A 144,179-nucleotide genomic window follows, 5' to 3' on the forward strand; every position below is an offset into this window, starting at 1 on the left:
CTGTCCCAGGTTGCTCCAAGCCCCGTCCAACCTGGCCTTGGGCACTTCCAGGGATGGGAATGTTTCTCTGTAGAATCCACAGCTGGAAAATTTTCCTTGAAGTCCTGAGTCTTCTTCAAACCCCAGCCTTTCCCAAAGGCATGTGCAGCTGCCCTTATCCTTGTGCCCTGGGCAAACATGTAGAGGACTAATCCAGGTAGGACACAACATTCAGGTACATTCAGACAGCATTAGGAATGCCAGTGGAAATGTTTCAGGTTTAAAATATTTCCTAGATACAAAATTTATGGAGGGTTTATGCCAGTTGAGCACTGGTGAGAAACCCCAAAGAAGGGCAGAGTCCTGCTTTTGCTGAGGTCTGTGGCAGTTTGGTGAAGATGCTGGTTTTTGTGGTTCATAGTCTGCGAAGACACTTGATCCAAAGTTTGGGAATAATTGTAACCAATGATGACCTAATGGTTTAAGAGCTGTGTACTTTGGAAATCTGTAGGAACTCTTACCTCTGAAATTGTTTGTTTTAATGCCCAGACATGCAGAAAAATGCCTATTACAAGCAAATGTGATATGAATCATAGAATCACAGCCTGGTTTGGGTTGGAAGGGACCTTGAAGATCATCCAGCGCCATCCCTGGCCACGGGCAGGGACACATTCCACTATCCCAGGGTGCTCCAAGCCCCATCCAACCTGGCCTGGACAACATCAAGGAATGTTTTAACTTAAAAATGCAAAGATTGAGGCATCTCTAGAGAATCTCTAAAATGATAATTCATGTCCTTTCCCTGAGGGACAGTTAGGAACTTGCCTTTTGAGCCCTCCATGAGAACAGACCGGCGAGGCTACGCCACTGTTTGCATGTCCTTCATTATTCCAGGTGCAAGTGGTGAAAGCTTCTAGTAACAAAAGGACACGTGGCAAACAAAGGCCAAACGCTGACTTTTGTGGGGAGAGCAAATCTAACATTTTTGTCCTGGTTATGCACAATGTGGCAGCCTCTTTGCTCTTTGCAAAGAGCCTGGGGCTGGAGAACCAGGGGGAACCACATTCTCTCTCTCCAGATGATGTTAGAAAGCAGAGAGCAGTAGAAATGAGAAATTTTTTTGCTGGGAAAATGGCTGCACCTCTTAAGTTTTGCTGTCTTGACTGATCCCTGCTGCTGTGCAGCACCAGGGATGTTTCGTGTCCTGCGCGTGGGTAAGGAAGACGTGCAGAGGTGGCACGTGGGGACACGGTTTAGTGCTGGAATTGGCGGTGCTGTGCTCATGTTTGGGCTCCATGACCTCGGAGGACTTTTCCAAACCCGATGACTCCGTGATTCTGTGGATCACAGATCCACCCACAGTGAAAGAGGAGCTGCTCACTCCAGCCAGATGAAGGTGGCCCTGCCATCCGCTCGGTGCCGCAGACGCTGATTAGAGATAAACAGCCTGGTGTTTGTTCTCCTACGTGATTGAATCTTGACAATCAGCCATAACATTTGTGCAGGTTGGCAGCAGCTTTTCCTGGTTTGATTCATTCCCTACCACTTCCATAATCATAATCAACCAGCTTATTTTCTTTTTTTTTAGTGGAAAACTCCTCTTTCCTCTCCATTTTCATGCTTGCCTAGAAAAACATACTCTTTTTCAACCAGATGTGGTAGAAAAGAGAAATATCCTCCTGTTTCTAGCCTCTTCACTTTTATTACCATTATGAAACAGATCTACTTAACTTCTGCTGAATTCACTGGTGCTAGATTTAATTAATCCTAGTCACCCAAGCCTTTAGAAATGTAAACGGCCCGAGGAAGGAAAGACTTTCATTTACTGTTTGTGTCACTTGTAATGATGCCATTTGATTTCCCTGGTGGCCCCACAGCTTTCCTTGACTCTCTCTTCCAGGCTGCTTGTGGAAAGGAGCCACCAAGCAGGAGCCAAAAGAACAAGAAACAATGGTCAAGAAAAACTAATTCCTGAGAAAACAGAACCAGTATTCTTTCTTCAGTGATACAGCCAGAGAACCAAAGATATTGAATATCTTCCTTGTACATTTCAATAGCTGACTGTTTCTTTTCTCAGAAGGGGAGGAAAATTCTGGGCAGATCAGCTGTCAGGTGTGACAATTTCAGGTGAGGTGCTACTTCTGTTAGACTTAGCAGAAATAGTGTCATGTGAGCTTATCCTGCAGGAACAAACTGGTGATAATCCAGCGTCTGAGGAAAAAGGAATTGTACGTGAAAAAGAAATTGTGAGGGAAGACAGGCTTCCAAGCATAAAGACAATGGAGAGTTATTATCACAAAATGGAGCATTGTTGTCACAAAATGGCAGAAACGGGGCTAAATGGGTTCTGGAGGCATCTTTGCCTCACATGAATGATGTTGGGCAATTTTGGAGCAGTTGAAAAGACTCAATATATGAGTTAAAACTATTTTGGTCCTATTTGGGTCTTGATACTACCAACATTTTTTAGATTAGTTCTCAGTGCCAGTGAGTCTAATCTATATACTCACTAATGGATACACAGAAACACAGAGGAAAACCCAGAGCGTTTTATTTCTGTTCGTGTGTTTTACATTGACAGGCTCCTTCTCCCCTTCAACAAACACATTCTCTCCCTCCAGTGCAGGATATTTCTCCCTGTCCCTAGTGCACATGCTCTTGCTTGCCAGAAAATGTTGCTAAACTGCTTCCATTAGTGCTGTTGTAAATCACAAGGACAGCTAAGATTAGTTAGCACTTTTGGTAGAGGGGTAATACCCAGTTGGACACACTCCTATTGTCATTCTCTATGAGTATCTTCTGGTAGCATCGTACACATTAGTGAATTGTAAATTTTGTAGACATTTTGATGCATTATTCTTTACATTTACATTGAAATCTTTCTTTTCCCTCCAAAACAAGAACATTTTATGTTGAAATGGGGGCTAATAATGTCTTTTCTGAGATTAAAAGTTTTGATAAGGGTCTTCTTTCTAAGAATAAAACTTTCAAGAGAATAAAACTTTCAAGAGAATAAAACAGCAGTCTGTTGGAACAGAGGTTTTTGGAAGTAAAGCTTTTTTAGTCATCCCAAGTGAGTTTGTTCCAGGTGGGCATGCAATAGACAAATAAGAGTTTGGAAGGTGGAAATGGCCAAAATCTGTAGCAGCAGCACAGCAGAAGAGCACAGGACTGAGAATTTCAATTATAATTTGTGATAAAAGGATAAAACATGTTGGATTACAGATGTTGGAGTTACAGTTGTTTAAATGACTAAGATCTGGATTGCAGTTTAAATCACTTGGCTGATTTAAAGTCGGCATAGGTCCCATTCTTTCTGCCTCTAAATACAATTTAGGGAACATCCTTCACCTTATTTAGTGATAATTAATAGTTCATCAATAGTCTTGGCTCTCTCAGAATCAGAACCAGGTAAGGCGTTCCTTTCCTGTCCTGAGCTCTTTTTCACGTGCTGAGTGCTGCTCCCCATAAAGCTGGTGGGTGTTCTGACGTGGTGGAATGTCCTCATCTAGGAAACGTCCACAGCTCCATTAGTGGGCAGCTGAACTGCCCAAAAACGTGCAGGCACCAGGGCACAGGTGAGGGGGAGGCTCTGGCTGGAAGCACAGCAGGTTCCGTGCAACCAGAGATGGCCTTGGGTTCAGCTGCGTGAATTCAGTGCTGCAAAACAACTCAGGCAACCCCCAAGCCTCCTAAGTAAGATCACAGAAAACTTGGTGCAGTTTTTTTCTCTGACTCCAAAAAGCTTGAAGTAGAGATGCCTCAGGATTCCTAAAGGGGCTGTGGAACTGCTTAACAGCAAACCCATCTGTTGAAGACTCCACTTGCTTTGATGAGGTCTCTAATTGTCTCTTGGCCAGTTTCCCCATCAACACTACGGCATGCTCTAACCAGGAGTGTTTTTAGACTGAGTTATTCTATCTCCAGAATGCTCAAGATTGAATGTTTCATAACAAAGTAAAAATCTGCAGTTTGTTGAAATACAGGAGGAACTGCAATAGAAACTGCTCGGACACTTCCAAGGATCAGATGCTGTAATGCAGCTTCTAGAGATGGGTTTAGAGGGATAAAAGGAAAGTCCAAGTAGGACTACTGCTAAGCTCTGGAGCTCACTACTGTGTGTCTGTGCTGGTTCAGCACTGTCTGAGCGGATTTCACTCACCCTGGCCCAGACCCATGGCCTGGGCAGCCTCTGCAGCCCTGGCAGGTGGAGCTCTGTGCTGCTGCCTGGCACAGGCACAGTGCTGACACAGGGATTTCCTCACATGTCCTGCGCCTGGTCCAGTGTGAGGGGTGAAACTGTTCCAGGGGAGAATTTGGGTGGAATAGGGACGGCACCCTGCTGCTTTCACGGACGAGGTTGGGGGGTGTACAGTCAATATGTTCCTTCAGCGCCTGAAGGAGCCACAGGAAACCTGGACAGAGACAATTGCCAAGGGCTGGAGGGACAGGACACAGGGAATGGCTTCCCAGCGCCAGAGGGCAGGGCTGGATGGGAGATTGGGCAGGAATTGTTCCCTGGCAGGGTGGGCAGGGGCTGGCACAGGGTGCCCAGAGCAGCTGGGGCTGCCCCTGCATCCCTGGCAGTGTCCAAGGCCAGGCTGGACACTGGGGCTGGGAACAGCCTGGGACAGTGGGAGGTGTCCCTGCCCATGGCAGGGGTGGCACTGGATGGGCTTTGAGGTCCCTTCCAACCCAAACCATTCTGGGATTCCATGATTCTAACATGGATGGCTTGATGCTCACCTGATCTGTAGGAAAACTATGGGATTTAATTTTCTCTTTCTATCTTTGGTGGTGTTGTTACCTAATCTCATTTTTCCTTCCATGCTCATTAAAGCTACTTTCCAGCATCGATTTCTTCTCTTAGAAGTGACTTCAGGCATAGTTCTAAACCATGGGATTAGTGCTTTTAACATATGAAATGTTACATGGGGTTGAAGAGTTCTGGAACACCGTCTCCCAGGTCACACAAACTAGGTGTTCAAAATTACTGAATGTTACCGATATAAAAACCCTCTGTGGCCACTCGAGAGGTTACTGTCCTGGCTGTGGCGGGGCTTAGGTGAAAGGCACAAGTCTAAACGTAAGAAAACAATTGGGAAGGCCTGAGACTTGGGGTATGGGGCACAACATCTCCAACATCATCATCATCCCCCACACTGCCAGCCCACAGCAGCTCTTGTGTGGTTTGGGAAATGAGGCAGTGAGCTCTGGGGGATACAGGGTTCCTCAACTTCATCAGCCTTGGGTGCTCTCCTCCTCTCTGGGGACTGCTCCTGCCCTTCAGCCATGACTGAAGCCACACAAAAATCCAGTCCATGACACTGTTTTTTACTGGCTTGCTCTCACCCCTTCTCCTTGTGTTGTTCTTCACTGGGTATTTTGTGAGAGTCTGTGCTCGATTAGGGACTGACAAACCCATTTTGAAACCACCACAAGCGGTTCAAGATGCTTGACGAGGAAAATGTTACAGTTAGAGAGGCCTGGAACATGACCAGACCAGGTCAGTGTTCGCAGGACACGGACCACAGTGGACACGAGCACTGTATGGTCACGCATTGCTTACAATGGTGGTAAAACTGGGCTCTAAAGGCTCTTTTGTTTCCTTACTCCTCCATCTGGAGTCTGAACCCTAAGCCTGACAAAGGGCAGGTGGTGGTTTGGGGCCTGTTAGGATGCAGTCTGCTGTCTCAGCAAGGAGCTGATAAATAACTCCCCAGGAGAAGTGGATTATTCTGTAATGGAGGCAGAGGGGACAGAGCTCCCACTGCTGCACACAGGTCGTGGCACTGGAGCTCCCCTCTGTGTGTTATATTGTGCTTTATTGTGACAAGGAGCAGCCAGGTCTGTGAGAGCGTGCACAGCTCAGAGCTCCTCACACTAAATAAACATAATAAACTTGTCACGGGGAGCACTTCTGTGGTTTGTGTCGTTTTTCCTTTAAAACATGTTTTCCAAATGCGGGATGAGCTGTCTGAAGGGGTTTAGGGAAATAGCCAATACTGCCACGGTTCTTGTGAGCACCTACTGAATCATTCCTGCAAGTCTGCAAGCCAGCAAGATCATCACCTCAAATGTACAGAAGGGAAAAACAGGGAGAAGCACGGAGTGCCTCTGTGGTTGCAGCGTGTGGTGCTAGAGGGGCTGCACAAAGACAGGAGTGGAAAACAGACTAAATAGGAAGAAACAAAGAACAAAGCTTCAGCAGCTGGGTCTTCCTTTTTAATGAGATTCTGTATTTCTGCTTGAGGAGAGGAGGCATTCTTCCTGGGCAGAGTAGGACTGATGTGGCCGGGTAAATATCTAAGTGCTCAGGTTCCCCCAAGGTTTTGGGGCTTACCTGCTGATTTATCCTTTTTTTTTTTTTTTTTTTTTTTTAATGGAGGGGAACAAGGGAGGAAAGTTTGACACAAGACTGGAGTGTCCAGTGCCAGGGGGCACAGAAGAACAACGGTGCCTTAAATTTTGTACAGATTCTTGCACTGTGCTCAACACCACCTGGCACATCCCAGTTAACAAGCTTCAATGTGTGCAAATACTATGGATGGATCTAAAATGAAGGGCAGGATGATGATGCTTTATTAGACCCATGTTTTAGACATCGTACCTGCAAAAAAATACCCAGCAAATGAGAGAAGAGCATTGCTTAGAGGAAGTTTTCTTCTAAAGGTGGTGCTACTGGGTTTGGTTCTGGACCAAAATTAAAGAGGATGACCCTTCAGTGGAGGGAAGGAAAAAAAATTAAGTGGTTTTAAGTGCAAACACGAAAATCTGAATAGGGATTGGCTGGAGAAGCTGTGGCAGCCCCATCCCATTCCTGGAAGTGTCCAAGGCCAACCTGGCTGGGACTTGGAGCAGCCTGGGGCAGTGGAAGGTGTCCCTACCCATGGCAGGGGTGGCACTGGATGAGATTTAAGGTCCCTTCCAACCCAAACCAGTCTGTCATTATATGAATGTGAAGGTGTTCAAACCAACCAACCAAGCTATGACCAGAAAGCAGCTGGATTTCAAAGGATTTGCTCTTCCTTGTGAGAAGAAGAGGAGGAAACAATTTTTATTACTTCCAGAAGCCACGGTGAATTCAGAGATGAAAATCTTTTCCATGCCTCCGGTCTGTGCAGGAGGGGTATCATTAAGTGACCAGATTGATGTCAGAACGTGTCCCTGGGCAGGCAGAAGCACGTTCTGTGCAGGGCAGAGGTGGGGGGAGAACTCACTGACTCTTTGCGTGTGCTCAGAAACCCCTCTGGAGCAGGCAGCCCCGGCCCCAGGCATGTCTCCAGTGATGATGATAATTTCAAGTGCCATCTTTGGTATCAGGGTTTTATGTCCTTAGTAAATGACAAACAATTCAAATGTCAAGAATGCCTTATCACTGGGAAGGGATTTTTTTTTTCCCCCTGTCTCCTGGAGTTTTACCAGTCTGTATGAATCAATTGTAAGAATTTGGAGGTGATTTGTTCCAAAAAGACAGGGATCACTGCGTTCCCTTGGCTCCCTTTATTAGCTGGAAAGGGTGGGGGAAAGAAAATGAGCATGTAGCTTAATAGGAAACCAAAACTGGTCTGTGAATGTGTCTGGACTGACTTATTCATGACTGTGATACACATGTAAAATATGCTGGTGGTGCTACACAGTCAAAAACGCAGCTTGCCAATGCTGTCAAATTACTATTTATTTCCTCTTAATTCCACTGGGTGTGACATTTATACATCCAAGTGTCCAAATACATCTATCATTTGGTTGGAGTTTTCGTTAGCCCTACTACAACTCTGAAAGGTTATTTAAGTTTTTGCATATGGGAATGACCAGCTGTGAAGATTTTAGAATTGAAAAGGGTACTTTATTATATTTTGACCTGACTTGACTTCACTTTAAAACAATTCCCCCCCCTCCCCCCCCCCCAGAATAAACGAAGCCATATACAATTTTACCCTTTTAAAACCTCCTTGTCTTCCTTTGGGGGAAAATAGACTATTTTAACCACTGAGTTTGTCAGTAAGTGCTGCTATGTGGTGTGAGTGTTGCGATAAGCTCCTCTGTTTATGTAAACAGGTGATGCAGAGGGTGTCAGGGAGCCCAGTGCAGTGTGTTTAGATTAGGTGTGCTTGTATTATTTTGAAAAAGAGATGATAGAGGTTGATTGGGCCTGCAAACTGGAGACTTGATCTTCAGCTGAACCAGTCTGCACAAACATGGCATTTACTGAAATGTGGTGGCAGCTGGGGATGGGCACTGCCTGCTTCCCACTCACTGAGAGCTGTGCTGGAGGGAAAACCTCTTTTCCCGTGGCACAGCTTCCAAAGAGCCCTTTCAAACAACGGAACTGATGATGAGATGCTCTCGTAGAACATTCTGAATGTGACAGACCAGCAACGAACTTCCTCGCTCCTTAATTAAGTAATTATCTTCTCTACTGACATCCCAGGAGCTGGCAGCAGCAGTTGTGTCCCTGGAAATGTTTACACCCAGGTCCTTGAGGAAATGCTGGCATCTCCCTCCCACAGCAGTGGGGATTACATGAGTTAGTGACAGACTCTTCTCAAGGTCTTTTCCATGCAGATTAAGGACGTGTTGGACAACCTTCCTGCAGCTACCGGTGAAGCAGAAAGAAATGAGGCAGCTGCAGTGCCAAAGGCGATTTTATTCCCGAGGGCTCTGAAGCCTGAGCGTGGCTGATGTTTCATCAGAGGAGCCTGGGCTCCATCTGTCACACAGCCAAAGGGGAGGGTACCCTGTGAAGAGACAGGTAGGTCATGCTTGAGTACCTGTGCTCCACGAGACCGGGAACAGCTCATGGAATTTAGGCAAAATCTCTGGAGATGGGACCACATTCTGTCAGGCACCAAATGCCTGAAAAACACAGATGTGCCTTTGGGCACATAAGCCCTTCAGGTGTGAAATAGAGTAAAAAAATTTAGCACTGAGTACAGGTTAGGTGTGTGACACTGGTCATGCTGGACCTGGGGAGGATTTTCTGCAACTATCAGATCCTGCAGAATGACTCTTCCTCCACACCTTCTGCCTTATGGCCTCGGGGTATCACGAAAAGAGGTGCTATTTATAAAACACAAGAACAGACAGGTAAACAATTCAGGCCTCATGCTTAAAACCTGTTTTTCAGTGTACAGATGTGTCTCCTATGCCCGGCATGCTGACTACACTGCAGTATGGGAACTCAGGGAAAACTGCTTGTCCAGGCAGCCAGATGCCATCAAATACACGTGGAACCTATGTGGGCCTCGTAATGGATGCTGGGAGCACTCCCCAAATGTGTCTGGAATGGGTAATAATGCTCAGGTAAAGCAAGAGAAAAGGGAGGGAAAAGAAACCCAGCTGGAAAACCTTCCTTAGCTGGGAATGTTTGGACTAGATAATGTAAAGTTGCTGTCCGAGTATGAGAAGCAGGTTTAGATCACACTTTCCTGGCTTCTGGTGGGCTTTACCAAGTTCAGCATTTTAAATCATTAGGAAGATGTTGGCTGTGTTTTCTTCTTCTTAGGAAAGGGAGAAGGGGGGAACGAATCCCTTGGTCATGGTGAGCCTTCCTAGGCATTATAGAGTGGGCTCTGCCCCTGATGCCAGTGGGACAGAACTGGACAGAACTGAAAGAATAAAAGCCTCAGAGCACTAGCAGAGCATTTATTCCCTCCACCACAGCGCAGCTTCACCTCTCAGTGACAGTGTATTTCCACTGTTCACTGCTGTGGTTACAGAGGTAGAAAGGGCATTCACAGAACAGGGACATTGTTCCAAGAACAGGAAATCTTCCTGTCATCCTTGGACTCCACTTTGTCTTTCCTCCTCCACCAGCCACGTCTGCCCAGCTGCTTATCAGTCCCTCCAGATCATCAGACCTTCACAGTGATCCCATCTCTTACTCATGCTTTACTCATTTCCCAACATGGCAATTACTGCTGTTCAATTCGGCCTTCCTAAATCCCTGCTTTGAATTAGAGGTCATTTCTAGTGCAGACATGGATGGAAGTTAATATGATATTAATCCATAGCAAGTACATGCAAGAGCATAAAATACTCTGTGTGTTTGAAGAACACCATGTTGTGTTTTAGATCTTTGGGCACTAACAACATCCATGATGCTGTTTAGGAAAAAAAAAGGATGAAGTCCCAGTGTGGAAATGTTTCTCCACAGCAGCAGGCACAACTACAGCCTTGGTCACATTTAATCACTGTCCCTTTTGCACAGGAAAAGGTGTACAGACCTGCTGCGGGTGTAAACTCTTTTGCATGAGAAAAAGAAAGCCAAGAAAGCAAAATTGCATCAAGATTCGAACCTGGGAAAGAGTATTTTCTCTGCATCTTACTAAAAGAGATGAGGTATCAATCTCTTCAAAGCCAAAATCTTGAAAACCAAAGAACTAATCCTGAGGAAAACACCTGCCTGAAGCAGCAATTTCAAAACAACTGCAGTTTGTCAGTTTAAAGATCTTGTTTCCAGATAGATCTGTTGAACAGCCATGCAGCTAGCACATAATGAATAGTCTGAAAATGTCATTCAAGGAGGAAAATTAAAAAAAAAAAAATTCCTACTAGGAAGTATTCACAATCTGCATTTAGGCCAAAAGGATGGACTGCCATGTAAGAAATAATGGTGAAGTTTGAACAACAAATAACAAATAAAAAGAGGCCTGTCTCAACTTCTTACACGATAAAACCTTAACAGGGAAGGTTTTTGCAACAGTCCCTTCATGTTTGTAGGTTTCAGATACTCAGACCAAAACATTCCATTGGGTTCTTTCACTGGTATTCCTACTTGCACCTAAACCCTAGAGATTATTAAGAATTCATCTGGTAATTAGCTGACCTGGAAATGTGTATCATAAAAATGCCACTGTTTATTACAAGAAGTAGTAACTAGAATATAACTGCTCAACATAAAGAGTTACCAGATGATTCTCTGCATATTTTGGACATGTATGCACCTGACAGTCAAACCCCAAGACTCTTTAGGAATTTCCCTTCCTCCTGTTTGGGAACGGTTACCTTTGAAATCCAAACCTGAGCTGCTTTGATGCCCTGTTTGAGCACCATCCACATTTAAAGTTACAAGAGCAGATTTTGCTCCCCCCACACCTCTTGCCCAGTCCCAGGCTTCTGTGTGTGTGCATAGCATGGTCACAGTCCTACAGCTCTGCACACCTCTGGGTCACAGCCAGGGGTATTTATTTAGCCCAAACTGGAGAAATCTTTTTTTCCTGGGCCCAGATTAGAAAAGTTTTGGATGGGTACTTCTGATGGTGACTTAGATTCACAGGTGCACGAGAAAACATAAAGGTCGTAACTCAAAAGCACTTTTTTTCCTAGTTGCAGGATAATTTGGATCGATGAAAATAAGGTTTTCAAACAAGAATTACAACAGTTAACATACCTTTCAGTGTGTTTTACTGTCAGTTTTGTTCCTTCTGATCACAAGCCTTTCCAGAACAAGAAGTACTGCTAACAGGCAACTCTCCCAAATGCAGTCAGTACGAAGTCACACAGTTGTCTGGTATAACACACACCTGTCAGGTGTTATTAGAGAAGTCACTAGATTACTGAAAGTGTGCAAAATTAAGAAATAAATGCTAATGGCGTGTATCATTAAAAGTAAGCTAATCTTTACTACTGGTGAGTGTAATTTAGTTGCTACAACCTTTCTGACATGCAACTTCCTTAGCTGCAGCCAACTGTTCATTTTGCTAATTTAAAACCTTTCCATCCATGCAACTGCAGCAGCAGAGCCTCTGAAATCCTTTTCTCAGCATTTTGGAAGAAGCTGGGAAACGACATACCTGAGAGACCTAAACCTCTAACAGTGAGTACATGTGGTATTTTACAGAGAGTCCAAGTGCCTCAAAATCTGTGCCTTCCCCCCAGCTAATCAGACATCACTACAGTTATGGTCCCTGCCTTTATTTCACATCTTATTTCAACAACAGAAATATTGATACATTATTTGAGAAATTACAAGTTTAGAAACAAATAGCTGAGTGTAACTTAGGTCAGAGGTCATATTTTTACGATGAGAGTGGAGCCCTCACTCACAAATCGAGAGGAATTGTTCAGGCAGCAAGAACTAAAAATACTTCAATAAACATCCCCTAGAGTCACAATGCTCTTTTATTCTTCAAAGGGTGGTCTTATTGCTGTGGCTGATTTACCATTTTAAGCTTTCATTATACAGGTCTACTGCACAAGAAATTCTAAAGAATTAAAAACAGCAAGCCTTTTCAAGTGCATGGTGTAAAAGAAAAAAAGAGCTCCCCTGAAACTCAAGACACGCATCAGACACCCTTCCACCAGTTACATGTCATCTGGGCTATGGTCACTAACGCTGGTCCATCTGCAGGGGTGTCCTCCAGAAGACAGGTGATCCATGGAGTGAGAGGAGACTCGGTGACGCTTTCCCATCCTTCCTGACACAAGCTGTTCCACGCTCTGCTGTTGGGTACTCGGGACGCTCGCCAGCTGCTACTGCACGAACAGGATGCTGAAGGCCATCACCACACAGCACACGGCCACGTAGGGGCTCTTCCGCTCACCTGGCAGGAGAGGAGAGAGAGCGCAGAACAAACAAAAATTCAGGCATGGCTAAACAGACCCACCTGCTCCTTGTCTGGCGCCGTAGCTGTGCCACAGCACGTGCGAACTGATATTCAACATTTGTAGCTGGAAAATGCTGACAGAAGTACAGCTGTGTACTCACGAAGAACATGCACGGGAGTGGAAAGCTCAGATGTTGAACAGGTTATTTTGCTACATAAAAACAGAGCTGGGGCTCTTTGCTTTAAGAGAAGGACTTTAAACAAGGGCATGGAGTGACAGGGAAAGGGGAAATGGCTTCAGGCTAAAGGAGGGCAGGGCTGGATGGGATATTGGGAAGGAATTGTTCCCTGGCAGGGTGGGCAGGCCCTGGCACAGGGTGCCCAGAGCAGCTGGGGCTGCCCCTGGATCCCTGGAGTGTCCAAGGCCAGGCTGGACATTGGGGCTGGGAGCAGCCTGGGACAGTGGGAGGTGTCCCTGCCCATGGCAGGGGTGGCACTGGGTGATTCTGGGTCTCTGTGAAAGGCCCACGAAAGGGCTTCCATTTTACTACAAACCACCTTTTCTGAGGTGCACTTTTATGTTGCTGCCTCCTCCTAGTGCCAGAGTCATGGGGCAGGCAGTGGAAAGTTGTCTAGGACACCCCGTTTTTGCTGGCTCTGGTCCTCTATGGCTGCTCAGGAGCTGTTCTGTGTCAGCTGAGGTGCAGCTGCTCTCTAGCCATGGTACCTGTCACCTGCAGCATGAATATTCTGTGCAGGGTGTCATGCAGCAGCCAGAGCTGTGAGCTCACAGCTGCCCAGACAGGGCCAGATGCCTTTTTTTTTGGTTTGCTAAGGAGACATAACATTGTTAGCAAGTGGAGAGAGTCTGCTCCACAGATTTCTGTGACAAAAATGGTCAGCAGATCACAGAAGCTGCACAGACACCTCTATTTTCTGACTCTTTCAAACGGGAGTCACAGTTTCCCAGAGCAGACTGTGGATGAAAGTTAAGTTTATCCCATTAATATAATTTTATCTGGTGGCAAAAGCAATTGTGAGAGATCTATTCCCACCCACTTGGTCCAGGACAGAGCGTTACAGAGGTCTCTTTTACACCAGGGAGAAAAAAGAGACTCTTAGGTGGGGAACTGTAACACAACCAGGAGAAAATCAGTGATGTTAATCAGACTGCTACCTACTTACATGAGCACTTTCTCCATTAATTACCAAGATGCTTTTACACTTAAAACTTCATCCTTCATGGTTCCACTGAATTCTCCTTGGAGACACCAACAGTGGATGGTACTTGCAGCCTACAGAACTGCCAGGGAGTGTTAACACTGGAATGTGCCTTTCAAGTGGGAAGATTCCTGTTCTTACACATCCAGGAGCATAAAGACAGAGCTGGGGCTGTTTGCTTTAAAGTTCAATTTCCCTCTGCTGCGAGGTCTTTTGTCTTTACAAACCATCTTATCTGAGACACAGTTTTCAGAGAAACATTAAAGAAAAAGATCCACCAAGGCTCCCAAGTCTAGCATGGTGCACTTTTTATAAAAGAAAAAAGTATTTTTTTACCAGCAGGACCTTCAAACACAGAGGGAACAAACTTTCCACAGTAAAAGAAAAATAAAATACTTGAAGTGACACCTCCCAAATGCAGGACTGACTGCCCAGTGACATTACAAGATGCTGTCATGATCTGGCATATATTTAATTAAACTTCAAATAACTGAACGAATTAACGTCTGCAGTTTCACATCTGTTTAAAATAAATTTTGAGGAAGTCCAACTCCTACAGTTCAGGGTATTACAATTTTCATATGGGTTATGCTTTTCTGCTCTTAATTTTCTTAAAAGAGAAATCACCATGTGGCAGGATTAAACATTATTTTGCACAACTTTGTAAATATGTAACCACTTGCCCATGATTAAGATCTTATGTACATGTGAAAAGGTTGTTTAAACATACCAGGGATGTGAAATGTAAAGGAAACCAGTAGACATTTTCATTTTTAAAACCTACACTTTCTACATGCCTTTGTGATTAACACACATAAAATGATGGGAGTCAGCTCCAAAGCCCATTTTCACCTCTTAGTCTAAAAGAAAGCTGAAGTGGTCCATTGTAGATGCAAGTTGCAAAAGAAACATATCTAATAGAAAAAAATAGCCTTGCACTTAGTTAACTACAGAGAATATGGCAAGGGCAAGGTAAGGTGAGGTGCTCTCTTCAGCCTTGAACAAACCCTAACAGCTGAATTTTTACATTTGTTTTCCCTGGTATAGCTCAAAATTCATTTCTGACAGCTGCCACCTCCCCAGTATCTTTCAATTACAGCACCAAAATTGGTTCTGCTATGTCTATTATCTAAATAGGACAATATCTGCAATCATTTTAACAACCGGTCTTCACAAAAACCCTATTTTTTGTGTCAATGCCTTTCTGACATCCTGTAAAATGTTCTGCCTGAGAATGCAGAAACGGAATCATACAGGCTTTCTTTAGGTTTAGTGACAAGTAAGAAGATCTAGAATTACAAGTTCAAAGTTTCTGCTCAGCATTAACAATGCAATTTGAACACTGATGACGGGTTTGTAATTTTTTTTTTTAATCTTGGATATACCTTAACGTTAAGACTAAACTTCTGTTGTATATTCCAATTTCCTTCTCAAAATAAATTCAGGATAAGGATTAAAATAAATACAAAACCAATGTTATGGGAAAATGTCAAAAATCAGATAGAGCTGATCAGCCTGTGTGCAGATGTCACTTGACACGAACAGCTTTGTGTAATTCAAAAGTGCACAGAAGCTGAGTAAACAAAGGAGAGCAAAAAAACCACATTTGTGCTTACACAGAACCTTAAAGCATTATGAATTCCATGTTGTTTTATTACTATAAGGTAAATATCTGGCTTCTTTTCAATAGTCCATTGCAATTTCAAACACACTGCAGTTTATACTTCACTGACTTCTTTGCATGTTAGAAATACATGGTTACTTCACGTGGCAAGAAATGCAAAAGACTTTTGAAAATACACCACCACATACATGAATAGACATGAGAAGATGCAGGCTTTCCACGATGCTAATCTAAGAAAGCAATATCCTGCCCTCTTATTTCATGGAGGTTAAAACCTGCATCTTTGAAGACCAAGGATGTGTATGGTTTTCATTGCTACATGGCAACATTATCCTAATAAATTATACTAGAAAGAGGACTGATCTTAAAGATTTTTAAAGAAAAAAAAGAATTACCAATCCTGGCGCATTTCCAGAATATCCCCAACAGTCTGTAAAGATAAAATAAATTCATTAGGCTCTTGGTTTAATACACTAAAGTCAACTGATTTTCTTTCTTCTATGTTAAAACAATTTGAATTGACAGTAATTTCTCAACTTGAGTCTCTTCTGGACACCAGAAAGGAGCAGACACCTGCACAGAAGGGTACAGGCTATGAACTACACCAGTGGCAAAATTCTAAGTCTAGTAGGGATCTTTCTGCATGCAAAGATGGATTTAACTCATTCTGTGTTCCAGATCTAAAGATTTCATCAGAATCCTGTATTTATCTACAATACAGTACCCCAGAGAGAAAATTGTATGAAGAAAAAAAATCTTCCCAAGTTTTCTGGTTCTTTCTTATTCCTTTACCAAGGTTTACCTTACTCATGTTTCTCCTCTGCTGCTTGCACAGGATGTTTCACTTTCAACAAGTGAAATAGGAAAGGAGAAAAGCAAGATCCGACTCAGGGAACACCCAAAAGGATGCCACAAACCTACAATTTCTCCGAGTAACTAAAATAATCTCATACTGACTGCTCCAGAGGAGCAGGGACCGCTTTATGATCTGAGGAAGAAAAGGGGAACAATACTGAAGAGCCCAGTGTAAGACAGATTTCAGCCTTTCAAAGCCTGTCTGTGGGAAGGTTTTCTCCACAGTATGGCACAGAACAGCGTGGGGAAGCACAGAACACTTGGAGAACTGCCATCAAGCAGGTAGTAGATAAAACCCCACAAATAATGATCTAAACTCACACCCACAAGGTTTGATCCTCTGTCTTTTCCCTTTCTTGGGCTCTGAGAGTTGCTTGCTTCTGACATTTTTAAATGCAGACAGGTAGGTTTGGGCCACTTGCTCCTACATACTTGAGTAGTCGACATATCCTGCACTTTTATTTCTCTGCTACTTCCATTTTATGTCCTCCTTTATGGTCTTGGTTTACTTCAGCATCTCTCTTTCCATTTAGCAGCCTCCTCTGTTTCTAGACAAAGATTCAGTGTTGGGCAGGTGAGGACCAAGTGAGGCAGCAAGTGACTGAGGTGTTCAAACTCAAAGTGACTTATGTTCTCCTTGCTGACCAATTCATCATGAACAGCATTGCAACATTTCCATTTTTAGAGAACAGGTATTTTCATCTGTGCTTTAGATTTTAGTTTTACCTCAAGCAAAATATATATATATACATACACACATACATATTTGGGTGTGACTATATTTCTGTAAAGACAAAGCTCTTTTCTTTCTGCTTTTATGCACCTCCACAAGCAGCAGTGATAATCCTTGCACATAGACCACCACACTTTTCCATGCTAAGAGGTCATACAATAAAGTAATCTGAAGACATCTATGCACTTTTTGAAGATGCATGCAGGTAGGAAGACATTCATTTGTAAATCTCATAGAGCAAAATACACAGCCCTGAAGTGCTGTGTTGATAGCACCTCAGGTTCTCAAAACTGTTGTTCACCCTCTGTAAAATTAGAATTCACAGACTGCATGTTGCAAAACCAACAGGAAAACTTCCACAGCCCTGCTTCTCATGTTGCCACCTCTCAAAAGCTTGCCCAGGAGCTCAAAGAAGTAAAACATTACCACCCTGTAATAACATACTTTTAAAGACTTGCACAGGGAAAAGAGTACTAACCCTTCCAAGCAGCCTGAAAGTCTGTTGAATTTGCCTCATAATCTCAGCAAGGGTATTTTTTTGTCTTCTCAGGGATTTCTTGACCAATGTGAAGCCATTACTGCTAACGCATTACTGCATTAGCTGCCCCTACAAAGCTCCCTTGGCAAAAACAGAAATTTTCCTACCTGATGTGACAGGTACAAAACAGAGCATGGGTCTCACCAATTGCCCTTAGCAACTGCAATTAACAATTTATGAATCTGAAGCCACTGACGTAAGGGCTGACCAGCCTTCCCATGATGACACCAGAACATTTTAAGAGGCTTTTGTGCTACTGGAACAGCTCAGTACCTCTGTTTGTCCACAGAAGCTGCTGCTGAGCAGAAGCAGATTGAATTCTGTACCTTCTAAGAAGCTGAAATATGCCCTCTGGAAGAACTGGGGAGCTCCCACTGGAGGTGAAGCCTGTGCAGACCTCCTGCTCCCCTGTTTTTTCCTGTTCATCCCAGGACCACAACACGTACCTCTTCAAGTCAAAACCTGCTTGCTTATTACAGAAGTAACGCTGCCTTGAATAACTCTGCTCCAAAATAATCCCTCCTGCAGCAACTGCTCACAGTAATTGCACTATTCCTTCTCTGCCCTTCGTGTTCCTCTCCACCCTTGTTTGGATGCAGGTGAAGGTGTGGGTCTGGCTGGGATCCCTGCTGCTTTCCGGCAGCCACAGCCCAAATGTACATGACCTGCTGCATACTCCTGGCTCTCCGTGTTAAATGATAAAAGCACTGATTGTGGAAAGGGGTGGTGGTTACCTGGAGAACAAAAAACCCAAATAAATGAAACCTCTTAGGCTGAGGAGGAGCTGGTGGGGCCTTAGACTATGACTGCTAAGGCTGGGTGTGCTGCAAAATGCCATGTGTTCACCAGGAAAAGCCCAGTGCCACTGCAGGAGGGAGTGTGAGACATCCTCACTGCACTGCTGATGGAAAATCAAAGGGGATCTCTGCTGCACATAAGCTAACACATCTTTCTGGTTAGCAGGGAGGAGAGAATTATGTTGTGGTGCACATTCTCCTCTAGTTAGCATGAAACAGTAAATCTCCACTTGCTTTCCCAGCCTTTAACACTGTTGCTCAGGACCAAGCACATGGAAACACTCAGGGAAAATGAAGGTTTAAAGTTCTGTTTGGCTTGGTAGGAAAAGACACGCTCTGGCAGAAATGAAAGGGAGGAAATACAAGGTTATGAGGATGGGTGACATCACTTTGCAACGCTGTCTCTCAACCAACAGAAATATGTTTCTTCAATTATTATCAGCAGACCTAAATCCTCACTAAAGTTACCACTCACTTAGAAATACAGCGAGTAACTATCAACATTCCTCCTCTCTGTCGCTTTAGTATTCTATTGCTACTTTTTTATACCTTTAATTTGGAGCAGGAATGATGAAGTAAGAGCATCTCTGTGGTAAGCTGAAGTATCACTAGAATTTGTTTTATCCCCTATGTCCAGACATTTCCATCAGAGCACGGAGTATTTTAGAAGAGAGGGACAGGGGTTTAGCACCATATGAGCTCCATGTAAACATCTACCATACAGGAAACAAATTTCATTGCTTCCAGGCCAAGGTTTTATTGTCCAGTACAAAGTAGTCTACAAACATATATATAAAACAAAATGGTATGTCCTACATCTACATAAATACAAACCTACACATCAAACGCCCAACTCCTCCACAGTGTCAGCACCCTTTGAAAACATTTTATGAAGAGAGTTCTATTGTACTCCAGACAGATTTGCCTCAAGAATAAACAGAGTAGCTCCAGATTAAAGGAAATACTCCTTGCCAAGAACAGCACTAAAATTTTAATCAGTAAAATAAACATTCTTACTTCTTACTGTGTATACCTCATTGACTATTGTGTTATCTTCCACCAGCAGACACTCAAACTCCCCTCGTCCCCCCACTCCCTGTCCTTCATGAAGTCATCCTTTCTTTCCATCTTCCATCAAAAGAAACCTCTCATGTCAGTGGCAATTTCATGGCCTCATATAAAAGGACACAAGTGTTTTCATGTCAGAACTCCAAATTAAAAAAAACAAAAAACTGGCAGACTTTGGGTATCTTACACAGCTAAAATTAAAAAAACCTGGATAATAAAACAGCAACCCCAGAGGTTAATTACAAGGAAGGTTTTCAGAAGACAAACACTCAGGGTTCTTGGTCACAAGAGTCTACTTAAAATTGGACACTTCTGAATTTAGATGCAGAAGTGATGGAAGACACTTAGGGAAGAATAATATTTAACAGGAAATGACCTAATGGAAAAAGTGGACAAGCCAAACACCCAGCATCCAAAAGCCTGTCTGTTTGTCCACCTAGAATTACCTCCTGCTTCTACAGATATCATCTCCTTTGCACGGACAGCCCAGAGGCTGCTGTGTCAAAAGTGCCCAATGGTCACTCTAAACCCACTACACTTCAATCACAGTTCTGCTGATCACAGCTAGCATCCATATGATTAAAAAAAAAAAAGCTTAGGTTTGAGGTTTGTAGAAGCTTTCAAAAACTCTTCTATAAATTCCTTCACCTTAGAGAATACAAAACCTTGATTTAAACAGACCACACAAGAGGATTGTATTGCTTATTTTAAAAATTATTCTTAGTTTTCTTTTAGTTACAGATTATTGCTAAAGCTGTGTTTCAAACTTGTATCTCCAAAACACCTATTTTGAAAACAAACAAAAAAGCCAGTTTCTGCTGGTTTCTTACCCACCCTAGGAATCAAAAATAAATCATTGCAACAATAGCCACATGTAGGAGAATGTTTTACTTCTGTCTCTCATTTCTGTATGTCTAATAAGCATGTAACAACAAAGCTACAAATCTAGAAGATTAATAATGCAGTATTAGCAAGGTTAGTTACCTAATAAATTCTTCCAATACAATTGCAACTAAGTGCTTGCCAATCCCTTATTGCAGTCTATTGCGAGGTACAAAATTAAGATTTTTATCTTTAAAGAGAGAAAATTTTCAAAGCGGGATCTGCACTATCACACACTTCATCAGGAGATGCTGAAAGGTCACAGTTGAAACCACACAGCTTGTGCTGTGCTTGAAATGATCAGACCACATACCCGGTTTTATTTTTGTCCAGTAAGCTGGGAGCCAAGGATCTGATGTAAGCACAGGTACAGATGAGCAGCAGGATCACAGTCAGCAGACTCTGGAAGTTGAAGATGGCAGACTGTGGAAGAAAATCAGGAAAACAAAAAAATTACATCTCTAAAATGGGTGACCCCTTAGACAACACCCATCGACACCAAAAATGAAACCTGTAATGGCCTTGTGCCAGCAAACCTTTCCATCAAATGGAATTTGGTAGTGGCAGTGAAGGTGGAGATGATTGCCAAGTACCAGTAGTAGCCAAGGCAGAAAATAACATGAAATGTGTAGGAGGTTTGTTAATAGACCACTTTTTAAAGGCTACAAGCCAAATTAAACAGACTTGTAGAAATATATACAGTTAAGCCCATCTGAACCTTGATAACTGATTAGTTTTATTTTCAAATCACGTTCTGATTTTAAATTGAAAACATCTTTATTGTAAACACACTTTCAGAAGTGCTAATTACACGGTAAATTCTGAAGAAATGGACGAACTGCCTTAGGATTGAGAAGTTAAGTTCTGTTGTTTGATAGCAAACACTAATCAGCCTAGTAGCAGTAAGAGACAATTCTTGAGAAACTGCTGCAACATTTGGCTACTTACTAAGGTCTGGAGTATTAGTAATAGGCAATAACTGCATGCCAGAGACTTTTTTTTTTACGGTTTTGGGGTTTCTCTTAAGTGTCTCAACTGACATTTCGGTCAGCTTAACAGCATGAGGTGGTTTAAGAACTAGCTTACCTCAGAAAGCTTTATTTTACCTTCACTCTGCTACCTGCATTTGCAAATCTGATTTAGTGCAAGCTCCAAAAAAAAAAAAAAAAAAAAAAGGTCAAAGCAAATGCAGTAAATTCCCTCTTCGTTCTGGAATTCTGATGAACTTTCATCTCCTGTGTTCCTACTGCTCAACCCAGCTGGTTGAGTAGTGGTATTTAATTAAAGGTAAATATTTAGCACTTAGGAAGGGATATTACATTGCCGTCTCCTTCTTCAATCATATTTTAGGGCACATCAGAGCCCTCATTTCCACACAGTCTGAGGCACATCTCCGTCGATGCCCGCGTGCTTCCTTCCTATGTCACAAAATTATAATGTTTTCAAGTTCCGATCATCAGATTTCTCTACACAGCTAAGGAGAATTACAGAAGAAAGTCACAATATTCCAGTTCAGTATGGCACTAACAGGAAATCAGGAGAGAAAAACAAGAAGCTCTAGCAGAAAGCCATTGGAACACACACACAAGTGTTCTGATACTGTGACCAAAAACCTGCCCAAAATCAACAGCAGCAAAACAAACCAAAAAACTTTAGCTTATTTAGAAGTCTCCATGAATCACATGAACTCTGGAACATGCACAGAGCTGCCAGTGTGAATACATGCTTTAGGCAGGGTTAGCTATCTGAAGTAATTTCAGTATCTAACTTAACAGGCCACTCTGTTAAGAAGCGTCATCGCAGAGATGCTCTGACTCTGCACCCTGTATATAGGAGATTCCAGCATCCCTGAAACCCACCCATTCTCTGATGAGGGAGCAGTGATCTCACCCAAAGCCAGCCCCCACATCCCAAACGTGAAGCTGCTTGGTTTTCTCCAGTGCCACAGCCTTTGCTAAATCATATTTAATTTAGCATTTTAGCTCAGCTAGCCACCCCTTCTGTCCCATCATGTCATAAATAATGGACAAACTCTTCACAAATGACAACGCGCTGCCATCCCTAGCAGCAGCCTCTGCAGCCTTTGTGCTTGGCAGAAGTTTCTGCCAGCTCCAGAAACCAGGGAAGTCTCAATTCCCCCTGGCTCCTGTGGGTCTAGGAACGTGGTCGGGCCGGATCCAGGAGTGGCTGCCTCTCAGCGCAGCCAGATCCTGCCTATCAACTGATTAATTTGATCAGTCCTGCGGGACAGACAGCTGCTCTGACAGCTCACAGCCCTGTGCCTGCCAGAGACCCGTTCCCATGAGTTCTTGCAGCTGCTTCCCGAGGTGGCAGCGGGCATTCCAACACTGGAAAGCGGCAGAAGGGCACACTTGCTTCCTCTTAAGCAGGGGTTGTAAACGTATACTTGTGAAATGTGCTATCAGTCAATCAACTGGGGCAGTATATAATCGTATATAATTGCTCTTTGTTGGGGTCTCCACGTGTTTCCCCAGCTATGCATCGCTGTAATCGCATCTGCCCTTCCACCGAAACGTGCTCTGAATGACGCGTTTATCTGCACAGCCACTTTGAAAGGACAGATGTGAGCATTCCAAAATTTGCTTACGATTTCAAACTGGAAGTGAGAATTTATTCCTGAATTAGATGGCTTCACTCTTCACATCTGAAGTAATTCTCATGGCCCAGCTGAATTCACAGAAAGCAGCAACTAACATCTGGCTGCTCCAACTGATGTAATTAAAAGCTGCTGCAAGTTATACATGGCTTAGAATCCTTTTTAAAAACACTGCATTCACATACCAAGCTACTTGGACAACGCAGATGAGTTGCTGTTCATTTGTTTAGACTCGGTTCCTCTGATCCAAACGTATTAATTGCAATTTTTGACTTGTGTTGACTGGCTTAAGGTAGGTCCTGTGAGCCTCATTCCCACTACAAAGAGATCTCAGCACATGGAGAAACTGGTGCTGTCTCTTCAACTGTGTCCCCACAAGGGTGAAATGACAACTAACTTCCCAAGACTCACACTACAACACCAGAAAAAACCAGCACTTGCATTTTACTCTGGTATTAGACAGTGCAAGCTTTAATTTCACAGGCTGAAATTTTCTACATCTGCATTTGGTACATTTCAAACATAGTGGGAACACCCCAGCAGTCCCATTCTGTGTCACTCTCCTCATGTCCCCTCCTGTGTGGAGCACCACCCCATCACCTGCAGCACTAAAAAGGTACTCCATTCACCTGAACTTGCAGAGCCAAGTTTTTTCCAACGTCTTTGGAAATTTAAGACCATGGACCCCAGTTCTGAGAGCTACATGCCCAAAGGCTGTTTTAAATCCTTCCCAAAATGAGGCCTTTAAAAAAAGCCGCAATATTGTTTCCTGATCATAACGTATCTCAGTAAAAACTCCATATAATAAACCATAAAGAGTTAATTCTCCTGAAAGTTTTACTGTGTTGGGATTAGCAGCAGTAGCTTGTATTAGAATAAATTACTCATTGGAATATACAGTAGTTGGAAATCAAGTGGTACAGCTAGGGATGTCTGAATGTACTCCCATCCAAGTACAAAATGAAGTTTATTGTACTGTTTTATAAAGTGTTGATTTGAAGTTAAAAGTTACCTATGTGGCTGTGACAGGGAATCATCACAACTGCACAGCTCCTGTTAACCTCATTATAGACAATGTTGTCCCTCAGCATTAAATTTACTACACTCAGGCAGAAGGGAAGAAAAATAAAAAAGCAGCAGCTCAGAGTTCTGGTTATCAACAGCTCTTGCACTTCACAAGGGTATTTAATTCAATGTGTAGAAATAGCCATAATGGATGCACTAATTCTAAACACTTTCCTGCACTGACAACAACAGCCACAGACAAGACACTGTAATTTACCAAGCTCTGCAGTTTTCATCCACTCCATTACGCTGACATTCTCTGCTTCTGACATGGTTCTGCTCCCTGTCCTTGCAGACAGCACCACAGCCACAAACCACTTGCTGATGCAACCCTTGGGTAGCACTGTAATAAATCACACCCTAGGTTTTGGTGCAAGTCTGTGTGTCATAAAGGACCTGCTGATTTTCCCCTTGCCTCATATACTTTTGTTTAAAATAAACCACCCGGTATCATGGTTCCAGGGGAAATAAAGCATGCAGGAGGAGAACACAAACCCTGTGCTGTTGTCCTCTTGGGTTGGTCTGGCCTAAAACAAAAGCTCTCTGAGTTTATCTCAGAAGACTTAGCACTGAAACCAAAGCTTAACTTTCCATAGACCTTAACTATTTACAAAATGATTATTTTATCTCTGATTGCAGCGTGACCATGATGATTTCATCCATCTGTACTATAAAAGGAGAGGCCATCGTAGTGCCAGCAAGTTGCAAGTCTGCCCTGTGGTTACTGTTATAATAACCAATTTATGTGGGCAAACACAGAAAAATAACTGAAATACTTTAAAGAAAGTGTAACTTCATTTGTGTAATACACTGCAGAATATTCAGTCTTTCTAGAATGGTTTTGGTTTCTTTTTTTCCTCCCTAATATAATAAAATTGATGGATGGTTAGGTTTTCTGGAGCCAAAGAAACAAATATGGATAGGCAGCTGAACGTCTGGGTTCCTCATACTGAAATATGAGCAAGAGCTTACACACTGCAGTTGAACTTCAGTTAAGCAAGAGCTGATCAAAATTTCATCACAGAAAAGTGAAATTAAGCTATGAAATTTTAATGAAGAGGTCCTTACAAAGCTGAAAGAGAAAATGATTATTATCTAGGGTGTCCATTATGCCCTGCAATTCTTATTTCGTCAGTAAAAATCAAATTTTTAGGAGTACAATATAATATAAAAAAAAATAGGATATAAATCATGTAGTACTACTCCCATCCCGAAAGTTAAAGCAACTCCTAAAACTAATTAAAAAATGCATCTAATTGTAATATTTTCCAATCTATAAAAAAAAATAATTATTTTTCCCACTGCTGCCAAATGCAATCTGATCAAAATGAATGGAAAACAAGCATTTGTAAAAGAGGCATGCCAATTTAGCACTATTAAAAAATTACAGAAAGTGCAAATTAGTTAAGTTTGAAGCAATTGCTGGCAAAAGTACACAACAAAACTAAGCAAGGGGTGCTAATAAGTATCCAAATACCAGCCAGATGCACTTGTTCCAGCATAAATAGGGCTTTTTACCCTGGGTTTACAGCATGCTCTCCTCAGTATTTAGTTTCCAAGGAATTTAAGCACAATATTTAACATTCATTCAGATTTCTGTCTAAAATATGTATTTTTGCACTCATAAAATGTAGGCTAAAGCTTGAACAGAGAAATAGGAAATCTTCTCCCTAGTCATTTCCTGGAGAAGCACATTGTGAAGCTTAAACGGCAAGTACAACTAACATGCTATGCTTTTGCAGTCAACTGAAGACTAATGTACCTATTTAAAACATAGCCAATCTCCTCAAACAATTAATTAATTAAACATACAGACACAGTTGCCCTCTCCTATAAAAAAAGCTCACTTGACTTTAACACATTTATGATTTTTACTGCAATTCAAATCCACAGGCCAGCAGTGAAAAGACACCTCAAGGTGATGAAGCTGAAGTTTCACACCTGCTTGACCTCCTTCCTCTTTGCTCCAATACCTAGTTTGGAAACTGAACTTTGCTGTAAGCAGCTAGCAGATGCAGCATTTCACCAAAGTGTCTTAAAATAAAAACCAAAGTGACTATTAAAGTCTTTTGCCAAGGTCACTGTAACACAAAGGCGTGCATGTCCACATGTTTACTAAACAAACACAGAATTATGGTGGATATGTCAGTAAAAGATTATAATACCTTTTCCTCCAGGTCTTGTCTGTAGATTAGACAGGTTTGAATTTTAAAGGCATTTTTCCTCTGCTGTCTTCCCTCATAAGGTAGAAGTATTATTTTAAAAAAACCCTTTTTTCCAAGTAAATCTCCCTTCTGAAGTTGCACACCACACTGCTTAGTTCACCACAAATTTTACTACTGAAACTTAAAAACGAGTAAAACCTCTGTGTATGAATGGAAGAGATAAGAGTCATACTAAAGCACACTTTGAATCAGGTGATATCCTTACAGTGAAAAAAACAGCATGCAAAAATCAGGAGTTTGTAACAGGAAGTGCTACCAAAATGTGAACATGGACCTGGGAAAAAGTCTAAGTTCTCAAAACCGAAGACATATTTTAATTTACCTAAGAATTACAAAGCAGACTGTAACTATTTTATGTATACTATTTACCAATTTTTTATTTTTTCCGTTCATTAATAGTCTAACCATCTCTTTCAAACATGAAAAACAAATAATTCCGTTGTCAGGAAAAAATATATTTAGTCAAGAAACAATGACAGGTTCTGCTAAGTCTGTCATGTCCCATGGCCCTGGGCATGTCCACAGCACCTCTGCAAGTCCCTTGCTTAGCAGAGTTCAGGTGCATGGTTCGCATATTTAGCATCTGGAAGACAGGTAATGTTTTTCACAGCTGTTCCCACCTTATTTTCCACAGTCACAAGGATGAAAATCAAAAAATTTCGTCGAGTTTGAATGCCCAGCTCTGTGCATTAGCAAAAAAACATATCCACTGCTGCAGCTGTTACAATGAATGTGTGTGGTGTCTCGTGCTGCAGGCAACCAAAAATTTGTGACATTCACTTTTTTACAGCACTCAGCAAAGAAATGGTTTCTCACCACCAGTGTCATTCTGGGTAAATCTGTTAGAGTAGACTCATTGCATCCTACCCTTTGAAAAAGAGACCATCTTACACTGACAGAATAATTTCCTCAGTTCAATAATCACAGAAATAAAACATTGACAGTATATTTTCACATCGTCCTCTAAGATGATAGAAGTATCCACACTGAACCCTTCAAGTCAAGTAAATTCACAATACAAAGACACTTCAGACTGCAAGATGAACTAGGAGATGTTTTTAAACCTATGTACCTTTAGATCATGACAAAAACAAAGCCGTTAGCAAATCTGAATCAAGATTGATTCCTTCTTCTCATTTTGAATAAAAAACACATAAAACTTTGCACTTCAAGACTCCTGAAAGCTCTTTTTTCAGAGCAGTGTCTTGGGTTCTGGTATGTTTATATCTGACAGCTTGGTTTGAAATAATATTTACTAATGAATGTTTTTACAATTGGCTCTATGAGCAATTCCCCTTCCTTCTATAAACACCACACTAAGAGAGCAACAAAGACTGTGACAGAAATGTTTGTCCTTGTGGAAAGTTCCCAAATCAATTCTTGGGTAGTAATATGGGGCCAGGATCAACCCCAACAAGAGGGTGAGGGCGAAGAAGCCGTTTTCGTCAAGTTTTCTGCAACTCTTTTAAACTTTCTCCATCACCAAATTTCGCCTGACTTTAACTTCACATCTCTTCTAGGAAAGAAAGTGAAGACCACCCTTCAGGAGGTGAGAGGCTCCTCACTGACTTTATTGTTACCTTTGGCTTCTTCCCTCTTTCCATCCATTGCACATGGCAAACTTTTCAAGCCCACTAGGAGAACTTTTGTCGAGCTTTCAGATGTAAAACCCTGAAAGCTGGCAGGACAAACTGATTTGTGGAAGTCAGCAAACAGTACACATTCTGCTCCCAAATAAATGAGGGAGCTGTGTCACTGGTGCCTCCCTTCCATTCCCAGGAAGTTTGGAATCCACTGAGAATTTCTACTGGCTGCCATAGCTGCTTTGATTTATAATACTGAGGGTTTTGCTTTAAGTCAATATACTGAGGTTTTTTTCCTATCTGCTGGCAGTGAAGAGGAAAAAAAAAAACCAAAACACAATTTCTGCTTTCACATAAAGGAAAAGACAGGTAAGTCAGCTTATTATTTTTTTTTTCTCTGTTTGGCAGCAGCTGGCCATTCACCTGGCACAAGTTTTCACCTGCTTAGCAAGGACATGATAAGGAAGCCCAGGGAACAATGGGATGAAAAGTTTCCAAGGCGTAAAGTCCTTTGGAAATCACGCTTCAGAAAACTGTGTTTTCCCAAGTGCTGCTGCTTTGCCAGAACTGCAGCTCCTGTTCTTTGGACAAGGAGAATAAATTGGAGGCGTAGGTCTAATCTTTTCCATTTCACAACACACTGACAGCAGCTGCTTCCTGTCTCACAGTCAAAGGTGAGCTCAAAATTATCTTTATTTTCCCTAAAATGCCACGACACCACAAGTAGCATCATGGAGGACCCAAGTACTGGATATGCCACAAGGGTTGCTGCTCTCTTGAGGAAATTCAAATATCACAATAATGCTGAAGAATCTTATTTTCCCCTCCTCCAGCATAAAATCATGAGCAAACCATCCTTAGAACAGTCTCTTGCTTCAGGGTCCTTGAAGCACAGAGAGTAACCCCTACCAAGGAACACGGACAAGATAATCCTAAGAGAATGTCATACACTTGCCGTAATCTTTTCAGACATAAACAGTAGCTTTGTTTTTAAGTTATTCTCATACATTTCTTATACATAACTTATAAATAATATCATTAACCAATTGTATTAAATCGTTACATTAAGCAACACCAATGTCTCACCACGGTCTCTTCCCGTTTCCTACCACCTCAAACCCTTTTATGTACAATGAAGAACAGTGAGGTGCTGCTGTAATCCTCAATATCCACCTTTTTTCCATGGCACTGATTAGAGGTCTCTTGCTTTCTGCACGTCTGTTTTAGATCTCCTGAGATAAATTTATGCCTTTTATCATAAAAAACCTCCTCTGTTTTCTGCTTGGAGCCACGGGCTCGGTTCGTCTAGAAGACCTGCCAAGGAATGCTCAGGTGAGCAACTCCCAGCAATTTCCTGCTGGTGACAACATCTGGAGCCCGGGAACCCTTTTCTGAACTGAGCTGTAAGAAAGTTCAATAGATACTGAGCTTTTCTGCACATACACAGGAAATACAGCAATTTTTCATGGAAGCTGCACAGTATCCATATGATGACGGACAACCTGTCAATGTTCATGGGAGGGGGGATCCAGGTGATCCTTAATGGTCCCCTCCAACCCAAATCAAGCTGTGGTTGTTAGGAATAAGTTGAAAATTCCCATGGTAAAACAAACTCTGTGATGAAGTTCTGGAAAAACTCGAATTTTGTACAGGAAAACCTTACGTTAACTCAGTTATTCCTTTGGTTTTCCTTCTCATTTCCAATTCACATATCTGCCCTGCTCATATAAACATCGTATATTTAACGTATAAACCCGGCCTAAGAAAAAGTATTTCACTGCTCAGCTTTAATTCTGACACAAATGCACACCCTCCTTTTATATTACCTGCAGAGACTGGAAAACGGGGTAGAATACATAAAAAGAAATAAAAATGTGCCTTTAGACCAACTCTACATAAAGAGTATATATATTTATACACATATACCTTACATCTTATATACATATACATGTGTGTATATACATACACACACTCTTTATGTGTATGATTTATAGAAAAATGTATATTGTTAACATATAATACATAGTTTTTAAAATATTCAATTATACATTTGCATACCCCTGTAAATATCTATATAAATGTCTTTATATCCATATATACTTATTATACATACAGCAAACTCACATGTAAGCATAGATATTATATTCCAGATGTTCTTGCCTGTTTTTTACGTGTTTCCACGTTTCAGGTTATTTCTAAAACTACGAACACACTTATAAACATGTATTTATATGTTAAATTATATTAACTATATTTCTATCTTCTTAAATTATATTAAACATACTTCTTCTTAAAAATTATATGTGCTTTAGATGCATAAAGTTTTTATAAGTACCAAGTCCGTATATATATAAAATAATTATATATATACTTTATATATATATACATATATACATATATGTGATATATATACATCTATCCATCGTTTTATAGATAATTTTCATGAGTAAATGGACCTGGGCCTCTGATGACACCCCTGAAAATCGAGAGAAGTAGCCAATGGCATGGCTCAGCACACTGCTCAAGGCGCATGACGTCACACAACGCCACCATGGCGTCACGCGGCACAACCATGACGACAGGAGGCGGCGAGAGACAAGCACACCACCTGACCGGCCTCGCACGGGCTGCCGCCCCGCGGGGCATCGGCATAGCCCCGCACACACACAAAATGGGCCTTTCTCTTGCCACCAAACCCGTGACGCAAACCCGCTCCGCGCTTCGCCCAGCAAAGCCTTCGAGCGGCTCCGCTCCCGCGGGCCGCGACTAATGGCGTGAGCGGCCTCCGAGGGCGCTGCCCGGGCCGGCAGGCGCCGCTGGGGACCGTGCAGGGCCGGCAGGGAGGGAGGGAGGGAGCGGGAAGGGCCCGGTACCGGAGCGGACAGGGCCGGGGCAGGCCCGCGCTTACCATCGCGCCGCGCTCCCCGCCACATCACCTTCCGGCCGCCGCGCCGGGCGGAAGCGCGCCCCGCGCGCCCTCAGCGCGCCGGGCGGGGCCACGGCCGCCATTGGCTGCCGGTGCCGCGGCGCGCTGCGATTGGGCGGCGCGGCCGGCGGGGGGCGGGACGGACGGGCGGACGCGGCGCTCACTGGCTGGCGCGGCGCAGGCGGAAGTGGCGGCGCGGCAGGTAGGTGGGCCGGGCGGGCCTGAGGGGAACGGGGTGTGGGGGGGGGGGGGGGGGGGGAAAGCCGCTCGTGTCCCGGCGCTGGGATAACCGGGATCAGCCCTTCACTGACCCCGTCTTGACCACGTGTCTTTAGTGAGACGCGAAACCAAAAGTGGTTCTTCTGGTGTGTTTTTTGGTTGTTTTTTCGGTTGGTTGTTGTTATTCGGCGCCCAGCGGGTGGCTGAGAGGTGTGGGGGTGTTGTCTCGCCCTCCCGTCCCTGCGGGCGTGAGCCACTGGCTACGGAGGTCTTAATAACATAAAGAACGCCTTAATGAGGCTGTTTCTTAATTAGGTCCGCCTTACTGTTACTTCTGTTGTTTCAGAGGGACGACTGTTCTCCTCTGGTCTGTTGTATTTTGGCTCCTGTGCTGTGTTTTCTCCTTTTAGGACTTGGCATCATCCTTTCTGTAGCTTCACCTGCCCAAGAATTTCCAACTTTTTTTTCCACCCGTAAGGCTGTTGTTTTTTTTTTTTTTTTGTTTGTTTTTTTTTTTTTTTTTTTTTTTTTTTTTTTTTTTTTAAGGAATTACCTTAATCACTCAGTGAAGTGAGCTCAGACGAAGAGCTTCACAGTGATGACTCTGCGTTTAGGTGCCCACGTGTTGCTGTCCTAACAATCACCTGGAGTTTTACGAGGAACCTGTTTCTCCTCGCAAATGTGGCTTTAAAAGCATCACCCCTTCCCAAGGTGTTGGTTTTGGGGGGGGGGGGTTCTCTTTAATTCTCTGTATTTCAGCAGCAAATTCGTGTTCTTCTGCTGGGTGTGGGACAGATTTTGCTTTTTCCCTTGGTGAGGGGAAACAGATTTTTTTACTCTAAAATGACATTTTGGGGTAACGTTTGGTGCACGTCGTGCAGCGGCTTGTGGGAGGCTGGGGGTTGATGTACCTGTGTAAAGTGCATTTATCTCATGGGACTGAGGCAGTGCTTTACTGAAGCAGAGGACTTTGAGATGAGTGAGACCTACACAATCCACGGACAGTGCTTTTCCTGTCTTCTACGGAGCAGCTTCCTCAGTGGTTGTAGATTTGGTCTCTACAATTTTAGTGTTCTCTGTGAAATTGTGGTTTCAGGTTCATAACCACCAAAATGTGCCTGGGATGTTACCAGCATGAACAGGTGGTAGAGTTTGAGATGGGTTCTCTTGTGTAACTGGTTTTTCTGCCCTGTGGATTTCAGGCGCCGTGTTGATTCTGGATTTGTTCTGATTTTTCTCTAGATTGTTTAGTGACTATAAAGGCTCATTCATTTGAAGATTTATCCATTTGTCTAGCAGGTAATCAGCATCTTGCTGCATGCTCATTTTCTCATAACATGTTCATACATCTCATTCCTGTTACTGAATTACATTCACTGGATCGGTTTCTTTCCATCACATGTCAAGGTTTTGGGTTAAAAAAATATGGTTAAGTGCATAAAGACAGTTCTAAAAATGGCCTTATTATCTAGGATAACTTCACTTTGAAGTGCTTGAATGATGTCACATTAAAGTATGTTTGCAAAGAGAAATAAGTTGTCAATATAATCACTGAGCTGTACAGCCTCTGATGGTCAACAGGACCAAAGACTTTAAATGCAATAATACTTTTGTCCTTTTTTTTTATGTGTGTCTGAGATAGAAGGCAAAAACTGAGTTGTTTTGCCTGCTTTGACTCACTTTTGGATGCTCAGTGTGAATTAGAAACTTGAAAATATTTTGTAATGTCTGAAGAGACTCCAGCTGTCAGTCCTTGTTCACACCATAGCCAAGCCTGCTTTCAGGTGGTCATCTAGCTTCCTCTAGCATAGTTTTGTTTGCAAGCATGCCCGTTATGAAAGATTTATTATATTTTCTTTTTCTTCTTTGATAGTTTCTGGCAAGTTCCCACCTGAAACCCATTGCCGATTTTCGCAAACAATGCTCTTTATTTACCCTAGATGTTTTAATTTCCTAGTGAAGTTTCCAACAGTCTCAGCTATTCAAAAAGGAAATTTTACTGACCATCTGCTGTATTAAAATGATTTCAGGTGAGTAATTTGCTGTTGTGGGAAGAATGCCACTTAAACATTTTTTGGGAGCCTTGGTGGCACAATTTAAAAGATTGGTGCACCTAGCCTGGAAGTGTCTTCTGGGATGTAGCTGTGGTAGACATGGGGTATTGACTGGAATATCAGCTTTCAGACGGTGTTGTTCCAGTTTCCCTTGTGCTCTTTTCCTTCCTAATCAATATCTTGTCATGGAAAACCAGCTCCAAAGAGCTGGGACAGCTTGGTTGGTGTTGTCCACAGGGATGGGCTGGGTAGGCGCTCCTGTCTGGTGGAATTCAAAAAGCAAACCATAAGTCTAAACAACTATATTGATCTATATGGCACTATTCAGATATTTAAATAAAAATATGTGATGAATACTGGTTTTTTTGTTGCTGTTAGGTTTCTGAAGAGAAGGGTTCACGGTCTTGGCTGCGTTTCCTGGTTTTAAGAAATATTTTAGTGGTGAAAGGCTTACATATTGTTCAGTTGTATGTAGAGCACACCAAGGAATTTGTGTCTATAATGAGAGGTAAAAAAGGTTTAACTTCTAGGCTGTTTCCAGATGCAGGAAGAATTATCACAAAACAATGGCAATTGCATGTGGAAGGCTTGGCATTTAGCTTCTCTTGTGTGTCTCATTTTCAGGAGAAAGTTGGAGGAAATGGTTTTAAAAGTATCACAGGTGGGTGACTGATGCGACGGGTACATCTGTATTGGTAAGCTTCTGTGCTTAACACACCCATGCCTGTGTATGAGGTGGAAAAAGCATTTTCAAATAAACTATAAATGCAATCAGTCAGGGTTTTTTTGAGAAATGCTGGTTTGAGTGTCTGGCAAAAAGCTGATACTGCTCTTCTTTGGCTTCTACGTGGTGCCCACATCTGTGGTTCCCAGTATCTTCAAATGCAGGCATGAATGCTTAAGGACTGCTTTGCATTTTTGCTACAGCTACAGATATGCTCTGTCCTCCGTCTGGAACAAGGAGGCGGTGGAACACGAGGGGTGTGCATTTTGCAGGCAAACCTGTCGTGGATAGGTGGTGTTCTGTGTGCTGACAGTGGTAATTAGAGCGTGGTATTTTGTTTGCTAACACTGTTTTGAAAAAAAAAAAAAACAACCTGCAAAAGACAAACTCCCATCTACATGTAGGTTTGGCTCCTTTTTCTCTCCATTTCTCTGCCTCTGCCTGTCACCTGCCAGAAGTGCACATGGTATTCACTGTAGTAGGCTGGATCACAATGGCTGTGAAATTCTTGGAGTTTGCAGCTGTTGTGAGCAGGAGTGAACCTCAGTCTTCACAACAGAGGTGCTTTAGCCTGATATTTTAACCATGTGTTTAATAGAAAGTTACTGCACAGGGTTGCGTATGATCGGGAGTGTTCCTACAGCGCTGGGAAATTCCTGCACCTTAAAATTCCTGCTTTTTGTGGCAGATTTCATGTGTATGCAACTGATGGGCTAATGCAAAGGTTACTCCACTTAGCAAGCTACTCCAGATTGTAAAAACACCCAAGGTGTGATGGTCTTGCTGTAGAACTAGTGATGCTGTGCCTGACATGGTGACCTCAGTGCCTCTCCTCTCACAGACTGCTGCTGGTCTGCAGCAACACTGGATGTGTTTACAATGGTCTGTTTTGACCAAAACCCATCAATTTCAGTATGGATGAGGTAATCTGAGATGGTTTTCTATGCTGCATGTTGGCTTCATTAAAGCAGTATAGCAAATACTTGTGCTGCGTGCTCATGGGTGTGCCACGGGCCTTGCAGGGTCACTTGCTGTTTTGTCTCAGTGCCTGTTTCTGATGTCCTCATTATCTTGCAGTGCCACTTGAAGATGAGAAATTTTAATCCCTAACTCTTGTCACCTTGGGCTTAGCAGGAGGTGGAGAATGTTTTTCAGGGGTTATGTTAGAGCTCAGGAGCCCCAGATGAAAAAGCAGCACACGTCCTTGAGTAAGTGGAACCACCCAGAGCTGAGGGTGAGATTTTCAAGGACTCAAAGCCATTATCTGATTCTTCAAGGTTAGTAGGATGCAGCTGTGATTTCTTCACTGTTTTATTTGGCAGAAATGTAATCTAGTGCTTGCTGATGTTGTGGGGAACACATAATATCATGTGCATAAATTCCGAACCAACATCACTAAATAACCAAGAATCCAATTTAGACAGCTGTTGTAAAATAACATTAAATGGTTCTTGAAATTGTATATTTTTCCACCAAAATGAGTGTTTTCTCTAGTTGTATCCCTGACTTGAGCTGTGTCCCTTTCCTGTGTTAGGAAACAGTGGCCTTCATCTCCTGCTCTTTGTAATCAATGTCTTTATGGATTTAAGTCTTCCCCACCTCCTTTGTCTCTGCATATGAGATGGAAAAAAGGGAAGGGTGCCAAAAAAATGTGAAGATTATTCCTAGAACATAGTATCAGATAATGTAATGGAAGGACTGCTGTCCAAGATATGTCAAGGTACAAAAGACTCACTGAATTATGTATGAATTGTGCCATGTTGACACAAGCTGAGGCGAAATTTAGGAGATAATTGCTAAACAAATTACTGTTGTTTGCTAATCTAACACAGTCAAATCTGATCAACACAAAAGAACATGTCTTACAGGAAAAGTTCCAAGCTGGGGGAAAAAAAAAAAATTCATTATGTGTGTGCCTTGAGCAATGGCCTCTGGTGTAAGAGCCTTCTGAGGTGTACTTGTGATCTCATAATATATTTGATTAAATTGTCCTGATTTACAAAGCTTGGAAAAGCATTGGAATATTTGTGTGTCCTCCCTGCAGACTACTAGGTGACTTTTCTGTGAAGGGGTGTCCTCCAGCAGAGCAGACAGCTAGAGCACAGATTGTAAAATAAATAAAAAATAATAAAAAAGGGAGACTGATCTGATGTGACTTTTAAGAGTGCAGAGACTGAGAACTTTTGTGCCCTTGATCTAGGCATGAGCCAAATTGCTTGCTATCTTGGGACAGAAAAATTAATGCAACCAGAGGAAGAGTGAGGCAATATATCCTATCACAGGCTGCATTTGTTTGTGGTTGTTTTTTTTTTTTTTTTTAATGATTCAAATGATTATGAAAGGGATTGTTTGTTTACAGGTCTACAAAGGGGTCTTAGAGGCCATCCTTTTCAGCACAGAAGCTGGACAGGAAAGAGGGAGCCTGGGGCTTTCCAAACGCCGTCAGCTGTGTCAGGCTTGGGGTGAAACCTCACAAAATCCTGGGGAGAGATTTGTGCTGGCTGAGCCAAGCAGGGAAGCATCAGACTCTGTTGTGGAGGCTTATATTAAATTACTCCAGCTGAGAAAAAATGAACCTTATTTTCAGAGTCCAGCACTCAGCAGCCACAGATCGGGAGATGGGGCAGAAATGTTAATTTCAGTGAAAGCTGACATGGAGGATAATTGTTTTAGGAAACAAGAGGCAAGGAACTAGCTGAAGCATCTTTGAGTGTCTTGGAAATACACCTACTTGAGTAATATTTTGTGATCTCCTGAAGACAATATTAGAGAGAAGGGTTTTTTTCTTCCCGTGTTTTGGTCAGAGATGTCTACAGATGAAAAATGTGCCTTATATTTTATAATTTTTTTACTCTTGTCTGTTGCAGGGATTTGTTTTATTAGCCCTGACTCTGCTAAAACCAGATTTTTTTTTTCTTTAAATAAAGAGGTAAAGGAGGAATTTTTTAGTATATATTCTTAATTTGAGGTTCATGTTTTGAATTTGGTACTTTTGACGGTGCAAAACAAATAAGGGTATTTGTAGCACGGAAAGAGAGGAAAATGCAGTGGCAGGTTTTTTTATCTAAAACTGCACTGGAACAGGTTGTTGGAGCTGTGGAGAGGTGACTCCTGTGCACAGAGGCTGGGTTTTTGTGCTCATGTACCTGCATTATTTCAGGGCCATTGTCTTTGCTCACAGCTGTGTTTCAGGTACTGATGTGCAGCTGCAGTTGGGAGCTAGAAACACAAAGGTGAAGTGCCCCCCAACATGAACTGAGGCTTTTTTTAAAAAATATTTATCCCTTCTGTGCTGTTTCTGTGCTGTTTCCCCACTTTTTATGTCATCATGAACTTACCTGGGAAAGCAACAATTTGCACCCTTAGCACGTCACCCTGAGACCTCTGTGGTGCTTCACATCTCTGCTTTGTTGTAATTTGCGTTTTAAGATCTCAAACTTGGGTCTGACTGGTGCCGTGTCAAAGCACTTTTGTGCTGTATTTTACTAATGAGTACTTAATTGCCCTCTCAGCTCAAGTCCCAGTGGCATTTTTGCAGTGGTGTGCCCCTGCTGTGTCCTCATCTCAGCCTGCAGATTTCTTTTCACTCCAGTGCAAGCATTCTTTAGGAGCTGTAAAGGAACACCAATATTGAAAAGCTGTTTTCCTGGAGCAGACCCCCTGCTTGGCATCAAGTGTCTTGGGTAAGGGTTAAATTTTTGAGTAGGATTTTGTTGTTTTGGGGGTTTTTTGCCTAGTCTGTAGTAAGAACCCAAAAAAAAAAATCGAATGAAAGAGTGAAAGAGTCATGAAAGTTCCTTAGAAAAGCAGTGAGTTGATGAGTCTTGGGAGGCTTTATATTTTTTCTTATGTACAGAACTTGGGATGTTAACAATACAGGTGACTCCTGTGAAGCTCTTTGTGTCCTTTTTCCTTTCTAAATGTGGTTTGTAGACATGGTGCTGGCTGAGCACAAACCAGTAGATTTGTAAGTGCTGGCTGAGGGTGTAGAGTGAGTGGCCTCTGAATTTTGGGTGGAACTGTGTCATTACTTTTTTTTTTTTTTTTTTTTTTTTTTTTAGAACAAATCATCTTGTTTGCTCAGAGCTTGGTGAGGCTGTGGGATTTGTGTCCTGGGCCCCCTCTTTGCTAAAATACTGGCACTTGTCAAGATAAGGACTGGTGCTTCTGTCCTGCTTTGGTTTGTCAAATGTGGATTATCACAAAGCCTGAGCTAAACTGGTGCTGAACCTGTGCCCATGTGTGGAAACAGCTGAAAGTGGTGCTCAATACGTGTCTCTTTGCCTTAGGCTTCAAACTCAGCCTAATCCATCAGCAGAGCAATTAATGTTCAATGCCAAGTAATAAACATAGCTGGAAATAAAGAGCTGCAAAATTGAAATTTAAGTGGATTTAAAGTGAATATCTCAGTTCCTTGTGAATGTCTTGTGAATTATTTTTCTATGGGGGTCAGGCAAAGCAATGTGAATTACAATTTTTAAATTAGTAAATTCAAGCCGTGTGAGCTCCTTTTTTTGGGGGAGTTTAGTGTTGCATTTTCTAATAGATAAATAGCAGATGGAAAGAAAAACATAATAAAACTTTGGTTAAGCGAAGACTGGGTAATGCAGGAATTTTCTTCAAAGAAAATGCCTGAGGAAACTGTTTAGTAAGATAAAGCAATTTCGAGACTAGGCCTATTTTTTATTATTAATTTGACAGGGACGGGAAATTAAAATAATCCATCTCTTTGAAAAGTCTTGGGTGTAGAGGTGGGAGGAGAGAAGGATAATGTAAGCCTTCATATTTATACCTGCCCTTGTCCCACTGAAGTGGCAAAATTTGGTGAAACTTGTTTTTCCAGGTTACTGGGCTCAATTTTTCAAAACTCCTCAGCAAATCCTGCGTACAGAATTACGTCCATCCATATGTACCAGACACTGATTTCTTTGTTTCATTTATCTTTGTTTCAGACTGGGTGCTCTTGCCTATGGATCTCTTTTGGATTCAACAGTACTGAATGTATTCGACTTTGAAATTTAAAAAGAAAAAAACAGAGAAAAAGGAAAGGAAAAAAAAAAAAAGGCAGACTTTAGTGGGATCCACTGCTCAATGATGTGAAGTCAGACGTTTAGAGAAACATATCAAACTGAGTGGGATTGTAATAGGTCTGTGTGGGGACTAAAAACTAGAAAACAAAGGAAATCTGTGCGACAGATTTGTATTGAATATCCTGATAATATTTAATCCTAAAGAAGGCAGTGTTTTGGAAAACAGATGATACCTCAGCCAGACTACAATGTTATCCAAATATACATCAAAAAGACATATGTATCAGGGTATTTTTGGATGGACGAAGGGTGATTAAAACATGCTGGGTTTTTGTGGTTTTTTTTTTTTTCCTCCCCCCAAAAATTTCCTCAACTTTGCCATCGTCAAATGGATGATACTAAGGTACTGAAAACTGCAGAGATGCTTTTAAAAATATGACTAAGAGACTCGGAATTCCCAAATCTTTGTTCTTACTGCCTGTATATGTTGGGCTCAAAGGTTGCGTCTGGCACAACTTCCTTTTTCTGCTTTTTATCTGCAAAGCATACAGCAATTTTAGTGATGTCTTTTCACAGAAAATATGTGGAAAATGATATATATTTAGAATGTGTGTTATTTTTTAAAAAAAAAACATTTCAGGAGGAAGTGAGTTATTTTTCTGAATAAATATCCTGTGGTTTTCAAGGGAAGGCACTGTGCCACCGCTCGCTTTGGTAGGACCTTGGAAAGCCAGGGTGTCCTGCTGCCAAGTTAGAGTTGTAAAGTATTTGTTGGGGACTTGCATCTTCCAGAAGCAGCAGAGAAAGGGAGTCTGGGTCTCTGAGACACGCCTGCTGACTTTTCATCCCAGATCTATCCTCTGGAGGCTGGGCTGGTTGTTGCCTTTGATCTTTGCTCCCTTCCATACACGCTTTTTAGTAACTTTGCTACTAAAAATCACTTTTTCATCAGGAGACATGTCAGTTGCATGACTTAAATTTATTTTTACTTTTTTTGCCGGTTTATAATGTTCAGTTAGTGTATCCTGGCTTATCTGTGCATTTTGGGAAGTGAGGATTTGACAGCGTGACTTAGTTTTGGGAAGAATTGTTAAAAAAAGGCTGAGAAAAAAAGTGTTTGCCCCTTTTATAAATCTGTCTGCATACTCCCTTATTTGCTAGTATATGCTAGCATAATTGCCCACTTTGGTGTTTATTTTAATACACCGAAGGCCTTTTTTTTTAACCTTATTATAGCTTAATGTAGATGGTTTTAAGTGAGCTTGGCAAGGCTGGATGCCTGCAGTGGGTAGTGGGTTAGCTCTGAGACTTCAAGGGGATGAAAGACACCAGGGTGGGCTTTGCCTCCAGGCTACAATTAAGATCAAGGCTTGTTAGTAAGATTCCTACTATAAAGGTTGTTGACTGTCTGCTTCCTTCTGTTTCTCCTCATTTTTCAGCTGGTGACTGTAGTAAATAAGCCTGACAAGGGTTGTTCCTTATCGTGGATTCCAGATCTTTTGTGGCAAATCTTCTGTATCCTATTGTCCCATGGAGCCTGACCAGCTCAGAACTGATTTGTTTTTGGTTTTTCGGTTTGGGGTTTCTTTTTTTGGGGGGGCTGGGGGGGGGGGGGACACGATTGCACAAAAAGTATGTGCATGTTTCCAATCGTTCTGTGGCTGCCACGAAGCAGTGGGAAGGCAGCAGTGCAAATGGGAGCCATGTGAGCCTTGGCTCTGCAGTTGGGCCCACGATCTCCTGATCAAATGTTGCCATGGAGCACTGAATTTTTAAAGTGGCCCACTTACCCCTCTGTGCAATGTTAGAAAATCATTCAGTCTCCTCTTTATGTCCGAGTGGCAGTTTCTGGTTCGTTCCTTTTATCTTCAAGACAAAGTTGCATTATTGGCAAAATTGTAACCCTTGTGCTTTTAATACAGAGCAAAGTTGAAAGAGCAGCTAAATATAATTTAGGATGCATGTAATACAAAAATGTTTTAGCCCCCTAAATTGCATTAGGGAACAAAGCTCTTTTCTAATTTTTTTCTCTTCTTTGGCTTTCGGATTTATCTATAAGTTGCAGATGAAGGTTATTATTGAATCATTCTTCAATGTCAAACAAATATTGTGGCCAGAGGAGTGGGAGGATTATTGTGAGATGGAACAGGAAAGATTCTCTGTTGTTTGTCTTCACGTTCGTTGGCCTGGTCATGTTCTTCCGAAAAGAAATGAGAAAAGAGGAAGTCCCTATTGGATCAGTAGTAGTTGTAAGATTAATGGAGTGAGAGTTGAGGTTCTTGTCAGATATTTTAATGTTCTTACTCCTGAAGTATTGGAGTTAATGGAATTTTAAATTAACACGAGAGAATATCAATTTGTATGAAATACATCACTGGAAATATGCATAAATACAGGCATTATCTTATTTCCTTCTGTTAGGAAATGTGGTAATAGCTAGTTTTAATCTTTAAAAGCAATCTTGAGCTTTTCTTGACTGGTTTAAATCTCCAATTATCCACTTATGAGTACATGTAGCATCTCCTGAGTAGTATCTGTTCTCTGATTATGAGTTAGCTATTAACTTTCTTCTGATTATTAGGTTAGGATGTGTAGTTTGGCCAGTGTCAGAAGGAACCAAACTGCAGACTTTAACAGCAGTGTGTGGTCTTCTATTCTGAACTCCCTGTGGATAGCTCCCATTTTTCCTCAACAAGAAAGCACTTAAGTTAATTGCTCTATTTCAAAGACATAGGAGCTCTTTCTGGTCTCTAAGTAGCCTTCCATGCATAGCTGCCGAGGTTTGGAACACCTGCAGCCCAACCAATTTGGGAGAGGAAAAAAAAAAAAAGGCCATTAGTCTGCATGGAGGAAAAAAAAAAAATGAAGTGCTGAAGTTCAGAACATTATCAATGATGCTGTGTTGGAGCAGCCTGAAAGATTTGGCTTTTCGTCTATGCCTGGTGCTATCCAAAACAACATATAAAATTCTTTGTGGAGCCATTTTAAGAGTGTCTTGTTCATTCAGAAGGGCCTGTGTGCGCTGTTTGTTCCGAGGGCAGAGGCACCAGCCAACAGCTGATTGCTCCTCAGAGGGAAACATTGCCTAATGGTGAGCCCAGGAGCCAAAGACCACGGGGACAAAGTGCTAAAGATAAACAGCTCAGCCTTCGACTGTTCAAAGGCCTCAATAAAGCCTCTGAGTTACACATTTGGGGTGGGACTGCGCTGTCCCCACCTGCGGGCTGGCCCTGGTGCCCTGGTGTGGAGAGGTGCTGGTGTGTGTGACCCCCTGTGCCCCCCAAGGATGAAACACTGCCTTTCTGTGGCCCCAGCCCCAAAGCTGCTCTGCAGCTTTGCTTTGTCCTAACTGGGGGAAGGGAGAAAGAGCCGGCTGCTCTCATTTTATGGAGGTGGTGAATGGGAAGAGTCCACAGGGGCTGGATGTTGAAGGGCACTTGAGGGTGCTGCTCTGCTCTGATGGACTCGGAGGGGCTTTTTAGGTTGCCATAGTGAGTCTGATCCCAGTAATTTAGGCAATAAAAATATAGTCTGCTTTTACTAAATGATTTTATTTTACTTTAAAAAGCTTAAGCAACAGCTGGACTGTTAAGTAGTGGCACTCCAAAAATTCAGGGGGCTGTTTTAACCTTTCTGAGCATTAACACAGTTCCTACCTTTACTCCCAAAGATGTGAAAGCGAAAATAACTCTTAAGGTTTCACCTCTCCTTTGTATCTGTGTCTTTCTTTCATAATGAAATTTTGAGCTGGTAGAAGTGTTTGATCTGTGAAGGGTCACATAGGCTTGACACATTGGAAGCTGATGGGGTGATGAATTTAGTGAGCAGGTGGGTGCATTGGGGCAGGTAACCTGTGAGGAGAGTGTTTTATTTCACTTCTTGAAGTAGAGAGCAATACATCTTGTTTTGAAAATACATCTGTTATTAAGATTTGCCTTTAGAGTGAATAAAATGCATGCAGTCACTTTGTAGTGAATTAACAAGGAATGTGCCCTGATTTATTGTTTGTATTCTTCATTTCTTTAGTGGTAACTGCTTGTTACTAAATAAGTAAGGGAACACCTTTGCTATTTTTTGCTGTATTCATGCTTGAACTGTGGGTGGTTTATACATTTACTGAACACTACCCTAAACTCTGTGACAGAGTTGTGTTCTCAGGACATAAGGGGAAAAGGGATTTGGATTTTCATTTTTTTTTTTTTGTTCTTGCCATTGTAATTGTTTTGTTTACAAAAAAAACCAGTAAGGTGCAATATTACTGTTTGCAGTGATGTTTTTATGTGCTGTGTAGGTCAGACTAATTTTCACGAAGGAGGTTTTTTCCTCCTCTTGAAGAGAGGTATATAATAGGCACTGTATGCAGCCAGGAGTCCTTGAGCTTTTGCTTATGGGTTGGAACAGTTGAGTGCCTGGAGATGGAGTCTGGCTGAGCTCTGCGTGGTGAGGCAGCTTCTGAACGTGGACTAATAAGTAATATACTCCTTTCAAAAGGTCAGTGAGCACAGTGGAGGAGATGAAAGCTGGGAGAAAAAGTATCTTCATTTTATGCTCCCTTGGAAAATGCTTTTTTTCAGAGATGCGCACTAAAACGTGGAAAAGCAAGACAACTGTGTTTTGCATTTGTTTCAAAGTTCAGGACGTTATTCTGGGTTGTGCCTCCTCATTCTGCAGAGGCTGTGTTTTACCACAGGTGTACAAAGAGTGTTGTGTAAACAGAACCTTCATTTTTAGCTGGAGTACTGATGTGTGCATGGGAAACCAGTATCACTGTATCGAATGAATTTAGTCTCAGGCCTCAGAGACCTTGTTAGTGCATCTTTAAATAAATAAATAGGCTTCTTTCCTCTTGGCCTCACTTTTTCTGACTGACACTTAATTCCCTTCATCATTATATAAATAGAAAATGTAATTCTCTTGCTTTGTTTTTTGTTATAAACAGTCTGAGTTGATAAGAAAGCCTCTAGTGCAGGTGCTTTTCACTGAATTTTGCTGTACTTTGTGATAAAAATCACATGTAACAAGCAAAACCTTCCTGTTGAACTACACATACATGCATCAGTACGCTGTGTGCTGTCTGCCAGGGTTGTCTGCTACTGTTTTACAGTCTTTAATTGAAATATTTTTTAAAACATTGTCTTTCAGAGGCGGAATTCTATGAAACTATTTCACGAGAGACTGCATTTTTCCATGATCAACAAGAAGGAAAAGGGAATCTGGCAGGCAAAGGAGAGTGCATGTCTGTGTGCTTGAGCATGCATCACTTGTGTTTCCTGCCCTGTGCTCTTTACTGACCCATGTCCAGGCAGTTAGTGCCCTACAAATTTTTAAAATGCCTTTATTTCTGGAGTCACTAATTGCAAAGGCATTGTTCCAGCTGTCCACCCTCAAATATTTAATTTTTTTGTTCTTGCTTACAGGTGCACAAACACGCTGTAAATTTCCTGAAGTGGCCAGCTGGGTAGTGATGGAAATAGAATTTTTTTCCCCCTTTTTTTTTTTGACTCAGATTAGTTTTTCAGTTTATTTTTGGGTAACTTTCTGCTTTCTGTTGCATTTTCAGGGAATAGAAAGGTGAAGTATGACATCTGTGATAGTAAACGCAGTGGTGGTTTAGGGATGTAAATACTAAGGCTTTGTGCTTGAAAACCAACTCCTAAATTCATATATTTTGCTGCTTTTGAATACTGTGCACTTTTCTGGGCAAGGGAGAGGCATTTTGAGATGTTGTTGGGTGCAGAGTTGAGCAAGGGTCATGCGCAGTTCAGTCAACTGCAGTTAAAGCTGCTCCTCCTATCCTGGGAATGCCAATTTTTGGGGAAGCCAGGGTTAGTTAAATCTGTGTCTAGATTTGTTTCTCAATGTCCAGGAGCAAGGAAAGAGCTTCCTTCTACTCTTGCTTGGAGAACAGAGTCCCCTCAGGGCCTAAACTGATCCTGGTCATGATTATTTACTACTTCACTTTAGATGGAAACCTTGATAGAGCATTTAATCCTTGCCCAAGCATCACTGCGCTCAGTGCATGTAGTTGAAATGCCTCATCTGGGTTTTTCCTCCTTTTACGTGCTATTTTTAGTCTGTGAGCGAACATGTAGCCTTTTCTCAGTCACTTCACTTAGGCTGTGTATAAATGCATGGGATTCTTGAGGAGGTCTTAGGTCAAGCACACGTTGCCAAGTTGCTTTGCCACAGAGCAAAGGAATTCACTGTAACATCACAGATTTTGTTGTCTGCACCATCCAGTGCTTAAAATATTTCCTTTGGGTTGCTGGCATTTGCTACACCCTCTGCTTTGCTGTGAAGCTTAGTAGCAGCTTTTGCGTGGCAGTCTTCCAGATGAATATTGGTTATTTTGAATTATGTTAAATGTTCTGTACTTTGGGTGATAGCAGGCGGTGAGTTAAAAACAGAGCCATGGGGAAGAGCTTGTGTGTAGTAATTTCCTGTCCCCCAGCTTCCTGACAGCTTCTTAATTTGAGACTATTCAAATACATTTAGTTGTTGGCACTGTTCTTTTAAACCTTACTTATTATAATCCAGTTTCCTGTTTGAAAGTACCACCAGTTCTCTGACAAACTGAATTTGGGGAGGAAAGTTAGAATAAAATTACAAGCACGCTTGTGTTTGTATATTCCCCCCCCCCCACAACCCCCAAGCTAGTTATGTAAAGCTGTTAAGCACCCCAGTGGTTTTAACAAGATTTTCTTGCTTTTTAAACAGGTGTTGGGAAGATGGAGAAGACTTTGAACAGAATTCATCCAGTTTCTGATCCAGAAGCAACCTATTTTCTACAGGTGTCATGGGAAAAGGATTTAGGCACTGGCTTTGATTTACTTCTTAGTGATTGTCAGTGTGCATGGACTGGGACAGGTAATAATGGAAAGAAAAATACATTGATTTAAATTATTCCTGCTCTTTATTGCTGCTTTTGAAACACTTTCTGGACTGTGACCCACAACTTGTATGAAAACCATTTCATGGGCATTTTGTCCCCGGTGATGGAGAAGGTGGGGTTCATGATCTTCTGGGATGTGAGAAGAAGAAGAAGAGAGAGCTTTGAGATCTGGAGAGCTTGTGTGTCAAAGCTAAAACTAATTCATTGAGCACATGGATATGGAATGTTTTGTTCTGTCTCAAGAATATATAATTTCTTGGAGTGATGCTGAAGTAACACTTCTGTGTCTTCTCCAGATTCTGGAACAAATGTGTATGTGAGTTGCATTTGCAAATTGGAGTCCATGAAGCATTTAAGTGCAGATGTTTCTAAAATGTTTTCTTAAAATTTTAGTAGCCAAAGGTAGCTGTATTTGGTGCTGAAGTGAATTTGTGGGAAGGAAAAGGGACAATAAATTATCAGTAGGGAAAACTTAGCCTGTGGGATTTTTTTCCCCACTCTAAAACCTCAGTAAAAGGATGGGTCTTTGCATATGTGCATGCTCCTCTCACTCATGCCCAGCAAAAAAAGGTTAGATTTGTGTGTTCCTTGAGAAATGTGTCAAATACTTGATCAAAAGCCCTTCTCTCAGTAGCAAAAATATTTTAGAGGGAGGAGAGAATGATACATTTTACAGCAAATAGGAGGCAAGGCCATTTTCTGGACTCTTTATCTGAACTACAAGAACCCACATAGTTCCTTCTTCCTTCCTTCTCCCTGCCCAAAAGATGTTGTTTCTCCCCAGTTCCTATATAAGCCAAGCTTTCATATAGGTCTGAGATTAGATAAATGTATGTCAACATTTAAATTAAATCTGCTCTTCCATATTCCTTTTAACATTTCAAACACTCCATGGATCAGGGGTCCTTGCACAAAGGAAATACATGTATTCCAATCCTGATTCCCTGTAGTGAAAGGTTTTTCTTTCTTGGCTTGACAATAGTCAAGTTATTTTGAAAATAACAAGAAGGGTGTTAACAATGATAAATACTGTTTTTTCTGTGTGAAGGATCTTCTTGTTCTTAGGCGACTTCAAAATCTTCAGTTTAGAATTCACAAAAAGAGGACTCTTATTTTTCCAAGCGAAGGCTGTGCCACTATAGCTGGGAGTGTATAGAAAAAATAGGTAGACACAGTTCTCATTTTGTTGATTTCCTGCATCTGGCAGAAAGGCTGATAATGATTTCCCAAAGCAGAGGGGAGTGAAAGCAGGATGACCTCCCTCTTTTAAAAAGGAAAGAAAGAAACCCACACCAGTTCAGCATGAGCACTGGGTGCTCATCCAAAGGAGAGTTTTTTCTGTTCTGGAAGAATCTGATCCTTTTCTGAGGAATTCCTGCTGAATTCCTAGTCCCTTGAATAATTTCATTGGGGATTGGCATTCTTGTGCATGAGGCCTTCCTACTGCACTGCTCTGTGCTTTCAGACAACAGAACATTGGTTTTGGTCACTCTGAAGTTACTGTGTCATGTTTGAGACTGCTTGGATTTTAAATTCAAAACCTGGAGGGAGGGAAAGCAACGGTCAGAATATTCTTGCTGTGGGAAATCCCTTTTGGGTTTCTCATGCTGTGGATTATTTTGCTTGGCAAGACCTACCAGGAAGAGAGTGAGAGCTGCTGATGGAGTTGTCTTTTATGGGTTTTGTATGTTTAAGGTGATGATGAAATGTGTTAGGAGTCCTGTTTAAGGAGAGAGGGAAAACAGTGAATGTTGCAGGGGAGGAGAAGCACACAAACATGCAATGTAATCTACTGTATTACCTTTGTATTGGGTTAGAGAGCTACATCTGTGAGGATTTATGCATTTCTTATTTCCATAATGATTGATCAGTTCTGCTGGTTATATAACATAAAGAAACATGCAGCATATACAGGAAAAAATCCCCCACAGTGCTCTGTTGCAGTATTTTAGTGTCTTTCTTTTTATGACTTTCTTAATTGCCATTAAAAGTTTTATCTTCTCAGTATTGAAATCACTGTTCTAGACAAACACTCCTTTTATTACTCTTTCAAACCTACCTTTTTCTGCCCCTCTTTGCCTCCTGCTGCAAGGGATTCCACATTTCTCTCTGTACTGTTTTGGGGCACTTCAGGCAACTAGAATTGTGGATGAGTAGCAATAAAGCAATAACCCATTTTCAGACGGGAAAAAAAGGGACAGAACTTAATATTTCTGAAAAACACAGTATTCCTGCTACATTTCCACTGGTGGAAATGGCACACTGATGTATGTCAAGGGACGAATAATCTCCTGATATTTCATGGAATCACGGAATTATAGAATGCCGTGGGATGGAAGGGACCTTAAAGGTCAGTGCATATATTTTATGTATAGATATAAAAATACATATTTTATATATATGTATAGATACAAATCTATATAAATATATGTTTTATATATAATGTATAATACAGATACTTGTTCACACACATTGGATTATTTATTTCTCACATGTCTCTTTCTGATAGTGTCTGAAGCAGACATTTCTAGGGAGGCTGCTGACATAGAAATGGACAGAGAAAAATATGTGGAAGAGCTGAGGAAGGCACTGATAGCTGGAGAAGAGTCAGCTGGCAAATACAACTTTGTGATTTCAAGAGATGAGCAGAATAAGGCCTGTCACTTTTCTTATGAAAGGAACCTGAAGGATGGCTCTGTAAGTAGATAAGTGTTTAAATTTGACTGTTAAACAATGAGAATGGAACACATTCTTGTGTTTTATTAAGGTCTTTAAAACCAGACAGACTTGTGATACTCATTCCAGATTGAGTGAGTGTTGTGAGCTCTTCCACGGGCCAAAGCTGGAAAGAAAGTTGGTGGTTTGGGGTAGATGCTGCCCTTTTGAAATTGTAGCCTCCTGTGCAATTCTGTTTTCCTTGTTTCTTCATCCTGTCTCTGTACTACTCACCTAAATTAGAAAAAAATAAAAATCAGGCAAGATTATCTTCAAATGCTAAAACATAGTTTTAAAATCAGTTTTTCTGTTACTTCAGATATTTTGTAAGCTAAGGCTAAAATTGTTGCATTAAATTGCAAAGGAGAAAGTGGTTCCATGCTGCTTGCTTGGCTGCCAAGGAAAAAGCACCCTCTTAAAATGAGAAAGAAACCAGTAATCTGTATCTACAGACACTTCTGGTTATTTCAGGTTGTGCTTTGGTGTGTTCAAACTTTTCTGAGGAAGAAGCTAACTTAAAGCAAATTCCTAGTTTGTACTTTAATTTTTTTCTTAATTTTTTACATGCCTTTTTCCTTGTGCAATATAGGACTTTTCAGCCCAGTTTGGCTCTTGAGGAGCCAAAAGTTAGGTCATGTATGTCTGCCAGTCTGCATTATCAGTATTTCTGTGAATTTACCCATGACCATATTGACTATAAACCCCTTTTTGACACTTTTGTGAGCTGTTTGGTTGCTCACAAAGAGGTTGCAAGTGCCATATTACAAGGTTAGGACCAGATTGTACTCAGAAATTGAGAGCAGTAAAGGAAAGAATGCTTTTTTTGTTCCTGCTCTGTGTTGCACATACTCTAAATACAAGACAGATTAAATGCATGCTGTATTTTTATTAAGTGAAAATATCCTTATGTATGTGGGCTCACCTAATATGTGTTTCCATCGATTAAGGCTTATGAGAAATTTAAATTGTATGGAAACAACTATGTGTTGATTTAGGAAAATAATAATAATCTGGCCAAAGAAACTGAAAAAAAAAAAGAACCTCAATTCTTATGTAAGCTTTAAACTTTGGGTGTCGAAAGAATGGTTTTAGATAAGATGGGATTTCTTGGGTGAAAATACACCTTTTTCCCCCCCCCCCCCTTCTGTACTATAAACTAATGCCTATGAATAAAATTGCCAAAGCAATTATGTAGCATTAAATAATAGAAATGGTTTTCAGGTGTGTAATACAATATGTTCCACACGTTTTGCAAACTCTCTGTGGAAGTATTTGTGATCTATCTCTTTCAGCATCACATTAGGAAATTTTCCTGGGCTCTGTACATCCAGAGGGCTAAATGTAAATTTAGCACAGAGGAAGCCTAGAGAAACTATTCTGCAGCTTAAACATGACTTCAATTCAGTGTTTATCTCTTATCAGCCCTTGCTTTTCTTACTGGGTGTTTGCCTTTACATCTTTTATTTAGTAGTTATGAATATTTTCTCTTTCTCCTTTCATATTTCAGAAACTGTTTAGATAAAGAAATTAAACATTTCCCAGTCTTGGGAAGAGTGTTGCAGGGCCAGGGTGAGCAAATTCTGTCAAATTACTGTGAATAAATAGGAGATTACTGTTCTTAAACTAATGTTTTTGTCACTTGATATAAAAGAAAAGAAAAAATTAGAGGACAGCATGCATGAAGATGTAGTTGGCTGTGTTTGCATACTGAATGTTCTGTTCAGTGTTTAATAATTAACAGTTTTCAGTAAAAGAACCACAAAAACTTCTGCAATGCATTGTTACACTCTGAGCTATAAAATGTTTACAATTCATGTAGGTAACTTTTACTGCAGAATCTTTTAATGAAATTGGTACATGGGTCCCCGAGAGTAAATTTCATAGTCTTAGAAAATCAATATGCCTTGCCTTATTTTTTAGAATTATATGCATGCTTATATGCACAAATTTGGTTATTTTAATTGTTTTTAATGGGACCTGCCTAGGACGTGATGCTGATCACCAGCAGTCACCTATGCCCGCCCAGTAATTCCCAGAGCTGAGCTCTGTCTTAATTCTCCACCCCCTGTGGGACTCGTGACTGGCAAATCTCTGACCTAGATACTGATTTACTGTTTCCATGGCTGTACCAAATTGTGCTACTTGAAATAAGTTTTACCTTCTTTGCAGCATCTTGCTAAAGCTCTGCTGCCATAAAGCCTAATTATGTGCCAAAACTGTGTTGGGTGGTCTGTAGGAGTGCAAATAAAAGTGGTGAGGTGATGTTAAGCAAAGGAAAATATAGGAATATTATTGAGAAATATTTTCTGATATGGAAATTTGTTTTACTGCCCAGGTGTTTTCTGGAGGAAGTGGTGGCAGCCCCAGCATGCCCCTTGCTTTAAAGGGGGCTGGAATGAAAATTGCATAATAATTATCTGTAATTATCATTGGCAGTGTAGTACATTTGCTGACTTAAGGTGCTTGATTCACCTGTTGTTTAGTTAATGAACAGATAGCTTCCTTCCATGAACTGATGTGCTTACACCTACTCCTGCACTGCTTTGATGGCATGATACCAAACCTCAATCTCCAAATAATTTTAAAAGTGTTTATAATCATTAATGCGTAATAATGGTGTGTGTGTGTAAGGTTTATGTAATGAATGAGTGCTGATGGTTTGGTTTTTGAATGGATGGAAAACTTCCCCAAGTCACAAAGAATTCCTGTGTGATTTAGAGGAAGCACAGTGTAACGTGTTTGTTTTGTAGTGACCTGGTTGCCTGTAATGTTTAGAAGCATCAGAATAAGAAAAATAATCTAACTTAAGGGATGTCCATAAGGGTTTTAGTACTTATTTAAATATCTTTTGGAAATGTTGGTCAGGAGAGATAAGATGATGTCTGAGCTTTAGAAACACTGGTTCTGGCTGTGCCTCAGGATGTGCAGCTGAGCCGAAGAAGTTGTGCCTTTAAAAACCGTGACGCGTTCGGTGAAAATCCTGATGTGTTTTGTGAGAATTCTGACGCGTTTGGCGAAAATCCCGGCGTGTTTGTGATTTATCTCCCTCAGGACAGGTGGCTCTGCCTTTGGGAGCCGTGCCTGGGGTGTTGGGGGCTGCTCGGAGGGACCCTGGAATAACAAAGTCTGCGGAGTACAGTGGGAATTGTGTGCGGATCCAGCTGCAGCCCCGGACGGGCCACACACACGGAGACCCCGAGAGGGGCCGGGGAGGCTGGTCCAGCTCAACTGCTGCCACCTAAACAAACACCAGCCACAGAGGCAGTGATTTAGCGCTTGATCTAAGTAGGTGACCACTGGGAAGTAAATCTTTCCAAGTGCTTCAGCGAGTCACTCCACATATAATAAATAATGGAAATCCGGCAAGCTCTTTTTTTTTTTGGGGGGTGGCAATTAAATAGACTAAATAGCCTTTGATAAACAATTGAGTGCTAGCAGTCTCTTTTTTTACAGTAATGTGACAGGCTCTGGGTTTTTTTTTTTTCCTTGCCTTTTGCTTAAGTTTGTAAACAGGGAGGGTAAGAGCTTAACAAATTCCACCTTAGATGCAGAACTGTTGCTAATTAGGATGATGGAAGAGATGCTGTTGTTTGTCTCCCCCATTTCCTGTGGCTGCTTTTCCCTGGTTGGGCCAGTGAGTTCATTATAAGTTTACTAAAAGTTGAAAAAAAGCTGGAGAAGCTAACCAAAACTTTTCACAGCATACTAAATGAGAGAAAAGTATTTGGTAGAGCTCTTTGTGCTGTCCAAACTGTCTTGGTTCAAGGTCTGAGTAGTTACTTTGCTCCAAACCACTGAGGATGTGTTGTTTGGTTAGCAAAGGTCACTGGGAGTTCAGGTTGTTTCCCAGGCAATTCCACCAGCTGAGGAGAGAGGAAGATGAAATGATTAATCCTTAGGTCAGTGTGAAAGTAATGACACTTATATCACTTAATGTCTGTATACTTCAGGACCTGAGAGCGGGCACTTGAATGGGTTTCTTGGAAGCCCATTTTGGAAATAGGTGGCTTCTAATGTGCCTTATGTAATAAAAACATTAAGTGTTATCTTGTAAGTAATCTCAGGCTTCTGCCACATGATTTTCCCCATCTTACCTCGAGTGTGTACCCTCAGGTCTTTCAGGTACACTGGAAATGCAGTGCATCACTTCTGTAGCCCTGAGGTGAGAAAAGCCATTTCTTAAAGAATGATTCCTCACCATATTAGTAGGTGTACAATATTTCACAGAAGTCCTGGTGAATTAAGTAATTAAGCTCTGCTACTTTCCTTTCCTTACTCCTATTAGAGTATATATTTGATTGCTGCTTCTGATAAGCTGTAGTTTGGAGAAATTAATTTAAAATACTGGGAATTTATACCTTTAAAGCTGGTATTGTTGAAAAAAAGAAGAATCAAACACTGTGACAAAAAAATTCTCTTCAGTTTTTCTCAACCTGTTAGGATCTGTGTATTTCACTGGACTTACCCAGTTGAACAAAAATGGTAGTTTAATTGCTTTAAGGCCTACTGCAAACTACAGTATAAAGGGCATTTCCTTATTTCCTAGTACAATGAGAGTCTAAATATATTTAAAATACATGTAACATGTTCATAAAATAACAGATTTGGATCTGTGCAAGAATTGTCAGTTATCCTTCCTCCCTCCTGGTGTTTTTGTGTTGTCTCCCCTCCTTTCCTCTCGATTCCTTCAGATTTTCCCTTTTTGGAATACCTGCTGCGCATTTCAGATCCCTGTGTAGACATCAAGGCTTGCTTTCATTTACAGAATGGAATACAAGTGCTTTCCTTTTAGGAGGAAAAACTCTTTAAATCATGGCATATTGACAAGCTTTAGTTTCCCAAACACAAATTACGGAGGACAGTAGATGCTCTGGAAAAGAGATTACTGTGTGTGGGCTCCAAACCTTCACTGCAAGACCCCAGTCCTGTATTTTCTGTGAGGATGAACAGCACCCAGAGCCTGAAAACCAACGAGAATCTCACCAGTGGTTTCTCTTCAGAAACTCTCTCACAACTCCAGTGGGAGCATTCATCTTTCTACCTGCAAAGTCACAGGAGAGCTCACAAGCTCAAGATAATAATGTTTTGTTAACTCTTAGGTTCACTAAAATAGGACCTTTTCCAGTATGAAGTATTGAATGGATATGTTTAAACTCTCAAAGCAGCTTCAACATCTACCTGTATTACTTCTGCTACAGTCACAGAAAATGTCTTGAAATGTAAGAAAAGGGCAAATTTAAGATGTCCTGTATCTTTTAAAAAAAGTGACAGGTATGGAAATATCGCTGGGTGACGTGATGCAGAAATAAGAGAGCTGCAGAATGCGCTGTGAGGAAGGTGTTAACACCTCTGTGGATTTCTTTCCTTAAGTTGTGGTGATCTAAAATACACGTGTCTTTGGTTTTAACTCACCTCTGTATTAGTAGTCCACATATAAAAATGAACTTTTCTCTGAACAGTGAAGACAAGTCCCTAATTTCTGTGTCCAATGAGTAGAGCAAGATCAACTCTTTTTCTGGTGGAACAGCACTACCATAAGTTTGCTGGTTCCCGAGAAACTCTGTGAACTGTTGTGCCTGACCATAGGATTTGACAGAATGCTAATTACTCCCTGTTGCCTGCCAGTGTGTGGAATGAGTGTTTTTCATCACAAGGACAAAATCTAAGGGTCTTTGATTTGGGATTTAAAATTTGAAGCCAAAACGCCCATATATTGGGAATTGGTGAGTAAAATATTTGATTAGAATTGTTCTGAAATGTTTCAGTCTCACTGGAAAATTCTTTGGCAGGTAGGTTTTCTTCATCCAAATCTTGAATGTGGTTCTCTTGTAAAAATACGTTTCCCAGAAAGGCAGGTACAGCACACAATTTCAAGAGTAGGTTTCTGGGTAGCATCGTTCCAGGAAAAAACTCTTCCATAGAAGATGATTTGTTTCATTATCTTTTCTTCTTGTTCCTCTCAGGTACCTCTGCAAATAATGCCTGACATTTCATTTAAAATCAGATGTCAGTTGCTCTGTTGGGTACAAAGTATAACTGGGTTTTTTCTTACTTTTGGAACTAAAATCCTTGTCTTTCTGTATGTGTTTTTCTCTGACAAGTCTTAACTTTTGGGGGTTTTTAACACTTTGAGGTATGTTTTTTTGTTCTGTTCATAAAAGCACGCTGTCTTCTCAGTGTGTGAATAATACCTGTAGGTTATTAGCCTCACACAAATTTGTAACAGAACATTGCCAATAGTCTTAGGGGCTGCAGATCTACCAAGAGGTGGAATTTGGAAACAGTCAGGTTTTTTTCTTTGCTTGTTTAATTGATGGCTATACATCTTGGAAAACAATGGGAGATTTATTCCCATTAATTCATATTGTTACCTTGCAGTTGTGTTTTGTACCTGTTCAGTTTTAGCTGGGATGAGAATTTGTGGTTCTGTATAGTTCATCCATCTCAGAAACATCATAGGGATGAATTTTGCTATTTAGTTGGAATAAACCTGACTCGACTCTTCCAGTCTATCCTGAGTCCATATTCTTCTCCTCTGAGCTGAATCACTCTGAGGAAAAATAAAAATTAGAAAAGGGTTTCTCTAATGTAGCTTTTAGAGACTAACCTGAGCTATTGATCAGGAACTTCTGATCTGGGTGAGAGGTCCAAGCCTGAGGTGATGTGGGGAAGATGCATAGCCCAAAGAAAAATTGTGAGCTTCTCCAGCCTTTACAAGCACTGTTTTATTTTCAATTTTGGTTGGGGTTTCTTTTGGTTTTTGTTTTTTTTTTTTTTTTTTTTTTTTTCTAATAATTGATAACAGAAGAACTTACTGTCATCTTTTACTTCCCTGGGCTCACAAAGGAGTTAAAACTTGATTTCAAAATCAAAATGGTGATTTTCTAAATCAGCCATCGCCTCTACAATTTTGGTTTTGCCAGTGTTACTGGCTTGATGTACTGAAATACATTGAGAAATGTAGTTCATCTCATTAAGAACTTATGAGACATTGTCTAGGACATGGGTCGAAACTGAGGAATTCAAATAGGAATTGCACTAAAATATGTAGTATTTATTTTGGATTTATATGCACTGATTTGTATGCCAGAAAAAAGTTATGTTTCTGAGACCACCTGAAGGTTTTGTTAGCTCTGATGGGGGACCAAAAACCATGTTTTGCTTGACTGTACATAAGTAAATATGAGTTGTCTCTTGTTCAAGAGGTCAGAGAAATAATCAGCCTGCTCTTATGTGTGTGTGCTAGCTTGAAAAGCCTGTAAACGACACAGATTTTTTTTATCCAAAAATCCTTGCAGGCTGTGGGTGAATTATGAGAGATGTTTGTGGAAGGGATATTTTAATAGGCCCCTTCTGTGGACATGTGGTAACAGAAGTCCTGTGCTAACCAGTGCAAGGGGGCTGTTACCTGTATTAGCTACCTGACATAATTCTAGTTTAACAGTGGTGTAATCTGGGGAAAAAACCAGCATGACTGCAAAAAGGACATTATTTCTCTGGAGAAGAACATTCAGGTACCAGTCCTTTAATTTTTCCTTTTTGAATGTGGTCCTCAAGAATTTTTTTCTTCAGTTTTTCTCAAGCAACTATTTTCTTTGTTGATTGCCAAGATGTAAACTTACTATTTACCACAGGGATAAGACTGAGTTTATCCACTTTCACTAAGGATATTGATTTGTGGGAAATAATCGGGGCAGATAAAATGAGGAGAGAGTAAGAGTACTATTTCTTTGATCAGGGTCTAGTAAAATTGGGCACTCAAACACAAAACCCAAACACGAGAGAGAAGACATACTTAGCTCATTTTGGGTTCTGTGGGACAGGCTGATACCTAAAACTGAGCGTGTGGCATCTGTTTACACACCTTTATTACCAAGTTTTTAAGCCTGGGAGTCAGGAGCTGCTGCCTTTGCCCCTCCTGGCTGAGCTGTGTGGTTTATCTCAAGTTTGTCAGGCAGGGCTTGGAGAACACAAGAGCAGAGGTTCCTCTCTGGGGCTCTGCCAGGGCTGCATGTGCTCATCAAATGTTGTTTAGTCACGGCAGCATGTTTATGCCATCTGCAAATGCATGTGCTCCCCTTCCTGAACAATGCTCTTTAATCAAGACCACTATTGTGGAGAGGCTAGCAGGAGCAGTATACATAATCAGCAGGATGCCAAAATTAGAGTTACACGTGCATTTTTCCCTAGCCCCCACCACGTCAGCTCGGGGTAGCAAGCTTCCAGAGGGTGCCACTTCTCTGGAATTAGTACCTTTATCCATAATCTCTCGTACTTGTGTGTATATTATTCAGAGTCCAAGTTGTTTAAAGAGCTTTGTGGTAATAATAACAAATCAAGAGTCGTCGTGGAGAATTGTTAAGCCTATAGGAATTGCCTGCTATCTTTTATTTGTTAGGAGACTCCATTTTTCCAGGTCTGTCTAAACAGAAACATCCACTAAACCATTTCACATCTGTTGTACTCCTTTCTTCCTATTTCAAAAGTGTGAGCTTTTTGTTCCACTTATTTTTCTGAACAATTTTTTCATTGTGTTAAAGCTCCCCTAACTTTCTGCTAGTTCTTTTTGCTGGGTACTAAAGGAACTCTTAGAGAATGCAAATATGTTTGAGATGGTGTTAATTCCCTTGGTAAAAGCTGGGAAGTGAAGTGTGCCAGGCAGTGTTCTGAGAATGCATGTGTTCATAGATGATAGTAATGATATTTGAATGATTTACATATATATCATATGTGTGTTAGGATATTTATTCATAAATATACACTCAATTTTACCTTTTCCATTTCTTGCAGAATAATAGAATAATTAGGGCTGGTAGGGACCTTAAAGACAATTTCTGTAAATTTCTTGTCGATTTTTAATGGCAATTACTAAAGGTGTTTTGCTTCAACAATAACTTGTGTCCTATTGACACAAAACTTTATGTTTTGTTGTGGGTTTGCTTGTGGTTTCTTTTTCCTATGGAAATCAGTAGTGGGGCAGGAGGAAAGATCTCTTTTCTGATAGTGCTGTAGTGCTTGATTAAAGCTGAGCTAGTTAATCCCAGTATCCCTAGAGCTGGGTGAGACAACCACCCTGGACCTTTCTCCCTTTTCAAACCAATTTTTTTCTTAGGAAAAATGTTTATATTTTAAATTTGATCTTTCAATTGCTTTCTTTAAATTGCAATTTGAAGGCTTTAGGCTAGATTTAGATAAAATCTAGCTGTCTAAACTCAGGGTTTGTCATACTGCTCCTTGAGGAGTGTTAGATTTTACTTGTTGAAAAAGAGAAGCTTGAAACTGAGTCAGTGACATGTCTATCTGTCTTTCATAAATTAAAATTTTGTGACACCATCTTTTTGTCGTGGAGGTTCTCTGTGTGATTGCGCAGCTAATTCAGAGGTCACTAAAATTCTGTTAACTGCTTTTTGTTAAATTTACCACATGTGGCATACTTGGTTTTGATTCATCAGAACTGGGTGCAGTCAAATGTTTATCAGTTATCTGCCAGTCTCAGATTTTAGTCAATTAATTTTTAGTTCTCTGTTACTTTCACCTGAAGAAACTGTTGTTGTATTTCAGGGTGTGTGAGTGACTCTGCAGGTTGTGCCCAGTGACTGTTACAAAACTGGGTATTTTATGTACTTGAGCATGGAAAATGATGTCATTCAACAAATGGCAGCTACTTTAATTAAAAAAGAAATTAAAGAAAGTCCCTAGATGTCAGGTCACATGCTTTAGGAAAATAACATTGATTCCACGACACAGGAGTGTTTTCCTTTCAGCTGCAACTTTAAACCTGATCTGGACCATGACACTGGAAAGAAATACATTTCCATATGGTAAAAGGAATGTAGTCATATTTGTTGAAAAATTCATGTGGCTTTCTCCATAAAGCTGTTAATGCTTCAGTAGTCTGGTGGGTGACATAAACCCTCTGTGCCTTATTGTTTTTAGTAGCTTTGAAGAGAAAATGGCAATCAAAAGAAAGTGGTCTTTATCATAGGCACTCTTTTTAAATAAAGAGATGAAATATTACAACTTATTAGTATATGATGGAAACACCAGGTGTACCAGGCTGGTACTACTGAGCTCTCTGTAGACTTAGATCAGGGTGGTAGCAACATGCACTGATATTGAGAAGGAAATCTCTATTTTGCTCTAAGGCTAAAGCAGCAGCTAGGGAAAAAATATTCTCAAATTGTTCTTTGAACATTCGGATATGTTGTGGGAAATGCAGGGGAAATTATGGGAAAGCGTTTTTTTTTCCTGCTTCCTGTAATTCGGAGAAGTAAATTTATAGTGCAAAGGTAGCATTTATGGGGTGTCAGTCTGTGATGGATGCTTGAGTCCATCACGAGTGTTGTGTAATTGTTGTTTTCAGAGTACTGTGTGACAAGATGGAGATCGTGTTTGTACTTAAAGCTTTTGGGTAGTGCTCAAAAACAGCTTATGGCTGACAAATATTGTAGATGGGCTGCTGCTAACACCCAAGCCTAAACTATCAAGACTTTTGGTAGTTTAGGAACTAACCCTGTCTCTGACATTAACACAGCTTGGATTGTGCAATGACCTTAATTAGCTGAAATGTTCTGATATTTCTACAGAAACTTTACTGGAAACTTACACAAGTTTTGAAAAGATACATTTAACCTGTTAATTGACTTATGCGGCCTGTTTTGAAGGAACATGCCTTTTGAGAAGTGAATGTGTGTTTTTACTTTAGAAAAGAAGGTGCCAATGAAACCTAAAGTTGTAGCTAAAACATACTCGAGCCACGCTGGGGTTTTTTTGCAATAATTAAGAATTTCCCAAGTGATGTCTAAATGGATTCTCAGTTTGCCCTGAAGTTGGGCATTTAAATTGGGAGCTCATCCTGTTACAGGTCCCAGCTGCTCTCCTCAGTGAAGAAGAGTGAGTATTCATAGCCATGGGCTAAGAAGGGTTGTTTGAGAGATAGGATCTGGTTTCCTTCAGTGTTTGTTTTCAAGGATTATCTTTTGGTTGCAGTGGATTCCCAGCTGTTTCACAGGTCCTAAATTTTCCATTCATTATCAACTTGACACCTGTGGAGGATAGGCAAGATCTTGAGTTTCCATCAGGTCTTTCCCATGGGCACGGAAGCTAATTTTAGAACATTCTGTAGATAAGCCATTCAAATGATTGTTTCAGAGCATTTTAGGTCATAGAAGTCTTTTATTTTACTGTGCAGTGTTGTAACTGGTAGAGATGGCAGCAGTTGCAGGCAATGGCACGGACAATGGATAGTTTTATAGTAGTGCTGTTGTAGGTATTTCAGTTTGGACACTTCTGTCCAAATAAAATACCATTTTGCTGGAAGTTCCACTGGGAGTAACACTATGAGAATGCTGAGTTTTTTCCTGAAGTCAGTTTTTCGTAGTCCTCTCTATGTGGTGACTTCAAAAGCTGATCTCTCTGCCTGTTGGCCTTCTCATACTTAGGGAGGGTTTGTGTGCATATTCTCTGAAGAATTTCAGCCTGTCTTTTTTGTTGTTTTACCTGTTCCAAGTGTTACATGAGGAAGTTCACACTGGTGAGAGACAGTGATGTGCAGTATTTAAGTCAGCAGTAGAAGAGATGGCCAAGAAAAAGAACCTGGAACTTCTAACTTATTTGTCAAACACAATTACAAGTGAGTTTGGGTTTCAGAAATACTATTTATTATTCAGTCCATTAGCTGGATCCTGTTGGAGCAAACAATCACATGCAGCTGAAGCAGCAGCTTTTCAGTTTGAAGCTTCTAAATTTTGATCATTTCAGCTATGGGGCGTCCTCGTAAGTTGAAAATTATGTCTCAGTGCAACTCAGAAGTTTCATTTGTTGAAAGGAAGTGTGAGATGTCAAGGGAGGGCTCAGTTCTCGTATTTGTGCTAAGCCTTAAAACCTGGCTACTAGGTCAGCCAATTTATGTCTCAATAGCTTTGGACTTGTACAGCAGTCATTCTTTACTGTGCCTTCACAGTGACTCAGCCCCGGCAGATTTCCATCCCCCTTTTCCACCCCACTCCCCTGGATTAGTCATATGCAATTTAGCAGTGTTAGAGGAGCTGTTTCTGGGCTCTCTCTGCAGATAGTTTTGATTATCAAAAAACAAAAGGACTTAATTCACGGATATCTTGTAACTTGGAGACTTCATTCTGAACAGAACAGAAAGCCTGTTCCTTTCCTTTCAAAAAAAAAAAAGTCACTGTGATAGAATAGTGTTTGGATTTGTAAAGAGAAACATAATTACATTTTTGCACTAACTTCTGTTAGCACAAAAATTCAGAAAAAAAAAATCTCAAAACTGATTCTGTTTCTCTTGGTCTGTTTATAGCATTCATCTCTTTTGTGTTGTTTTCACTTTAATTTTCTTTCATCTTGCTATTTTTGAGTCCCTTCCCTGAAGCTCATTGCTGGGCACAGCTATAAAATTATCAAGCTGAGGCTTAAAACTGCTAAAACACCGAGTTTGATGCATGTTACACCTTGGAACTGCACGAGTACATTACAAGCAAAGAATTTCCATGGCTCCCCTTCAGCATCACAGTCTCAGCTGCTCATATGGCATCCATCTGTGGTCTTCTGGCAGCAGCCTGGGCTGCTGCATGGGAGTTTTTGGAGTTCAGAGCTAACCTCATGTCTGTCTTCCCATCACTCTGGAAGTTACGAAAATTTTTCATGGCTGCCCTGAAGTGAGCTATTAAAATATTACAGACACAGGAGATTGAATTAATATTGCTGCGAGTTAATAATGGGAACGTAGGTCTGGGGTTTGGGTTTGGTTTTGTTTTTTTTTTTTTTTAATAACAAAGCCAGTATCTTTGATTTCTTTTCTTTAGCTGCGTGTTCTGTATGTGCAGATTATGGTGGATTTCTTACACAGATAGAAAGGATGATTGATTCTTGTTTGATTAATATGATTTATGCTGCCTTGCCTTTAGAAAAGGTAATAAAGACCATACAGATGGTTGAATTAAGTACATAGATCTATATCAAGATTTAAAATGTTTTAAGGATCAAAAGTCTCACTGTTTCTTAAGAAAGCACATTTAAATGAGATTTTTCCTACTCAAGTGGGAGTGTAAAAGTACAAAGGACTGGATAGAAAAAAGTGAGTTTACAAAAGATAATCAGGATAAGATTAATATAATGAAAAAAACCTGCAACTTAGAATTATGAGCAGAAATGCTTTTTTTGGAAAAAAATTCTGTGAATTGTGCTAGGCTTATATTTTTGTTCTTATTGGGTTTCTGAATAATGCTGAAAAAAGTTGCCATCACTTCAGAGCAGACCAAGATGTTCCATTAGTATTTGTCCTCTGAATCTGAGAAGCAAAAATATTTGTGTGTCACAAAGACAATCCATTAGTTACTAGGGAAGATATTACAGAGATGAACACATTTAAATTACCATTCTCCTCAAATAAATGGTGTCCAAGAGAGCAAAAAGAATTGGCTGATGTCTGGCTTGCTCGAGTCTGGTTTTAATGCTAAATCCATGGGAAGTTATGGAAGACTTGAAAATGTGCTACTGTTCTGTCAGCATGCAGTGGGTATCCTATCCCACTTGTTGGTGTTGAAATCTGAAGCTGCCTGTACTGTAGTCAGTCTGGAATTAAAGTAATAGGCAAGTCTGCTAAAATACTAAAGGGATTACAGAATGAAAATGTAATTCTGGCTGGTAAATTTCCTTTACAAAAAAATCCCTCTGCAGGAGAGGATCAAGGTTTACATCCCTATAGTTACTCATGTCCAAAGAGGAGAGTGTCAAGATCACTTAGACTGACCGAAAAGTGGGAAAAAAAAAGATTGTTAAGGAAATCTGTGGATGAAGAATATCACAGTAGATTTTTTTGAGGTAGCATTTCAGAGGTTTCCATATTCTACACGAAAGCTGGATTTAATTATTTCCCATTAAATGCCTGAGGATTTGAAACTCAGTGAAATAAGTAATGGCTGTGGTTCTTACATTTGTACTGTTGTTCAAGCCTAAAATAAATGTGGTACATGTTTCATGTCTGCTGTAGTTAGAAAGTCTCCAGGTACGTTTGCCCATTAAATATGAGGACATCCCTGCAGATTGTGTCCTTGAGGTGTCACTGCTGTTTTCATCTGTTCAGAGAATAAAATGTCAGCGAACTCCCACAGTACTTCTTCATATCTTGTATTACTTTGTCTTTATCCTGTATGGTTTCAAAGTGAGACTCTGCCACGCAAGTTCCGCATTTCGTTTCCCCTTTTTGGTGGATTAGGTAAGGCACAATAAAATCCAGGAATGAAAGCTGTTATCAGAAACCAAAGATTTTCAGAAGTGACGGGCAGTGGTGTGGCTCTTGACTCACATATCTGTTTTTAGGCTTATCATCTGCAGGGTGAAGAAATGTGGTATCATACCACTGTGAGATGGAGAGCAAAAAAAAAGTTTGTGGGTGCATTTTCCAAGTGGTGGATATGGTTATTGTGAGGAAACTGGGCAATTTCTTGGTTTTTTAAAAATAAAAACGAGTTGAAAGATGTGATCTCTTCAAACCACAAAACACGTGAGCTACCTTAGGACCTTAGAATTTAGCAGAAAGAGTTGTTCAAAATTTGAGAACTATTTTAAAGCTTCTTTAGAAGAGCTGTGTTGAAAGGGTTTGAGGGGAGCTTGGGCTTATAGCTTTTGCCAGCAGTTTTTCACATTGGAGAGATTTGAGCAAAGGTCAAAACTTGGACACTGGAAGTAAAATGTTTATGTTTCATGTCTTGGTGCTTGAAATTAGTGGATGTTTTTTGAGACTCAGAAAAGCAAATGATTGTTTTTCTCAAGTAAAGTTTTGGTGGTGGCAGTTCTGTGGAAGAGTAAGAGTAGTTGTGGCGTTATAAAATTGTGTGAAACATAGTTTTTTCTGAAGTGGTTTGTGCCTGTGTGGAGGTCTGAGATGGGAGTGAGAAAAGGAGGACGCAAAGCAGGAAACTTCTGGGTGAGATAAACTGAGATGGGGTCATCAGCCTCCCTCCAGGGGAGATGGGGAGAAGGACTGGGTTAAGCTGGGCAGTACATGTCTTCATTAAGGCAGAACAGCTGTAGTTTGACATTTTGGTGCTCTACAATTGGGATTGGCCAAAGTTCATTTTGGATCCTTTTGGGTTTTGTGCATTCGGAGTCCCGCGTCTCCTTTGGCCCGAGACTGTCGGTGCACGTACAGTATAAAGCTGAGAAAATAGTTCCTTGAACAAATGTGCTCTGCATGTCATGTTCAAAACAAACAGGCAGTGTATTGCTGTGGCAACCAGACAATAAACAAGCGAAAAAAAGGACAATCTCCCTTAAATTCAGTGTGCGAGCAGTTAGTTCATTTAACAGGATTATCTTCTGTAGCGTGTGATCACCACGTTGTAGCAACAGAGTATCTGTATAACATGTATGATATTTCTCAGTCTGCTTTTTATCCCTACAAGTTTATATTTCAATAAATCTAAGAAATACTGTGTGAATATTTAGCATGGTTGCATAATTAAAGAAAAAAGAGCACGAGGTTGGCACTGATGGTCTTAGAAACTGAATAGAGAATGGTGTCTTATTTCATTTCTGTTCATTTTTTCCCTCTAGACGTCACTCCAGGTTCGCAAACAAGCAAACAAAAGGAGTTAAGCTCCTTCTTTAGTCCCTGCCTATGTACCTTAGCTATCAGTGGGGTTTGGAGCTGCTGTGGAGCCTGAGCTGGCAGGCGGGGAGGCAGCGCCGGTCCAGGACAGGGTGGTTCCTGCTGGTTACTCACCCACTGGACAATATGCTGGAAAAGCTTGCAGCACTGCTCTTTTCACCAAGTTCCTGAGTTATGAAGGGCTTCTGTTCAGCCCTGGTTGCAGGCCATCAGCTTCATTGTGTCTCATTTGTTTTTGGAAGCGTCTTTCAGAACTCGCGTTGGTGGGTTGCAGTTACTGTAGCGGTCTAATGCAGACTGCCTTGGAAATGCTCTGTGCCAGTCTTTCAAATGATTTCCTCAGTATTTCTAAGTCTTCTAGCAAATCTTCAGGCAGCTGAGACTGATCCATCTCCTCTTCTGAATCTGTAAAGTAAAAATATTTGTGTGTCACGAAGACAATCCATTAGTTACTAAGGAAGGTATTACATAGATGAGCACATTTAAGTTTGTAACTTGTTGAATTTTATCATGGAATCAAGACTGTTAGATCAATATCATTCAATGATAATTTTATTGGCACCTTTTTTTTTTGAAGTAAAAATTATGTTCACTTCTCCAAAGGAGATGTATTCACTTCACTTTTCTTTTTGTTCCTTCAAAAACGGTCCCAAAAGTTGATTAAGGGGTTAAATACGACTTTTCAAAACTAGTTACAAATTGGCTATATCCAGGTGATTTTCATTAACCTGCATGGTTCCTGCTGATCTGGGTAAAGAAGAGGAAAAGTTTGCGTGCTCCTTGGGTCATATCTGCAGCAGCTTTATTTATGTATCAATAAAAACATAGCAATGCCTGTGACAGGCCTGTGCTGTAGGTGTCAGATGTGGTGTTTCCTCAGCACTCCCAGGCACAGGGTAGGATTGTTGGGTCTGTCCTGTGCAGGGCCAGGAGCTGGACTTGGAAGGGACACATCAGGATCATCAAACTCAGGATATTCCATGATCCTAATAAAGTGCCAGATGTGGTAGCCCTCTTGAGCCACTTATCATAAGCATGCAGTTAATTTAGGAGTATTGGGCCACTGAATTAATTAAAAAGTAGTCTCAGCTCCATGCCCCGACTGTTTTCTCTCTCCTGACTCCTCTGACAAGTGCACAGTCTTATGACCTGTGGGGAAGCAACTGTTTTAAATATTAAAAATCTTGACGTAGCTGATCCAGATTGGAATTGCTTTAGGCCTTGCCCTCCAGCTATTTCAGATGCAGGTTGGCAGTGTGATTGAATAAAAGTTCTTCCCTTGAAAGAAGTTTCTTTTGACTCTGGTACTAAGGCTCATATACACTTGTATTTTATTTCTTTCTTGGCTAGACTGAAGAACCACAGAGACCGTGCTCTGAGCCTCAGTGGGGCTGAAATGGGGTGTAACTCCTGAAACCTGACTCCTGTAAATAAGGGATCCACCATGAACCAACTGCTAGTTCTGAGTGAACAATGGAAGTATTGTGTATTTACATCCATTTTAATACAACAACCAAAACCAAAGCCCCATATGCAGAGTACCGTTTTTGTAAGGAGAAACACCAGCACGGTGGTTGTGTGTGGCATGATAACAGAAATGCACATCCTCTGAGCTCACTTCAAGTGTGCTGGTTGAGATTGAGAAGTTGATGGCTTTTTTAGAGGTAGTTTGAATTTTAGGTCAACAGTTGCTTTCCAACTCAGCCTTCCACAGAGAACAATGTCAGTAGCTGTAGGCAAATGGAAGGGTGAGCTCTGCAGAGAAAAATAACAGATGCCCTCTGAATAGTTACGAGTCTGCACTTAAACAGGCTGAGGCTTCTTCCACAACCCTACTGGGCAGGAGATGATTTCTGAGAAGAGTGATTCTGCCTCGTCAGGGAGGAGCTGACCCATTGGGAGGGGCAGAAAAAGCTGAGGGGAAAGTCTCAGCTGCATCATAAAAGTTCCACTTTCACGAATCCAGTGATTCACTGGCGCTGCCTGGTGCCCTGAGTCACCGGTGGTGACACGAGCCAGCCCCATAAAAGGCCATTAATTAGCTAATTGCTACTAAAAAGAAAGCTGTTAATAGCTCTCACTTTTCATTCAGCCCCACTAAATGCAGAGAATAATGCAGGCTGAGCACTAATATTAAGGAAAATTAATTAATTTCTTTTTTTTTTTTGCCAATGTTATTTACAAATTGAATTAAAGCTGCTCGCTGCCACCATATTGTGATGGAAAGGCAATTAATGGATTTAGGATGAGCTTTCTGATGTTGCTAACTGGATTATTATACATGAAAAATAGGTTTCAGGCTGTCCTAAGGACTGAGGGGATGAAATTAGCTTTGCTGGGCTAGCATAGGCTTTTTGGTGTGGAAAATCATTCTGGAATTAAATGCTACAGAGAAGAAGAAAATTATAAAAAATTATGCTAATTGTAGGGCTTTGCTTCCTTCAGGTTATTGTCTACTTCCTGTGTTTGTTGATCAAAGTATAATTTTGATTATGTTTCACATTTTTTGCATGGAGTTTCTGTGTATAACTGTGGCATCTAGACCCCTTTAGGTTGTGTCTTAAAGAAAAAGTATTGGTATGGGAAACATCCAAACTAAACAATAGTAGACAAGATTTGAAGGGGAAGTAGATACATTTTTACTGTGTTTTTTATTATTTATTTGAAGCCTACCTACCACAGTTGCCTCGCTGAGTAAGAATTTCAGCTTTTCACTCAAGTTTTGGCAGTCCCCATTGTGAACATTAGGGAAAAAGCTTAAAAATACATGGTTTCAAAGCTCAAAAATACCAAAAACAATATAGAAAAGAAGGTAAGAGTAAATAAAGTTAACACTTACTTTCAAAAAATGTTAATTTTAACCCTATATTATGATTTTGGGATAATGAAAAAATCGTTCTTACAATTTTTTTTTGGATGGGTCATTAGTGTTGGAGTTTAATGTGAAAAAAGCAAACAAGTGTTTGTTCTTCCAGTGCCATTACTGACCCCTTCCTTTACATTTCTTTCTGAATGACACTGATTTGAAATGTTTAAATGAGAAAGGACAAATCCTTAAGAAAAGAGGTCGAGGACTTCAGAATCCAAACTGTGGAGAATGTGAGTAAAAGTTGGAGAAGTGCTCATTAGCACAGCCAAAGGCAAGGAAAAGTGGATGTTGTGCTTTGTTAATGTCCCTTTTCAGCAGGGGCTGAGACTGTCTAATCCAATTTTGTGATTTTGGGGGGAGATTTGAAGGCGTGTGGATCCTGGGCCATCTGCTCTCAGGAGATACTTGTTCAGGTAACTTTTAAGTTAAAAAATCATGATTTCTGTAGCTCTGGGAAGGAAATGGTATAAATAACTGATTTGTCAGTCAACTGTATACTGCAAAAACTGTTCAGCTTCAGGTTGAAATGGAATTGCTCTTGTGTATTGTCACTTTTGTAATGCAAGTGTTAGAAAAGAACAAACAGAAGTTGAGAATACTTGGTTTTTATTTAAATTCTATTTTCTGTTCATCTTTCTCAAAAACAGTGAAGTGGCTACAATTTGAACAATACTTAGAATAAGTAATCTGAGTTAAAAGAACTACTCTCAGCTTTGGAAACACTCATCTGTACTGATAAACAAGTGTTAAAAATGCTGGGAGGGAAATAATCTGTGGCAAAAGCAGTAGAGTTTTGAAGGAAAGGAGAAGAACAGTGGAATAGTGGAAAGAAAAACTGAAGGCAAACCTCTTATTTTTGTGTCTCATAGTTCACAATGGTGATTTGTAGCAAAAAAGGCACAATGAAGCTCACACTTGCAGAAGGATATTTGAGTTTTCTAGTGCTTTGTGAGGCCCAAGAAATGGCTGAAAGATGAGAGTTTTTTCTGTTACAAGATAATTAAACTCATTGAAATTGTGCTGAAATTTGTCCTTTGCTGTTTTCTGTTTTCTTTTTGCTGAAGACAAAGTTGGCAGCTCAGAACACAAGAGGAAAGGGTTTTGGGATAGGTGCTATGATGCTGAAAATGAAGTATTTAAACAGCCAGACAAAATGCATTTGTAATGCTCTGACATTTATATCTGCTCAGTCATCTTACCAGTTAGCACCCTGATGGCTGAAACAGTTAAAGAAAACACAGTAACAACTGGCAGTGTGTGACCAGACACCACTGGGATCACAAATTCAGGAAAGCAAAGACAAAAACAGTGAAAAGCTAAAATTTTCAGAAACTAGGTGTGAACCTGTAGGCAGTGGTTCTGCTTTTCAAAGCATTGACCAATGCAGATGTTGAGACATGCAAAGAAAAGAAAAGGTAAAATGTACGGTATTTTTTAAATTAGCATTTTGATTTCTCTTTTCATAGGACACACGGTAATCAAATTTCAAGTGTTCATCTTTCTCAAAATTTGCATCATACTACTAATTTCCCTGACCTTTCAATAAATACAGGCAGATGCACCGTTTTCCAGCTGTTTCTTCACAGTTTTACTCTTTTGTTGGACTGTGTGCAAGTGAAAAGGGAAAACACTTTATTTTTTTGTTTGTTTGTTTTAAAGCAATTGTCATGTTACAGTCAAACAAGAATAGAAATCCTGAGCTGGAGTAGAAAACCACCTTGACACAATTAGAGATCACTACTATGTAGTCTTCTAAGTCTCGTGTAATTGCTGTTAAAATTCTCTGAAATTCAGAAGTATATTTTTTATTTTCCATTAAGAGGAAATATGAACAAATAGCCCTTTTAATGGAAAAGAAAAACAAAGGCAAAATGCTAAGTTTGCAGGGCTAGTTTATGCTGTATTTAAAAGGTGCTGTAAGCTTACATGAATGATTAAAGAGAGACCCCACAGGACCTGAGTATTTGCTGATACTTTAAGTTGTCTATGAATTGGAGTAGTTCTTGAACTGGAGTAGTGCTTGAATAGTATTCCTTTATTTTCTGTCCATGGTAACCATGACAAATTAGCCCAAAACATTCACTGTCACTAGAGAACATAAATCGTTCTTTTCTAACATTTTTGCTGTATGCAATTAAAATAAACAGCTTTATTTCCTGTAAGCCCTTGTGAAATAGCCATTATGAATCAAACATTGAGAGTTTCACTCTCAAGCATGAAAGTCTCTGAACAATGTATATTTTGGTACATATTGAACATTTTCTGTAAGCTCCCATAAATAAATCCAGGAAATGTCGGTCCCTTGAGTACTACCTTCATTAAATCTGGAGCAGCTGTTGTTGAACTTGCACCCAAACATATAATGGAGTCCTTGACATCAAAAACTCTTCCATGGCTGGCATATTATTGTAAGTCTTTGTAAACATGTGTCTGTTCTGGAAGAGGGCTGATTCTATCAAAACTACAAACTGGTTGATGCTGTGGAAAATGGAACTCTAAACCCGTTACGCTCTGGGATATGGTTTATGCTAAACAAACTTGCATTAGTCTTTTTGTATGGTTAATTTTTGTTTGTTTGCTTGGGGTTTATTTGTGGTTTTGTTTGGGAGATTTTTGGTGGTTTTTTTTTTTTTTTGGTGGGGCATTCTTTTGTTTCGGTTTTGTTTTTTGGTGGGTTTTTTTTGGTTGTTTTTTGTTGTTTTGGATTTTGTTCTTTTCTGTTTTTTGGGGGGGGATTATTTGTTTGTTTTTTGGATTGTTTTTTGGGTTTGGTTTTTTGGTTTTTTTTTGGTTTTGGGATGGAAGGGGTTGTTGCCTCAGTATTCTACAAGATGAGAGAGTGGCAGAGAACCTTGTTGTGATAGTGGAATAATTCTACAGAAGTTACAAGATACCTTTTCTGAAATCATGGTGAAAATATTGTTGCCTGAAAATATTAATGCTAGAAAACTGTAAGCCCCTTTACATTCTTACAAGTTGAGTAGGGCCAAAATATGTTATGTTTCATCACTCTAGGGGATGAAATTGCCCTGAGTTTTGTGTATCATTGATTGACTCACTTTAAAGTCATGGAATTGTGGAGTGGTTTGGGTTGGAAGAGACCTTAAAGCTCATCCAGTACCACCCCTGCCATGGGCAGCAAGTTCAACACCTCCCACTGTCCCAGGCTGCTCTCAGCCCCAATATCCAGCCTGGCCTTGGACACTCCAGGGATGCAGGGGCAGCCCCAGCTGCTCTGGGCACCCTGTGCCAGGGCCTGCCCACCCTGCCGGGGAACAATTCCTGCCCAATCTCCCATCCAGCCCTGCCCTCTGGCACTGGGAAGCCATTCCCTGTGTCCTGTCCCTCCAGCCCTTGGCAATTGTCTCTCTCCAGGTTTCCTGCAGCTCCTTCAGGCCCTGCAAGGTGCTCTGAGTTTCTGGAGCCTTCTCTTGTCCAGGTGAACACCCCCAGCTCTCCCAGGCTGGCTCCAGAGGAGCTCCAGCCCTGGAGCAGCTCCGTGGCCTCCTCTGGATCTGCTCCAGCAGCTCCATGTTTTTCTTGTGCTGAGCTCTCCAGACCTCCATAACCTGTCCAGCATCTGATTTCACCCCGAGCGGTGCGTGGAAGGAGCCCTGTCTGTTCAGAGCAGTGTGAGATTCCACCTTTCATGAAGCTCTCCAGGCATCACCATGTCCAAGTGTCCTTTGCAAAATCACAGTCTGAAATAGTATGGACCCAGTTTGGAATTGCAGGGGTAGAAAGGCTTTCTCTAAACTGAGAGGTGTTTTCTTTCTCACTAAGCTGAAGTCCTCATGCTAGGAGGGATTGTTTCATCTGCTTCTCCAACACTGCAACTTCCCAACTTCTGTGCTGGAAAGTGGCTGCTGTCTGGACAAGTCAGCCATCAAAGTTGATTTGTGTTATTGTTTGTTTTACTTCCGGCTTATTTAAATATAATATTATATTTGAATGTTGCTCCCAATTTATCAAGGAGAAAAGTGAGAGGAGTCATCCTGTTTGGATTTCGCTTTTCAGATGCTATTTTTTAACTTGAGAACCAGTGGAAAGAAAAGTCAGCTTGTGTATAAGACTTATGTTACTGCTTTAGAGAAGAGAGGCAATAATCATGATATGATAGAGAACTTATCTCGTTTTTATAAATAAATCCATCCTTAGCTACAATTAGCGAACTGAAGTAGAGGAGCACTAACTATCCTGACCTCTTGCACAACGGGCTTCTCCCAGTGGGTTTTGAAATACAGTATTTGTTTTCATAGTAGTTAGGATTCCTCCTCGTTTTGACGTGAATTATCTTGCAGTTCTGCAGAGAGCTATCTTTCCTCCTGGGAGAGGTATGACAAAAGTGTTTTGTTCTCCATTGATGAGAGCTGCCTCACTGTGTGTGGGGGGAAGAGAATAATGTCCCTAAAAACAGTTTTGCAATTGCACAGTTTTAGGTGCGGTCCCATTATTTTTGTGGAGTGCTACCCTAAATTATTAATCTGTGAAACGTGTATGAAGGTAAGATATCGTTTAATTCCTGAGACTTTATTTAGACGAAAACAGAACCTGATTTCCTGGAGATTCTTGCTATACTCTGTGATCTCTAGAGCCACAGAGGGTTTTTTATTCAGTTGGTGCTGTGTCTCCCTGGAAGGAGCTCTGTGAATCTCATTTAGACATAGGCATGACACTGGTAGTCATGACTGGGATCTTTTGGGGTAACTACCTCTAAATTCAAGTTTAAGACAGGTAAATAATGATTGCTGTGAGCTGTAGGTGCTTAGATCTGTACACAAAAGGTGCTTCTATGCACACGAATGTTGGCTCTTCAGATTTCTCATAGGGATACCTCTTATCTCATAAGATTCTGCTCAGATTTATTTAGAGAGAGGTGAAATAACTTCATTTGCTGTTCCTTCTCTTGTCCCCTTAAGGTCTTCCAAATATAAATGCTCAGATGTGTGAGATACAACCTTTCTGACAGGAGTGTGAAAACTTGGAGAGGCACTTTTGTGCTGTTTCTAATAACCTTTTTAACACCCTTCCCCCGTTCCGTGTGTTTTGGAAGTAGCTGATTTGTAGTTCTTGGTGCAGGCATGTGGTATTTTGGGTTAGTCCACTCCCTGTCTCGAGGAACCCCAACTTGCTGGAAGTTGGGGCTGGCAGATGGTGCATGAATTACACTTGTTTTTGAAGTTACACTTCTGGATTGTGAAGACCCAAGTATTTCCAATTTATTTTTAAAGGCTTAACAATGGAGGTTCCTTCATTTTCTGGGGAAGGCTGCGTTTCAGGTAGATTTCAACACACAAAGGTGATGAAATTATTATCAGATGTCTTTTGCTTCTTGGAAATTTCATCTCCCCGTTCAGTCAGCATGGCATCATTTTTGTTTTCATTTCCAGCATATTTGAATTGTTACACTCCAGTAGATAACAGCAAAATATAGAGACAGTAAACATGCTGCTTTTGCAAGTTTCAGTGTGCTCTGACATAATTAATGTTAACAGAAATTTGGATAGCAGTTACCTATTCTCTTTTGTTCCTTGGTACTCTTTTCAAGCAACATTTGCTGTAATTACCATCATCACTTTCCAATGGTTCATAGAAAGGGAAAAGAAATTATTTAGCAGCGTTGAGCATCCTTACTTAACTTCTAGTTATTTTAGCGGTTGTTTAAATGTTAGCCAGCCAAAAAAATCCAGCGAGCTCTGAGGTTGGTCTGAGTGGTGTTGGCTACTGGCTACAGGATGCTAGTCTTGCAAAACATGAAGTAGTATTTTTCATTTTGCAAGTCAGGCGCAGGATAAGGGATATCTCCACTCCTTTTTTTTTTTTTTTTTTTTCTTCTTTTAATGAATTCTTATACTTTGGGGTTTTGGCAGCAAAGAGCTGTTCCCGTGTGCTGTGCTGCTGCTCTGGTTCATCTCTGGCTCATGTTTGTGTGGGCTGGTGTGGTCACTAACACTATTTTGCTTCCCAGCCTGGGCTGTTTCACTCTACCAGTGTCATTCCAGTTCAGCTGCGTGGGGCTTGAAAGCACCCCTTCCTCCAGCTTACATCTGAGGATAAATAATCACATCTTGTGTGTTTAAGCCAGCTGTCCCAGAGTGTGGAACAGCTTCTTCTCCAAAGTCTCCTCGTAGATACCCGTGCTCTTTGTGTGCACAAGGTGGGATGTGCTCAAACGAGCAGTTTCCTTGTACGTCCCTAAGAAAACCTTGGTGTTAACTCTGGTGGGAAGCAAGTTCAGTGATCAGTTTTGTAGTTCCAGAAACAGTGGTGGTTGGGCTCTTGTTTCCTCAGGCAGGGGTTGTTTTAGGGCCAGGCTTTTGCAGGTCTGTGGCTGAGCAGGCAATGCAGGAGGCTGCTGAGAACCTCAGCAAGTTATATTTAGCAAAGTGGAGATAACTGCTCTCCTGAGGAGAGCTCAGACCATGTAAGTACTTGTTTTATCCCAAAAAAGAACCTACATGAACACGTCAGGCCTGTTTAGCTCCGGACATGCCATTGTCTCACTAAGCACTGTCCGTGTGACAGTGAAATATTGATGTAAATTAAGAAAAATTACAAAATTAAACTTCTTACCACTCTCTCTGTGCGCAGAGCTCTATGTAGGGTGGTCTTGCAGTCTGGGATTCCATCACAGCTTCCTGGGCAGGGCTTTCCCCAGGTCACCAGAGCCAGATCCTGCCCTTGGAAACGGTTGAGTTCTCAGTGGTTCTTGACAGACACATCCCTTTAGATCTTATTTGGCCCATAATTTTAGAATAGTGACCTTTTTTTTAATGCTGATAACTGCTGGTTGACATGTGACACTAAATGACATTTTGTGCTTTAAAGGAAAAATTACCTCTCCATCTTTAGCTATTGCTTGCATTTGCTGCTGGGTATCTTCTTTTCCAGCTTGTTGCTGACTGAAATATATGTGTTCATTGAGTTTTGCCTTTTTTATCACCTGAATGTATTGTTTTCGGGTTGGTGGTTTTTTGGTGGTTTTTTGTTGTGGTTTGTTGGGTTTTTTGTTTGTTTGCTTTTTGGGGTGTTGGTTTGTGGGTTTTTTCTTATTGATCATGTTAAACAGCACTAGCTCAGCCAGAGGTTCTTTAAGGTGATCCCACTGCTAGTATTTTATTGTTCTGAAGTAAATAAGGTAACAATATTATTATCTTAATATTATATTATTATCCTAGTAAGTTGTTGCCTTAGTGTCCTAATAAAACAATATGGGTGCCTAAAAATCAAACCAAAGTCAAACAAAACCACAAAATCTCAGTATTTTCTGGTTCATAAGAAAGCTTTAATTCTACTCCTGTAGATTTCAGAAAATTCATAGGTGGTCCCTTTTGCACTGGTTTGCTGGCACGTAAAACTGAAGAAAATAAAATACAACAGAGTTGAACAGTGGTGTTTTTCCTCCACTGAAATTACTGCAAAGATGAAATTAAATTCTGAGGTTCTTTCCCACATTGAGCCATTTCTGTGATAAGGGAAGTGTTCTGCTGTTGGCCTCTGACAAACAGCTGGGGCCATCCAGAGGGAGCCTGTCCCTGCCGCTGGGTTGGGAGGCTGCAAAATTAAGGAGACTTCACTCTTATTGCTGGATCCCCTGGAAATTATTGTGTTCTGCACATAAAATGCCCTGATGTGGCTTTTTGGTGCCTCATCTGAGCACCTCATGTTGTAAAACATCATCCCATGAAGTCTCCAGTTGTGCTCTATAGGATCCAAAGTGTGAGAAAGAAATGTTTTCCTTCATCCAGGGTTGGCTTGGCTAAAGAAAACATTAATTCTCTAAATACTTTGTCATGAAAACTTTTGAGAACGGTATTATGCGGAAAGGAAAGTAAATGTTTTGTTTGTGTTGCTAGCAACCAGTTTAGTGTAACTTTTTTATCTGTGAACTATATTTCTTTTGCAGATGAGAATTTATAAGATTTCAGGGAAAAATATTTCCTAATTGCATCCATTCCAGTTTTTGATCTGAGTAAAAACTTCCATTGCAAAAAGACGAATTTTAATTGCATTCATTTTAAGAATTAGGTAAAGGATTTAAAATGAGGGGGTTTTTTTTGGTCTTTCGATAGATTCAGGTGATTTCCAGTTTCAGAAAACCTGTTTTTATTTGAATTATTATTGGAACTTAATAGAGGTTTCCTGAATGCAAAGTTGTTGATGCCTTTTATCATGATAATAATCCATATTGGAAAATTACTTGCTGGAATTGAAATTGTAGTGCCCATGAAGAGATCTGAGATAGAACTTAATAATTACCTTGTATCAGTCAGGATGAAGTGATATTTGATCACTCAGGAATGACCTGTGATCAGTCAATCCTCTGAAATGGCCTTTACCTATGGAATAATGAAAAATAATTTAATTATTCTTACTCATGAATTACTCTTAATCATGATAGAATATGTAGTTCTGAATGGAGTCACACAATGGTTCCTCCAGACACTTTTGGGAAAAATGGCCCCAAGGACCATCAGTTTGGGGTTCAAGATGTGCTGCTGCTCCTGCTGAACCTGGAAATGGTTCAAGCTTGAGCTGTCCTCCTAGTGTCATAATTTCAGATGAGAGCTGGGTTTGCCTCATGGCTCCTTGTTGGGACCACTGTGGTCACAAACACTTCACTGTTGTTGAAGGGGAGTTATTCTTGTGACAAAAGACGAGGGAAGGTGCATGCTTAAACCCACCTCCAACCAAGTGAGAATCTCTGTTAGCTGTAAAAATTTACATCCTGCTATTACTAGGTTGTGTGGTCTAGAACAAGTGTTGGTTGTCAAATTTCTACCTCTCTGACAGTGTTTTACAAGGAAATTCAGGCAAGTACTCCTTGATTTTTAAAAATACTTCTTTCATTCTTATTTTTCTTAAGGCTTAACTTAAAATAGTGTCCTCAGGGCTGATGCAAGTAAACAATATGAAAAGGGATGTAACTGTAGGGAGAGAAAAATCAGTAAAGTTTTTTTCACCTGCATTGCATTCCTGAACCTGAACTTGTGCTGATTTCTTTCTATGTGAAAATAAGATTCTGGCTTTTTTTTGTTTCTTTAGGCTCTTGGATGGAAAGAAGTGTTCTACTCGTGTCTTGATAATTTATAGAAGTGTTTATGTCCTTCTATGAACTCAGCACTGCCTGGAATTTTGGCTCTGCTGGTTTTGTCATGTTCAGTACATATATCTCGTGATGCATTGAGTATTTCTATGTTTGTGGGTGGGGCACAGCATACACAGATGTTCAGATTGCTCAGATTAGGTGCACAATCTTCAATCTCTTGCCTTTTTTTTTTTTAAATAGAATAACTCCATTCAATGAAGTTTTTACTAAGTATCTAGTTGTTTGGATCATGAAGGCTTTAGCACGTGGCTGTCAACATCCTGAAGGGATTTTTTTTTCAAACAAAGGTTAAAATACCATCCTGAAAACAGTCTATGGTTGTTCTAAATGAGTGTAGTGTTATTACTCACACTGGAAAATTGTTTGTAGTGCTTAGCTGGGAACACTTTTATATTTTGCCTCGGTCTAGGCATTATCTCATGCTTATTCACGTGGTTATACATTTACTTTCCAAAAAGAAAAGCAAAAAAAAGGAGTCGTGTGCAATCCTGGAGCTGTTTACTGCCAGCATATTCGGGGGGAATCAGACCCAGATTACTGCAAAATGCTGGCACGTCAGCTCCAAGGGTGTATTCACCAAGGACTTTATAGTTTCCATTACTTCCCAAGCCTAAAGGTCAGTGTTTGAAGGGAAGTAGCTCCCAAGACAAGTTGTCTTCATATCTGACAGTTATTACTCCAGACATTTCAGTTGTGCTTTACTGCAGTTTTTAAAGAAAAGCTGCAGTCTGGGCTTCACATGTAGGAATAGGATCAGTTGACAGGTAGAATTAAAGTGCTCCCATTATGCAGCTCATGATGTGGTGGTGTTTTTTTTTTAATCTAGGGAGTATTAATCATTTATATTTTGTTACCTTGGAACCTTTACTGACAGTAATATCACCAGCACTCCTGCAAGTCTTGCTTTTATTTTGGAGATCTTTGGGTGAAAGCACATTTATATGGGTCTACCTTTCATAATGTTTGTAGAAACTTCTCTGGAGGTTTCATGGGGCTTTTTTCAGTGTTTCATGTTCATGCTACATATGCTTTGTGACTGTTCAGAAAAAGAGCTTCACTCTGGTCCTTTAAACATTTTACTTAAATAAGTTTTGGTTTTTTTTCTGGAATAATTTTTGAATTGGAAACCTGGACACAAATGAAGAATATTTGAAAAAAAAAAGAAAGCAACCAACCCAAAAGCCAATAGATTAAATTAAAAATCCTTGGCAGGTATCCTTTCATACTTTTGGGAGACTCAAGCCTCAAACTCAAGGAAGTTGCTGTGTACTAAGTTTGTGTGCCAGCTGTTTTATGGTAATGGCCCATGTTCTGTTCTTAGCCTCTAGGAAATAAATTCTGATTTAAGCTATCTCATAAGGCTTTCCCTCTGAAATCTAAATTAACACAGTTGTGAACTGTTCATGCATTTAAGCCCGGAGACCCAAATCCAGATGTTATGTCTAGAGTCTATTGTATTATTGCCACACTATAAATTACATGAAAAACAAGGAAGAAAACAAGTTTAGATCTCCAAGAAAAGCTCATTTCCTAATTCATTTAGGGCAAGTTTTAAAAATAATAAAAAGTGCAAGTGTTTTACCTTGCTTCCTAAGGAAACAAAGCTTATGTGGTCATGCTGTGTGCCTCTGCTGACTGCCAGCCTCTTACCTCCTCCCCTTTCCCCCCAATAACTTCTGAAACTCCTGGACAATTTCAAACAGATTTGACAGGAGTAAAGGTCTCAAAGATATCAGGTTCCTACTAGTTTCATGGAAATAGGTGCCTGGATGGAGAAAAAGAGACCCTATTCATGTGCCTGCTTTGGAAAAAGCTGTGGAATGAGATCAACTGTATTATTAGACACTAGCAAATCCTCACGGGAGAGAGAAGTTATGAATGCATTAAATAAGGGAAAAGCTTTGACTGGATTTCTCACCTTTTTAGACATGAGGGGATCCAGCAAAAGAGTCACAGCCATAGGAAACCAGCCTTCAGTAGTTCCATTGCTCACAGATCTGCTGCCTGCTCAGCGAGGTGGGAACGCATCTGATCCTGCCTGGAGCCGCGGAATTAATGAGGGAAAAGATGAAAAAAATACAGGCCCTTTAAGGGTGTCCTGCTTCAGTCCTCTTTGTAAGCTCACTTCAGAGGCAGAGGGGTAGCAGGGAGTTGAATGGACAGTATTGCCTGGAGTACAGAAGGGAATGATAAAAGAGGAGAAGCACAGAAGAGAATAAAGCATTTGGGGTGCATGCATAAAATGCAAACCTGCCAGTTTTTGTGTGGTGAAATAGAAGTTTCAAAAAAAATCCAACAAAATGCTTGAATTGTTGGTTCTTTACATAATCATGTTATCACTGTTTGTGGAACTATAAGGTATAGTTGCCTGTTCCATATTTATTGTTCTAAAAAGTAACTAGTGCACCTGAATTTTATAGATTCTTGCCTTTGGCTTTTTTTAGTCCAGTAGCTTTGATTTTTTTTTTTTTTTTAATTGGTGAAGTGAAACAATTTATGTGATTACCATTGGGGGGGAAAAAAAAAAGGAAAAAAAGTGGAAGAAATACCTGATGTTATGGTTGCTGAGTATTATCCCTGCAGTTCATTTTAGCATCCAGTGTATTTCTTATTTTAAGGGATTCGGTTGCACAGTGGTAAAGAAACATTGGTGTGGGGGAGAAATTAGTGGCAGCTTTCTGTGGCTTAGCACCTTGAGAGATGAGCATTTCTGTAGTGCAAATGCTTTGCATCTTCACTCACTTCATGCCTTTTTTGGGAATATATCTCACTTTTTACAAAGATAGATTTGGGTCTTGCATATATGTATTTTTTAATATATATATATATATATATATAAATATATATGTATGTGTAGGTTTAAGGTTAGAGGAGGAACTGCTCTCATGAGCAGAATTTTTTATAGTAAGTTTGAAAAAATTGTTACAGAGGACTTTGAGGCAGTGGAACCACAGCCTGGGTAGATCCTGACCAGACCATGCCACAGCTGTCAAAATTCAGTAGCTAAAGACCCTTTCAGCCTGGGTGGGATTAAGCTTCACAGAAGTAGCTGATTGTATAGATACATGAAATGTGGTGTTTCTGAGGAGTGTAGAGATTAAACAAGGAAGTTTTCCAAAGGCTTTAAGGAATGACACATAGATAAAATGCCATTCATGAAAGAAATCCATTAGTTCCTTGCTTAATAGGTGTTTTTGGTACTCTAACCTATTTACATGGCTTTTTTTTTTTCTTGCTGGGTGGGGGATGTTCAAGAATTATCTGATGTTCTTACTGTTTTAATTTACCATTTTTCATTCCAAAACTGTCTGAAAACCAGGCATCCTAAGGTGTAGATAATCCCTATGCCCTGGTGATTCTTACACGGGGTACATGTGACAGGGTTAAATGAAAGAAATGAAACATGCAAATAGATTTTTGTGACGTTTGAAGACAGTATTAAGATCCGTGTCTGTTTTCTGTGGATTTTCACTGTCTGCTTCGACAGAGTTTATATTTGAAATTAAATGTGCAGTCCTGGGCATTCACAGCTAAGAAATGCAAGCTGAAATTGGGAGGAAGGTTGTGTGATCTGAGGGATAGAGAAAATAACATGTCCATAGCCAAAGCTACATAGAGCTTCAGTCCAACAGAAAGAATACTGAGAAATTTATTTATCTGTAAGTTATGGAGTCTGAACATGACAGAGGGAGAAGAGCACTGGGAATAGAGTATGTCTGAGAACAAATGGATACAAATTGAGCGTGTGTGTGTGTTTAGGAGACAAATCAGGAAAAAAATAACCCAGCCAGACTAATGAGATGGGGAAATTTTTGAAAAATTAAATTCCTCTGTGAGGGGGTTTATGTGACACTATTTCTTGTGATTGCACAGAATTGCAGGTCCCAGGAAAATGATGTTCAGGTTTTGATAAAATATCAAAAGTCTCAAAGAAGTGGTCATCCTCCTCTTTCCCAGAGCCAGGCAGTGGTGCGTGTTCGGAGAAAGAGGGACAGGAGCCATAATCCCACAGTTCCCAGTGGGATGTAGTGGAAAGGTGGTTGGTTAACTGTGAGGTCAGTGAAGGCTCTGGAGAGGTTGTGTGGGCTCAGTGCTTGGAGCTTTCCAGTTCCCAAGTGGAGGAAGCCCTGAGCAGCCTGGCCTGACCAGGAAAGGGGAAGGGGTTGGGCTGGAGACCTCCAAGAGCTCCTTCCCGGTCAGTGACTCCACAAAGAGCTTTCAGAGCCTGCTGCCAGTTCAGCCTATGCTGAGCATAAAGGTTGATGAGGGATGGAAGGAGTAACAGAGCCTTGTTAGTCCTTCTGGGGATGGGTATCAGTGTGTTCTAGTACCTGGTGATGTTCCCAATTTCTCCGTAGTTTCCTCTACAGGTGCGTGCTCCTTGCACCACAGTCCTTACGGGGCCCACGGTGCCGTGAGTGTGTGGGGTTGAGGGCACGAGAAACAGTGGAGCACTCTCCAAAAAGTATTTGGGAACTGCTGCCATGCCAAAACAAAGGGAAGCCAGAAGGAATTTAATTTCCAGTGGACATGAAGCTAATAGGATGGCAATTTGGAAGGTTTCTGCAGCGTGTGGTAAAAACCTGAGAGAAATGTCAATCACTGACGTCAGCTGTTTTGCTCTAGAATAGATGTAATGCCTTCGTCAGGGGGGAAGTTTGTTGCAGGCCGGGTTTTTGTGTTAAACTTGTTTTTTGTAGTTGGTGAGCATATTTTTACACTGTCTGATGTAACCTGCCAGATTTCTTGGCTTCCGTGGAGCTGTGTAATTTTTTCTAGCTTCCTAGAGTTTGCTGTTACAAAAGCAACTTCTGCTTTCACGTTGTCACCACTGTATTGTGCAAGTCCAGTGTACTCGTTTTATTACCACACCCAGGGATGTCATAGTTACTGCTGAATGATTTCCCTGGAGATAATAGTGGCACAGCTTTAAAAAATCAAGACCACTCACTGATTGACTTAAGAAATAAAAATGGTATAATGCTTTCCAGATTGAAGCTTGTAACAATACTTTCTTTGTGTAAGTGTCAGCATCATTCATTTGTAGGTCATATTCTTTAACCCTGTACATGAATTTTCATTAACATTTTTCTCTTTTAAATTCTTAGGTATTTTCGTAGCGAAAGCTTTTTTTTTATCCAAGTGTTGATTCTACCTTATTTCAGAGTCTGTGTGCCTGTGGAGTAGGAGAGGTAGCTGACATTTAACAGGGAATCACAGCCTGTCTTGCTAGAGCTCCAGCTCGCGACTGCGAAAAGAAAGTTGCTGTATCTCACATGTAAGGCACAACCTCCTTTTGTGCTAATTCCTCTGGAATTAAATTAATTCAAGTTTAATTAGTTTTAATTAAGACATTCAGTGGTTCTGTCCTGAATGTTACGGCTAATGTCTGACTCTGTAGTGAGGGATTTGCTTTCAGTACCAGCAGCAGACAGGGGCACTGGTGGGTGACTGCAGGGTAGTTCACCTGTACAGCTTTTAACACCTTCTCCTAGCAGGAGTTTTCTAGGTAGCCACAGAGCTGGTAAGGAGTACTGGGGCACCTCTCCTACGAAAAGAGGCTGAGAAAATTGGGGTTGTTCACCCTGGGAAGGAACAGATTGTGTGGAGACTTCAGAGCACCTTCCAGGATCTACAGGGAAGGGATTCTGCATTGCGAACTGGAGTGACAGGACAAGGGCGAATGGGTAGAAACTAAAAGAGGGGAAATTTAGGTGAGATATTGGGCAGGAATTGTTCCCTGGGAGGGTGGGCAGGCCCTGGCACAGGGTGCCCAGAGCAGCTGGGGCTGCCCCTGGATCCCTGGCAGTGTCCAAGGCCAGGCTGGACAGGGTTTGAAACCACTTGGGACAGTGGGAGGTGTCCCTGCCCAAGGCAGGGGTGGCACTGGGTGATCCTCAAGGTCCCTTCCAACCCTTCACATTCTCTGATTCTGTGATTCTGTGCTTGGAACAGGGCAGTGACAAAAGGTTTTGTTGTCGTGTGGATCTGTAGGGCTTTCCTGCTCCAGCACAGGGGTCACAGCTGCTTTCACAGACTGCAGGTCTCCGAAAAGCCAGACAGGGACTGCACAGCTGCTCTGTGCTGGTGGCCTGCTCTGGAATTTATTTTTTTCCCCGTCAAATTCTTCTTTAATATTTCCCTGGTGAAAGGATGTTGCTTAGGCAATACCTTGCAGGAGGCAGCATCTGTCTGCGAGGATGTAGGTGTTCCTGAGTGTGCTAGAACAGTCTGAAATGCTGTTTTAGGAGCAGAGCACAGGGATCTCTGTGTCTCACTCAGGGGCAGGAAGCGTGGAAGCTGAGTGAGCTGAATTAGAGCCTGTAACAGGTTGTACAGGGTTGACTTGTACAATTAAACCTCTATCATCCAGTTCACATGCTGGGAATATTTTAATTTCAAAATCAGACCTAAGTATCTGACAAGTGTGCTCTCTCTAAAAATTATTTGTTAATTAGTTTTCAAAACAGAGAAGGAAAAAGTGAAATACTCTGGGCTAAGATTTAATAGGAGAGACTCACAAACACACACAACATATATATCCATAAATATATCTATATCTATCTACCTGTATATCTGCTATACCCTGGCAGGACAACAAAGGACAGAATCTATCTAAATATTTATTTTTTCCACCTTGTGGAAGTGTAGAAGTCCTTGTATATATATTATGGAAAAAAAAATACTGTTAGAAAGGGTTGTTAGAATACCTTACTAATACAGAGAGAAATCATGACCAGCAAAGCAGATGTAATGAGAATTTCCAGCATGGTTTTTTTTTTCTTATAGACATAATGAAAAATTGTTGTTACTGGAAATCAGCCCACTGTTAGTGCTTAGCTTCAAGAGACGTTGCTGTCTGAATGGCTCCTCCTTTCAGTGCATAACCTCTGATAATTATTGCCTTAGGTATGATAACTCTCATTTTTAGTGGAGTGTAGTAATGCAAAGGTTATATAGCAGATATATATTATTTAATGCAAAATTAAAATTCGCTCTATACAAGGAAGTAATTTTCAGTTTTGGAAGCTTCTGTGAAAAATGTGTTGTCTCTTTTTAATAACTTGTTTTCTTATGTGAAACACATCAAGTGTAAGCATAAGAAGAATAATTATTTGAGAAGCTTTTCAGTTATTTCTGAAATATTTTGTGTCTTATGGTTGACATCACTTCTTTCTTCATCTCTAGGAGACAAACAGTGGGCAGGGTGAGAGGTCAGGGGAAAATGACATTTTTGTCACAGGCTTCTAGTTCTTGTTTTTATTTCTTAAGCTTAAAATACAGGCCTGGTGAATGCATAGGGACTCTGATTTCTGATTAAGGGAACACAGCTTTCTAAATGGTTCTGTGTTCATCTTCCTGTGCCTTTAAAAAAATTAAAACTTGAAAAAAAAAATCCCAACAAACAACAAAACAGATACTGAAGGCCAGCAGTGTATCAGTCACAGTCAGTCTGTTGTCCCCTGGGACCTCTACCAGATCTGCTCCTTCTCTGTATAAATGAAGTGTCTACTGCTTCGGTGTTTTACATAATGTTTTCTTGAATGATCTGAAAGGGGAAGTAGAAAGCACATTAGTTACATCTGCAGATGGTGCAGGGCCAGAGAGCTACAGCAGCTGTAAGGATGGCGAGAAATTTAAATTCATCCAGGGAGCAGCAACGTGCAGGAATTTACAAAGCTAACAAAAAATTTAAAATTCACCAATACCAATTTACAAAACCACCTTGGAAACGTGATCCAAGCCAAAGACATGTTGCTTGTCAAATTAGCTGAGTGAGGTGTTAATGATGTTTTCTTTCGCTCCTGCAGTAAGCAAGAGCTGTTTATCTTGATATCCCACCCAGTTAACTGTTTGTTATGGTATCCTGATCTTTAACCACTTCCCCTGCATCTCCCTAGAACTGTTTGCAGTTTCCCTACTGTGGTTTTGGCGATGAAGGACAAACAACTGGACTGTTTCTTGGTTTAGTTGCAAGGAAAAACTTAGCAGTGTGTGGGAAAAACTAACATCTCCTTTTTAATGATATATTTTTTTCCCCCACAATTCTTTAATTTTAATAGAATTCTGTCTGCAGTTTACACCGTCTGTCCCAAATTCAGAGTCCTTGGATATAAAATTGTGTTGTTTCGTCATCTTCTCCTCTACCAATCCACTTTCCAGTTTGGGATGCCAGCAGGTCCCCAGAGCAGAACTGCCCCGAGATTTCTTTTTTTTCTTTAGGTTGTTTTACTCCTGCTTTGGGAATTCAGTCGACCTGGCTGCTTTTCTGGCTTATCAGCAGGTCCGCAAAGGTCTCTGTGTGTTAAACAGGTGCCGTGAAACAATTCCAAGCTGCAGGAGCAGCCTCGGGGAAGGGGTTTTTGGTGCACTTTGTGTGGCACGCTATGTGAGGGAGGCAGGATTGCGGAATGACAGGGTGCTCTGGGATGGAAGGGACCTTAGATCCCCTCTCGTTCCACTCCCTTTCCATGGGCAGGGACACCTTCCACTCTTCTGGGGCTGTCATGGTAGTTTGGGTTTAATTAGGGCTGTATCCGTAGTTCTGTGTTTCCCTGGAGGCAGCTGGATAATGAGCTCCCCGCAGCACGTTATCCTAAATTAAGATGAGACGACTGGGGGAGGAGGGAAGATACGGAAGAACACTTGTTTTGCAGAAACCTTACTGCGTTTGTCTTTTTTTAGTGGATTTGTCAGCACCTGCGTGATAAATTTAAGCCTCCTGGTGATGGGCTTGCTCTGCTCACCTTTTGTGGGCCTCCTAGAGATGGTCCACAGGTCTCAGTGACACAGAAAGCAGGGCAGTGAAGTTTATTGTGAGAAAGTGGGCAATAGTCAATTGCTTTGCATAAAGACTGAATTAAAGGCTAAACTAAAGATTAACTGTCAGTGTTGGACTCCAGCACCTGCAAGGATGGGCACATTCTCTGTGTCCCTGTAGCAGTGTGAGGTTTTTTTTTTTTATAATTATAATTGCTTTTGGAGTGTCTACTGTGTGTCTGGCATGACTTTGGTTGTGCAGTGGTACCAGGCTTTCAGAATAAATCTATTGCTATTCACTTTAACCTGTTTTGAGATTATGCATATTTTATTCTTTTTGTGCAGTGAAAACTGTAATTTGTTTGTCCTGATTAAACATATTTTCCTATACCTGATCTCAGTTGAATATATTAAGGCAAAAGACAAAAATGATGTGCTCTCCTTGCTATTTCCTTCACAGTGAAAGATTGTGATGCTTCTTATCTGTGCTACTGTGCCTCTCTATCTCTGTGAATTCTTTATCCAAATAGCGTGGTGGTGGCTTGCAAGTGATGAAAAACAGTTTCCTTTACACGAATGTCCATCTTTGTTACTGCTGTCAGACAGCAAGTGTGATATTCAGGGGATGCACTCCAATCTGTGGGCTACTGATAGTGTAATCTAATTTCCAAAAATAAATTAAAAGCATCTTTTCATCTGTAGCCATCAGATGTACGTCAGCTAAAGACAACAACGCTTTAGAGACAGCACATGCGAATTTGGTGGCTAATTGGAAATTAAACCTTTGGGTTTCCCACATTTTCTGATAGACTGACCTTGCTGAAGGAGGTCAGGATGGTATCATGTGTTGCGGCAGAGACTTCCACAGATAAAAGGTCTGAGTGGAGGGCTTGTTACTTGTTTCAAACATTGCCTTTGGAAGGTTTGTGAGCAGTTTTTACCAGGCCTTTTTCAGTCCAAATTTATGCATGGTATTAGTGAAACTTGCATTTAAAAAAAGAGTTAACAAACAACAGGTATTTTTTTAATCAATGTATTTTATGTAATTTTCCATGCCCTCCCAAGTAAAATGGGGAAAAAAATAAATCAAACTGCGTTTCTGATTTTAATAGATGAGGTGCCACAACACAGAGTGAACCCTTCCCTGGCATGTAGCACTTACATTGATGTATTTTTTAAGATGTTACAGCTGTGCATTCAAGTTGAAAAGATGGGTAATACTTCTATTCATAGGGAAATGCCGCAAAATTTATGTCAGTCTTTTTGATAATCACAGGATGCGAGAGAGGATGCCTTCTCCTTCTGTGTAACCCTCACCAGCTCGGTGTTTCTGCAGCAATTTCTAACCAAATCCAAGTACTTTCAATGCCTTTTTCCTGAAAGATCTGCTTCTGCTGCAGCTTCAGCTGGTCAAAGTCACAATTGTCTCTTCCGCCCCACTCTGCTTTCTCAAAACCTCTTCTCTCAAGTATTTTTCTGTCAAGTCAGGCGAGTGCTGTTGTCTCTGGATGTGTAGGGGCTCAAAAAACACTCTGGGGCTTCTGTAGGTTCTCACAGCTGCAGGAATGTACCTTGAGGGGGCTCAGATTCTCCATCCTCTGGCCACTCCAGATCACCAAAGAACAGGCCCTTAATTCCTGATTTGCCTTTTTTAAGGTAACACATGTGACCCTCTTCAAACAGCCTCGAAATCCTTCTTCCACTGCCTCAAACTGTCGTGTTGGATGTTAATGTGTCCTCACCCAGCTCTGCGTGGTTATAGCTCAGCTGGCACAGGTTTGTATGTATGGCTGAGCTATTCTTCCTTTAACACGACAAAAACAACAGTTTTCTGTTGTTTCTCCCAGACCAGGCAAAACAAATCTGTTCAGATCTCTTGTATATCCTGTACAACATCCCCACTGCTGAAGAAACACAGTGGGTCATTACAGATCCTTTAATCTCACTGAGCTAACCAAATCCAAGCACTTTCAGCGACTTTTTCCTGAAAGATCTGCTTCTGCTGGTGAGGCTGCCTGTTTAATCGAAGGACTCCTTTTATGAGTAAGGACTTGCTGTCTGAACCCTGGAGGTGACAACTTGCTGGCTAGATTTTACATATTAGCTGCATAAATCCCAGAATCCCAGGGTATCTGGGGTTGGAAGGCACCTCTGGAGCTCACCCAGCCCAAGCCCCTGCCCAGCCCCAGGCAGGGTCCCCTGGAGCAGTGGCACAGGAACGTGTCCAGCTGGCCTTGGGATGTCTCCAGAGAGGGACACTCCAGGCCCTCCCTGGGCAGCTGTTCCAGGCCTCTGCCCCTCCATGGACAGAAGCTCTTCCTCCTGCTGGGCTGGAGCTCGGTGTGGTTTATTTTATGGCCACTGCTCCCCACCCTGTCCCTGGCAGCACGGAACAGAGCCTGGCACCATCCTCTGGCACCCTCGGAGGTGTTTGTATGGATTGATGGGATCCCCTCTCAGCCTTCCCTTCTCCGGCCTGGCCAGGCCCAGCTCCCGCAGTCTCTGCTCATCCCAGAGCTGCTCCAGACTCCTCCTCAACATTGTGGCCCTCTGGAAATAATTAGCATGTAGATTATTCCACATATTCCTCCATTCTCTGTGTGACAAATTTGTTGCCTCCCTTTGAACTGGAGGACTGTAAGGTATTTCTTACGCTTATTAAATATGTATTCAAGTTTACTGGAGCAAAGCTTCAGTGAAGTTTCTTGTACAGTTGAAATAACTCATTATTTCCTTGTGTCCCAGTTCAGACTTGGATCTCTGAAGCTGCAGGAAGTCCCAAGCCCAGCAGAGGTGGTCAAGGAACTCATTGGTTACTGCCTGGACAGCCTGGGAAAGCTGCGGGCCAAAACTGAGCATCTGCAGAGAGAAAATGAAAGGCTCTTCAGCAACTGGAGTGATGTGGAGAGGAGGTGAGTTCCCAGGTGGATTCACAGGTGACACCTGAGAAGCTCAGCAGCAGTGGACAGAAATTTTTATGCACTTGAGACGTGCTTTGAGCTCAGTTACTCACAGCCCATATAGCTGTGGATCTCCTCCCTTTGGCAAAGATGCAACTGATACTAAAAATTTGCAATTAAAGCTGGCTTTAGCTTCTGAACTAGAAAAAAAAAAACCCTGAACACTTCTCTTATCTGTGGAATTCGCTTGACTTTCTTTAGGAAGTCTTTTCCTTAACATTATTTCCTATAATTCTTGAGACTAGCAGTGTAAATTATTTACATTTTCGAGTGGGGAATAAGTTGCTGTTTCTTGCATCTGTTTCCCTTGTTGAAGCAGCCAGAATTGAAAATTGAGTGCAGTATTATAGGAAGAAGTATTATTTTGCAAGAGATTTTTCTAACTGCTATTGCAGTTGTGATCTGAATTGTGTGTCATTCTGTAGTGAAATAATCTGTGCTTGTTTCAGTGAGCATAAAACTCTTAGCACAGAGCAGTCAGAGATGTATCTTGCTTTTCGGTAGCTTCACATGAAAAAAACCACACAATCTAGGAAGATTGATGAAAGAATGCAGCAAATTTGCGTTAATTTACCTTGAAAAAGAGAGCCAGCTTTTGGGAGGAGTTAGTTTTGTTTCCCTCTCATTAAAATGAGTAACAGTTTCTCCTGACAGTCTCCCTGACAAGCAAAGGGCCTCCCTAAGAAGTGTTTTACTGCTTAACAGTGTAGTTGAACAATAGTGTATTGTATAACCCATGTTCTGTACTGCATTACATGCTGATGTGTAAGAGGCATTAGTGCTTGTATCAATTTTCAAGGTTGGGGTGGCACTTTTACAGAGTTACCCCAAAGAAAAGGAGGAAAAACAAAAACCAGACCAAACAAACAAAAAAATAAAAATCAGAGTTGCGTGACAGACTTTGCTCTCAGTGCAGGCTGGTGGGTTTCTGTAGTGTGTTTATAGCTGGAGTAGATTAAATGTGGCTTTTTCAGAATAAGCACTGAAGGTTTTATGGTCACCAGTCTTTGGCCATGTCTGTTAAATGTTAAATTTAAAAATCATTTTCATTCAAGAAGTATTGGGCTTTTTGGTTTGGTGTTTTGGTGAGGTTTTTTGTTTGTTGTGTTTTTTTTTTTTTTTTCCAATTTGGTTTGGCTTGGTGTTTTTTTAAATACTTTTTGCCACAGCCCAGTTCTACCCTGCTGCCTTCCTTTGCTGCTTTGGCTCCGAACGCTGTGAGTTGCCCCGAGCTGAACAACGCTGTGCCTGTCTTTGTTCAGGAGGCAGGATTTCAGGATTTACATCCTGCATCACTCACGGTGCTGAGTGGTGAAACATCAAATATGAGCACGTGGTGTGGAGATTTGCGCTCCCGTCTCGCCTGCAGCCAGGGCACGTCAGCTCCACAGTCCCTGCAGGTCCCTCTGCTCACAGCCTCTCTCCTCAGGACTTCTTTAGAATTAAAACAGACCTCTGAGAGGTGCTTTTGTGCCTGTTGGTTGTGGGGTGGAATAATTCAATCATCTCATTTCCATCTCTGGGTTCGAATTTTCTTCACCATCATGGAGGTTTTGGTGAGCAAGTGGCAGCCTGGGGATGAGTGAGTGAGTGTGTGTGCACACCTCAGGGATGGATGAGTTAAAATATCAGAACAGAAAAGCTGTTCTCTTTATTTTGTATAGAAAATTCAAGGCCAATTAGTTCTGGGCAGGCTGGACGGGGTTTGGAGCATCCTGGGATAGTGGAAGGTGTCCCTGCCCATGGCAGGGTGTGGAAATGGATGGGCTTTAAGGTCCCTCCAACCCAAACCAATCTGTGGTTCTGTAATAATGGAGGTGGTACATTTTAAGTAATAATAACCTGTAGCAAAATAATTCCCTGAACAAAAGATCAAATTTCTGGTTTGGGCGTGAGGTACATATTTTGTTATCGGGCATCTAGAATTTGTGTAGACAAGCCAAATTCAAAATAGCTGCTAATTGATGTGGTGGTCAACTGCAGTGGCAGTGTATTTAAACCACAAGCAGATTATAAAAATGCAAGCTAGGTACTTTGGGCTTGAAACTGAGTCTTCAGCATTAGCTCATCAACATTCCATCCCACTGCCGGTGCTGGGGGAAGGGTGAATCTGAAATGCAAGGGAGCAGTGTTGTGAGATCCAGGAATTATTTTTGAGCACTGGGAACAGGGATGAATACCAGAGATGCTGAATTCTTTCCTTCATAGTGCTGGAGTGTGAAGGATGCCACTAACAATTAAATAAATGCCATTAAGTTGCATAGCTCACGTTCACCTCTGTGGAGCGTGTGTGATTGCTCTGTGTTGAGGCAGCACTTGAAATCTTGGTGTTTATTATTAATTCCTCAGTTTATTGTTTGTCATAGTCCCTAAGAGTGGCTACTTTCAGTGGGCTGTGCAGGATTTTGAAGGCTCACAACTTGCAAATACAGCATTAATGTGATACTTTTGTGATATTCAGTGCTTTTAGATGGAGTGTTTTGCCAAATTAATGTCATTTCTATGTCTGGAGAATGTATTTGGATGTGGATAATTTTTGAATAAAGTCAAAAAAAGGTGTTAATGTAAATGAAAACAATCATATAAGATTAACTGATGGGCATACTACTAATTGGTTTTGCCCAGAGGGAAGAGTTAATATTCTAATTCTAATATTCAAGATGCTAATTTTTTGCCGTAGAGACTGAAGAAATTGGCTAGTCTTGCAGTAGGTTTCTCCACTGTACTACTCACAGTCCAGGCAGCATCAGCTTTACTTCACTGGAAGTTTCCATTTACATGGGTTTTCATCAGGGGATGTCTTTGCAGCACTCTAGGGCCTCAGTGAAGTTATCTTAAGTGGCACTTTTTTGGCCAAGTCAGCCACATTCCTCAATATTTGAACCAGCCTCAACTGCTCCAACACAAACCAGTGCCTTGGCAAAGTAAAGGCACAGAGCAACCACTTTCCCTGGTTTCTGTGTGGGAGAGAGGATTATTCTACAGGATTTGATACACGCAAGATTAGCATATTTTAGACAAAATCCTTTTTTCCCCCCCATTTTTATGTATACAGACATAATTAGTATCAAGCATGTCCAGGCTCTTCTGGGCCCTGCATGAGGGTTTATGATTCTTTGTGAATTGTCTATTTGTTCCCCACTAAACAGTTAACTTCCCTCTTGTAGGTGGAAAGTCTCCTGGTAGTTGATTAGTACCTATGATCTTTCATTTAGGAATTATTGAACTGATCTATATGGTAATGATGTTCTGCTATTTGCATTTAAATTAGATGAATTATTTATCAACTATCAAGCAGATCCCTAAAGCATTGCACAGTAGACTTAATACTTCATGAGATTTTTTTTTTTTTTGCTATTGTCTTCCTTCTTACATCATAGATGGTTTTGATCTATGAACAAAATAATTTGTATTTCTGTAGGAAGTCTGTTGACATCTCTTACCTTATAAATTAATATTTTTAAAGTCTGTTACATGTCTGGGCTTAATAGCAAAATAAGCCTTCTAAACTTTTTTACAGCCTTGCACAGGTTGGTGAAAAAAATGTTTATAAGTCATGACTATTTCCTATATTTAGCAGGATCAGTAGAATTATCAAGTTGTTTATTTGCTTCTTGTGTACACAGCTAATAAAATGTTTGTGGTTCAACCCAAGAACGGAAAGGTTATGAAATATAAGAAGGAAATACGGAATTACATTTGCCACGAATCACTTGATTTTTTGTGCTCATGCTTGCTTGTATTCCAGGTTTGCTTATGAGGCTTTATACACCCATATTCTTGATTTAACACTTCCATTGTGCTTCCTTTTATTGACATTCCCAATATGCTGATACCCACAGGTGCCTAGTAAAACTTTTAAAAAGCCTGAAGAATATTTTATCTGAAGATATTAGGAACTTCTAAATGCTTTCATTTTTTTTTTTCCCTTCAAATATATTTCACACCAGTGTGTGGTCCAGATTTGAGACCTGTCAAGCTGAATCATATCTATTTATAATCTCATTATGTGCATCCTGCAAAGGTATGGCCACTGTGGGGATTCAGCATTGAAAATAAGGAACACTTGCCTATTTAAATTTTAGTTGTCTCAGATGGAGATGTACCCAAAAAAAAACCCCAAAACCCCCCAAAAAAAGCGTGAAGAGAAAGTTTCCCATTTGGGAACTTTTCCCTTTTGGGAGCAGAGTTCATTGCACTTTTCTGTGGAAAAACAACAATAAAAAAGCTGCTTCTGGCCTGTTTCAGACGGGAGGTGCTGGACTGGTGGTGCGTGGTTTGGAGTGCGGATTCCTGGCTGGCCTCACGACAGAATTTTCTTCCAGGAAACAGAAGAATTGGTGTAACAGTTAATTTTGTACTGCAGGCTGGAAAAATGCGTGGAAGCTAAAGAGGAGCTGGAGGCAGACCTTTACAGCAGGTTTATTTTGGTGCTGAATGAAAAGAAGGCAAAGATAAGAAACTTGCAGAAGTTGCTGAGTGAAGCTAAAGAGTCTGCAGTGGATGCCAAGTGTGCAAGGTATTCAATGTCTCTAGGTTTCCTGGTGTGGTACCTGCTGCATGTTTGAGTTCAGTTTCCATTTCCTTGGCCCTGATGGTGAGTGACAGTTCTTCCTGGCTGAGGGCTGGGTTATCCAAACCAATCCTGAAAGTCATGGAAGGGGAGGATTCTTTCTGGCATCCCTGCAAGCAGCAGCATATTGCTGTGGGTGCTGTAGTAAAGAAGTGAGTGTCTGATGGGTCTGTCCTGTTTTCTGCTGGGCTGCAGCTGATTTCCCAATCAGAATATGTCCCTGCTGTTTCCATAGGTGGTAATTTTGTACCCATTCTCCCTGAATTATTTAATTCCTTTGGGAAAAAGAAAAATCTAATATTTTTCCCATTATTTTAATGTTTTTAGGGATAGTATTGCTACTACTCAGATGGTAATAAAGAGAGAAAACAACTATGATGCCAGCACTGATGAGGAAAGTGAAAATCCAGCACGGGCCTCGTTGCCATCAGGTAAGACAGAAGGCATTGTCTTTGTGTGATATCACAGGCAGGCTTCATGTGAATAAACCTTAAGGAAGGCAAAATACTACCTGACAGATTGCTCTGTGACAGGCCAGCCAGCAAGCCTTAAAAATACCTCTCCTGAAGCAGAGTACAATACTGGCATTTTCAAATTAGAGAGAGGAGGTTTAAAAGCAAGTTGCACGAGTGAAGGCACTGTCATTTCTTGCAAAGTGACAAATTACACACTTTGCAGAACTAATGACAGTCTAACAGTATCTGAACCATCAACAATTCCACTTTAAATTCTAGGAATCATGATGTGTGTGCCATGATTGATAAAGTGTAAAAGGTAGCTCCTGACAGTTTCAATAGTATTTAAAAAGGGGAAAGAGAGGAAGTTTAACGGCTATAAAAAGAGTTGTGTGCATAAACGGAATGAAAATGTATTTATAGCAGAATCCACTTTAATTTGTCAGAGAATTTTTGGCCTTGTGAAGATGCTCATGAAACTTAATCTGACACATGTTTCCAGGACTAGAGCCTTGTAAAGTGTGTGGGATGCAGTGATGGCCCATTATAAAGTACAAGATATTTAACTTTGAATCAGAATTTTGGCATGTTTGTGGTAAACTAGCGGGAATACACAGGGCAAATGCTATCAAAGTTTCAAAACTGCATTGATAGGTGTAATATGGTTATATATATGTATAGATATATACACATGTGTGTATAAAAACATATACATAAACCTCCCTTCAGGTCTGCAAAGTTTGCTATGGGTTCTCTCACTGGAGCTTTTTATTTCCGCTGTAGGGAAAGGTAATCCAGACACCACTGTGTTCCTGTAGAACAGCAATTCTCTGTGCACATTGGGAACCAGAAGTGTTCAAGACCCTGTTGCCAGTGGCAAGCAGCTTTGTCACTCATGTGGGGCTGTTTGCTGAGGAATTTCTGGCTTTCTATAAAGTGGGCAGAGCTCCAGACAAGGAGGAAATTGTGATCACAGAAAGAAGTCATTTAATGCTGCACTGTGCTCTCCAGAAATCTTTGCTTTCAGGTGGTAATTGGTCAGTTCAGATAACATGATGAGAAATACTTTATTTTGTGAAATGGCAAGGAAAAGTGGAAGGTGTGGAATCTTCTTCTAAGTAGCTCAGTGAGAGTTTTGAGACTGAGATACGTATTTAAAAATGAGAACTCCACCACTGCCCTGCTCAGGCAATCATGTGGGACTGGACTGATCAGTGTTGCAGGAAAATACACCAAAAGGTGTAAGCACAAAATGTGCTTTGTTTTGCCTTTGAGGGATGTAGTCCTCAGGGTTTTGGTCCTGACTGGAGAGTTCAGCTGCAAAATTGCAGATAGCATGAAGACTATAAACTATAAAGACATAAGACTATAAATGCTTTGGGTAACACACCTGAGCTTTTCAAGGCCCTCACAATGAGTATCCCTTAGGCCAGTTCGTGCTCCTCTTATGTGCACAGCTTTCTCTTTCCGTGGAAAATAAGAAAGCACAGCTGGGTGCTGAGTATCTGCAGTCTGGCCTAGAAGTTCCACATTCAAAAAGAGGCAGACCACGTATTCATGGAAAAAAATAAGGATTCAGGGATGAGTGGAATGAGGGGATAATGAAGCTCATGGAAGCATCAGGGACTGTAAGACATAAAGGATAATACAGATAATGTTTGGGGGTTTTTTTCCTGTTTATCTTAGTTTTCCTATCTCTTTGTCCATCATTGTACTTCTTTTCCTTTTGGACTTGGCCATTGCAGGAGTCAATGAGAATTAGAAGACCATTGAGGTCATTTTAGTAGATATTGGTGAAACCCACAATCAAGAGAGAAGATGGTAATTAAAAAACTTCCTTGAAGGAAAGTGAAGGCAGGTGTGTGTATGCCCACAAAATGCGTTTGTGTATGTGGATGTCCAAATAACTTGCCATTAATTGAAAAAGCAGCCGTGCTCAGCAGGTGATTTGGTTTGTGTTGGGAGGGGAAAACCAGGGGTGGTTCCATCACAACATAATTCTGTTCTAGCAGCTCATGGGGATGTGACACAGAAGCTGTGAAACGCAGACAGTGCAAAGTTAGCAAAAAATCAGGACTTGCTGAGCTGCAGAGGTTGAAACTCTGTCCGAAGGTTTTTCTTAGCCACCCATAATTCTTCTCAAATTTCTTCTCCCTGAATTTTTGGGGTGCTTCAGGGTATTGCTGTGGATTCAGAAGAAAAACCTGCTGATGTTTATTACAAGAAAATTGAATGACACATTCAGTTACCAGTCCGGTGTTGTTGATCTGATGCAAATATTGTAACAAGACCCAATGAAGAAAAAAATACTGAGAAAATGAATCAGAATGATTAATTTCAATCTTTGTAAAGGGGCAGAATCTGTAGCCTAAAAGTTTACCTAAAATGTCTTCTTTTTTTGGCGTTTCCAGTACTATTTGTGGGTATGATTTATGGTTTGCTTTTTGACTGCAGTTTCTGCTTCATAGCTCAAAGCAAGGATCAACTGAAACATGGTAGTTTTTGTCTTGCCTACACACTGATGTAGTTAATGCTTTATTTTGTAAAGGAACAAATTAAAATTTAATTAGTAAGTATTTTAAAGTGCTCATAAAAACAGCTGATGAGACTTATGCCCCTTAGAAATAGTGCAACATCTATAAATAGTAATAAAATTATAAATAATACTGTATGTGATTGTATACAAGAGCTTTGCCCATCATGCCATGAACACAGAGGGAATTTATTTGAAGTATTGTTTAGGGGTGTGAATGTGAGGCTGAGAAAGGCACAGAACTGCAGCTCTCACTGGAGTTTGATAAGTTCTGAAGCAGCAGCTACAGATGACCTGTCAGGTCCTTGAAATGCCTGTGAGCTCCTGCTTGAGAGAGGAAGGAAGAGATGAAGGAAATGCTCCTCCTGTTCTTCACAGATGGTGTGTCAGGAATGTATCTTGAGAGCAGGGTCGTTTTTGGTTTGTCTTGTTGAGGTTTTGCTCCAGGGTTGGGGAGATTCTGTGCGTCCCCAAACCCAGGTGTAGTTGTTGTTTTCTCTGGTGCTTCAACAAAGTTCCCCCACCTGGAGCAGACTTCGAAATATCACTGAAGGTGTGGAGTGGGATAAGGCTGTGGTTCTCTTCATGTGCTGGTGCCAACTGGACATGATTGTTCTTTAAGGGGAAAAACAAACCCCTACAAACCCCAGAAATTGCCAGTGTGTGTTTCTCTTGGACTGGACGACTCAGCATGATGCCACCACACTGATGCAAGATGTTTTCTGTCATTTTAGGATGCAGAAGCACTTACTCTGCTTAAGGACAGCCCAGCTGTTACTGATTCCTCTTTCTTCCCCTCTGTGCTGAATTTTACTGGTTTTGTTTACTCCAGCTGCTCAGCCCTTCCTCCTAGGGATCCTGAAATGACAAAATCAGACTGATAAAACATCACTTGGTATCAGGGTTGGCAGTCATGGCTTTGTCCTGCAAATCAGACCCTTTTATTCACTGAGAAATGCTTCAGTGGTCCACGTGTCAAGAGGCTTTTAAAACACGAGTAAGGATGGGATAAATGTTCCCCTTCTCTGCTGCCTTCCCAGGAGCCTGAAAGGTAGATAGAAGGTAATAGTTTACTGTTCACAGTGCTTGGAAAGAGAATATTATTCCTCCTCCCAGGTATATGACAAAACTGCAGGGAAATATTTAATTATTGCAATCTGTTGTAGATATGAAGGATAACACAGCAGGTGGGATGTAAGCAATGGAAGAAATTATTATATGATTTATTATTGTTATTTTCAGTTACAAATGCTATTATATGTGTCTGCCTCTGGACAAAACAAGGCTGCTGTGCACCGATTTACAGTCAGCTTGCATCCTCTCTATTTTATTTTCTCTTGTCCCTAAATTCTTTAGTTGTATTTCACATCATAATTGGTAGGAATTACCTCTCCTTAGGGTAAGGAGAGACCTCATGATCTGCCCTGTTGGATCACATAAAATTTTATTATCTGCGTTTCTTGCTGAGTGTGTGGAAATATTCCATATTTCCCCAGACATTCAGAGCCCACGCTTCTCTGCATGTTTGATGACAGGGACAGGTTCAGAATTGGTTGTAATAAACTCTCTGCAGAGCCCACGGTAAGAGCAAGCACCTTGCCATCTCCCACTGCCTCACGATGCAAGTGTTCTCACCCCCTCCATTCAAGCTCCTGCCCTGGGGATTTCTTGTTGTGCCCTCAGGACTCCCTGGCCCTTTAAATTTAATTAGCTCTCCTGTGTAGTCCAATCCACTGATGGCTTGGTGCTGCTGGTTAATAAGCTTTGATCAAAGTTAATAATAATAAAAAAAGCCTGTTGTAACAGCACCCGGCTGTGCTGCGCAGTTAAAGTTCCATCTGTGAAGGCTTCTCTTTAAAAGTCTGTTTTTAAGGAGTTTTAGTACTTAGCCATTTTAATTTACCTCAGGCTTAAATTATTTCTCTTTTTGTCAAGCTGTAATTGAAAATGCTTTATCCCAAGGAATAATCCCATTTTCCTTTCCCTTAAAGCTGTAGATACCTTTTTTTTTCTTCCGCCATGAAACTTGATACTGATTTTTTTTTTTCCCCCCACAAACCTGATGGCTTTATGCCTCTGAAGTACTTGTGGTTGCCAAACTGGTTTCCCTCTGTGTTATACCAGGTGCCATGGTCAAAACACATTTACAGTATCAAGTGTCAAGATGTTCCATGCCCCTTCAAAAACCTGTTGTCAGTGTTGCACTCAGAGGGATTTACAGTGTATTACTTAGACATTTTTCCATGAAAACTATCAAAATTGCTTGTATCTCTGCACACACCTTCTTACTGTTCCTGCTTCAGCATCTAAAGTGATGCAGCTGAGTGTGGTTTCCCCTAAATGAGTCATTATTCAGTGAAATTATATAAGTGACAGATTTATGCTTTGCTAAGATTGTTGAAACTTTGGTGATTGATCAAAAAATTAGAGCAGCTGATGATCACACTGCAGGTTAGGTGCCACAACATTGATTAATATAAAATTTAAAAATGTTTGTCATTGTATTATCCACATACGGCTAAGTGTTACACATGAAAGAACTTTGTTTCCTTGGTGAGTTGTAAAATCTTCTCCAGTGCAATTTAATTCCTGCATAAATCATCAAATTAACTGTCTTTATTATATTTATTATATTAAATTGTAAGACCCTTATTTTAGAATCATTTTCAGGCCAAGCTGGTGATTCCAAGCTTGATGCACGCCCATGAATACTGTGTGGGTTTTTTTCTCCTCAACTGAAAAACCAGTTCAGAAATGTGCACTTTGAACAGAGGAAGAATTATTTCATTTTTGGGGGGTGGAGGGGTGTTAATATATTTATGAAAAGGAGAATAAATAACATAAATTTCCAGTTCTTAAATAAATCAAAGTCCATTAATGAAGCAGCACCTTCATAAACATTATCTCCTTCCATGAATAAACAGGTTTCCCAGCCCTATTTTGACACCTGTTTGTAGAGAATTTTACTCCCCAGTTGTGAAACTGCAACATCAGTGGTGCTGGAGCTGTGCCACCACAGCCCTGCTCTGCCTCATCCTCCTCAATACACATCTTACCAGGTGAGCAGGAAACTCCTGCCAGCCATCAGCTACCTGCCAGGGGCGATCCCCATTCCAGCTTTTGTTTCTCCTTTAATCCACAGTCCCTGCATTTGTTTAGCACTCAGGGTAATGATCCTTTTGGGATCTGGTGCAATTAAAGGACCTGGCAGGGGTTATTTTTCTTAACACCAAAACATTCTTCAGTACTTGTATTACGGACCATAGGAATCACTGAGTTCAGTGCACACTGAAATGCAAGCCTTGCCAAGGAAACCTCTGTCACACAGTTTCATTTTGAACTTTATCCTCCCACCTTCTCAGGCTGCTCCAAGCCCTGTCCAGCCTGGCCTCGGACACTTCCAGGGATCCAGGGGCAGCCACAGCTGCTCCGGACACCCTGTGCTGATGCCTTAGGTTTTAATATTTTTCCAATCCTGTGCTTCCCAGTGTGTGACTCTGCAGTTCCTTGTGGCCTGTTCACTTCTGCTCTCTGTGCCAGGCAGACACAACAAAGCCTCTCTGGGCCTGCTCTCCAGGGACACCCAGACCCTCCTGGGCCCAAAGTGTGTAAACCAACACCTTAAGAGGGAGGTGAGCTTGGGGGAACTCCATCATTAACTGAAGCTTTAATTGGAGAATTCACCCTGCTATGCAAATGAACCCAACCTATAAAAGTGTGAAGAACTTGTGACCTGGGGTCCACCTTGGGGTCCATCTGGGCAGTGGCCTCTGGCTCCCCAGGGGTACCTTTGAAGGCCTTTCAAACAAATCCCTGCCTTATTCCCTTACTCCTGTCCAGCCTCTGTTTCTAGGTGGCCTCTCAAGGCATCAGTGCCAGGGCCTCCCCACCCTCACAGGGAACAATTCCTTCCCAAAATCCTATCTAACCCTGCCTTCTGCCAGGTTTAATTCGGAGAGGAAGCGCGAGCATAAAAAATATTTACGTATATTTCATGATATACTGAAAACAATATAATTCACATGCAAATAACACAGTGCCTTTGCGTTCCTTTCCCTCTGGAAAATTGTATCTGTACTTTAGACTATGTGACACTTGGTTTAGCACTGTTGGATTTTGGAGAAGGATCCTTTCAACAAGGAGAAGTGTTGGTTCTTGAGGATAAAAGGTTCCTAGAAGAGTGGCGATCCTGAACATTGGGATAAAAGCCGTTTTTGTCAGCTAGGGAGCGGGCTGCCTATCAGTGCCAGCCAACAAACCCTGGATCCTGCAGGTGCCGGCAGACCAGGGAGCAGCACATTCGAGCAGAGTTTGCTGAAACCTGAGGCTGCTCCACGTTCTGTAACAGCTCTCCGGATGCCGAGTTGAATATTTTGTAGGCTGCTCTCCCCAACTCCCCGTCACCCGTGTGTTTTGTGCAGTCTGGTGGGCAGTCAGGCAGGGGGCAGTTCCCACACACCAGTTTATCTTTGATTTGGGGTTTGGCTCTCCCTGGGAAGGGCATTTGCTCCGGCCACCTGTGCGACACTCGCTGCCGTAATTACCTGAATGACTTCCCAGCTGCATCGCGGTGTCTCATCCCAGCAAGCAGCCTATCTTGATTAAAAGCTGGGTCTCTTAGGATTGCACTGAGCCCTGTGGTTGCTCCCTTGCTTTATTACTTCTCCAGGTTAAAGCACGCATCCTCGCTTTTAACTGGGAGTTTTCTCAGCCAGGCTGCACCCCGTGAGTCTGGTGAGTCTTTGCTGGATTTGAGAGTTGGTTTCCCTGTTTGGCTTTGCTTCCTGTAGCCCTTTTTTATAAGCCCAGTGAAAACATGATGGAAAGCAGATTTTACACCTAAGGAAATGTCAAAATCGTCACACTGTCTAAAACAGTTTTTCTATTCCTGTTTTATTTTAATCCTTTGAAGCACCTTTGCTTAAGAAGGAAATCTCTTTACTCCGTCTAAAAGTCATGAATGTAATACTCCCACAAACTTTTTTTTTTTACTTATTCCCTCCTCTTCTTCTCTGCTGTCCTGCTTATTTTACTGGATGTTTTTGTATTTATGCCCATCTCAGGTAAAAGGTACTGTCCTGAAGTCACCTTCCTATGTGTCCTTTAGCTTTTATTCTTAAAGTGGCATGCAGATCAATCTAAAAGACACTGAGGGTGAGGTGATAAAATTGTACTAGAACAATTTGCTTTACTCGATGGAAACCCTAAATGATAGCACTAAACTGATACAAAAATTCCACATAAATCATTTGGGATATTGCCAGACTTCCTGGAAAGCAGGTTTTTTTGTCAGTCATTACATTGGAAAACTGAGAAGTTCCTTTTCACCTTCAGGATGAAAGGCTCTTCTCAAGGACCCTTTTCCTCAACATCCATAATGCTGCACACGTCACTTAAACGAGTTTCATGCAGAATGTTAGAAATCTGTGAAACCTGGAAGGGGAAAAATGGCTTTAAAATAATCCAGAGAAATTTGGCAAATGACATCTGTAGTTATTACTCCAGATTTCGTTGTGCATTTTGCTGTTTTCTGATTGGTTTTGAAGGTTAACCTGGTTGGTTTATGGACAGCAGGCCAGGTGACCTCATACAGGAGCTCTCAGTTACACACCTTCTGTTCAGGGAGGTCAAACACAAAGTTACACACTCTAAAGGACAGCTTTCCCATATGTGATCTGATAGAGAGGGTATGTTTTCAAAACTGGAGCTGTCAGCAGCATCTTATTAATTTTGGGGTTTTTTTTCCTTACTGTATAAATTAAAAGTAATAAAGGATGTAATGCCAAAGCAAAAGTATTGAAAACTCTTGAGTTTTGCTTTTTTAATTGGGTGGAGAGAGAACCCAACATACATGAAGCAGAGAGTGTGTATTTCCTCATACATACAAATACCTCATTTATTTAAGTTTTTTTCATATCTGATTAATTTTACTCTGTTAGGACACACAAAACATGACACCTGCTAACCCTGCAGAGAGAATAAAATTCACGAAGGTCAGAGCTTTACATTTATATTTAGGAAAACCGGCGCAAAACCCACTCTGGGCATCCTGAGTGGGACCCTCCTCTCTTAGAAACTAAAGATCTAACTTTTGTTTTAAAAAGGCAGATTTAAATAAAGATATGCTCACAGATGGATTAATCTTCCTGCAGTTTTCATCTGCATTTCACAAGCCTTTACCTAGTGACAGCTTTGCTCCTGTTCCTGTGAGTTAATAGGTGTGATTGTGATCACCTGGGACCAATCACACTGAAATCATTGGGCCCTCTTTAATACTCTTCCCAAATTTAAACTCTGTAATTCACTTTTCCTGAGAAGGTATCCCTGTAGTCAAGCTGCAAACCTTTTCTTCCCTTGTAGCTTATAAAAATGTCAGTAATAACTCCTTTATAGCTCATTACCCATTCTCTCAGTGTATACAAAGGCACAATGTCACTCTTCATGCAAACAGAAATTTGGATGCTCTGTGAGCAGCTCAGAACATATTGTTCTAGAAATTTGGATATCTAAATATAAGTTAAAATTAGTGACCATCTTTAATTGTCTTTTTTTTTTATAGAATGTGGGGTAAAATACAGACCTTGTTGTGTAGATATCAGTTGTGTCCAATTTCAGCATAATTAAACTTTTAAAAAGATATATTAGTGTTCACTTCTATGTACCAATATTTCTGAATATATTAAGAATATAATAAAAATTAAAATTTTTCATTTATTCCATTATAGTTTTTCTTAGCAAGTAACTGCCTCAATCCCTTGAAAGCCACAATCAAAATAAATTAGTCTTCAGCATTGATGTCCATGGCAGAAAACCAGTTTACTATGCCTATTTCAAATGACTCCCACTTCACCTCCAGGGAATTCCTTTGTTCAGTTTGAGAGGAGAGTTTGTTTGTTTGTTTGTTTGTTTGAATAAAAATATTAAACTTCCTCAGCACAGAAGTGAATAGGCAGCTCTTTGGTAACTGTGGTGATAGCAAAAAATCTCAGCTTTCAAGAGTGACCAATGATTTAATGGGTTAATCCAACAGTAGCTTGGAAAGAAAGTGATGTAGCCAGTTCAGGCAAGACCAAAAGTCTTAATTTTTGTCTCTGTAATGAACCTGTTTGTTTCATTTGGAGAAATAAACTCAACTTGTGAGAGAACCCCTTGGAGCAGGGCTTTGTGTCAGCCGAGAGTGAATCTTCCAGGTGCGCTCACCTGGCTGCAATATTGTTCCTGGTTATACAGCTCCCAGACTTCCCTCTGCTGATCCTGCAACTGTCTCCAATTCCCTACAGGAAAAGCAGGGTTTATTTGGGATTAGCCATACTGGGAGCTGTTGTCTCACTGAGGAAGAAAACAGCTCTTTAATCTATAGCCAGGTGTTGGATTCTCACAGGGATACTCATTACCTGGGTTCCTGGGAGAGGAGGGTCAGGTCAGGAGTATCTGATTGCCAGCAATTTCCTTTAAGACCTTTCCTGGTTAACCTGTCTGTCATCCCCCAGGGGTTCTTTCAGGGGGTCGTGTTGGCGTTCTGGCACACTACAGTGCGTTATTTGAATTTTGTCCCACCATCTCCACGTGGTGTGAATGCACCTCATCTGCTGAAGGCTTCAAAGTCATTTAAAAAAAATCTGGGAAGTTTTAAATATAAAAATAAAGCTGTTGTGTACTCCCTGCTTGGTTGTTTACTTCACTACACCTCAACAAATATTAACTTCTCTAGTTAGGCATGAAATTTGCTGTGCTTTAGGAACAGTATCATTAACTAAATGGCTCACTGGTAGCTCGTTGCTCCTGCTGGCAGCATCAAAACATTTTGGCTGCAATCTTTGAATTCTAGCAAGACTTGGAGAATTTTGATGAAGGTGAAACGTTCTTTTTTGTGGGTTTTGTTGGGTTTTGGGTTTTGTTTTGTTCAAGAGGTGAAGAGAAGAAAGCAAAGAACAGTCACTTCCATGGAGCTGCCCTGTGGCCCAGGGAACAGGGAAGGAATATGTGATAAGATTTGGGACACATCTCTGGGAAGTGAGGCACTGGCTTCTTGCATCATTGATCAGTTTGTCAGGGAGGGGGATGAGAATGAAGCAGGTACCAAAATGTGATTCTTTGTGTTGGAAACAGCCTTACCTGACAGAGCCCCTCACACCTGTGTGGGGTGCAGGAAGAGCACCACGGCCAACCTTGGGGAAATCTCCTGGAAATGCTGATTTTCCAAAGCAGTTGCATGTTGTGAACCCCTGAATTTCCATTGTTAGCTAAGTCACTTTGTCCTTGGTGGCCAGTGACTCCTGTTTTCCATACGTGGAAGACTCATAGTGTTTTTTGTTGGGATTTGCAGGAGCACCCCCCTTGGTGTGGGGCGGGAAAAAAATACAGGATGTGCAATATGGCAAGGATATTTGGTAGTAATTAATATTCTTGGCCAGTCTGTAAAAGTCCCACAAAATCCGTGAGACAGGGGTGTGTGTAGATCACACAGCAGCCTGGTTTGGGTTGGAAGGGACCTTGAGGATCACCCAGTGCCACCCCTGCCTTGGGCAGGGACACCTCCCACTGTCCCAGGTGCTTTCAAACCCTGTCCAGCCTGGCCTTGGACACTGCCAGGGATCCAGGGGCAGCCCCAGCTGCTCTGGGCACCCTGTGCCAGGGCCTGCCCACCCTGCCAGTGCCCATGGATTTCACCTGGCTGCTTTTCTTGGTGTGTAATTGTGTCACAGCACACAGCAAGCAGTTCATTTTTCGTTTAGTCCTCGTGCTTAACAGAGCTGATAAACAAGGGCTTTCCTTTGACCAGAATCGCCTCCTCTGCATTTGCTGAGAGACACCACTGACCCTGACTGCTTGCCATCAGCTTCCATCCGTGTCTAGAGGTGAATCCTCACCCACACATCATCCCAGCACTGCTGTCAGTTCAGTTAGCACTAAGAGCACTGGGTTCATTCCCTGTCCTTCACAACGGCTGTGCCTTGCTCAGCCCTGGCTTTACCCAGGACTGTTTGCAGCCTGCCTGAAGGCAGAGTTCCCCGACTCGCTCACTTGACACCAAGAGATCTGAGTCACAGTTCCCAGCGCTGTGTTTCAAACCACGTCGCAAGGTGTGCTGAGTAAACCTCCCCACAGAACACCGTTTGTGTGGCTGCTGCCTGCAAAACGAGCCTTTATGCAGCAGATTCAAAACATGTTGATGCTCCAGTGGAAGCTGCTTGTAAATTGCACCTGATTTGATTTCAGTTCTGTTGAGCAAAAAGGTCCATTCCAATATCATCACCTGCCTTGATTCTTAAAGGAAACAAAAATTTCTGGATTGATGTGAAATGCAGATGGACTTTTAGATTAAATCAATTTTCAATCATTTCACTATACTGTCATTCATTTTTCATATGATGTGCCCTATTTTTATTTCACCTTGCTGTTTTTTCTGTCTCTTACATGTTTAAAACTATTTCATTAACCAGTGAAATTTAGGAACATGATCTGCCAAGTTTCTGTAATTCCTGCGGACATTCACAAATCACTAACCAAGCACAAAATGCCATCAAGATACAGAAGAAATATAAATACACCTCCTCTCTGCGTGCCCAGGAGGGATAAGCTCCTATTGTGCACTTAGCTTAACTTCTCATCAAAGTAGAGAATAGACAACTATTTTCTTTCTGGAACTTCTAGGTTAAACTTCCCGGAAATGATTGAGTCTTACAGCTTGTAGGGAAATGTAAAAAGTGCTTCTGCCCACCAAGGACTTGATAAAGATTTTTGGCACTTGTGACATGAATGCATTTGTCTTTTCCCTGTGATCAGAAATGGAGGCAGGCTGTGAATGATGGAAATGTGATCTTTGATTTCCCACTTCCCTCTGCCTAATCTGATTTTTTCTTGAGAGAGAGAGAGAGAGAAATGAAAGGTGTTGCACAGCCAGCCATCACACTGAGCAGCTGACCTCAATTACTGCAGGCTGATGACATTCACCACATCACACCAGGGGTAAAATCAGATCTCTGCCATGAGTCCTAACGTCTCGGGAGCCTCCTTGTGAAGCGGGGCAGGGATTAGAAGATTCCCAGCAGAGGATTTTGGAGGGCTGTGAGTGCTTTCAAGCTATCCTTAAGATATTTGAATCATGAGATTGATGCCAGTCATTTTCACAAAGCATCAGCAAGGTCAAAACTGACTGGCCTTTGGTTTGTGTGCCTGTGTGAGTGAAGTATGTCACTTTCTAGGCTGTTGAGCTGCTTCCTGATGCTTTATTCTTTACTCGGCTGCAACACTTGGCTCAGGAGCTGCCAAATGAAAAAATCTACTATGAGCATCAGAAAGCTGTGTCAATGTCTGAGAACCTGCTGGCTAGCTTTGTAGTGTTGTTAAATTTTGATAATCTAATAAAATAATATGCTGAAAATCACATTATGCTGGAAACAGGCATCAGTCCCACTGCTCCTGAGAGAAGGAGGGTCTTGTCCACCTCACAGAAACATGGAATTACAGATTCATAGAACCACTAAGATTAGAAAAGACCTCAAAGATCATTGAGTCAGAGGGCTAACCCAGCACTGCCACGTCCCTGAACACCACATCCACACTTTCATTGAACACTTTCAAGGACAGTGATTCCACCACTGCCCTGGGAAGCCCGTTCCAGTACTTGACAACCCTTTTTGTGAAGAAATTATTCCTAGTACCCAAACTAATCCTCCCCTGGTGCAACGTGAGGCCATTTCCTCTTGTCCTGTCTCTTGTGAGGTGACAGATCAGCCCCCATGCTGGGGCTTTGGGGACACAGTCACTGAGTGTTGGTGAGCCAAGGAGGGGTGATTGTTTATTTAGGATAACTGAGGATGGAAGACATACAGCTACCCCATTGTAGGCACTTTTATGTGCACTGGAGGTGTTTTATGTGCAGGGAAAGGCCAGCTGTGCCACTGAGGTGTCATTGACACTGGAGAGCTGCACTGAGCATCCAGGTAAGCCAGCACTTTCAGGAGATGTTTATATTTTATGGCTGAAAGACATTAAATGCTTTCCTAAAGCCCCATCCCCAGTAATGATGTGTCTGTAGCCTACTGAGGAGTATTTTCACTGGATGAACAATGTAAAATAAGTCACTGGTGAATTCCCCTTAGGCAGAAGAGTGTCTGTCAGCTGGAGGGAAAGGAATGGGCGCAGGAGATGAGCCCTAGTGGGGCAGTGGGATAATCCACAGTTCCTGTCTTCTGGTGGGAGACAAGGTATTAAATTTGAGGTACAGGTTAGGGATTTTGCAGCTCTAAGGTGGGAACCGTGTGTGTTTCACTCTCTGCTGCTCCATGCTTCTGCAGCAGTGAGAAGTACAAGTAAAGGACAGAACAAATTGCATTTTCGTTTAGGTTTTTTTTTTTTTTTTTTCCAAAATGGGACGTCAGGAAGAAGTGGCACTGCATTTTGGTGAGATTAAGCTATTTCCCACTTCATTCTCCTCACTGTGGCTTGATAAAATTACTGCGGGAGAGAGCTGACATAACATTTATTAAGAGCAGCCAGTGGCTCAGTCAGTTGTGACTCTTATCCCGGCAGCAGCGAATTCACCCTGCTCTGTGCTGTGTGTCCTTTGTCTGGGGTAGGAAACTACAAGGGAAAACAGCCCCCAAACCCTTCCTGCCAGCAACCTGTTGTCTCAGAGCTGAGCTTCTCCAGTGGCCCAGGCTGCTGCTGTCCCCATTCAGGACAACACTGACATTTTCAATTCGCGGCTGCTTCTCAGAACAAATCATCCCCTTGTTGCTCATGGGCCCGAGGAACTTTAAAATCCCCGTCTGGCAGACAGGAGGTGGCTTTATTTTCCTTAGATATCCTTGGATAACTAGGTCAACACAGTTCTTGTTATCAGCTGCAATAGTTGTTATGAGTGAAAACAATGCTAGAGGAAGTGACAGGTAATTTTGTGGTGAGGGTTCCTGAGGGTAATGCTGAAGGCACAGAGCATTTTCCTTTTCTAAAACCACCAAAACAAGAGGCTCTGATGTGTGACCGTGCAGGCTAGCAGCAGTCCAGGGGCCAGCAAGCTGCGTGGACTGGGAGCCCATCACAGCACCTGGGAACGTCCCCCCAAAACAGCCCTGACCATGCAGCACCCTTCAGCTTTTCCAAGGCTGGGGAAGATTTATTGTATCAAACAGAATTTCATATCCCAGGATAGGTTTGGTGTGTTAGCAGTTTAAAAATGGATGTTTTAGTCGTGGTGATGCTTTTTTTCCTGGTAGTTCAGGGGAAAGAAAACAGCAATGGACTTTAATCTCTTTTATGTAATTTAACCAAAAAGAACAAAGCTGCTATGTGCAGGTTTTGCAAGAGAGGGAATGGTCAAGAAGGATTCTAGGTGTTTCTCAGGTAATGATATTACTCAGCTGCCTTTTCAGGAAATACAATTTGAAGTGACTGCGTTCATGCCCAGCATGCAATTAGCCTTTTGCTTTGTTTTGTGCATTTCACCAGCAAGCTCTATCCCAGAATAATACTCTGAATTCTCAATTGGTGTAATTCATTATGGTTCCATTAACTTCCAGAGAGGCTGCTCTGGTTTATTCTGGCCCCGTCCCTGGCCAAAGTGTTCAGTTCTGAATATGTAATAAAAGTGTTACTCATCTGAGCAGCCGCTATTCACATCAGCACTTTGTGCCCAGTCCTGGAGGGTTTAATGTGGGTTTTGTTGGTCAACAAAGAGGGTGTTGTGTGCATGGGCAAAGATTAGATGTATCTTTCTCTGCTTTTGAACTCTGTTCTGATGTTTTTCACTCTTCTGCACAGTGTTCTCCTCCACGAGGACTCAGACCAGACTGGCCTTCCTGGGAGGCAGGGTGCCAAAATAACACCCAGTACCAGCAACCACGGGGCTGAGGGCAGCACTGTGGAGCCTTCCCAGCTCCCACTGGAGCACACAAGGAAGGAAAATATTTTTTTAAATGTCAGATTCGGAACTCTGTGTGATTTCTTCTTTTTTTTTTTTTTTTTAAATTATTTTTTAAGTTAGGTATGCCAATATAATAATGATTAATCCATTCCAATAAAGGAAAATTGCAGGTTCTCAAACGTCTTCTTAGACAAGAATGATGATGGTTAGAAACAACAGTAGTTAAAGGCAAAAAGTTGTAGCTTTAAATAATATCAGCATTGTTTTTTTCTAAGGATCAAGCTGTCAAATACAGCACTACTTAGGGTAGCTGGAGTACTTCTAAGATGGAACCTTTAATTTGAGAAAATGTCATACCAAGATTCTCTGGTTTACATTTTTTTTTTTTTTCCTGGAAAGAGTAAAAAAAACCCCATATGATACAATATTTTCTGCTTATAGAACCTTGTTATGGCTTTCTGTCATCCCACACATCACCTGCTTAACCTAGTGACTTTATTCTGCTTTTACAGCGAGTGAGCTTAATTCTTCAAGTCTTTGTAGCCTGAAACACCTTTTTTTCTCTTGGTTCTCTAGAAAAAGTCATAAAATCATTCATACTTTCCAACATCTTTACCAAATTTCTCTGGAAATAACCCACTGACATTCTTTCTTTGACGACATCATGCTTTTATAGTATTTCATCACTGGAGCTTAGTCTGTGGTTTATATCACAGTGATCATCCCTTGGTATTCTTCCTGAAGCAAGGTGCTAGAGGAAAAAGTCCTTTCAGTCTAAACCAGTCAGTTGTGTTGTGGTGGGAAAAGGAGTGTGTGTTTACACACCCTTTATATTTAAATCCCATTTTCTCTAAGCTTTATTTAGTTAGAGGGAGACTGTATTACTTTTTGTAATCAAACCTTACCATTACAGTGACTGTTGTTTTGGAGAAATGTCAGGAAGTGTTTAAAATTTCCACAGGGCCTTAATAATTTAAATGAATTTTTAATGGTAAAGGGGCATGAGAATTGCCCAGTGTAATGAAATTACAAAAATACATTAAATATAGAAAAGCATTTTCTTCTTGCATATAGATATTTTGAGCTTGCACGAAATATTAAGCAACCATAAATTATCCCTATATATAGATATCCTTTTTTATTTTTAGAATCACTGCACACTGATGGAGGGGTAGAGGAATTGCATCAAGCTTTGCCAGTCCCAGGCTGTGTTTCACCCTTCAGTAATCCCTCAGGCAGCTGATACTCTGAATATCAGCAAAACTCAGTTGTCAGACTCTTTACCAGAAGAAAATACCATGTTTTCCAGGCTTGGATATTTGGGGTTTGTGTTTCCAGGTGGCTTTAGGGGTTTGAATGATCAAACCCCCATCACTGCCATTTTAATGAAGATTTTTCCCGGTGCCTCCTGGCCCTGGTGGCTCACAGGGACGTTGGCTGGGGGAGGATCCGTGGAACATGAGCACAGCTCAGGGCGGGATCCTGTTTTTTCTCACTGAGGGCTGCAGCTTTGCCATATGGAAAGACTATCCCAGAGTTAGTGGATCCCAGGGGAGCAGGGCCAGTCCTGTGTAAGGAGTCTGGCTGTGGCTCTCGGTGTCACACCACGCAGCTGCCTCACCCAGCCTCCTGGCTCTGCATCCCTGCTGTCTGATCGACTCGGGGCCTGGCTGTTTGCCATGGGCTCCTGCCATTCTTCTCCACCACTGCCCTCTAAAACAATCCCTGAGTGTGTCCCAGCTTGTCCATATCCATGTGCACCAGGGGTGTTTTCGTGGTGTGGGTTACATCTCCTGAAGCTGAGCTCCTTGCTGACTGTGCCCTGTCAGTGCTGGACTTGGCTCATGTTCACAGCCCAGCCAGACCTGGAGAGCCCTTCAGATGCCCAAGGACCTGGAGAAGAAAAACAGCCCATGTGAGAGTGTAAACACAGGTCTGGGGTCCTGCCACAGTTTTTACAATCCATTCACAATGAATAATAAATGGTGACTAAAAATCGTGCTGTGTATGTGTCCATGTGAATGTTTAGGAACATCCAAGTAGAAGTTGTTACAGATTAAACCAACTTCTTGATTCTGATTGAGACCTGCTGATTGATAATTTTTTGTTCATCGTATATCAATGTCTTGCACATGACCAGGTTTCACGTTCATTGTTCAGTAAGTGTTGTAATAAATATTAATGTGTTGCTGCTCTCAGAGTACTTACTGAGATCTTTAAAATTCTTTAAATACACCCTCAGAGCCTCTTAGGGCAACCAGAATTACCTGTAGCATTTTCCAGAGCAGAATTATCCGGTGATGTTGATTGAGATTGTGCCAGTGCATCTGCCATAAAAACATTAATGTCATGTCTGACTGAGGCACCTTCCATGTTCATCATTTCTGAATCCATTACAGAGACCTTAATGGCAGCTGTATATAAAGACATGCCATAATGACATCTTAAATGCTGTCTTTAAATTCACAGCATGAAAAGCCTTTTAGGAATACTGTATTTAGGTGAAAAAGAAAAAAAAAAAAAAGCAGATAGCTGACAGCAATTTGTAGATAATACTCATGGTATGTCTTTTATTTAGTGGAGGTTTTTTATTGATTTCAGGAGAAGTAAATGGGTCCAGAAAGCTAATAGTGTGAATAGAACTTTGTTCCTAGTGTATGACATGTGAGACTTCAGTTCAGCTTGTTCATTTCACAGCAAATACAGGAAAATGCATGACAGCGTTTGGACCTGTATCAGCTGGTTATACAAAATTAAAAAATATACAGTAAAAATAAAAGATCTAAAGCTTGTTAAATTAGGGGAAAAAACAAGGTCTATACATGCAAAAAGCACAATATAAATATTCCAACAATCCCTTCTGCAGGAAAGGTCATTTGAAAGGGCACGAGCTTCTCATGGAAAACTCTTTGAGAAGGAAGGGGTTTGAAATAATTCTGTCAAGGACCTTGTGTGGTCACTTCATGGGCAAAGATCTGCTTTCACCAGTCACCACAGTCTCCTCAGTTTGTCTCAAAGTTTGCTTAAGGCAGGGAGAGGAAAGGAGAATGGATATAAAAGAAGGCAGTACAAAATCTCACATGCTTCACCCCAAAGTTTTGATGATCATCAACTGAAGCTTGGAGGATGCTGGAGCAAAGCTTGGCTTTCCTGACGTTGTCATGTCTAACTTCCCATTTTTCCACTTCATTTTTCAAGACATTGAATACTTTGGGCAGTGGTTTAATCTTCAAAATACTTCAAATAAACATTTCAAAAAGGCCAAACCACATTTAATGTCTAGATTTGTTTCCTTAATTAGTTCATAATGTCGACGTCGCCTTTGGTCCTGTCAGTAGCAGTGTTTGGGGCATTAATTAAGCTTTTCACTCTCAGCTGTTCTCCATCAGCATTGACTGAAGGATTATGGACACACGTTATAATCTTTCACAAGCTGAAGAATCATATTGGCCATCTGAGTGGCTCGTGGGCCAGTAGATCCCAGCTTTTCTTGTGGCTGAGCCTTGCTCAATAACACCAGCCCTCTTCTCGTGCCTGCCCACCCCAGGAATCACCACTTCCCTTTTACTCATCTCGACTTTTGTCTTTTGATGACGAAATTTTGGGTGATTAGGCTCCATGCCATCGTCAGTTCTGTGTGTTCACGTGTAAGGACAGTTTTAAAGTGGCTGGTTTGTGTTCCAGGGTTAAAGCTGTGTGTCATTTTGAAGGGGTATAGGCCCTGTGTCACTGACTAATTTTAGAGTTGGTTATTTTAAAGCTTTAAATCTGTCTTTTTCTCAAAAAGACACAGTGCCACATGTTTATGTTCCTATTTTATCTCTGAAACAGCATCACATATTTATGGTGCTGTATAAATAAGTAGCAAAATACCTTCTGAGTGTAGTATTTGTTTAAATGTTTTTGTGCTTCCTTACAAATATATAGTGAAATACAGACAAGCAAAGTTCCTGTTTAAATAGGGTTTTATCTTGGATTTTTCCACCTGGAATGTCTTCCCAGGCTAAAATAGAAATATCTATAGTACAAAAAAGTGGAATGTGCAATACAATTGAAAAAAATCTTAGGCTTATAAGTACAACATGATGAAGTTATTAGTAGAGGTTACTGATTTATCCACCATAAAATACCATAATTATGAAAACATATATTTTCCAGAGTTATGGCCTCCCTTGAGTTGTATTGATTTTCTCAAAGGTTGTTTAATGGGGAAAGAAATCATTCTTGTGGCAGAGGAGTCTGAGCTCCTGGGGGGGGGATGTCCTGAGTGCAGCTCACACTTGAAATTTAAGGCTGTCTTCAGTACACAATTCCCTCTGGCCTCATGACTCCCGTGGGGTTCTTTGGGAGTGAACTGTGTGTCAGGATGGCGATCCTCTAAACCAGCTTTCATGTGCATGTCCAGGACAGACCAGGCAGTGCAAGGACTGTTCAGGCACCAGGGCAACCCCGTGCTTTATACAAAGAAATAAGAAAATAAATTTAACAAGTGATGGAATCACAGAATCATTTGTCTTTGTTGGAAAAGACCCCCAAGGCCATCCAGTCCCAGCTGTGCCCGATGCCCACCTTGTCCCCAGCCCAGAGCCCTGAGTACCACCTCCAGCCCTTCCTTGGACACCTCCAGGGATGGGCACTCCAAACCTCCCTGGGCAGCCCCTGCCAAGGCCTGAGCACCCTTTCCATGGGGAAATTCCTGCTGCTGTCCACCCTGAGCCTGCCCTGGCCCAGCCTGAGGCCGTTCCCTCTCCTCCTGTCCCTGTTCCCTGCGAGCAGAGCCCGACCCCCCCGGCTGCCCCCTCCTGTCAGGGACTTGTGCAGAGCCACAAGGTCCCCCCTGAGCCTCCTTTGCTCCAGCCTGAGCCCCTTTCCCAGCTCCCTCAGCCGCTCCTGGGGCTCTAGAGCCTTCCCAGCTCTGTTCCCTTCCTGGGACATGCTCCAGCCCCTCAATGTCCTTCTTGTTGTGAGCGGCCCAGAACTGACCCCAGGATTTCAGGTGGGGCCTGAGCAGTGCCCAGCACAGGGATGGTCACTGCCTGGTCCTGCTGCCACACTATTCCTGATACAGGTCAGGTGCCACTGGCCTTCTGGGCACACTGCTGGCTGAGAAAGTCAAAATACAGCCAAATAAAGTCAAAAGGCTTTATTGTCCGCAGATCTTTCAGTCACTGTTGTGTATTTCTCCATCCAAGAGATAATGAGTGAAGAATCTATCACAGGAGTAGCAGCAGCTCTCACTGTGAGGGTTTGAGACTCGCTGTTGGTATTCATTCAGAGGCCCAGTTGCAAAGTGCTCGTGAGCAGATCTGTTACTTACCTTCCCATTCCAAGTAGCAGCACAGGTGACTCTTACCTGCAGAGATTGTGGAGTCCCCATCATCCCTGGCAGTGTCCAAGGCCAGGCTGGATGGGGTTTGGAGCCTCCTGGGACAGTGGAAGGTGTCCCTGCCCATGGCAGGGGTGGCACTGGATGAGCTGGAAGATCCCCTCCCACCCAAACCAGCCTGTGGTTCTGTGGTTTTATGACTACATAAAGGTTAACAAAATAATCACTTACTGGTTTGAAATCAGTGAATAATGTTGATTGTTCACATTCTTCTTTAGGACTGACTTTCTGACCTCAGGCTCCACATCTGCACAGCCAGGGGTTAGGGATAATAAAGATTTCTGACATGGGGTAACCTTATAGGTGATCCTTGGAAGCCCCACCACTGCTGGTGCCGGGGCCTGAGCCACATCAGCTCAGACACCAGAAAATCCAAGTTGAGCAACAGTGATGGAGTTGCAGGCATGAGGTTTATGCTTTACGAGCCTGGTGAGGAATTACTCTGGGCTCCACTACCTCACATTGAATTGGGACATCGCAGCCCAGAAATCCTTTCCAAAGCTTTCTGTAGCCCCATGATTTCAGCTCTTGCGTCTGTCTGCTTTGTTGTTGTGTTTGCTCGACCTGCATGGTGCTTCATGTCTCCTGGGAGTTGTGTCCAGAAGCCTCCTACCTCCACCCTGGGTGGTACAGATGATCCAAATGGGACATCCCGGGAGCCCAGAGGATGACTCCAGCAAACAGTCACACCCGGGACACTGAGCTCATCCAAACCTCTTCAGACCACGACCTTTTTAGTGCTGATGCCTGAATTTGGAAGTGCTTGTGTGCCGGATGACGGCGCATCCAGCCGTGATGCACAGAAAATTAGCCTTCATACAGAGCTCTGAAAAGATGTGAGGGCCAGAGAGGGAGAAGAGATTCTCACAGTAAATCAGGAATTGCAGTGGGTTGTTGAAAAGCTGTTGCTGAGCAGCCTAAAACCACCACAGCATCCGAGTCACCAGCCTTGGTGCTGCTCCTGACAAGCACCCACGGAAAATAAAGCAGGGAAAATGGCTTCAGTTGTTAGGAGGTTTTTAGATGTCCAGATAGAAATTGCAAAATGTTGCCTCAACAGAGCACCTGCCTGACCCACATCAGGAAGGATCTGAGCACATCCCAAAGCTTTCTCTTTGTGCTGTGACAGAGGTACTAACTTCTAGGGGCTAGGGACACTATAAATTTGTAGTATTTTCAAGCGAAATCATAACCTTTAGCAATGCTCGTAAACAGGGACTTTTAAAGAATTATAATACCACTGAAGTATTTTCAGCAAAGCACATTAATGTGGGTTATTGAAACTTAGTATCTCTCATCTGATTATGTGGTTCATTGAAATTTCCCTTCTCAAGGTATTTTTTAAAAGAAAGATTTCTATTACAGATCATGGTTTTGATGATTAAAATTAATGAGCTCCCCCAGAGACTCTTGGATATGTGTAAAATGCGTTCCTTTTTTACCCTCTTGTATTTTGATAGATGAAAAGAGACTTTTTCATGCTTCCTGACCAAACTTATTATTTGTGTGTCAAATTTACCCTAATTTTTTTTGCCATGTGGTTTCAAGACAATGTGAGATGGCAACAGATGAGCACCTGAGTTATCTCCAACAAATAAGTGTTGAGAATGAAACCTTATGGCAAACAGATTTTGCCATAACTTGATTCATTTCCCTGCAGGTTTGAAATAAGGGTGTTTTGTGGGGTAGTTTTGGGGTTTTTTTTTTGGTTTGTTTGTTTTTGTTTGGTTGGTTTTCTGTTTGGTTTTTTTTGTTGTTTGATGTTTAGGGTGGGCTTTTTTCTTTTTTGTTTTGGGTTTTTTTGTTTGTTTGTTTTTCTTGTTTGGTTGGGTGTTTTGGTTTTGTTTTTTTTAGGGTTTTTATTTTGTGTTTTTTGGCTTTTTTGGGGGGGCTTTTGTTTGTTTTTTTGTTGGGTTTTTTTTTGTTTTGTGTGGTGTTCTTGGTTTGGTTTGGTTGGGGTTTTTTTTTTTTTTTCAATTAAAGTATTGTATTTAAAAAACTTTTAGAAAAGGGTGATGTCAGGAAAAGAATACTTTGCAAATAGAAAACTCAGTGGTAATACAGCCTAGAAGGGTGAAATGTAAACTTCCTTACTGAGCTGAATACAATTTATAAATTTTGTGTAGCTGGATCTCAACTTTTTGCCGGAGTTGTTTTAAAATGTGTCTTCATAAACACTTCCCATGGAGATATTCTTTGTAAAAATAAATGTTAATAACCAGCTGACAGAGAATTTATAGAACCTCGGTCTCAACTGCCTCTCGGCCCCAGGGGATTATGGTACAGTAAACCCAACTTTATACAAAGAATGAAATATACAGTAGGGCAGAACAAAGGGAATGGGGAATGGCTCTCGTTGTTTTCCGAAAATTAATATAGTGACATATTCCTGTTGCTTTCAGCCAAGCAGATGCACGGACAGTAAATACCAGTGTTTAATTTTGGATCTCTGAGTGATCTAAACAGATCTATTTCTAATGAAAAATGCCAGGCTCTGTACACGGGGTAACCTCAGCGTAGGCAGGAATGGTGTTTCCTCAGTTGCCTGTCAGGAATGACTTAATTGTGCTTTGCAGATACTGCCTGCATCCTCGGGATGTGTTAATTTCCATACCCATTCATTTAGAAGGCTCTGCCGAGGCTGTCAAAGAGATGCTAATTATTATCAGCCGTGGTGATCCCTGGGGAATTTTGCTGGGATTGAGAAACCATGAAATTGCTGGAGTTATACTACAGGCAGGGATTAAAGTGATGCGTTCTGCTCCCTCTCTGTTCTGTCCTTCCTCTGGCAGCTTGGGGGACAGCTCTCACAGGCAGTCCTGGTGCTCTTCAGGTGATAGTTTGGTGACCACTTGGTCCCCTCTCAGCCCATTTTTTGTGTAATATTGGTGCTGATTTTAAGTTAAGTCATCATCCAAGTTCAGTTGAGTAATTCCATGGAGCAAAGCATGCTGCCTGGAGTTAAGGCAGAATTCAACCAGGGAGTTCTGCTCTGCTGACAGGAGGGCTCTGGGAGGAATTTAGGGGAGCTGCAATAGTGTTAGCATCTGAAAATCTGAACAGATTTTCCTAAGTCTTTCCTACTTGGATGAAAAAGAGAACTTTTCATTCAGAAGAGAAATTGAAATTGTCAGAATTCTGTGGTGCTGTTGATGAAATCTCCAGGATAGGAGATAATTTTAAATAAAGGCCTTTCTTCAGGATAAATGCCTATGTCCTTTAAAAATATTTCCTCTTCTATACCAGTCTGGAAAAGCTTTTTTTTTTTCTTAATCAGTGCAAGTTCTTTACTGTGATGAAACGAAATACATTTCATTTAGTGGTACATGCTGAAAATGTGAATGTTCCTTGAATCCATTTGTTCATTTGTTATATCTTAAATATGTAACAGCAAGGTGAAGAGAAGTGGTGTCTGTGACTGTGTTTCCTATAGGTAAAACCTCATTAATTGCAGCTTTTTTCCCTGCCTCTGGTCCACCATTTATAATTTGGACATCAAGGCTGTGTATTCTGTCAGTGTGAAGTTAGGTCATTGCAGGCAAACAAATTCCTCAAATTTGGAAAACTTCTGCTCATTTTTGGCTTGCCTTTGTTCCTGTTTATATTTTTTTATGGCAAAACTAAGCTTTTGGTGCTGATTTTAGCCCTTTATTGCTGTACTGAGAGGATCTGGATCCTGTTTTCTCATTGACGCTGCCATGAATAATTAGACAAGTCACAGCTGTAGAATGTTCATTAGAGGTGATGATACAGAGACTGAAGGTGCACAGAGTTGGGTTTTTTTCAAACTGAAAGTGGATGTGACAGGTTGGAAGGTATTTCCTTTTAAACCATTGACTTCCGTATATCAAAATAAAGTAATGCAGAAGTGTGTTGTAGAATCTATCTGGACTGCCTCTCTATAACTAGGCTACAGAAATTAATTTCTGTTCTTTCAGAGATCCCGATGCTTTATTTCCAAATGTCTTGAGGATGAGTCCTGGCATTTTTCTGTATTAAAGGCATCTTCTATTTCCAGGTCCCCAACATTGTGGGGCTGCACTGACTTGATTTCATCCTGGCTCTTCCAAACCAACCACAGCTATTTTTATTTTTCAGTTATTTTCTAGAATATCCTATTGAAAAACTCCCTCAACCCACCAAATAATACCACTTCTCAAAATTACAAAAAAGAACCCCCAAAACAACAAGAAGCCCTCCAACAAGCAGAAGTTTTTATTTAAAGTCTTTAATCTTCTTGCCACAAACATTCTTTTAGTATTTGAACTATGATCCCCTTCTTGCTGTCCTATCAATCTTATTTCTTGCAGTTACTCACCTGCAGAGTGTGTTATCTATTGGGAATGTTTTCTTTTCTAAATCAATGTTTGGTGTAGGAGGTTTAATTACTGTTTTTCATCCAGCACTAGTCCTGTCTATGTTTAAATTGCAATATTCCTCTCAAAGGTACAACAATCATTCATACTGAATTACGTAATATAGAAGTAAGAAATTTAATTTCACAAGGAGTCAAGAAACTTTGCTTCCTTAAAATGTTGCTTAAATTTAGACAGAAAATATTTCCAGAATGCAAAGCTAGGCTTGTGCCTAAGACTGTCTCTCATTTTTCCAAAAGGTTTCTACGTTGAGCAATGGATAATATTTTGCTGAAGCTTTCTTTGGCTTTTAGTCAAGTGCTATAAATGAATTCAGTAATGGGAGTTATTTTTGGGCAGCAGTAGTGTGTGTGTGTTTAAAGTCCAGTGGTGATGCACGGTGCTGTGAGAATCAAGTGTATTCCATCTTTTCTTCAGCAGTTCTGAGAGTTTTGGCTTGAAAGAAAGAAGCAAACACAACAAAAAGCCCCAAGCTTGTGGTGATCAACCCTCACCCATGAGCCACTCTGCTGCTATTTGTGAGATTGAATTCTGGGCCACCCGAATGAGAAACATTTCTTTTGGTATTATTAAAAGAAATTTTTTTTTTTTTGAAACTAAAGAAGGGAAAAATCTTTTAAAAATTCTTTTTAGACACGGAAGAGTTCTGTGTCTAAACAGCAAAAAAAATGCTGAGCATGAGGGCCGTGATCACCAAATTGCACAGGTGAAAACACAGGGACATTTTTTTACTATGTTAGGAAAAAGTAGGTTTTTGTGTATGAGATTCACCTCTGGATCTACTTTTTGGCCAAAGAAGAGGGTGTGGTAGGAGAACAGCAAAAAGGAAGGACAGGAGTTATGACAGCAAAATTGTTCAAATCTGTTGGGTTCTTGACAGTAAACTGTTCTGTGTGTATTCATTATGAAGAGGCCAACTTTGGACAGTGATGTTGCGATCTATAAAACAGTGTTTGTGCAAGTGTTGGACACACTGCCCCAGACAGGTAAAGAGTTACTATCATGAACATATATTCAGCACTGAACACTGGAAAAGTATGCATATGTAGTTAAAGTTTAGTGTGGAGACTTCGGCTGTCGTTTAAACCTTCTCAGCATTTACTGTAGGAATGTATCTTGTCTGCGCTGGACTTTAGAACTTGTTAATTAGCTCGTGCCTTGGAAATACGTCAGCTAATACCTGTTGTCACCCTGCAAATTTCTGCAAGTCTATGATGCAGTGTAGTGCGTGCTGGTGAATATTTAATATTACTGAATGTTAAGCATGTGCTTCACTGTGCTGCACTGGCTCCAGGGAGCTTCTGATTAATTTATCAGTGTTCTTGGCCAGAAACACATGTTTCTTTGAGAAACAGTGAAAATGCCACTTGTAGGCTGTGTGTTACCTCCCTGCTTCATTTTCAGCACACATGGATAACCAGTGTGAAAGGAATGGAGAAACAGCACTCGTGAAAACCTTTTGTATTGAATCTCTAATTATGGCATCTGTCATCCACATGAGGATTAAACCTCCCTAAAATGCACAGAAACGTAATAAACAAGGAAGTTTCCCTAATAGCATCAGCTTCAGTCACCACATTATTATTTAATATATTTCAGCTGAAGTTTGTGCTGTTCTGGATATCGTTGTCTTGAAAATTATAGGTAATTAAAGATTTCATTTTGAAAGCAGGAATACCAAATGAAAATATGCTGCAGGATGTTGATAGCTGGAATAAAAATGTCTGCATAACTTCTGAATGCATTTATAGGGGTTTTTTTTATGGAGGGTTTTAGCTTAAGGAAGGATCTGTTTGTCTTGACATTTGAGTTTTGAGTAGGTGATTGTCAAAGCGGAGGAGGTTTGTTGCTTAAGTGTACATAAAGCATATTGTATGAATTCACATGGTAATTTAAATAGGTAGGTGAACCTGGACAGAGCCTGCTTCACTCAGCTTCAGCAAAGGAGGCAGTGAAAATCCAGACAGATTGTCCAGTTTGGGGTTGCTGGTCTTTCTCTCTGCTGGCTACAAAGACGTATCAAGGCAAGATTATCTTTCTGGTTTAAATTTTGAACTTGCCTTTATGTCACAAACTTCTCCCAGTTCTGAGGCCATCTTGGCAGTGCAGAGATTTTCATAAGAATGAAACAAAAAGGGAATATTTTAGGGGTTGTTTTGAAACACTTCATGGTGGATTTCTTTTGACCTTGGGTGGTTTTCCTCTTGGCAGCTCCAGAACGAAGGGATTCCTCGCTCCTGGGCAGCCCAGACGTCATGGACCCAGCTCCAAGGAGAAAAAGAAGGCAAAGAACAGCAAAACCAGCAGGGACAGGAGCTAAGGTGGCTGCTTACGAGGCAGAGCAGCCAGCCCAGGAGAAGTAAGCAGGTTTTAAATGTACTGAAATGTTTTTCCATTCACAGGCATCATCGGGTTCATGGGATTCCAAACCCAGCTGGGCATGGACAGCCTCTGGTTGAGAAGGGAGGTTGGGCTTGGGCCACCCTTCCAACCTCACCAGCCTGGGATTCTGCCTTTGGGATTTCAGTGGAAAGAGATTACCTCTCGATTCCATCTTTAATAGATTTTTCTGAAAATGAAATCTCCGGGCAGAAAAAATTTGTTCCCTCTTAAACACAAAGGATTTGTAACACTTAAAAGTGTTTCTCTTCTTATATCCATTTCAGCTTCTGGAAATATTTCCACATGTTCTGGGGGGTGCTTACAGATCTGCATAGAGTTGCCTCAGAGATGCAATGGGATTGGTAGTATTTCCTTCAAAAACCTATTATTTTTCCTAAAGATATGGCAAATTACATTTGAAAATACCTATTTTCCATTTCTATCTGTGATATTCCATGGACTATGAACTCTTTAAACTGCTGTGGACACAAGTAGATTACAAAGGCGTTTCCCACGATTAGGGAAGTTTTCTGTTTAAATCAGCAGGAGAACTATCTCATTTTGATGTAGAAGGTTGTGGTTTGATGCCAGCTAGGAATGTTTGAATTTACAATCCTGTTTTATTAGTTAAAAAATTGCATTTTTTTTAGGATGGCATAGAAATATGTCCCATCTTGCTTTTTTGTTCTTTTACATCCCAGTCCATTGCAATGAAAAATGCACTTTCCTCACTGTATTTGGTCAGTTTGATTTTGAAACCTGCCTGCTTTTGCCTGAAATTCAGGTTCATTTTATTTAGTATTGATTGTTGAAGGAAAACCTATGGAGGCAAGCTATTGCAAAGGAATATACAGAGGCCTTGGACTGAGTAATTGTCTGTTTATAAGCATCTGAGTGCTGTGTTGGGGGGGACAGCCAAGATAGTACTGACATTTTTGTTTAAATTCTTCTAAATAAAGCAAATTTTAGTAGAAACAGTTACATTTTAACACTTGCCATAGGGAACATCCATTCTATCAGCCTCTGTCTCCATTTTTCTGTTTTGCACTTTATGTGGCAGTAGCAGTTCTTGGGTTAGATAAGAAGATAGGAAATCTCTCCATTTATCTGAAACATTACAGAAGCTGAACTGAAATAATTTCCACTTTACCTATTATTTTTCTCAACGTCACTGAGGTTTCTGAGCTTTATCTGAAATCTTTTGCCAGCTGCTAATCAAGTTTTCAGTCAATTTGCTTGGCTAATAATTTTCAGTTCTCTTCAGCCTGTCAGAAGTGGGGAGATGCAGAATTAGCACCATGATCCAGTTCACAAATACAGGTGTTCTCTTTATGGAGCTTCTCCAGTAATTTGTACTGATGGAATGTGGTGCAAAGGGCTTTATCTTAAGCTGACAGCATGTCGGGGTCCTGCCCAAAATGTTTTCCAGTGTTGTGTCACTGAGCAAAAAGGAAAAAAAAAAAAAAAAAATTATCAATTATTTAATCCAAACGAACCACCCTGGCCTGCTGGGGTGGCAGGGGGGAAAAGCTAACCTTGAAATTCCTTCGCCTCTGGAAGTGCTCCATCGCAAACAGGGAGATGTGCAGCCCCTGAGAGCGTGTGGTGGTGTTGTGGGGTCGAGTGACAGATTGTGATCACGTCTGCAAATGCACCAGCGAGTCCTCCCTCCTTCCTGGGCTCTCCTGCTCAGACCTGCAGCAAGGGCTGGCTCCTTAATGTAAACACAAATGTAAATGCTTCAAGGCCAAGTCACACAAAATCCTCTCCCACAGTTCTTGCTTTAGCAAATAGAGCTTATTTAGAGTTGTTTCCCCGCGTGGCATTTCTGGTGGCATCAGCAGTGCTCGTTTCACGCTCTCCAGGTGAGGAAAGGGCTGCCACAAACCCAGCACCAAGCACCCGATGCTGCCCTAGAGCTGTTGCATCGTGCGTTGGTTGGTACAAGATCCTAAAAAAAAAAAGAGATAAAAATACCTCTTTAGCAAAAGAAAGCATCCAAGTTTTTATTTTCCCTTTGGCTTTCAGATTGTTTTTTGAAAACACAGTGTTTTTCAACGCAGTCAGTGTTATCACGTAAGAAAAGTTGTGTCTTAAATTTTATATACTTCCTGTAAGACTTTACAGTATGCTAAGAAAGTAGCATTTGTCTTAAACTCAAGAGCATCTAAAGTAAATACTAAGTCATCAAAATCTAAAGGATTCTATTTCTGCGAATATTTTAGATTTATGGATGTTGAGGCTAGTTCTGCAGCAATTCTCTGCTCCTTGGAATGAAAATATGCTCTTGGATATGACCAAAAATACTCAGAAGAATGCAAATAAAAATATGTTTGACAGAGAAATTAGAGCAAAAGGAGTGCTGCCTTTCTCATGCTTTGTGTGTGGGTGCAGTGGCAAGAAAAGGAGTTGAATTGTATTTATCCATATAGACATCTAGTATTACTGTGGCAATTTATTCAAGGGCTAAATCAACATTTTTAATGAAACTTGGCAATGTGCTTCAGATAATATTAAGCTTAGTGAAAGTAGCCATGAGAGCAGCAAAGAACTGAACCAGGATTGGTGGAACAAGGTTGCCAAATGAGCTGTTTAATTATTTGCTGAAAAAAAAAGATGTACTTTGGGATAAAGTAGACATTTAGAATAATTAGTGGGTCAGCCAGCTGCCAAGAATGAGGTTTATCCAGCTCTCTAGCAGGTTGTTCTTAAATCTGAGATATCCAGTGAAGGAAAATGCTTCTTTAGGCAGACAGATGTTACTTTTAGTGAGTAATACCTGACCTATGACTCTTAATTTACACATTTTAAAAATGTGTCAGGACAAAAAGTAGATCTTACTGTTCAAAACACAATTGAGCCAGGAAGTAAAATTATTCTGATTCCAGTAAACTGTGATGGTCTTGGTGCATCTCTATGACTTAATATCTGGCAATTTCCTAAGGTGCAAGGCAGAGATAATATGTAAGTCAAGTTAAGATGCAAATTCTGCTTTTCACAATTTGCATTTCATAATTGGAGGGGAAAAAAATTATTAAAAGCATTCCCAATCCACAGTTAGAAGTTATGCTTGTTGAGGCATTACCCAAATCTCTTCGGGGGCTGCATACGAATGGCACTGTGTGGAATATGCATTCCTTATAGAGGCTTAGCTGTATGGCCTGTCAGCCTGAATCCTGTAAATAATTGGATGTTTCTGTAATGTTTTCACTTCAAAAGTGTTGGAACCTACTTGAGAGCAGATAGTACCCACCCAAGATGGGAAAATTTTTTATTTAATTTTAGAAATTAAGCGTAGTCATTGAACGAAACCCGCAGTCACCGACTACAGTGGAACAGAGATGGAGTCTCTATAACTAAAATAAAAATAAATCAGGGAGAATCTTCCATTTCTGATACAAATTGCATCTTTCTGCTTTGATTTATCAAAATTGGTGTTAATGAGTTAAGGAAAAACCTTTTCATTTCTGTCTTTCATTTTTTGCTAATAAAGGACCTTCTGTGGTCCTCATTCACATGTGTTTCCTGGGAGAAAGACTTTGCTGGATAAGACTTGAAAATTCTACAAGTTATTCTGTATATTTCAAAGTATAATCCATTCCTGCTGTGCCAGGATATTCATAATTTCTTTGCTATTTAATGCATGCGTACTGTTGAGTGGATGTGCAATTACAGAAGTGGTTTGGGGGAAGGCATCTTAAATACAGGAAAAACATTATTATGGATGCAAATACACTCGATTCTCCTGAGAATAAGACTAGAAAAATTAAAAAAGAAAAGTCCTTACAGAGGAAGTGCTCCGTAATCCTGAGAAGCAAGTGTTAGGAGATACTCTTAATCCAACTGACTGAGAAGGAACAGGTATTATTTCCTTATCTTATTTTTTTGGTAAGTATTGCCTGTTTGCCCCAAATACTGTGACTCTGACTTATTAGTTGTTTTACATGCCAAAAATTCCAGTTTTTTAAGTCTAGTTTAGTACATTTCGTGTCTCTGTCACTCTGTCACTTTTCTTTTAATTGAAAACTGACTTTTGCTGGCTTGATACCTCTTGCTTGAGTGATAAAATGGAGTGACTACCAGAATCAGGCCTGCATTTAAACTGAAGGAAAGAGACACTCTCCCTTACTTCACTGTGTTTGGCTTTGCAGAAATTTTGAGGTCAGTTTGATGGCACCTTTGCCGCCGGTAATTAAATTATTTCTTTTTTTACGCATAAACCCTGCTTTTTCAGAGAGCTCAAAAAGGGTTCAACACATCTTTAGGAGCTCTCAGAAATACCCAAGCAAATCAGAGAAATGTAATCAGGTTTGTGAGTGTGTGTTTGAAGGTCCCAGGAGCTGCTGGGGGAGGTTTGTGCCACCTGCATCGCCATCCCTTGCTCCATCAGAGGCCAAACTGGGAATGTGATTTTTACTTTAAACACAAGTGTTACGGCGCACACACTCGCTGTTTGTTCTTCACTTCAGGGCCTAATTAAGCTTAGTCGTGTGTGTAATTGTGGGTACAGTGAGCTGCTGCATAGTTTATGCTTCTAAATGATAAATGTGGATTTTTTTTCCCCAGTGTTCATGCTCTCCTCCCTTTCTGTACCTTCAAAAGGTTTTTTTTTTTGAGTCTTCGCAGGTATATGTAATTTATTTGGAAAGAAATCCTTTAGCATTGTATCCCAATACTGTAATAAGCTGGACTTGCCTTTCTTTTGATAAACTTCCATCCCCTCAAAAGCACTCGGAGCCTGTGAGCTCCGGGGCTCCCTGGGGATCCTCTCTCTGCATTTGTTTAATTCATGGCTTGCGGTTCACATTTCTGAAGTTCTAATGCAAGGTTTATTTAAAGTGTGGTCTGCCACCACCAGTGACTCAGGTAGGAGAAACCACGGATCTGCTCTGGAATCTGGCATTCCCAGAGGGTGACACACAGACTTCTGGTTTTCTGTCTCACACAACAACTGATTCTCCTCATGAAAGCTCAACCAAGCAAAAATTGGGTTCTGCTGAAAACGACATCATGACCTTACATGCCCCAGAGGGGGTGTGAAGTCTACACCACAGATACCCCCTTTTAGGGGAAGATGTACTTAAGAGCTCATGATGACATGCCACTTTTGTGTTCTTTTAACTGCATTTATTTAACACGATAGGAGAGAACTTTGCTGGTGTGGCAAACACTGCGATCACTCTGATCTTTCAGTCAGCCAGTGCAGTGAATGTGTACAGCAGTGAGAAGCTCATTCCTGCCATCATAAATTTATGGAATGCAATGTTTAGAAAGTTTTGGATGATCACTCATTCAGGCTGAAATGTAAACAAGAAATCTCTTAGAAGTGGGTGATTGGGTTGTATGAGCCTCTAATGTGAGTATTAAACCAAAAAAATTTTAAATAGTGAATTAAGGCATCTTTGTGATTCATGCATGCTCAGCATTCTCTTGAGCTTTTCAGTGGTTTCTTTCTTTCTTTTTCTTTCTTTCTTTCTTTCTTTCTTTCTTTCTTTCTTTCTTTCTTTCTTTCTTTCTCTCTTTCTCTCTTTCTCTCTTTCTCTCTTTCTTTCTCTCTTTCTTTCTCTCTTTCTCTCTTTCTCTCTTTCTCTCTTTCTCTCTTTCTCTCTTTCTCTCTCTCCCTCTCTCCCTCTCTCTCTCCCTTTCTCTCTCCCTCTCTCCCTTCCCCTTCCCCTTCCCTCCTTTTCCATCTATTTTTGCTCCTTTCTCCCCTCCTTTGCTGTGACACTGGCAGCAGCAGTGTGACATCAGTCACACCAGACAGTTCTGCCCCACCTGAGCAAACACTGACAATATTACAGAACCTTTCTGTGGCCTGAGGGGAGCTTTGATAATTGACCCTCGTCCTCTGAACACTCACCTGTGACTGTTCCAGGCCGGGGTGGGAAGGAGAGCTGTGTGGTGTGACCTGGGCAACAATGGGGGGCTGTCAGAGCCAAGAAAAAAAAAAAGATAAAACTTTTGGTGACAATACTGCAAAAACTGTACAAGACATGAATCATTGTGGGAAAAAAGTGGTTGCAGAATATCTAGAGCAATGCTTCATTCAGCTCAAAGGAACGAGGCAGAAGTAAATGCAACAAAGTGCAGCTGTTTTTCTCTTGGTGGTACCTGTGCAGTGTCTTTTTTTAACTGAGCAGCAGATAATTAGGCTTCCACCATCCCCGTGGGAAGGGGTGATTTATTTCCATGGGAAGTGGAAGGAATTGGGATCCATGATCACCATTTCTCTCAGCTCCCCTGGGAAAGGTGGGAAAGGCCCAGGGCAGGAGAAAAATGAGCATTGTCTGCTGACCTCAGAGGTTGCCATCTCTCCTGGGGAAAGTCTGCCAGCTCTCCAGTTTGTAGCACATCTCACCGGTTTTTGTCACTGGTAATAGCCCAATAATTGACTGCTGATGGAGGAGTTATTAGTCAGTCAGACTGACAGGACTCTCCCCTCTCTTGTCTCAGGGCATGTTCCTTAGGTCAGGGTTTTATTGCTGTGACAAATCTGGTGAGATATGTGTCTCCAATGATTCATCTATAATGTATTTCAGTGAAACAGTTCAAGAAAATTTATTTCATATTTCAGGCTGTGAGACTACAAGAGAAGAGCTTAAAAAAATGGAAATTATACCTTCTTCCTCCACTACCTTTCTGGTAAACTTTTTCATGCTTTTCCTTTGCCTTTTCAACAAAGGTTTTAAATGGAGTGCCGTTTGGCCTGAGCTTTTTATTTTAAGCCCCTCTTAGGTAGGTTGTGGGTTGGAATGGTTTAATTTATCACACTATGCATTAGTTTTGTTAAATCCTGAGAACCTCGATGGGGTGTTCTAATGTGGGAGGCCAAAGAATTTCTCCTCAGAGGTAAATTACACTAAGAAGGAGGGAAGTTTGTGTGTGGTTGAGGTAACCAGCAGTGCTGGAACAGTTGCTGGCTTTTGAAGTAGACCATGCTCCAACATTTTCAGCCTTTGAGGGGAAAGGGTGGGAAGCTGAGAAAAGGAGATGGTATTAAAAACAACAAAGAAGGCAATATTTGAAATTCCACGTACAACCCTGTGATCAGGGTACAGGAGCAAACCTGCACTTTCTGTGTGAACACTTCTTGATGGTGCCATTAAACCTCAATTTCCCAAAGCAGCTTCTCAGGCAGAATTATTTTCACATTTTTTGTAACAGGAAGGAGCAGGTAACGTAGGTGCCTGAGATTTTGATGACGTGTTGGCAGGAGATTGAGGTTAGGCTGATGGAAAGCGCAAGCAGCCTGCTTGCCACCTCAGCCCTGATGTCAGAGATAGCATGGGCCAGGATAAGAGGAAAGCTTGTCTGTAGTAATGACACAAAGCTGCCTCAAGTATCTGTTTCTGTTGTTCTTTGGACTGAACACAAAGTAAGTTTTTTTTACTGCATTGAATTGGAGTATTCTGTATGGCACAACTGTCTGTGAAGGCCAGGAATCCCTTAAATCATGATGGACCCCAGGAAACAGGCTGGAGAAAAGCCTGTACACAGAAATGCACTGAAACTCATGATCTGGGAGATGATTCCACAAACTCTTGCAAGTGCTGCTTGCTCTACTCACGTGGTTGCTCTGTTCAGTGTGCTTTTCAGAACTCAGACGCACTGCATGAAGCTGTTAATCTTTCTATTTTTATTTCTATTCATCCCTTTTTCTTTACTCAACTTTTCACCCTTTTTTTTTCCTCCCAGAAATGTCCCACCTCAGCAAAGCAGGGCTAAAGAGCTACCATTTAGATTTAGCAAGACTTTCCAATTTCTTTATGCTAAAATAAGTGCTTAATCCTCTGCTTAAAATCCACATAATTACATGCATGGGACTTATTTTTCCTGTAGTGACTTTACTCCTCAAGCAGTGGTGGCTGTGTCTAGATTGTCTATTTTTCTTCACCTGCTTAATTGCAGTGGTTACTGTTGATTGTGAAGGCCTACATCCAGCCAGTGAGAAATATTTTATCAGATTTGGGTGTCCTTCCAGACCTCTTGTGTGTGATGCATAAGGATGCTCTTGAAACTGAAAAGGATACAGGTATTAGGACATTTTCTGTTCCAGAATGGTTGAATTCTAGTGCAAAAACAGAGGAAAAAGGGGAAAAGGGCTTGTAGTGAATTTATTTTAATCCAGCTCCTGCCTCAGAATGGCTCGGAGGAGCAGGGAAAGGTCTAGAGCACAGAAAAGGGTGGGAAGTTACGCTGGACACGTCTCTGAGCAGACACAGGAGGGGGAAATGTGGTGAGAGGCACTGGTGGTGCATTTGTTGTCCTATTTACCATGTATCTATGTCTCCCCAAGAGCAGTAAATCATGCCCTGGATGTCCATGACAATGAATTTCTGATGATGTTTAGAGCATCCCCAGATCTGGTCAGAGTGGATAAATATTCATGAATTTATACACTGTGACTAATACATATGGGCTGAGCAAATGCACTTCCATGGATGAGGGGACTCATCTGTTTCTGTCAACAGAATTCCTGTGGCATTAATCAGGACCCCTTTTTGATGAGTTCTGCCATCTGTGGCAGGGCATATAGCACATACTCATGCATCAGTCCAAAAACTTAGAGAATTAGAGATAGGAGTTGCACAAATCAGGTCTCTCTTAAAATTATTTAACTAATAAGACCTTTCAGTCTCCTCGAGCATAAATAAAAATGTCCTCATTAGAAGCTGCAGGAGGTGCAAAATTAGATCAATATGAGCCTTGTTAACACAGAATGTTGCTGACACACTCCCTTGATTGCTTAATAACACTTAAAATAATTCCTTACTTTATTCTTCTGTCAGACCATTCATAACAATTGTCATGTAGCTGTTGCATCACTCAAGCTTGAACATACAACCAGCAATTTGAAAGCTAATTGCATGCTTGTATTTTCCTCAGATGGTTTTCTGCATATCAGCTGTTGTAAGTGGACTGGGTGTAAAACTGAAGGAAAATGGTCAGTATTCAAAAATGATCAGCAACAGAGTCAATGTCATAATGAATCCTAAATAGCAGATTTTATTTAGAGATAAAAGGAAAGGCTCTTTTCAAAATTATTTTAATGATTCAAAGTACTGAGGTGAATTAAAATCTGACAGTGGTGTATTGGTATTTCATCCTGTACATTTAGAATTAACACAGTAATAATTACCAAATTCAAAGAAAATGGCACGAAATCTCCACTCTTTGGTGAGGGTGAGTTTCATTCTAGGTCTTATGCCAGAAAGAGATGAGATTTCTCGTGCGCTTCTTTAAAAGGTGTTAATTATTCAGGAGCGTAGAAATAAATATTTTATATTCCACTTATATGGATCCCCCAAGGAGTATTTGACATCAAAGTAAGAGACCTGTCTGTTAAATTAAAAAATGGTACCTCTGGCCTTGTGTTTATCTATAAAAGATAAAGAAAGTGTTTAACTTGAAAAAATAATTTATGAGACGGTTGTTGAAAAAGACGCTAATTGTAGAAAAAGGTTGAAAGAAATTTGTTTTATGTTGTGGAAGCTCACAGAGATGTGATTTTCTTAAGATGTCACAGAACACAGAGAATGTTTACTGAATTTGGCATGAGTTTGAAAAAAGCTGGTGTTTTGTTTTGGTTTTACATATTGAGAAGTTCTCCTCGTAGTAATTAAAATTACCGGGTTCTGGACTATGATTTGGCCACAGGAATAAACTTTTATCAACACCTTGTTCATATTGTGATCTTCCCCACTCCCCAGATTCCTGAGCAACTCTATAAAATATTTTCACAGGGGTTATTTTTTGTTCAGAGAGGAAAATGGTTCATTATTCATCACTTCAGTGTGTCCGCCACAACTGGCTAAACCTTGAAGTTGCACAAGTGTAAAACTGGAGCAGAGTGGTGATAAATCATTTGGTTTCTGCTGGGGATGTGAACCATCCAGAGAGTTACTGCTTTAGCCCCTCTGGAGTTGCTCCTTGGGTAGCTGTTAAACTAAATTCTACTTCTATTAAACCATCCCGGAAAGTTCGATATCTTTGTAAAGAAAACTTTCAATCCTTGAAGCTAAAACTCACCTAGGAAAGCATTTCTACAAGGAGTAAACCTACTGGATTTGCTGTTTGTCACAAGTACAAAATTATTTTCCTGTTCAAGTGCTGTGACAGTGTCAAACTGTTCTGGAACACCACAAAAGAGTATCTTGGTATTGAAACTCCTCTCTAGTTGTATATTTGTGTAGCTACAGCATTGACTAAAACTGTTAAATGAAAAAAAAAAAAAGATTATACCCAGTTGTGTTGACAAATAAGCTCAGAACCTGAGCAAGTGTTTGTAAAAACAGATTTGAAGACACAAAGAGAAGATGTCCAAATAAAAATAAAATGTTGTCAGGACGTGATGAGTTCCCTGTTGACTCTATAAATGATGCAAAATTTGTGTGCTCCAGAGTTTTAAAAAGAGGCAAAAATGTCAATTTTTTATCAAGGTTACTGAGAGCCATGCCAGAGCTAAATGTATAAGCAAAATGTCCAAACAAGTATCCCCCAGCCAGTGATGGTGGCGAGGGAGAGAAGCAAGGGGAAGGACAGGAGGAGAAGAGAGCAAAGCATTCTTTCTACAGAAACATGAAGTTTGTGCAACTTCCCTGTGGGGTATGAGTTGTCCTTCCCAAATCTGGGAACAATGGGGGTTGTTTGGGACAACGAGCTCTGTCTGTGAGCAGGTGGTGGCTGATGTGGCTCAATAAAGGGAATAACGCAGCAGGAGACTGGGGGAAATCATGTCAAGGCACTGAAACAAGCAGGGTTGGGATTGTGGGGGCTGGAGGGTTTGTTGGGACATTGAATTTGGTTTTAGAGGGATGTTGTGTTGCCCAAGTGAGTCTTCATCCACTCTTCTGTGTGACACCTCTCAGTCTCCTGTTTGCCTTCCCACTTTCTGGTCTCCAGCATGCTTGAGAGGCAGAGAATGGTGGCCTCCTGTGTGCCTGATATGCATCTACACCTTTTCTGCTCTAGCTGACACCAAATCAACCATCACATCTGGGGGCAGGAGGAGGAACGCTCGTTGGGCTCTTTGCTCAGCATGGCTGGGTGCAGGATGTTGCCAGAGACCACAATCCTCCGTTCACAGCTTCTCTCATGCAATGGTTTGCAAGGCTGAGGTGTTCCTGATGCTGTTATAACCTTTCCTTGAGCTAGATTTACAAAAAAAAGGCAGTTTTTCATGTTACCCCGAGGCGGTGTTAGCCAGACACTCCCTTTTTTCATGGTTTTGTTCACACCACTCCCAGCTCTGCACCAACTCCTGTGTCTTGACATGTTCCCATTCTGGCAAGCTAAAAATACACCACAGTTCCATTATATCTAACCTCTCTGTTGCTGAGGTCCCTTTGCAAAACCAGCCCACATGTGGGCAAAGCACATTGGAATATGGTGACACGTGTAATTTTCAGGCACTACTAGAGTTTCATGACGCATCAGCCAAAACACGTATTTCTATTCAAAGGAGGAAATACGCAGGTGAAAGGAAAAAAACTAATTTGAGGGAGATTTGTATTGGTAAAGTTATTTGCTGAGATTACAGGTAGTAGACAGGCTTGGATGTTGTTGGACAGGTGGGCTTGTGTGTCCTATGCAAGCCTCTCAAATTTCTTGAATCACCCTGAATCTAAGCTGGCTATTCATATTTTTATTTCACACCTTCACTTTTTTTTTTCCTTAACAGGCATTCCTGTCTTCAGTAATATTTAGTGTTTATTTTTAAGCACTCACTTGCTATGTATTTATAAAGGGCATTACCTTGGCATCAGAAAGCTGAGTGTCAGTTAGGGCTTCCAAATCATTAACCTTAAAACTTCTGTCACACCTGAAATTGCTGTTCCTTAGCAGGGCACCAACATTCCATATGTAATTGAGTTCTCTGCTTATACATATATTTCTTGGCCGAGTCATGTTGACAAGTGCTTTTCATCTTGAAAACTTTCCAGTTGTTCAGACTTAGCTAATTTGACATGGAATTCGGAAAATGAGTTGAGCTAGAGCCCGGTGCTGCCTGCACGAAGGTGCACCTGTGTGGAGGTTTACCTGCCACCACCTGACATCTCCAAATATTATTCTTCCATTGTATGTTCTCACAAAAGTAGGTTGTCTCATGTAACACAGTCTCCATTGTCCCCTGGAGCAAAACGTGACTGCCTTAATACAGGTGAAGAAAAGAGGAAGAAAGGAGAAATCAGATGGTTTTTAAGAGCAATCAATTTCACCTAAACATTTAGCTGATGGAAACAGAAATGTAAGATCCACAGCTGTAGGGTTTTTTTTCCTTGAGGCAGCTCATAACCTTGGCAGTGGCATCCTGGAATGGCTTCTGGAATCCAGTGTCCCCCTTTTGTGGTGTCTAATTCAGGTAATTCCCTCACCCCAGGTTTAGGTCTGGTCCTGTCTGGCAGAGATACCAACCTCAGCATGCTGCAGAACACACCTCAGTGGGCTCCTGGTAGACCAAGCTCGTCTGGAGATGTCAGTAATTTTATACAATAATTTACAGGTTATTGGCTTCAATGTTGGTTGTGTCAAAACACCATTGAAGTACAAAATTCCAAATGAATAGTGGAGATTATTTATAAGCTATGACAAGATCTACAGTCCTGAAAGCCTAGTGCTCTTCATACTTAAGACTCAGTTAAGGACAGGAGAGTGACAGGACATAATCAGGGTCCTCAGTCTTTAATGAGTTCCTACAGACATTATTAACATGTCAGTTCCTCATTTGTGTTATTGTGGATCTGCACGTGGAGAAGGATTTGCAAGCCTTAGATGAGAAGGTAGATTGTTGGGTTTTGTTTGGTTTTGTTTGGGTTGGTTTTGTTTTGTTTTCTTTTGATGGGGTTTATTTTCCTAAGACAGTTTTGCACTATGCAAAATTAATTTTCAGTGAGCCAAGGAAGTAATCAGTGCTGCAGGACAGGATATTACTGGGATATAATTGAAAAATTAAACTTTTATTATAAATGTGCAAGCAAGACATCTCCCTATACCTCTGTGTCTTTCTTCTCAGCAACAGGATAATTTTAATTTATACTGCTTTACTCTCGTTCCTTATTTTATCTTGTTTTCAATATAGTGCTGTATTTATTTTCTCACATTTCATCTTTCAGCAAAATGAATTTTCCTGCCAGTAACCAAGCTGTCAGATAAATTACAATAAAATTTGTGTGTTAACCTGAAAAAGAAACCAAAGGAGTAATTCATATTAAAGTACACAGCTGCAATTCCATATTCCATCTGTACATGAAGCTTACATGAGAGCTCCCTGATAATGCCAACTCTGAAGCTGCTGTTTTTATTTTAACACTCCCTGATTTCACAAGAATTTTGCTCTAGATATTATTGCACACAAATTAAATGAAACAGTGCAGGGATTCTCCACCGGGGAAGTATTCAAAAAAAAAAAAAAAAAAGGTAATATGTTGACAATAAATACCTTTTTAATTGGATAAATAAGACAAGCTCCTGGATGAATTATGACTGATAGGTGATAAAGCTCTCTGGTGTTTAATTATAGATGAACTGAGACCACGAGGATGGTGCAGATGTGTGAGAAGGGCTTAGGCAGCAGCTTCAGTTTTATTAAAAAACACTTCAGAAGAAAACTTAATTATCCACAGGCAGTGGATGGATATAGATAGGGGACAGAAGAATTCTTGGTCTGTTGAGAGATGGCAATAAGCAAACTGGCAGGGGGCAGGGTTTAGATGGTTTCCTGTTCCTTTCCTGCAGCTCAGGTTGTGCCTGGCTGCTGGCTGGACCTCTCCATCCCTCTGTTCCTGCCACACTTCCCAAGACAGGGCTGTCAGTGTTCCCCCACACTGGGAGGTTTCCAAAGTCACAAATAGTGACAAAATTTGAGAAGTGTCCATCTTGTGTCATTTCATGCTTTCTGGTGCTGTGAGAAGCGTGGGAATGTTAGTCCAACCTCTTTTTCCCAGCAAAATTCCTTCTTCTTCCTGACTGCTTCAGGCACTCTAAACTATCCTGTGCCAACTGTAGGCTGTTCTCTGGAGTACTTTGGTGCCAGAGGGCAGGATGATGAGCTGTGTCTGGTTAAAAGAGACTAAAGGATGAGGAGTGAGCTGAGCTATGGCTTTATCTTCTTCCTGCTTGCCAGGTCAACTCGTGCTTGGACGGTTTAAGGGGTCAGTGGCAACTTTGGGCTGATAAAGTCAGGGCTTGTTCAGCCTGGAGAAGAGAAGTTAATGTGGAGAACTCACAGCCCCTTCCAGGACCTGGAGGGGCTGTAGGGAACCTGGAGAGGGGACTTTTCTTCCGGAATGGAGGGACAGGACACAGGGAATGGCTTCCCAGTGCCAGGGGGCAGGGCTGGATGGGATCTTGGGCAGGAATTGTTCCCTGGCAGGGTGGGCAGGCCCTGGCACAGGGTGCCCAGAGCAGCTGGGGCTGCCCCTGGATCCCTGGAGTGTCCAAGGCCAGGCTGGACATTGGGGCTGGGAGCAGCCTGGGACAGTGGGAGGTGTCCCTGCCCATGGCAGGGTTGGCAATGGATGGGCTGTAAGTCCCTTCCAACTCAAACCATTCTGGGATTCCATGATTCTGTGAATCATAGGGAAATAATCCACTCCATCTATGTCTTTAACTTAGGCCAGTCGAGCCCTCCATCAATTCATCTGAAAATAAAAAGTCTGCTAGAGTAATTTTTAATTCTGAATTAAAATTTATTTTTAAACTGTGAAGCCATCACTGGAATATTTATGCATTTTCTTTTTTTGGCTCGTAATCTATTAATTAACAGTGCACACTTTGAAATAGACACCTTTTTCTTGCTTTTCTATTTTAATCCTTATCTCTCCTTCCTCATACCTTCAGCCTGCTGAGTACGCCCACTGCTTCCCCCTGAAGCTAATGTGAGAATTTAAAATTCAAATTACTGACAGCAGTGGATTGCTGTTCAAACAAGGCATCTCAGTGTTCTCAAACACCTTGATGAGTTATGCATTCAGTGGGTGTTGGATCAATGAAATCTTTAGTGTGTTTTTATTTATAGTCTCTTTCCCATTAGTGGAGTTGCCTTCTACTTCATCTCTGAAGCCCAGCCTGACAATTGCTGTGGTGTTTCAGGTATTGTATACACTCACCTCTGAAATACAAAGAACAGAGTAATAAATATTGCATGCATGACATGTGGTCCCCAGACTTATTAATCAACGCAGAAGGTTAACTGCTTGCATTCAGAAGCATTCAGAAAAACACAAATATTTTCCCTGAAATGCACTGAAGATATCTTAAATTTTATTGTACCATGTATTCAAGTATTCCATGCAACTAATTGTGATATTAAATGATGGAAAGATGTTTTACAGGTGCCTTTATAGCCCTAACCAGAAAGAAAGATTTCTTATCCGTCCATTTGCTGTTTTAGTAATTAAAAGAAAAATTACATTAACCCCATTATCTGAATAAAATATATGCTTACCAGAGTTCCAGGCATAAGAGAATGAGTCTGTAGAAAGGGAATCACTTGGATTAGGGAAATTTTTTTTTTTAACAGACACATGATCAATGTAGTGTGATTAAATGGATGAGTATAGATATCTACTGAGTCAGAAATAAATATTGTTAAATGTGTGGGCCCAGCCAGATCTCTTAGTCTCCTCAGTTGTAAAAATCATTTTGAAGGGGGATACTTTTTTAGCCTTTGAATGGTTTGTTTGTACACTCATCAGTCAGGAGCTACTGCAGAGGGCTCACCTGCCAGGATCCTTCCACAGGGCCCCCAATTTCCTGCTTTTTTAATCACACTGTGTCATTGTGTGTGTGGCTTCCTGAGGATTTCAGTCTGAAAGCAGGTGAGCCTAAAAACATTAATTGTGGCAGACTAAATCCCCTGATATTTCAGAAGGAAGCTCTGATGTTGGACAACACCTCAACTACATGGAGCTGCTGGATTTTTACTTTTGTGGATTGAAATTTGAATTTCTTATTGTACATTCCACAGGGCTTACTTTTGGCAGGTGGCTTTGCTGTGTAAGAAAACACTCAACCAAAACTGTAGGTTTGCAGTTCTTGGAAAACCTGCAGGGTTTTGGTAAAGATCTTCTTTGGTTAGGAATCACAGAATATCCTGAGCTGGAAGTTCTTGGAAAACCTGCAGGGTTTTGGTAAAGATCTTCTTTGGTTAGGAATCACAGAATATCCTGAGCTGGAAGGGACCCACAGGGATGATCCAGTCCCACCCCTGGCCCTGCACAGACACCCCAACAACCCCACCCTGTGCATCCCTGAGAGCGTTGTCCAAATGCTCCTGGAGCTCTGGCAGCCTTTGCCCTGGTCAAATGCCAAGCAAAACTGCATCTGTATTTCTTTTACATAGCATTAATTTTTTTGTTTGGGAAACAAGAGGGCATTTTGTCCTCCAACATGAAAGAATAATGATGGAAAATGGAATTACTGATCGCCCTTCCTGTGGTCACAGCAACGATTAGGACTTGCAGCAGAAGATACCTTTGTAAAGAGGCAGTCTGCAAAAGCTTAAAGCCAATCTAAAAGGCAGTGGCAACAACGTAAATTCATCCTAGTTTGGAATTTGGCCTACGACATCCACTCAGGTCGATGGGAACAAGGGAAGATTGGAAGCCACAGCTCCCTGTGGCTCCCTGCAGGACTGTGAGGATGCAGGGATGGTGCAGGCTTTATCTCTGAACAATTGTCTCCTGAGAAACCTGCCCTTCTCAGAAGGCCGAACGGGGCAGGAATGTGTCTCCTTTTTAAGAGAAGGGTTTTTGTGGCAGAATATTGAAGCACAGGCTGCGTTTTTGGTGTGGATAGGAGCAGTCATGGTGACATCCAGGACAGGAGGCTGGGATGTGATACCTGGGGCTGGTGCGTGGTGAGGACATCAGCACCCGTGTGATGCCCTACTGAACCCACCAGCTGGGGCTAAACTGGGCTTAAATATTTGCATCTCTGCCTTGGGCTAGTGAAAGCACAATGATACAACAAGCAGTGCACAAGAAATGCTGATGACAGGCAGACAATGCTTCTGGTGCAGCTGTGAGGAAGTACCGAGTTCTCAAATACGGATTATCTTTGAATTTGTGCTCGCTGGTAATCCACTGCAATTCCCATTAAACAAGCATTGTGAACAGCCTGTTGTTTTTACAGGAGTTAGATGAGGATCTTAATGAATTAAAAATGTACCACATCTATCTGCGGAGGAAAAGCTTTCATCTCCACTCCCTCAGGTCCCAGTGCCCTCCTGGGGAGAATGGTCACCTGCTGAATTGACCAGAATAAAGTGCTGGAAATTGCTTAATAGGAGGAGAAGCAATTCATCACTAATCTGTTTCAGGCTTGCCAGAGGTGATTTCTCAAACTGAGCTGCGGCTGCTGGAGCTCAGAGGGATGGCAAGCGAAAATGGGCAGGTGGAATTACATCAACATAAAACCTGCTTGCCAGGAGCTGCCTGCCCAGGAGGGAGGTTCTGGAGGGCAGAAGTGCTGTTTAGGCATGTATCTCCCCTTGGCTATCAGTGGAAGGGAGATGTGTAATCATCCATGACTGGCAAATTTAAAAAAACCCTCTTCCTTCACCTTCCGAACAAACTGTCGGAATAGGAAGTTTGAATTTCAGCAGAGTGAATATAATGAGGTCAGGGCAGCTGCAGAGCACTAATCATTCTTCAGAAAAAGGCCACTCTGTGCTCTCAGTGTGAAACATTTCCCGTCCTCAGACATGCATTTTATCCCCTTTTTGTCTGGCTTTTGCAAGTGGATGGCTTAGTCACCCTGGTATTAACAGTTCTTTTATTCTAGACCTTGCTATAAGCTTGGTTACGTAGGCAAATTATTGAAAAACAAGCTATTTGTTTAATCAGTGAATGTAAAGAGCAGTGGTATTGCACAAGTCCCTGAATGACACACTGACTCCATAATTATCCCTTTTTATGCTCCAGCTCTCCCCAGCTCCAGAGGAGGCAAACCCAGACCCTGTGGATGCTCCCTTAGCACAGGAGTCTCCACCTGAGGAATTGTTCTCCTGTTGTTCTTCCTGGGTGTTTGAAAAATAGAAAAGTCCTGACTGTCAAGACCTTAGAAAAATGTTGTTTTATCCAGTACATGTTCTGCTCTATAAGCTTTCCAATAGTGTTAATTTCTGGGAGGTAGTTCAGCCTGATCAGCTTTGAGAAAAAATGTCTCTGGAGCTGGGAAATGTGATCATTTTCCTTGCTAGGAGCCAAAGTAATCTGATTTAAACTTTGCTTTATTTCAGAGGCTGGGCAACGTTAGTAAAGTTATGTGATTTGTGCATAAACTGTTACTATGTTTGGCATTCAGCTATCTGATCTGTATTTTTTAATATTTCTGCAGCTTAGCCCACAGGACTGCAGCACCAGCTAAAAGTGAGTAACATTAGAGGGCAGGATCTGTGGTGCTGCTCAGCCCGTGCGCAGCACAGCTGGAGACATAATGCGAAAAGTATTGGAATTACTACGGAAAACATGAAGAGTTCTTATGAGAACTGCAGGCTCCTGAGGCACAAGAAACTGTACCATATGTGAGGCTGGCAGAGAGAGGTTTTTTGGGGGAATATAGTCCTTGGAGGAACCAGTCCTGACAGTTTATCAAAGGCATAAAGCAAGACAAACTGGGAAAAGTAAACAGAGCGACAGAGCCGCCTTTGTTGGGACAGGTTTGGGATACAATGGGTGATGTTGTTGTTGCTTCCTGAGTGATCCTGTCCCATCCCTGCCAGCCAAGAGCTTTTAGTGCGCCTGATTACCTCTCTTTCATCTCACTGCCCCTCTCCTCAGGTGGGGCGAGAGGGGGGCATGAAATGACGGAGTCTGCCCCGGAGCCGAGGCTGCTGCGCTGGAACCTGTTCCGTAAATTGCCCGTCTTCTGTGCGTTTGTCTCACCCTGATGCCAGAATTCAGGTCAGGACCAGTAAAGCAGGAGGTTCACCAGCCCTTTAAGACTGGGTTTGTAATGGTGTTTTATTCCTGTGGATGCAGGGTGATGTTCTCTGGGATAGCTGTGTGTGCCTTGGCTCGCGGGTTCCCAGGGGGACGATTTGCTGGGTTCAGTCAGCCTGTAAGGAAAGAAATAAACCTGTAACATCTGCAGAGTCGTAAACATCTTGAATAAAAAAAAAAAAAAAAAAAAAAATTGTGTTGCTAAGTATCAGGAGTGAAGGTTTTCTTCATTCCCGTAGGCCTCATCTCACACAGAAATGACTGTAAAGCCTTACATGCCCTGAGAAATGTGCCTGTGGTCGTTTTCAGCCACTGCACACTCATTCTGTAATGGTACCCATTATTAGAAATACTCTGTTTTCAATATAGAGAAATCCTTAAAAAGGCAGAATAGAGCAAATTTGGATGGGGAAAAGAGAAACCTCTGGATACGTTACATATTATATACAGATCATCTGGAACATCTTTGCTCTCTCCGCCAGGAGTTGAGAAATTTTCTTCCAAGATAATTTTGCTGTTGTAAGAATTCTTTCAGGCCATAAAAACCTTGAAAAGCTGCTTGTTCCTATTCTGCCTGCAGGCAGATTACAAAACTTGCTGCTCTGAAGAGAAAGAGGACCTGACACTTTTATACTTTCATGGCTTTGGTAATGGATTGTGCGTGGGGGATGCAGGGAGGATAAAAGGAGGTGGTGAATTTCCATCTTTTCTTGCACATTTTACAGTTGAAGGCAAAAATCTAGCATACTGAGGGTCTGCAGGGCAGTAAGAAAATTAAAAAATTTTTTTCTTTATTCAGTTCATTACAAGCTGCAGGAGGACGACTGGAATTGTGGCTCATGCCAAACTGCTTGGCTGGGAGAGCAGGGAATGCAGACACTCAGAACCTGTGAACTCTGTCTTCTCTGTGGAAAGGTGCTTTGTTTTAGCTTTTTTTTTTTTTTTTTTTTTGAACTATTGGCTTGAATAATACCTGCTAACTATAATTAGAAAGTCATATTTGCAAATGCAGTAAATTGAGTCTAACTATGAATCGCAGCTCTGGAGAAAGGACCAACCAAGCAGTAAGAACCACAAAACGGAGCTGGGTGATGCTCCAGAGCCCTGTTCCTGTTTACTGGCGGTGCAAGTGGAGGCTGGGAGCTGCCTGCTGCTCCTTTGCTTCTCTAAAGTGCAGCAGTGAGCTGTAAAACTGATCCCATGAAAGCCCTTAAGGTCTAGTGGGCAATCACCAAAACAAAAGGTACAGTTTTCTTTCAGCCCAACCAGCACAACGTTTCTTTGATTAGACAGCTGAACCTCGAGTAAATAAAGGAAGAAGATCATCACTTGCTCTTACTTGGGGAGCAATTAATAGTCCTTTGATAACAGACTATTTCCTTTTTTCCGGCTTTCGCTTTGCCCTTCCTTTCCTTTTGCTGGTTAAGCACTCTCAATAGAATTTCGTTTAAAATTGTGGGCAGTAGAAATCATGATGGTTTTTATCTCTTCCAGGTGATTAGTTTTGTTTAGTTTGGTTGGGTTTTTTTTTTTTCTGTTTTGTTCTTGGTTTTTGTGTATGTGGGAGACAAAGGTTACCTTTCTAAAAAGAAAAATGTGGAAGGTTTTCTCACATTATTTTTTACTTTTCCTCCCCTAACTAACACAATTAGGCTGAAATGTCTTGTATATCCTGGATGGAAAATTCAGTAATTTCATTTTGTTCCATTTAGCATTTATTTTTAATTCTTTTGACTGTTAGATAGTTCCTGTGTATCTCAGTGGATTAAGAAAAAAGCAGGTGGGGATGAAGGAAAATTCCAACTGGAAATGTTTCTGGAATCAAGAATTCTGGAAAGTACATGTTTTTTCTTTCCCATTGAATGATATTTTTTGTTAAAATCATGCTTAATACCATACATCAAAGAATTTCATCATTGCAAGCACCGTAAAATTAGATAAATTGTTGTTCTCCTTATTACTGATGATGATACTACTTTAGCAACAAAATTGCCAGTTAGCAGTCATGCATAATTAAATTTGTAAGTTTCACTCTGCAGCTGTGCATTTGTTTCCAGTCTTCCTGGCCCACTTTGATACCCATTCCAGGACTTTTTTTTTCTTGAAAACGTGGGAATTTTTTTTCAATATTTCACATAACTCTAGAACTAGAACTCTAGTTGTCTAGAACTCTAGAAGTTTGTCGCTAATATATTTGCATACAGCTTAAATTGACTTGTGTGACTTAGCCCTGGCATAAGGGCTCTTTTCCTCTCACAGTAATGGTGTAGAGTTATAATCTTTTAAATTATTTCACTGTTATTGTTTCATTGTTTTCCTAACTTTTTTTGGTTTTTTTGGCAGATAGCTCTGAATCTGTAATTTCATGTAGGATATTTTTATCATCGGTGAAGTCTTTGTGTTATGGATTATTATTATCAAGAGGAAACCATGGAGCAGCCATACACTAAATCCTTCTCAGATTTGTGTCTGTGTTTTGAACAACGTTAGAAGTGGTGGCTCAAGGCAGCTTGTTGATTGGTGAGAGGGAACTGCAAGTAAACAAGGTTCTGCAGAGGCAAATTAAACTGTTTTCCAGCCAAAATTCTGAAATTATTCACAGCAGACCAGCCCTCGGGCTGCAAAGGGGCATTTTGTCATCGTGCTCCATCTCGCTCATCTTTTTCCTGTGAACGCGTGAGTTCCTGGCCATTCTCTCAATGAGCTGTGCTCCAGGGCTGGAATATGGTTCCCCCACCCACCCTCCTGCAGTTCTTACCTCACTTGAAAACATGAAGTCACAGAAGCAGTCTTATTTTTAAAATCAGTAAATATCCGTGCTGAGGTGACAAGGCTTTACACCCAGCGCTTGGCATGGTCTGGAATCAGTACACGGATACAGCTGACGATGCTGAATTTAGCACAAACTGTCAGGTTTTAGGTCTGGTGAAGTCAGACCCAGGCTGACAGCTGATCCAGGCGTGGCTCAAGGTCTGTGGTCAGGTTTGGAGGTGTTCCCTGCCCGCTGTTTTTGTGTGCATGGGCTGAGTAGTCTTTTGGAAAGGGTCGTGTCATGCAAGAACATCCACATTGTTCCTCCTTCTTTGCTCACTTGTCTTTTTTTTTTTTTCCTATTTCTTTGGCTTTCTGTCTTTATGGCAAAGAGTTTTGAATGTTCCACGGGTTTATTGCCATGGGATGACTAATGTTAGAGCAGCGCTGGGACCAGATCACCCACCTTGAGGGTAAAACAGAAGGTGCCTCTCAATTCCCCCTGCACCGGCGTGACGGGGCTTTGAGTCACCCTGACTCGTCCTTCACCCCCTCAGAAAGCCCAGACCTACAGCACAGGAGAGGTAGAATTCCTCATTTGTTTCTTGTTTAATTTTAATTTTTTCTGGGTTTTTTTTAATTCCTTCATTACTTATCAGGCCTAGAATTACTGGTCCCATAAAAATAATAATTATAAACAGATTTGTTTCTTCCTGCAGTGAGTACAGCAATCCCTGCTGCTGCTGCCGCCCTCACCTTATGGCAGAGATTTAAAACCAAAATCAACACTGAATCCTTCTGTTTGGAGGGGTGACTCCCACCCTGTCTCCTTTCACTATGAGAGAACACAAGCCCTTGCTGATAGCCTTTATCAATTTAAAGCCTTTCCAAGCAGCTTGTTGGGTTTTTTTTCCCTTTTTTCTCTTCTTCTTTTTTTTTTTTTTTGGTTTTTGGTGTGTGTGTTGGTTTTGCTGTTTCCTGGATTAAACCTTAGCCAGCAGCTTTTAACCAAAGCTCTGCTTCCCAAACACTGCTTTTCACCAGCCTCGTTGCAGTGGCACTGATTTTGTCCCAGGTTTTTATTATTTCTTCTGTGAAACAAGGCTCAATTCTTGTCTCTGTCCTGACAGGTAACATCTGATACCTTTAGGGAATGAAATGGTTCTCTTAATCAAGTGGAAGGAACATTTTTTTAACCGCTGCCACAAAAACTGGGTCTTTAAAAGGATTGAATGCTTTGGGGAAATGCTGGAGCTGAAGGCATATATTCGAATGCCTGATGATATTGAGTTACTGCTGGATGTTATAAATAGCATTTGTTTCAGTGTCCCAAGGTGTTACCCCAGCAGCAGTTTTGGTGAGGAAAATTACTGTTGAGTGGGGGGGTTTATTTTAAACACTGAGTATTTATGAAATAACTCACAGAGATCAATGCTGGAGAATTAATTAATTGCAAGATTTTAAAACTCGAAACGTTGGCAAGGAGTTGATTGTGTATGTTAATAAGGACCCAGGGGTGCTGTTTGAGTCATATTTCTGAATTCAGGCAAACTTAGATTTTGCTGTTAGGGTCGTGTTTTCATACTTTCCAGGAAAGACACAAACTGTAAAGATAAGGACTATTCTTGTGTTCCCAAATTTCATCATACAAATTATGTTTCTTTGGAAAAACACGTCTTAGCAGACATACACTGAGAAGACCTGTTTTGCCTGAGGTATTCTTGCTGTTTATGGTGGTGTCAATAAGGTCACCATAAAATCTCCCTATCACTATATTATTGTTGTATTAGTACTTTTCTCTTAGTTCCTACCTGGGTTATATCTCAGACCCACATTCCACATTCAAAAGTTCAGAAGAACATCCTTTCCTAGTCCATAAAAAGGGTAAAGTAAAGTACACCCAAAATTTTGGGTTGTTTTTTTTTTTTTTTTTTTTGTTTACATATCAGGAAATATGTATGACTTAGTCCCATCTGAGACTGTCAAAAAAAGCAATAACATTTGTACTGATCTGGTGGGTTTTTCTGCACATTCACTGTATAATTAACAATTAATAAGGCTGTCTATAATATTTAAATTGCAGTATTTGATTTATGTACAATCAGCATGGTGGACCCCCAAATGTAGCTTGTTTTTGTGAAAATCAAGTTCTTGGTCAGCACTTTTTATTGCACTTTGCAGCAGGCAAGAGATCTTACTCTTCTGTTCTTTCTAGGAAGTGATTCCTCATAGATCCAGCCCTTCCCCTTGTCAGGTGTAATATCAACATCAGGGAGTGTATTCCCATCAA

The 144,179-nt window shown here is 41.2% G+C and overlaps 2 protein-coding genes across 8 annotated transcripts; one reads left to right on the forward strand and one right to left on the reverse strand.

Annotated features, from left to right (window-relative positions):
- Positions 1–7,782: 7,782 nt before the first annotated feature.
- Positions 7,783–30,713, reverse strand: TMEM167A (transmembrane protein 167A). Its single transcript, XM_032095336.1, has 4 exons — positions 30,644–30,713; positions 20,559–20,668; positions 15,768–15,802; positions 7,783–12,524 (listed from the first exon to the last, which is right to left on the reverse strand). The coding sequence occupies exons 1-4, from the start codon at positions 30,644–30,646 to the stop codon at positions 12,454–12,456; spliced, it is 219 nt and encodes a 72-aa protein (XP_031951227.1). The 5' UTR covers positions 30,647–30,713; the 3' UTR covers positions 7,783–12,453.
- Positions 30,714–30,833: 120 nt separating this feature from the next.
- Positions 30,834–120,190, forward strand: XRCC4 (X-ray repair cross complementing 4). Of its 7 annotated transcripts, none has more exons than XM_032096793.1 (9): positions 31,059–31,353; positions 32,123–32,179; positions 32,754–32,910; positions 45,406–45,555; positions 48,090–48,277; positions 87,407–87,573; positions 91,988–92,140; positions 92,522–92,625; positions 93,433–102,086. In XM_032096793.1, exons 3-9 carry the CDS (start codon positions 32,901–32,903, stop codon positions 93,465–93,467), a joined length of 807 nt encoding a protein of 268 aa, XP_031952684.1. In that variant the 5' UTR covers positions 31,059–31,353; positions 32,123–32,179; positions 32,754–32,900; the 3' UTR covers positions 93,468–102,086. The 7 variants fall into 7 exon arrangements, with proteins under 7 accessions (XP_031952681.1, XP_031952680.1, XP_031952684.1 ...); XM_032096786.1 differs by lacking the exon at positions 93,433–102,086 and adding an exon at positions 120,024–120,190 and having other exon boundaries at positions 31,060–31,353; XM_032096788.1 differs by lacking the exons at positions 31,059–31,353; positions 93,433–102,086 and adding an exon at positions 120,024–120,190 and having other exon boundaries at positions 31,980–32,179.
- Positions 120,191–144,179: the final 23,989 nt, after the last annotated feature.

This window comes from Corvus moneduloides, chromosome Z (assembly GCF_009650955.1).
Source record: "Corvus moneduloides isolate bCorMon1 chromosome Z, bCorMon1.pri, whole genome shotgun sequence".
Lineage (NCBI taxonomy): Eukaryota > Metazoa > Chordata > Aves > Passeriformes > Corvidae > Corvus > Corvus moneduloides.

Coding starts and splice junctions, on each gene's coding strand:
- XRCC4 (XM_032096786.1), top strand. Junction 92,141..92,521: donor GTGGATGCCAAGTGTGCAAG/GTATTCAATGTC, acceptor TAATGTTTTTAG/GGATAGTATTGCTACTACTC. Junction 92,626..120,023: donor ACGGGCCTCGTTGCCATCAG/GTAAGACAGAAG, acceptor TCCTCTTGGCAG/CTCCAGAACGAAGGGATTCC.
- TMEM167A (XM_032095336.1), bottom strand. Junction 15,803..20,558: donor CTGGACAAAAATAAAACCGG/GTATGTGGTCTG, acceptor TTATCTTTACAG/ACTGTTGGGGATATTCTGGA. Junction 12,525..15,767: donor CTGGAAATGCGCCAGGATTG/GTAATTCTTTTT, acceptor CTCTCCTGCCAG/GTGAGCGGAAGAGCCCCTAC.